The following is a 144179-nucleotide window of genomic DNA, read 5'->3' as shown; positions in this document are numbered from 1 at the left end:
TAGTTTACTGTAAAGCTACGTTTTAGCTGGTGCTTATCTTGGCGAGAGCCGAGTTCAAATTAGCATGAAGTTTTAACATCTACTCTCGTGTAATGGAAATCATTTACCTATTTCGCAAACTCAGTCTTGCCGTGTTTTTGAATTACCACTTCCTCTCCAGCCACCACCACCTCACTCCCAGCCTCGTCCAGGGCGGGAGTACACAATACTGCCTAATATTTTTTGTTCACCGAGATGAACACGTCGCATAGATGTATTATTTTATTGTTTGTTTTTTAGAAGGCGGTACCAGCGTGCTCCAACTATGTTTATTTTTATTTTTATTCACCCATTGTTTGGGTCCAATGTTTTTGGAAATCTGTAAGCTTTTGTATTATAATAAAGGTGGTTATTTAACGCAAAATTGTCCTGACTGAATAAATATTATTTATTATGATTTAGATTGGAAGATGTAAAGGTGCTTTGAGTTTATAGATCCTAGTTGTGCATGGCAGGAGGAAGCCACTGTACCGAGGGGGGAGATAAATGGTTGAGCTGCGGGTGGTAAAATCCAGGGCATGTTTATAGATCTGTCTCTGTCAGCCATATGGCTGGCTGCTGATCACAAGTGGGGATTGACAGTCTGTGGCGCCTCAGGCTGCTTCTGCTTTACCTATTGCAGCTGTGCAGACAGGGCAGCTTTCCAATGAAAAAGTGAAATTACAAAAGATTCTGTAGAAATACTGAGCTGTGTAGCTTGTGCATGCTGGGAACAATACAACAGTAAAATAATAAAACAAATATTAATTTCTGAAGCTTTTATTCAACTTTTACTCAAGGCAGAAAAAAAAAACAGTAGTAAGACTTATAACTCTTTGAATATCTGGTCCAGAATTAATTGTATTAATTATATATATATATATATATATATATATATATATAATCTTGCATTCATTCGACGCCAACAACAGGTCCAAATGATGGCACATTGCCAAGCAAAGGCAGAAGTTGATCTAAGGAAAGTAATATTGGATATGATGCTTTAGTGCAGTGCTACCCTTTACTCATTCTAGCCTAGAACTGTCTGCAAGGCAGGTTGTGGCTATTAATGTTGATTTCGTTACTCTTGGGTTAGAACCAGTCAAACTCACAGAGTGCTTGTTTTCTGACACAGTATTGTATACTATCAAGGCAAAATCAGCAGGTAACAGTGAATCATATTATTTTATACTTTTTTTGTACTCCTCGCTTGTACATTTGAATGAAATAATCCCAATTAAAAATACCAGGCATTTACAAAGAAAAAGGCAAGGAATCACCATCATACTGTTCAATCAAAAGTCTTCATTTTCATTCATTGTTAGTCAAACATATTTATTATGTTTCTCTACTCACCCCAGTGTGTCAAAAGGAAAATGACTGAATGCATAAAAAAAAGCATATGTAAATACATGCTTTCCCCTGTATTTAAATGCTATTTTCAGTAACAGTACAAGTCAGTATATGTCTTTGCAATAAAAAGTTCCAGGTGCTACAAACAACAAAGAGGCCTCCTCAAGTGAAAGAGCCTGCAGGTATCACACATTGAGACACATATACAAGTGAAAGAGCCTGCAGGTATCACACATTGAGTCACATATACAAATGAAAGAGCCTGCAGGTATCACACATTGAGACACATATACAAGTGAAAGAGCCTGCAGGTATCACACATTGAGACACATATACAAATGAAAGAGCCTGCCGGTATCACACATTGAGACACATATACAAGTGAAAGAGCCTGCAGGTATCACACATTGAGACACATATACAAGTGAAAGAGCCTGCAGGTATCACACATTGATACACATATACAAGTGAAAGAGCCTGCAGGTATCACAGGTTGAGACACATATACAAGTGAAAGAGCCTGCAGGTATCACACATTGAGACACATATACAAGTGAAAGAGCCTGCCGGTATCACACATTGAGACACATATACAAGTGAAAGAGCCTGCAGGTATCACACATTGAGACACATATACAAGTGAAAGAGCCTGCAGGTATCACACATTGAGACACATATACAAATGAAAGAGCCTGCAGGTATCACACATTGAGACACATATACAAGTGAAAGAGCCTGCAGGTATCACACATTGAGACACATATACAAGTGAAAGAGCCTGCAGGTATCACACATTGAGACACATATACAAGTGAAAGAGCCTGCAGGTATCACACATTGAGACACATATACAAGTGAAAGAGCCTGCAGGTATCACACATTGAGACACATATACAAATGAAAGAGCCTGCAGGTATCACAGGTTGAGACACATATACAAGTGAAAGAGCCTGCAGGTATCACACATTGAGACACATATACAAGTGAAAGAGCCTGCAGGTATCACACATTGAGACACATATACAAGTGAAAGAGCCTGCAGGTATCACACATTGAGACACATATACAAATGAAAGAGCCTGCCGGTATCACACATTGAGACACATATACAAATGAAAGAGCCTGCCGGTATCACACATTGAGACACATATACAAGTGAAAGAGCCTGCAGGTATCACACATTGAGACACATATACAAGTGAAAGAGCCTGCAGGTATCACACATTGAGACACATATACAAATGAAAGAGCCTGCAGGTATCACACATTGAGACACATATACAAGTGAAAGAGCCTGCAGGTATCACACATTGAGACACATATACAAGTGAAAGAGACTGCCGGTATCACAGATTAAGACACATATACAAGTGAAAGAGCCTGCAGGTATCACACATTGAGACACATATACAAGTGAAAGAGCCTGCAGGTATCACAGATTGAGACACATATACAAGTGAAAGAGCCTGCAGGTATCACACATTGAGACACATATACAAATGAAAGAGCCTGCAGGTATCACACATTGAGACACAGATACAAGTGAAAGAGCCTGCAGGTATCACACATTGATACACATATCCGTTTGAACGTGTAAAACAACAAGTCATAAAGGATGTGCAGCTCTGCAGGCCGCAGGCACACTTTAGGACTGAGCACAATGGCAGCAGCAGCTTCTTATAATTTACAGACTTGAGGTACTTAATATATAATGCAATATTCTGCGCTGTGTCGTTTGTCATTTGAACCAGGACACAGATTATAGCTCAGGGCAGTGCATCTGTGCACAGATCTGGCAGGAAATGGGCTAAAAGCTCCAGCAGCTGCCTAGCTAGAAAAGTGAGCCTCTGCTCCAGAGGTCATTGCAGGCTCTGCCCGGGACAGGCTTGGGGCTGATCTGCATCGAGAGCACAGGCTGCCCACTCTGCTGATGGCCCCACAGTTAGTTAGCAGCGAGTCTTCCTTCTATGTGACACTTCATTGTAGGAAGCGTCTGGTGGCGGATGACTGAGTGCAGCATATTGACATCCCACTGGGTGTAGCCCCTGTTGTTTTGACAAACCCTCTTTAACGTTTATCAATCTGGCCCACAATGGGGAGAGTGCCCAATATCTAATTGGAGCATGTTCGTCAAGGCAGAGCCGTGTTATTCAATTTGTACTAGTCAGCAGTGTCCCCAGTGCCACCGAGCAATTCATGGCTACACATCACAATTGAAAAGGGGAGCTTCAAATACCTACATAAGTTACAAGCAACATTTTAATTAGTGAGGCGGCGCAGCAATAATTCAATGCCTCTTTGTCGAGGGCTGGTGTGCATTGTGTGCTTTATTCATTGGAACTGGCATCTGCATGGACTATCGCAGGAGGTAACAAAGAGGCTAAGGGCGGAATATATTTAGGAAAATAACAATTTAAAATATACCCAAAAATGTGTGTGTGTGTGTGTGTGTGTGTGTGTGTGTGTGTGTGTGTGTGTGTGTGTGTGTGTGTGTGTATACATAGGATATATTTCTTAAATAAATACCATTATTATTACTATGCAAACTATTTACTTTATACCTTAACCCAACATGTTATATATATATATATATATATATATATATATATATATATATATATATATATATAATTTTTTATGAATTTATTTTGTTCATTTTTTAAAATTCTAACCAAGGTTTTAAAATCAATGTTCTCACCTCTTCTCAGCAACAAGCAATATTATCAGCGGCCCTCCTTTCCTGTGTGGAACATTTCTTGGCTCTTTTCCTGTATTTTATACTTCAATTTGGAATATGAAGATATTTTAAAAAAACATATAGGTAACATTTCCCAATAGCAAACCATTTCTTTCCAGTAAAACCCACATTTTCTATAAATCCTGCTGGTTGATTATTTGTTGAATAAATGATCACACCAGAAATCCTACCTTGATCTTTGACAGCATTGTGTAAAGACCTATTCATTCATTTCTCTGTTGATCTTTGTGGATAATTTATGTGGAGCCACTGACACTTGCATTTTTTTTCTTGATGTCTCTGCTGGAAATGACAGAAATTATCTAAACAAAAATAAATACAACAATTTCAGAAAAAATACTATATTCCTAAAAATCTTACACTCATGAAAAGATATTGCATTCAATATATGTCGATATTTTATAAACAATAAAAAAACAGGTATTTAAAATTGGACCCTGTTTACAGCATGCACTGCAAACTCCTTCATATCCACAGGCTTTGTTCAGTGATGTTCCCACATTTTGGATCAGCACTAAAAATGTTCTGTTCAGTAAATTACAAAATTAGCAGTCATTTAAGATAATGTTAAAATAAACTATAAAAATGATTTAATAAACGCTTCAACTAGAAGTCTTTCTCAATGTCTTCACAAATTCTTTCATTTTTCTTTCGAACATATAGACTGGGCACAACACATACAAACTTGAGGTACCTAATATATAATGTCATATTCTGCACTGTCCCATTTTTCATTGACAAAGACTAGTGGAAACATTTAGCATTATTATACTTCTTTATTATTTTATTTTGATTTTAGAGTGCCCAATTATTTTACCCCAGGTTTTAAACTCCCCACACAGCTGAGGAGAAATGACAGTTCAGCTTCCTCTTCTACACCCAGTCACTGAGCTATGCAAAATTAGTTTAAACTAGATGCATGCCAGTGTTTACAGTATATTATTATTATTATTATTATTATTATTATTATTATTATTATTATTATTATTTCTCCACTCCCAGTGTAACTTCACTTCAAGTTATAACTGTAAACACCTTCTCACGTAACCAGTTCCAGCTGGGAAGTGAAGCTTCACTTGTCAAAGACCTGGGCTTGGGTAACCATGGCAAGAAGACATTGAGATACTAAACCATTGCCTGTAGTGGTTTCAGAAGATGCCACTACAGGGTGAGTCTTCAGATTGCTTCAGCTACAATTACAATGGAACACTCACCGCCACGGACTCTGTAACCCACACTGTCATTAAAGACCTGGAGCAGTATTGCAACCCCACATTTCCTGAACTGACCACCATTGATTATTATTTATTCAAATCCTAAGGGAGACCCTCGAAGTTGTAGTTGAAGTGGCCTGGGTAATCACTGCACACAGCAAGAGCAGTGTGCCAAGTTCCAGAGACAGGGAACATGTAGGAGGGGTAGAGTATCTAAGTAACACAGAGAAAGAGTAGGAGAGGTAGAGTATCTGTTACGGACAGAAAGAGTAGGAGGGATAGAGTATCTAAGTAACAGAAAGAGTCGGAGGGGTAGAGTATCTGTTACGGACAGAAAGAGTAGGAGGGGTAGAGTATATAAATAACACAGAGAAAGAGTAGGAGGGGTAGAGTATCTAGTAACAGAAAGAGTAGGAGAGGTAGAGTATCTAGTAACAGAAAGAGTAGGAGGTGTAGAGCTGCATGAAGACTGTGATTCAGCTTGATAAATTAGGGTTGTATTTGGTGACTTCTGGTGGTTTTACATTTTTATTAAGAATGTGGCAATATTGATCCAGGCAGATAAAATCTTCTGCAACTTCTTTGTTTGTTCCTTTATTTTGTAAGGGGTTGTCCAAAATTATCATCAATTGCAGCAAGCGTACACAGCGTACTCTTTGTTTATTTCTTAGCAGACGCCCTTATCCAGGGCGACTTACAATTGTTACAAGATATCACATTATACATTATTTCACATTATACAGATATCACATTATTTTACATACAATTACCCATTTATACAGTTGGGTTTTTACTGGAGCAATCTAGGTAAAGTACCTTGCTCAAGGGTACAACAGCAGTGTCCCCCACTGGGGATTGAACCCACAACCCTCCGGTCAAGAGTCCAGAGCCCTAACCACTACTCCACACTGCTGCCTCAAGACCTCTCGCCCACCCCCCATCAACATAAAAACGCTGATATCAGAAGGTTCTCAAAACGTAATTATTCACCATAATAAAAGTGAAATTAGGCATGTTTGACTGGCTGACTGTATCCTATATTGTACACAAACACGTAGGCATTGCAGAATTTCAGATGTATAAAAAAGCTTGCAATTTGGCCTTGATGCCCCCACCCCTCATCATTTCCCAGTGCACGCTTCGTATGCTTTCAGAAAATGTCGATAATCCTGGACGGCCCCTAAGTGAAGCAGGAAGTAATTAGGAGGGTACTTTACCTCTTTACATCTCAGTTGCCTTGGTGATGCCATAGTGGCACTCTGACCTTTAAAACCCACTTCAGTCATTTATGTAACATTATTATTATTATTATTATTATTATTATTATTATTATTATTATTATTATTATTATTATTATTATTATTATTATTAGTAGTAGTAGTCGTAGTAGTAGTAGTAGTAGTAGTATAGCAGAAAATAAGCAATAGCCTTCTGCCAAATAGGTCAAAATTTGGTCTGGAAAATATGAATTTGGATTGACTAATAAAAAAATGTAAAATATAATATATATATATATATATATATATATATATATATATATATATATATATATATATATTTATTTTTAAAATTGGATGCAAGTGTGACATGATTACTGGTGTGTTAAATGGCTTATATGTCCAGACAATAACAACATTACAGTAGACGAGTAATCATCCTTGACAACCATGAAACTTCATTAAGGGTTTATGTATAAGCTTCTATTCTGTTGCAATGGATAATCAGTCCAATTCAAGATGTCTATCTGTACACACACACATATATGTATTGCAGAGAGAGAGAGGGAGAGAAAGAGAGGGGGGGGTTAACCAATGCTGGAGAGTAAACATGTTGGCCTAGCAATACAAAATGCCTCCTTATAAATAATGTTAACTGCTGTATTACCATGGTAATCAAGAACGGTAAGTACAATATAGAGAAGTATTGGATGGCAAAATCCCTAAAGGTCAGGTAACACACAGTGAATGCAAATACGATTGTGCCAGTTCACCATGGTAAACTTAACATATCATTTATATTGACGTGTCATTTAGTTACATTGTGATTGCTTTAGGGTTAGGGTTAAGAATGGGTGTCTTTCAATGTGTTTACATGCTCACAAGAATGATACTCATTCAAAATGTGATGCGCGATGTAAGTACAGTTCAATGCAAAATGGTTTCTCTTCATTGCTTTTATACATTTAAAATGATTATTATTATTATTATTATTATTATTATTATTATTATTATTATTATTATTATTTTGGTTTACACTTTTCTCTCAATCAAACAAGGGCTGCTACAGGGCCCTAGAGGAATTCAGAGTCCAGGGGGTTGAGTTAAAATATAAATATACACATTATGGCAGCTACAAAAATATAATTGAATAGTTTTCGTTTTTTGATTGCACAGTTGAAAACGTGCTTAAATGGATGTATGGAGGTTTCTCAGAGTTTAACATTTAGTTTAGAATTGATTACGATTCTGATTAAACATACATAAATAATTTACCTTGTAAATACATGTGTACTTACACATCATTACAGTGTTATTATGCATAGTTACAATGTACTTAATGTGGAAATCTTTAAGTACATTAAGCACATTGTAATTGTGTGTAAGTACGTGTGTATTTACTAAGTAAAGTCTTACCAAACTCGTGTTCCATGTTGCAGCAGTTAAGGTTCCAAAGTTGTACAATTTCTAATTGTGTGAAATTGTGCCAAATGATGTGGGGTTTAGACTGAGTCCCTCAAAGTCTAATTTGTATTATGAGTGAATGAGCTCTCTGCACTACCAAACACCTACATTCTACCTGTATGGCATGCATGCACCTTTCCTATAGCAGTGGTATGAGAACGGCTTGTTACTGCTTTTTACTCGTTATTTAGATCTCCCTTCATGGAAATCGTTGTGTGTGTCTCTAAAAATGCAACATTCGTCTCTTCTTTCCCTTATGAAAGTTCACCATGGCATATTTGCATGGTATTTTAGTAGTTGAACCATGCTTTTCCCATGCTTATACTATGCATTTATCATAGTTTACCGTGGTTTGCATTCATTTTAATATGCTGCACCATACCTCGCTATTCTTTACAATGCTTACCTATGCTTTAACATGCTTTCACTGTGCTTTATTACACTTTGCTATGCTTTCACAATGGGAAACTTTTATAAGGGTAATCTCAATGATAGCTAATGGTGTCTATATTAAGCAGTCAATACAACACCTCTCAAAGTCAACTCATGGCCCGTCGTTGGATTCAACTGCTTTGCTGAGAAGGTTTCTCTCTACAACAGCAACACAATATGACCCGCTGTCTTTACAATCAGACAACAGTATTTCATTACTGTCATGGTCCCTGCAAGTTGAGTATCATCTTGTCCTCCTACCACTCTATATAGCCTCATGGGCTGTTATGTTAATTGCTGCTGCCCCTCCCTTGTAACTCATGCTGGCATTCTGACTTTCTTCTGCCTGCCCTATGTTGTGGATCCTGTTAACCTCCCTCTGCCCAGGTCACAGCTCCACAGCTCCAGGAGAATCTGCCCAGGTCATAGCTCCAAGAGAATCTGCCCAGGTCACAGCTCCAAGAGAATCTGCCCAGGTCACAGCTCCAAGAGAATCTGCCCAAGTCACAGCTCCAAGAGAAATCATTCCTGGTTTCTAATCTGGGTTTCTGCTGTATCCAGACACCCCCTTGTTGGCCATGCTTGCCAGCTGAAGTTGACTCCAGCTTTTCAATTATGCAGTGCGTCCACAATCTCTCTTCGAGGTTCATGTTCAGAACTGGTCTGGTCATACTCACACATTATTTTGTCATAATTTTTTCATGATATGGTTTGTTCTGCTCTTGCATCTTAAACAATATGCTGCACTAATTTGAGGTTCTTTCAAGGTTATTATAGGAGTGCCAGTACAGTACTTTGGAAAGGATTAATTATTTACTGAGTTCTTGGAACCTATATGGCCTATTGTGTCTGCCAATCTGGCTATTAACTTTTGATTTAGTCAGATTGCTTTCTGAAACCACTAGGCATTACTGGATATATTTTTGGCAGCGAGAACACGCACTTGTTTCAAGTAATTATTTAAATATATACCAGCAGCTGGCATAAGAAGTTATATTTGTGTAGGAATGTAATTCTGTAATTATTTGGCTTGCTGCTCTTATTTATTTAACAATGGAAAATGCAGACATTGAAAAACATTAAATTGATGTCATAAATTGAAACTTTTAGACCAAAACGTTAGGATTTAATCTGAGATTATTAGCAAATATTGTTCTAATAAAAGAATAGAGGTTTAATAACTGTGTGTCATACACAAGTAGAGACATGAATGGAAGTTGTGTAACCAATCCCACACATATTATTAGCAAAGAAGCAGCTAATATTAAAGGTCATTTGAACGATCCAATATGTTGAACACAGTGTGTTAATCTTTAATCATACAGAAAATAGCACGCCTCAGCACTCAAACACAAATATTTAGCTTGAACGACCAAATTAAGAAAACCATTTGCATTTTGAAAACAAAATTAGGTACATTTACATGTAATTGCCTAAATAACATGAAAGTAATAAACACCGGACTGATTCAAAACAAACCGAAAGATAACCACTGTCTAAATTGGTTCGCCCATCATCATGTTAGGTCGCTTATTTTCATACAAAAAAAAGCACTTTAAACACACGCTGCAAAATATTAGAAACATAAAACCCAACTATGTTAGTTTGTATTCTCTTGGATTTTTTGGAGGTGGGGGTTGAGGGAAGGGGATTAAAACACTGAAGTGTTCATCTCTAAAACACAAACGATGCAGAAAGTGGAAGGGCATTGAATTAAACAGGATAGGCTTACACTGTAATTGAATTAGGACTTGTGCGGTGCATGATCACAAAGCCAAGCGACTGCTAGAGCCCTCTGATTGAGGGGAGGCTGTCTCTCTCCCTCTCCGTCTCTTGCTGGCCTTGCACTCTCAAAGGAAGGCCCTTTAAACTGGTTAGATTCATCAACAGAAGGTGCAGCAGAACAAACCCACCCAGCAAACAGGTGGCCAGATAAACCTCAGCTGGTGCCTTGTAGCGCTCTGACTCTGACCTTCGTTAAAATAATTTCAGCTCAGGCCTCCCCACAACCACACACACACACACACACTGACACACACACACACACACACACACACACACACACACACACACACACACACTGACACACACACACACTGACACACACACACACACACACACACACACACACAGACACACACACACACACACACACACACACAGACACACACACACACTGACACACACACAGACACACACACACACACTGACACACACACACACACACACACGCGCACACTGACACACACACACACACACACTGACACACACACACACGCACACACTGACACACACACACACACTGACACACGCACACACTGACACACACACACACTGACACACACACACACACACTGACACACACATACACACACACGCACACACTGACACACACACACACTGACACACGCACACACTGACACACACACACACACGGACACAACACACACACACACACACACTGACACAACACACACACACACACACACACTGACACACACACACACACACTGACACACACACACACACACACACTGACACACACACACACACACTGACATACACACACACACTGACACACGCACACACACACTGACACATGCTGACACACACAAACACACACACTGACACACACACACACACACACACGATACACACACTGACACACATACACACACTGACACTGAAACACACACACACACACACACTCTCTTTTTTTTTTTAAATGTGTTACTGTACTTGGCGTACTGGAAACAATTTGAGGATGAATAATTCCCCTCAGTCCCTTGAGGCTCCGCTGGCTCTTTCCACTGAATTAACATAAAGGAGCAGGACGACAGTGCAGTGAAAAGCCTGGCTGGTGGGAGGATTAAGTATATCATTGAAAGGAATTATCTTGTAAATGACTGGGAGGGGTAGGGGCTTCTGTGCCACGGTCCCATCTGGTCCTTTAAAGAATACCTTGTCATAATTACCCCCAGATGGCTTTGTGCTGTGCAGGGTCCGGCCAGCCAGGTGCCACTGTGTCCTGCTGAGCGTGATATTCATTGCAACATGCAGCGATGACAAAACGGGCCTTCATTGCCACCTGATTTCATTCCAGGCTCTTAAACAAATAGAGATTGAACCTTGCTGATTGAATAAGGATCTTGTTTGTTCATGTGTAGATACAGTCCTCTCTTCCATGGATGCAAGTTGTGTTGTTTTATTTCATTAGGGCAAGTATCAGACCTGGGTGGGGGTCCCCCTCTGATTGAGTCATCTTCATGTCTGCTGTGTCAGCATGAATTAAAAATATTAGAGAAATTTCATGTATTGTGTATCAATTTGTTATTATTAGGTTAAAGGTAAATACAACAATATACTGCTTTGGACTAACAATATTAAAAGACTACACTGATTGCACTGTTGCTTTCAAAGGTTATATATATATATATATATATATATATATATATATATATATATATATATATATATATATATATATATATATATATTACATAAAAAAATACTACAGGCATATAATCTGTGTTAATTCTTTTGTTTGTTTGTTTTAAACTAAACACAATAACATTTACACAATGCCAAATGTAAGTTTTAATACAGTAATATGTTTGTTTCATTCTATGGTTGGGTTGAAAGGTATTTTCTTTTACAAACATGGCCTAATAAAACTGCCTTATGAATCTTTAACCACGGTATAATGGACCACAGTACTGTGTAGAAGAATGTTTGGATATTCTCTTATATCCCCCATCATACCTTGTCCATACTTTCCACTGGATATGTGTATTTATGAGTACACCATCATATTTCAATGAGTTTTAGAAATGTAAACACATATATAATCATTTGTTGGACAGTTTATATTACTATTTCTTTGCAACATTTCGATGGAGTCTTATATATATGTGTGAAAATAAATCATGATTAAAGCCTTTTCGGGGTTTACATGTGAAAATAAAACACGATTAAAGCTTTTTCAGTGTGTATATGTGCAAATAAAATATGATTAAAGACTCTTTTTTTAACATAGAGGAAAAAATAAAGCTCCTAATGCAGGGCCGAATTAACACATAAGCAAACAAGGCAGCTGTCTAGGGTCCAAAGTCATGGGGGGAGCTAAAACGAAAAGCTTATTTATTTATTTATTTATTTTTAATAAACAGATACGGAATTGCGTACAAACTGGAAGAACTTCACTCACTGACATTTCAACCGAGGCAGCGTACCTCACGTGTGTCCACACAAAATCAAACTGGCTGACCCGAAACTTACTCTCGCTCACTTTCACACGGAGGCAAGTAAGTTCCAGGTCAGTCAGTTTGATTTTGCTTGAATACAGAAAATGATGTCTTTATCAGGGAACAAACGGGAAGAAGAAGAATGCAAGCAAGTTCTTATCAGATGAAGTAAAACTGGTGTAAGAAATCAACTGATACAGACATTATGAATGGAATTATGAATATCAAGACTGCTGTTATATTGCAAAAGGTGATTATCAGGCTCCACTATGGGATTTGACATTAGGCTTCAGGTTTTTCCAAATGTATTTTGAAGTGTATTTAGCACACTGCCTTCAATTAAACTGTTTCTCTCAGATTCAGTCAGTCGTTCAGTTCAGAACAGTACGTGACACTTTTGTCATAATTACTAACTAGAATTCGGCATAATTTCTGATCAAAACCAAGTAGGCCTATAATAACTTAAAAAACGAAAATGATGCCTTTTGCAAATTGGTGGAGCATGAGTTATATATCTAATATATGTATATATATATATATATATATATATATACACACACACATACACACATAGACACACACACACACACACACACATATATATATATACTATATATATATATATATATATATATATATATATATATATATATATATATATATACTGTATATATATTAGGGCAGTCAAATGATTAAAAAAATGAATCTCGATTAATTGTGCGATTAAAAAAATGAATCTAGATTAATCACATTTTTAAACAACAATAGAATACAACTTTAATTAAAGATATGTTTAGGAAAACAACAAATCCCCCTTTAAATAAACATTTTGCTTAGAAAGAGTTCAAAGTAAAAACCTACCAAAAAAGTACCATCCCAGTTCTTTTCCAAATTGCTTTTTATTACATTAGAATGCATAGAAATATTTTTGCTTGGCTTGGATGTTTTTTTTTAGCACTTTAAATATATTGGTTTCAGTAGCGATACAGAACACAAGGTATACAATGCTCAATTTACTTTCTAGCACTAATGTTTTCATTGGCAAAAAACTGTTGTTTTTTTTTCCAATTCACTTTATACATGCCAACTGGATTTTGCTTGTATCTCATCTAAACACAGCAGACATCAGTTAATTTGTGCAGATAGAGATCGAAGTGTGCCAGAATAAGTGGAAAACACAAATTAGTATGCATAACAATATATCCCTGTGCCGACAGTCAAAAAGTTACATTACACACCTACCGGTAAATTATATCCATTGTTCAGAGGCGGAGGGAGCTGGTTTAAAAAAGTCACTGATCTTGCTTTGAGTTTTTAATTTGTAACCGCTTTCTCACTCAGACTGCCAGCCTAGGGTTAAGTCTGCTTTCTGATCGCTTGTCTCTGGTTTACAGAGCAGTGACATGAGTTGACGAACTCCACCAAGATCGCTGCTGCGTATTTTGAGCTAGTACAGGTACGGTACAATACTGTAAATACTACATATAGTACTATTTGTTGCTATTCATATAAGAAAGTAGGGACCCAGAAGTGCATGTTTGACTCGGGCCCCATGATGGGTTAATCCAGCCCTGCCCTAATGCTGGCAGCTGGAGAATGAGGTCTGGCAAGCTGTCCACTGCCTGGATAGCATGGGACGCAACAGCGTGGGGCAACTAAGACCACTAAGCATGCTTACTTTATTTCCTTCAGTCTTCATATGCTACTCATATCATAAAGACTCAAGGAAGTGAGCTGAACTGACCCAGAAGTCATTTCTTGCTGTACCAAAGGCTTGGATACAGACTTGTACAGTCCTCAGTGGATTTCAAATGACTAGGAGCAGACAGACAGACATACATATATACATGTGTGTGTGTCAGTGTTAGGTATTTTTAAATTTTACACATAGGGTATACCTTTACTAATAGCCATCCACTGTCCATAAAATAATTGTACAGCTGTCTCCATGGGGATTAGGGGAGGCACAATACCCAGAGCACTGGCTTTCCATGTGTGTCAGCTTGTTTGTAAAAGAAAAGAAGAACTATGCATGCAGGGGCCGGAGATCAGTGAGTGTTACGAATGGACATTTTTATTGATGGAAAGTACTGTTTTGTCAATAGCATTAAAGAGGAGATGTGTTGTATTGAACTGTTGTGACGGAGAAATCATGAACAGTTGGAGGACAGCTTAACTCTTGTGCAAGCCTTATACAAACCACCCTCTACTCACATTGTCTCTGCCAGGGCTCTTCCTAACATATCATAGAAGAGTGGTGGCTCCTTGTGATTAAAAACTATGACAAGGGTAGTAAACAGGAAGGCAGTGGGCAAATCTTTAGAACAGTTTTCAGATTGAACGGAAACTTCTTATACAATAACAGAGGCAGAAGTGTTAAAGGGACTATGAGCTCTTAAAATAAACAAATCCCCATGGCCGGATGAGATCCTCCCATTAGTACTCAAAGAAATGAAAGAAGTTATTTACAAACTGCTAACCAAGATCATGCAACAGTCTCTTGATACAGGAGTTGTACCGACAAGCTGGAGAATTGCAAACGTAATACCGATCCACAAAAAAGGAGACAAAACCGAACCAAGTAACTACAGACCAATAAGCCTGACTTCTATTATATGTAAACTTATGGAACCTATAATAAGATCCAAAATGGAAAATTATTTACATGGTAACAATATCTTGAGAGATAGTCAGCATGGTTTTAGGAAAGGGAGATTGTGTCTTGCTAACCTGCTTGATTTTTTTGAGGATGCAACATCGACAATGGATAACTGCAAAGCACATGACATGGTTTATTTAGATTTCCAGAAAGCTTTTGACAAAGTCTCGCATAAAAGATGAATTCTGAAACTGAACGTAGTATGGATTCAAGGAAATGCATGCACATGGATTAGGGAGTGGTTAACATGTAGAAAACAGAAAGTACTGATTAGAGGAGGAACCTCAAATGGAGCGAGGTAATATGGGACAGCAGTGTGGAGTAGTGGTTAGGGCTCTGGACTCTTGACCGGAGGGTCGTGAGTTCAGTCCCCAGTGCTGCTGTACCCTTGAGCAAGGTACTTTACCTAGATTACTCCAGTAAAAAACCCAACTGTATAAATGGGTAATTGTATGTAAAAAATAATGTGATATCTTGTAACAATTGTAAGTCGCCCTGGATAAGGGCACCTGCTAAGAAATAAATAATAATAATAAATAATCAGTATTCGGTCCTCTGGTATTCCTAATCTACATTACAAAGAGGCCTCCTCAAGTGAAAGAGCCTGCAGGTATCACACATTGAGACACACATACAAGTGAAAGCGCCTGCAGGGGTCAGTATTAGGTCCTCTGCTATTCCTAATCTACACTAATGATTTAGATTCTGGTATAGTAAGCAAACTTGTTAAATGTGCAGACGACACAATAATAGGAGGAGTGGCAAACACCATTGCAACAGCAAAGGTCATTCAAAATGATCTTGACAGCATTCAGAACTGGGCAGACACATGGCAAATGACATTTAATAGAGAAAAGTGTATGGTACTGCATGCGAGCAATAAAATGTGCATTATAAATATCATATGGGAGATACTGAAATTGAAGAAGGAATCTATGAAAAAGACCTAGGAGTTTATGTTGACTCAGAAATGTCTTCATCTAGACAAAGTGGGGAAGCAATAAAAAAGGCCAACAAGATGCTCAGATATATTATGAAAAGTGCTGAATTTAAATCAAGGGAAGTAATGTTACAACTTTACAATAGTAAGACCTCATCTAGAATAGTAAGACCTCATCTAGAATATTGTGTTCAGTTCTGGTCACCTCACTAAAAAAAGGATATTGCTGCTCTAGAAAGAGTGCAAAGAAGAGGGACCAGAATTATTCCGGGTTTAAAAGGCATGTCATACAGTATGCAGACAGGCTTAAAGAATTGAATCCATTCAGTCTTGAACAAAGAAGACTAAGCAGCGATCTGATTCAAGCATTCAAAATTCTAATTCTGACAATGTCTACCCAAGTTACTTTTTCGACCTGAAAAAAGAAAAAAGGACCAGGGGTCACAAATGGAGATTAGATACAGGGGCATTCAGAACAGAAAATAGGAGGCACTTATTTAGATAAATAATTGTGAGGGTCTGGAAAAAACTCCCCAGTAATGTTGTTGAAGCTGACACCCTGGGATTCTGGGATCAATAAACTACTAACAACCAAACGAGCAAGATGGGCCGAATGGTCTCCTCTTGTTTGTAAACTTTCTTATGTTCTTATGTTCTACAGTGTTACAATGGGTTACTGATTGTTTACAAAGCCTAACTTAGATGCCAAAGTAGGTTTTCAATCAGGGGTAGATTAAGTTCAAACAAATACTACAAGACTACAATACATGTTTTCCTTGTTCTATTGTGCTATTCACAACCTTTCAGATATAGGAGGCCTGTCCTCGATCACAGAGGGAAAGAGCACAGGGTCTTTGTTGTTTGATTGAATCACCGTCTTATTTTTTTTCAGCTTATCCCAAATCTGAATTTAGGTGACTTCCTGATGGACAAAGCAGGACTAAAGAAAGACACCCTGCCATAGCAGAGGTCATGGACCTTCTTGTTTACAAGTTAGCGCTTGCATGCAAACCCAAGAGAGCTCATTGTCAAGCTGTCAGCTACATGGTGCTGATGGAGGATTCACCAACATAGGTGGAGCCCATGTAAAAATAAAGAAAGAATGCATGTTGAGATGCATCATTGCTAGTAACATCTCTTGCAGGTTTTCATTCATTTGGACTGGTCAAGACTACTGAACAGCTGCCTGTGTTTAGACCTGCACATTCTAGACTTGTTTATTCCCATATCATTTATCCTTTCTAAAATCAATAATGAAAAATAATGTCTCCTTTGGATAATGGGTAACATCCATGCATCTCTCCACAAAACATTTTCAATATTATACACTTCAAAATACAAGAACATTACAAGAACATTAACTATTTAAAACTGGATAGGAATAGGTCGACATATGGGGCATGTTGCCTATATCGTCCTTTGTAAAAACTTGTGAAAAGTAATCATTTACCTTATTTGTTTTTTTCTTTTTCTCTTCATCTATGATTTTGCCATTTGTATCTCTTAGACATTGTACCTCCTCTTTGAATGTTCTCTTGCTGTTATAATATTGGAAAAAACTTTTTGAAATTGGTTTTAGCCCCCTTAGCAATGCTCATTTCTATCTCTCTCTTGGCCTTTCTAAATTCCTTTTTGACTTGTGTTTGCAGTTCCAAGTACTCTTTCTGTGTACTTTGTTCTTGGTCCCTTTTAAATGCTCTGTAAAGTGCCTTTTTTCTCTGAATATGTTTTTTTATTGATCTATTAAACCATTTTGGCAATTTTGTTTTAGATTTAGATTTGTCTACTTTTGGGATGTAATTGTTTTGTGCCTCTAGTACTACATTTTTAAAAAAACAACCATCCTTTTTTCATGGATGTTTTCTCTATTTTACTCCAATCTACTTCTGTTAGTCTCTGTTTCATACCTTCATAGTTTGCCTTTTTAAAATTGTAAACCTTAGCTTTTGTCATTACTTTTTGCGTTTTAAAAAGCACTTCAAATGAGACCATGCCAATGGTTCTCTGACCTTTGTTTTAGTTATTCTGTCTTCGTTATTTGAAAAGAGTAAATCAAGGCATGCCTCCCCTCTAGTCGGTGCCTTGACAAATTGCGTTAAAAAGCAGTCATTTGTCATTTCCAAAAGTTCAATTTCTGTATGACCATGTTCTCAAACTCTGTGGAAACTAGAATGAGCTGAACATGGTTCGGTTATAGTGCCATATACTGCAAATCATTTCCAGCTGTTAACTATGGTAAACAATGGCTAAATCAGGATTAAACTTGTTTATAGTTCATGGTTGAACTATAAAAAAAACATGGTGTAAATATCAGAGCAGTCTTCGAAAACATCATGTGACTGGCACTGCCATTGTTTTATTACATTATCGTGTTTTTCAAAGAAACATCGCTAAATCAACCAATTGCAATTATTTTGTATTCATGAGGAATATCAAATATTCTTTATGCAGATGTGTGAGAAATGAAATGTATAGAAGGACAGGTTGGTAGAGATGAGATTGGAATCTCGAAAATACCTTGTGAAAAAACAGACACACTCATCCAGAACAGTGTATCCTCTGTACAGACCCAATAGAATGCATGGCACAATTAAGTAAAACATGTTTAGCACCAGTGTTTTAAATGGACGCAATGTCACAAAATGGTGGAGGATTTGGAGTTAAAAATGCTATTGGTTAACCAAAAAGTATAAGCACCGATACCCAAGCCCTACTGAAAATGATCATAGATTGCTGGTTTATTGCAAGAGTTATATAGAAAATGTTCATATTGTGCAGCCCATGGATAGATAGAATGATTGTAATATTTATAATAGCTGTCATCCTTCAAGGACAAAAAAGAAGAAAGAATCCTCAATGCAATTGTTCAGGTGTACAATGTGAGTGTCGATGAACGATAAAAAATACCTTGGGCAAAATTTATGAATGTCTCTCCTGCTTTTATTGTGCAATCTTTGGGTATTACTCAAAGACAATGTAAGTGCTTCATTCACTATTGCTGCAGAAATGCAGGGCATGCTCACAACGTTGTCATGCCAGTCACTCACTGCTCTTTATACACAACAGCTTAGTTAGTTCAGCCATTAACCAACTGACTCCCAAACAGCGAGCTCCAGTTCTAGAAAGTTAATAGGACTGCTCCATGGGCACATTTTGCACGGTTCTGTCTGTCTGCTGAACCAAGCTGGAGAGCACAGTGAGTCCTCTGAATCTTGAAGCAGTGTTGATTCTTTATTAAGCCAGTGAAGAGTTCAAAGCAAGACCCTTGAAGTCCAGTAATGCAGTCGTTTCTGAGAGGAAGCTGGCATTAATATAGTGTGACAAAGAGAAGATATTATCATTGCTCCGCGTCTCGGGGAAGCACCCCTCACAATGCTGCTCTTTTTTTCCTTGGAAATCCCTTTAAAGGATGCTGAAGAATATTTGAGGTTGTACTGTATGGCAGCAGGTGTGAGGTTTGAACCCTGGTGTGAAATGACCTCAGCGTGGAACAGTGTGTGGGGGGAGCCGCAGATTCTATAGGGGGATTGTATTCATGGCTGACTTTATTCTGCAGCCCTCCACAGAGCAGGGGGAGTAATAAATACATTACACAAGGCAGCTTCTATTCAAAAAAGAAATTAATGGAACAAAAGAAAGTAACCAATGTATAAAATTGCACCTTGACATGTCTATGTGTTGTGGTACCTCTATGAGCCACACCACTGTCTGTGTCTGTGTCTCCATTAAAAAAAAAAAAAGATTTAGAAGGCCTACTCTACTTTAAGATTGGTAAAAATATATTAATAAATAAATAAATAAATAAACAGTTCGGTAACAAGACTATATGACCAACTGACTTATCCATACTTCTTATGACAAATTCAAACAAGATCACAATGGTTCTTTGTCCTGGTTAAAAAAAAAAACTGTTTTTCTTAGAAGTAACTTTGCTGCAGTTTTTTTAAATCATGACTTACAACAGCTGAACTGCACTCCAGATTGCTCATGAAGCTGATATTTATAGCAGTTGCTCATGAGACTTGATCCCGTGCCCCTGGAGTTGACAGCATAGGTACTGTACACTTCACATGACATTGCTGCCAGGAATCTGAGGAGCGAGCGGGTTAATGTGCATTGAACCAGATGTATTGGCTGAGACACGGTGGTGTTGTGTCATCTGGAGCAGTGTGTTTCGGGAGGGTTGGTACTCGCTCCCTGGGTGATACGAGAGACTGTGACAAAATGAGGTAGTGACCTGTTCTGCAGTGTCTAACATATGCTGGCCCAGCTGCTACCAGACAATCCCCTGTGGGACCCAGCAATGATTATTGAATATTAGGAACATTTTTAGCAGCCGGGGGTAACTGGTGATAGATTAAGCCACCTGAAAAAAGCACATTACAGAACAGTGACAAATTAAACAAAAAAAAAACGCCTTATAAATGTTATATATATATATATATATATATATATATATATATATATATATATATATATATATATATATATATATGAAAATGTTTATTTGGATGTACACACAAGGTTTAAATGATTAAAAAATAAAAATAATACATTTCAGGACATTTCTAGAAGCATAGGCATGGTTTTGTTTTAGGTAAAGTAATACTTTTTAGTTGCTGCTGACTGAAGCAATGTCACATTACGAAAGAACTCTAATTGACATTCTGATATTGTATGCTGGTACTGTGGTGGCATAATTGCTAGAGTGCTATTTGCCTTGTAAAAAAAAATATTACAGATGCACCACACTTAAAAAAATTATATATATATATATATATATATATATATATATATATATATATTGGGGTAATATTGAAAAGGTTATGTCTCCTACATGTGCTTGATGTACTGTAATTAATGCCTCTTAAACATGCCAAATATATAGAACAAGTGTTTGGATTTTCCAGAAGAAAATGCATTTTAATTAAAAACAGGGGAGCTTTAATTCACCAGGGTTATATTTGTTCACAGAAATGATATAATAAGCCATGAGACAATGATGCTGTTTGTATGTTAGCAGAACCAGCAGCAGGGCAGGCTCTTATATTGCAGCTCTGTGCAAGTTGATGCATCATTAATTATTAACCGTGCTAACAAATATGCAAACATGCCAATCAGCCAGCTGGAAGTGCACCCCACACTGCACAAGATAGTGTCTGGGGCCGCATATACAGACTCAAACAAAAACACCTGACATATGCAGCACATACTTTTTGTGTACATGGGCTGTCCATTTGTAACACTGTAAGATTTGAAAGAATGAACACTGTGATAAAGGCAGTCACAGGAAAAATGCATCTTCTTGACTATCCTTATCTACATGATAATTTTAGCTTTTAGTTCCTCACATGACCATCATTTCTAACGCAAATGAATTAGCTTGCTGATGAAGCCATAACTGCACAACTGTAACACACAGCACTCCCACAGAGTTTAAATAAATGAACACAATATGAATGTGTTGTATGAAAGACTACAAACATGCATACGACAATAATACCTGCTATTAAATGATATTAAATAAACAACCTTACACTGATTATCTACTGCTATATAAACACTATCTTTAGTTCACATGCAGATTTGTTGTAGTTTAGACAAAAATTTTAATGCATTTGGAAAACATTTAAACTCAAAACGATTAAAACCCTTGATTTATATATATATATATAGGGGCAGCAGAGTGGAGTAGTGGTTAGGGCTCTGGACTCTTGACCAGAGGGTCATGGGTTCAATCCCAGGTGGGGGACACTGCTGCTGTACCCTTGAGCAAGGTACTTTACCTAGACTGCTACAGTAAAAAAATACATATATATTAAATTAGCCAGCCACTAATTTAGAAATGTTGACAATTCTCCAAGATCTCCAGTTACAGTGGTTTGATTTCATATGCACAAAAAAAATCACAAGCAATGGGGTGTTCTAATACATCTGCATACTACTGGGTTGCAGTCTATATACCTGTATAAGGTGAGGCAAAAGTTAGAAGACATTATATTAGTTCTATTTAAGAATGTCTTTTGTAAATCCGGCTGGGAAATGGAACCTGGAGTAAAGTTAGTGAAGTGGAAGTCATCTCTTTAGAGACAGAGCACATTGATACAGTATGTCCAGTGTGTATCGGGGCCTACCATGGAAACAAATACCACTGCTTTAAGCCTTTGAACATGCGTGATAAAGTCCTCATACTTTTCCAAAGTATTGCATAAGAATTAGAAGCTTTCTCCCAATGATAAACTATTACATGATAACAATGCTCTGATCCCATTGATACCCATCTTGAAACCCCACTGATTCACAGGTACACTCTGATCCCATTGATACCCCTCTTTATAAACCCCTGATTCATAGGTACTGCATCGGTTTCTTCTCTAGAAGAGGATGGTGTGCAGTGAGAGTTTCTTATTTTCTTTTTTTTTATTACGACACAGTAATAATATTAGCCTGCAGGCCTACATATCAAATCATTTAAAGCATCAGATGTGTCCCTAAAGGAAACTGAAATCTTTAAGTAGCTTTTTTTTTTACAAATCTTACTAGTATCAGAATTCCGAAGAAACAAGAAACAACACCCTAACAACCATTAAACTGATCTGCGGTTTTATTTGATAGATTTTATTATAAATCCACAAGACTGTGTTTTTTGTTCATTCGTGAAAGGAAATCATGTATGATTACTGGTATGAAAAGACTGAACCTTTGTTCTTAAACCTGACCCTTTCTGACAAGAAAGAGGGGATCACAAGGTGGAAGTGTAGCAGAAAAAGAGCCTCTCAGCTGGCCTTTGTATTGATTCAGAGGGTGCTGAAAAGGTCTTTGGTCATGCCCTTACCACAGCATACTAATTTGCTCGATCGAGGCTGTCAGAATATGGAGTAGAAGGAGCTGCAGCGGCTGCCTTTGTGTTCTCTGCACCAGGGAGCCTGTCTGTGGAACAGGATTATCAGGGGGTCATGCAGATAGTCAAAGGATGTCCATCACTTTCCTGCTGCTAATGCAATGGGGCGGGCTCTGAGTCGTGATTGACATGTAGGAGACGGGAGGCATTGTGATGGGGAAATCAACACCCCACGCATGCACATTCACTAGCTTTACAAGCTAGTGCGCGCAGACAAAGTCATGTACCGCTAATTTAATCTAATAAGAAAAAAACTAAAATTGAATCAACTTGGCAAATAAAATGAGCGTTCAACAGACTTGTTAGATGATATATTTGAAATTGGAAATGTCTTTCAATAGACTCATTCTATCAGGTTTTACTATTATTATTATTAGTAGTAGTAGTAATAGTAGTAGTCGTAGTAGTAGTACTACTACGACTACTATGACTACTACTACTACTACTAATAATAATAATAATAATAATAATAATAATAATAATAATAATAATAAAATGCCATTTTAAAATAATTTCAATTTTAGCCTTTTATTTTAATTGCAAAATAACGCACATTTTTTTTTTTTTTTTTTTTTTTTTATTGCGGGAAAACTAGGATCCCTGGTCATAAGCATGTAGTAACATGCTTTAAGGTGAATGAATATTTCATAACGGAAGTAGCAAGCAGAAAGAGGTTTAACTTCTATTAACTAGAGGTCTCTTTAGCTTGTGTAAGATATCAGTTCTTGCTTACAGAAATAAAACAGCACTGATTCTGTGAAACCCATATCTAGATATCTAGATTGTGTGCAATCTGTAAAAAGACTAAATATGTAATACCTAGGTAATGTATAATCCAAAGGTGTGTTTATTGTAAACTGTTGAACCACGTAGCATATGTGAAAAACTACTTTAAAATACTTGCATGTTAAACATGCAATGAAGCCCTAATTAGATAGCATTTCTAATGTCCTTGTGTTAGTACTATGAAAGAGTTTAAACAGAATATGCAACATTTTGCTGCAAAATATGACATTGAAGACATTGAGAAATGTTTGTCATGGTCAAAATGTGTCAGATTCAAGGGACAAAGTGAAGAATAATCATCTTACTGAGACACAAGTCCACTTCTTATCTCCTATAACCCTGTTGTAAGTCTCATGTAAAGAAATGCTTATCGCACAGCTTCAGAGCAAATAATGCAAAAAATAAATCAAACAAATGCCAACCAGGGAAAGAGCATTCTTAGGAATTTCCCAACAGACATCTCTGAGTAATCTTGAAACAGGTTCCTCTTCTTATGCTGTATCTGTTTAAATATAGATTACAAATGCAGTATAAAGTGGATATACCTATACCCATACCTCCAGACCGTTTCTGATAAACCACTGACATTTCAGGAGCAAACCCAGCTCTCCGTGCTGCTCAATCAATAAATCACGTCATCCAATCCTGCTGTTGGGTATTTTCATAGAAAAGTACTTCTCTTATAAGAATAGAGAAGAGTAGTACTTACAGCTTTTCTTTGAAATTGAACTGATTGGGAGTTAAGAACTACATATTTTAGCAGACACATTTAGTTTCACCTTCAAAGAATCTGTTCTGATGGCCACATTGCTGAGTGACAAAGCACATATTAAAAACATACCGTTAAAAGAATAACATTCAGTTGAATAAAGGAGTAGCGGCAGCCTACTGGCACACCTTCAGCACAGCACATTAACAAATCTCTATTGCGCGAGGAGGGAATTTTAATGGAAACATTTAAATGGATTAATCTGACCTGAATTATTAAAATTGCATTTCAAATCAATAAAAGAAAAGGAAAACAACAACATTGGTTAATTTAAAATTATATCATATGCATCTTGAATTCAGAACCCATCAATGAATGGAGTGTACATACAATTATATGTTGATAATGATGTTTTATTTTGCAGGTCGTACAATCTGTCACGGGTCTGCGGGTTTTAATGTCACTTGGCTGGTCTGTATTAATGCAGTATTTATTTTCCAGTATATACTGCTTATGTAACAATATACCTTGTGCAGGGGTAGTGATCACAATCCACTGATTATTTCCCAACAGTGCTGGCCAGAATAACACAAAGGCTGTCCAGCATCATTCAAACCTGGGCAGACCGTGTGCAAGTCACATGACTGGGGCATCATCTGGTTTCTCTTTCACAAGGCTTATTTACAGGTCTGGGTCTCTAAACAAATTACACAGCAAATTGAATTAAACCCTGTTCAGTGTCTAATCGTCTGTTTTCCTGAACTGGACTGAATAACCTGTGCTTCAGGAGATAGAAAGGGAATCCCTTTCTTCTTGTGTTAAAACAGCGTGAGCAGTAGACGCCACCACACAGACGCCAGGGATAGTTCCACATCATTGAGGTCTTTTAACTACCACAAGGTAACAAGTATAGCCTAAAAATGCCCACTTTGATTTGAACCTCCTCTTATAAAACATGAATTTTGCATTTACACCTATACATAGAGGACAGAAACAGTTTTTGGCTCTGGAGCCACAGGAAGAGCTACATTGGCCTCTGTGCTCCTGTAGGGTTAGGTTGTAAATTCGGGCGGGGCTAGTCTCATATATCGGTCCGGCGCCCAACAAATCCATCTGAGACTTGCCAGGCTGGCCTTTGGCTCCAGGTTTCAATTACCTGCTCAGGTTCAGCCGGTGAAAAGAGGATTGGCTTGCCAGCAGGAATGAAGGCCACCAGTTGATCATCATTGATCAGTAAGTGCATTGCAGCAGTGAGGCGACTTTCTATCTACAGCATGTATAAAGTAAAGTAAAAAGAGCCAACTAGCTACCTTAATGTATAGTGCTGCTTATATACATCTCAAATCAAACATCCCACATGTTGAGTGATAGCTATAGTGACACAACTGTAATTGCTTCTCAAAATAGTCCCAAAAGCTTGTGTATAATTTGGACATATAAGCAGATCCAAAAGAAAGGTATCAAAGCATGGAAATTTGAAGAACGGTGGGATAAACAGCAGTAAAAATAATATTAATATTGTGCTTGAGTATTTCAGGAGACGAGGAAGCTGATATATGATACAACTGAGCGTGCTCCAGCAGCACTGTCAATCAGCCTTGCTTCTGTTTACTTTGGGTTAGCCCAGAATAAATAGCCTATTGTATGTGAAATATGGCGTCTAAGAGATCTGAATGGCAGGTGAAACTCTAGACGTTGGTACACAGCAGAGCAAACATCACAACATCACTTTCATATGGATATCGTTTTGTCAGATTTAACAAATGCCATGTTATTGGATGACTCCATTGGCATACCTCTTTAGATTGAAGAGGTCAAATGCTCTTACCTTGTATGCTGTGGGTGACACATCTGCTGTGGCCTCTCTGAGCTTCCAGGCAAACAACGAGCAGGAACGATTTTGACCTGATCACAAAAGTATTTTCCTTTCACTACTTCAGCGGGTTTTGTTTGTTTTATTTGCAGAGCAGGTGTTTCATAACCATTAGCCCATCTGATGTTGCCTCATCACAGCGAAATAAGCAAATAGAACAAGGGGACAGTCAATTCATGCAAGTGATTCTTCTCTCAATGGAAGCATCTGGTGAGTGAGAGATACATGTTTGGCTGAATGCTGTGTACCTTCGCCTGAATAATTATCCATCCAGGAAGGCTGGCAGTAGGTAGCACTCCACCACCACTCAGGAAGCACTGCCATTTTATAAAGTGCTTTGTTTAGTTCTTTTCTCGTTTTCATGTCTGGCAGAGTAGTGGGACTTCTTGACAGATGCAAGATTGTCCACAAAACAAACCCTATTCAAAAGCATTATTAACTCTTGAATTATACTTTGACAATTTTGTCTTTTTTTTTTATAAATAAAATACAATTTGCTGGTCGCAGACTATTATTAAAGAATCCAACAACAGTCTTTAAAGTGTATAATACAGTATGCGAGTGGAGGTGCAAGCCTGGGATTTGAATGCATGGCACTTCCCAGCGTAAACACTCTTCACACATCAGATTACAGGATTTCACCATTCATGTAACACTAATTTAGCATTTTCGGAATTGCACATACTGTAGTCAAGCATATTTTCAGTGTTTTATACAACACATATAAACCTAGCATGGTTGGTTCCAGTTTCTTTACGCTTCTTCTCTGTCTTTACCAGGGAGTGGTGTGTATCCAATATGTACCCGCTCTCTCACTCTCTCCACTGAGCTAAACCACCCCAGCCAACTGAGCCCTTAATATTTATGTGTGCAAATATATATATATATATATATATATATATATATATATATATATATATATATATATATATATATATATATATATATTCTGTTTGAAGAAACTGTAAGGTCATTAAAAATAAGGATTGCATGACTATCTGTTTCAAAGATTTGGTATAAAGATGTGCACCCCTGTGTGTATTGTATTTTTTTGTATTATTATTTAAATGGATTAAAAACACGATGTTTTGTTATTGTTGTTTGACAGCATGGATGGGGTTAAAATTCCCCACCCATGCTAAACTCGTGTAGAATGTGACCGTCTCCAGATTGATTCATTTATTTCTAATTTGGAGACGGTGACATGTATAAAAACCTGCAGCTTTGCCTGATTGAGGTTGGTGTGTTCAGAGGCAGAACGAGAGTCGGGAGGTGAAGTAAGACTAAAACAAATTACAATTGCTATTGGTGCTGGGTTTATACCGGTGTGTTCCGTGTCTGGTTGTCTGTCAGTTTTGGCCAATGTGCCGTTTTGTTTTGTACCAGTGTTTTGTGTTTTGTTCAAACCTTTTGTTTTGTTTATTTATTATTAACGCAACAGCCCATTCATTCACCAAAGTGTGTCCTGTCTCTGTCGGGTCTGACGTCACCACCATCTTGTCACAAGATGGTATACACAAATGATAATATTTCAGTGTCATTAGCACAATCTTTTTCTGAAAGAAGACAAACATCCATTTAAATTACACAAATGTAAATAAAACAACGAGAAATAATTTTACATTGAAGGTTTTTTTTATTATTTATTCATACTGGTAGGTTGTTTATTTCTAGTTTTGAAACATTAATTTTTTTCCTTATAGAGATGCCAAAAATTAATTGATGAATCAATTGCCTCATTAAACATTCATTGACTGATTAATCACTCTGGTGCCCTATTTGGAACCTGAAGCTCCATGTGTCTATTATATATATATTCTGTTACTAGCTCATGCTTATTTTCAGTTGTATTTAAAGGCTTTCATAAAGACTAAATGTTGTGTTTTCTTTGATCAGTTAATCAGTAAAACACAATTCTGTATATTAAATGATCCTGCGAGGTCCTGTAGTTATATGGCATGTTTAGTTAGTGGATGGTTTACAGATCATATACCAGTTTTAAGTAAGCAGCTCTCATCTTGATGTTTTTCCAAACATCAAAACAAACTATGTTTCATCCATAGGAGGGGGGCATCCACTCTACATCTATAGCATCAAACATTTTGGTGAATGCCTTCCCCAGGCTGTGAGACTACCTCAGTTACCAGAATCCTGAATTACCTGAATGAACGTGTTTCATTCTTTATCTTTGGGCTCACGTATGCTATTATTTATTTATTTATTGCATTTATATAGCGCTTTTTATACAAGTGTTGCAAAGCACTGTACAGTACATAGCAAAAAAAAAGAACAAACCACAATACATTTGTATAGCATGTCACACATGCAACTGCCACAATCAGACCATTTAAATAACATATTTAAACAACACTATACACATAATACAAAAGCAGCAATTTTAAAGTTACATTAAAACCCACTAAGATAAGAAACTAATTTTATAAAAGTGCGTTTTTAGTCTTGACTTGAAAAATGTAACGGTCCCAGCTTCCCTGACAAACAAAGACAGAGCATTCTATAATTTAGGAGCTCTACAAGAAAAAGCCCTACCTCCCGTGTTGCTCTTGTTGACCCTAGGAATAACCAGCAGCCCTGCATCCTGTGATCTCAGAGTGTGGTGTGGAAGATATAGGGTCAGTAACTCCTGCAAATAACTAGGTGCTAATCTATTCAGGGCCTTGTAAATTAACAGCATAATCTTAAAATAATTTCTATACTGCACAGGGAACCAGTGTAAAGAGGCCAAAACATGGGTAATACGTTCACTTTTCCTGGTTTTAGTCAGAATTATCGCAGCGGTATTCTGAACACGCTGCAAGCGGGATACCACATGTTTTGGGGTTGGTATTAACAGTGCCTCCAACAGTCAATTTAATCATTAAAGAGGGGATACCACAGAATTACAGTGGACTTGCACAGATTAAAACAAGTCTGCATGCATTAAGTGTTACCCCTCTTATAGAAAAACAACCTTTTAATTATTTTATATAGTTTTTGTTTGATTATACAGTGAAAATAGTTACACATTTTGAAAAAAATCTGAATCTCATGAAACACACAAAAGAAAGGTGATGTTATGCCAAATGTGCCTATACTGTGTCAAGGTTATAAACCACACATACCAGATGTCAGCATTATTCCTCTGTTAAGATGAATCAAATACAGATAAGTGGATCCCCACAATAGGACTAGGATTCTGCTTCATGTAGAAGCACTGAAAAAAAAAAGAACACATTTTTAATCAGGATATTTATGTTTGCCTAACAACAGCATGCTGTTTCTTAATAATAATAATAAAATAGAAATGACAGGAATATTTATTTACAGAAATTCAAAGAATGCCATAAAATGAAGGTGATTGGGATATTTATTATAACACAAGAACATAAGAAATGTTTGGAAACCAGAAAAGGCATTTTGGCCCATCAAGGCTTGTCCCTTTAGTGGATATTGTCAACAAATAATGCCTATAAAATAGAAATGTAGCTATTATAAAAAATAACAGAATTAATTAAAATGTAGCAATGATACTGCTCTTGTTGTCCTGTCGGGGTATTTTCAAGAGCAGATTTATTATTATTATTATTATTATTATTATTATTATTATTATTATTATTATTATTATTATTATTAATTAATGTATTTATTTATTTATTTATTTATTTATTTGGCAGACCCCTTTATCCAAGGTGTAAAATGTTTCTTAAGACATTTTGCTGCATTGCAACCTGGGAACGTGATGGATCCATTGTTGCAATGTATAATATTAATTAGAAAATCACAGCAATTTGAATAGCACTTTATATATGAGTACCAAACCTACAGGTCACTGGTGTTCTTGTAAAAACAAAATTACAATTCTGTTAGATAAAGATGTTTTATAAGGGCAAAACCGCACTCCAGGACATTGAATGTCAAGGGTGGAAAGTAACCAAGTAGAAATACTTCGTTACACTACTGAAGTATTTGTTTTCGGGATTTGTACTTAAGTACTTTATTTTTGGGATACTTTTACTTTTACTCAAGTACGTATATTTCCCAGAAGTTTCTCGTTCCTCGTTCTTTCAGCACACTCTTGCGCTGGCCAGGATTCTGATAGTATAAAAAAAGTCTGTCCATATGTAATTGTGGTCCGCTATCGATGTGTCAGCGGGACTCGTGTGGTCTGGGGAGGAAGACTTTTGCTTACCGTTATTTCCTGTAATATTCGTACTTCACACTCTGATTAAAATTGTCAGAGTCGGGGAGCCTAAAAACCCTGATGACATAATCCGAGCGAAAATATATCCCCTGTCACATACAGTACTTGTACCTCAGACGATGTTTGATGTAATCTTGACACAATGGGGGAAATGCAGGTGTCAAACTACGTTGAAAAAAAAAAAAAACGAATAGCCTATCCACAAATGTACTCATATCAGAGGCATAATATAATTTGAGACGTTTGTTGTTTTTTTTTGAGACATTTTTAAACCTGCTTTTCCCCCCACTGTATGAAGACAACCACAGCTATCTTAAAAAAACCCTCAATGCCACAAAGTATATTATCTACTAATAATTATTTTACAAAATGTAAAAGCATTTGATATGTTTAAGGAAGTAAATATATCACAGTTGAAAAAAAAAAATAAGGTACACCTTTAATGGTTGTGTGCAACTGCAAACAAAAAAAAACTAACAATACGACCAGGGTTACCGATGCAGCGCGCCAAATGAGCAAACTTTTATATGTGTTGCATTGCGATTGTTTCTTTTAATGTAGTTTAGCATTAAAATTCTCAAACGTGATGAAATGTGATTCATGCATTTCACTGAAGTGTAGCAAAACTGCAATATTAAAACTTTGTTTTGTTGGTATGGCTCAATAAAAACTTAATTACCAAAAAAAAAGGAGTGTAAATATTGTTTTAAAAAGTTACTGTATAACGTTTTACATCCCCTTAATCATTGGCACCATTGGCACTTATTGGCACCTTTGGCACTTATATATATATATGACTTTGGGCACTCCAGCTAAAAAAAGGTTCACCATCCCTGACATAGTATGTTGATGCCCAAACAGAGACTGTTTTGATTTTTAAAATAACCAATCAACAAACACAAGGAAACCCCAAACGAAGAAGATACTGCTTTTGAGTAATTTGACTCATCTGTGTTTATTGTGGTCCCTCTTGTTTAGCTGCGGAGGATGCAATTAGTAGTTTAACAGAGTTCAAAACAGGATTTCACATTTTTAACATCTGATCCTAGAATTGTTTCATGAATTGTGTTTTATTTATGGATAAAGGTTGTAACTGAAACTTAAATTCCTGATTTGAGATTTCAATGTATATTACTAACTATAGGTGTGTGTAATACAGTAGTGCCCCCTGATAAATATACTTGGTGTGTAACTCAGAGTAACAGCAGATTTCCACTGGTAGAATTTAAGGGCGGCTGCTTTTTATTTCTGTTACTTGAGTACTTTTAAGATCTGATACTTTTGTACTTTTACTCAGGTAGTTTTCTAGAAGGATACTTTGACTTTTACTGAATTACATTTTTTTCCAAGTAACAGTACTTTTACTCAAGTAACACGTTTGGATACTTTTTCCACACCTGTTGAATGTGTATACATTACAGTGCAATCTCAGCTGAGTGTGTTGAGTGCTTCAATTCAATGCAGATACAGGGCAAAAGTAAGACAGTACTGGACAGCAGTATCCAGGGAAGGGAGCCAGGTTGTTGAAGGGAGCAGCACTACACCACTATATCACTGTGAAGAGATTTAAAGGCGCAGGAGCTTTTTTTGTTTTTGCATTTAATAAATATGTTTATATCTCAAGCATGGGTATATCAAACATAAGAACATAAGAACATCAGAAAGTTTACAAACGAGAGGAGGCCATTCAGCCCATCTTGCTCGTTTGGTTGTTAGTAGCTTATTGATCCCAGAATCTCATCAAGCAGCTTCTTGAAGGATCCCAGGGTGTCAGCTTCAACAACATTACTGGGGAGTTGGTTCCCAAACAAGGTATTATTTTTTGTTATTCCACTTAAGTGGAATAGGATGCTTAGCGGGACTGGTTTCCAATGTGTCTGTGTCTGTTTTCATTCCAATCCAGTGGTGTGCTGCTAAAACTGACAGACTGAGCTCAAGGGTCTATCTAAAGAGACGGTTTGTGAACAGGCCATGAAAAGGGTTCGAAATGAATCCGCATCAAAGCACAATCTGTTCACAGTGAAAGTAAAGAGGGGGCTCATGGGTTATTGAGGCCAATACAAACCATGATCACATACTATGATGTTCAGAGGAAATCACCTGCAATCCATATACACCTTCAAGTTACTGTAATAGTTACAGACTAAAGACTCAAGATACAGAATTTGGTTCCTGCTATCCAGCATATTAACTCATATCTTGCTGGCTTCATTTCATGTTTTTCCAACATTGTGATCTACTGTAAATAGCAGCGAACACCTTTATTGTAATAAACTGGTATGGGTGGTACTCCACTGGCTATTTGTCGAGCCGAGCGAAAACCAAACCGTGAAACTCCGGCCGCAAAAGACATCTGAATCTGGCTCGGAGCCAACCCGGGCCAGGGGCGGGGTTAAGGATTTTCAGCATTACGTTGCATCAGTCAGTACACTCCAGAAACACAAACAACATTAGGGCAGCGAGTGTGATGAGAGAAAAGTACAGCCTTGGGATTCTCTGTGGGCAGATAGAAATGTTCAGGAAGATCTGCAGCCATGCGTCAGAAATGAGAAAGTTTATGTCTGAATTTCTGACGATTTGAAGGAAATGGACATAAACCGTGGGTACAGTACACTTAATTCACACACTCAAAAAACACAAAATTCTGCCAAATTTCTCAGCCTTGACCTTTATTATATTAATATAAAGAAAAAATGTGGAAAAACAATTCTAAACTAATTTACAAAAACAAAGTAAAACAATACACAGCTGTACCACACACACGACTACAGCTTTCGTTGCACTCGTGCAGCTTCTTTATTTAAGCACCCAAACAAAAAACAACTCTAGTAAAAACAACACGTATCCTTAAATGGGATATCTTTGGCAAATCATATTTTTAAAACCTTCATTTTTCCCCTTCAGCAGAACTAATTGAACTTTACTAAGTCGATATAATCAGTAAAATGTGTGAATTATAAAGAAATTCCTTAATATATTTACAAAATATAGTGATAGAAGATACAGCTGTACCATTTGTGTATTCATTTCTGAACACCATTTGTTTGCGCATCTTTTGGCAAACTGAGTTCATTAATAACAATAATTAATAACAACTGTCTTTCGTTGCGTGTGACGTCACTCTGCAGTGGAAAAACAACCCAGGCTCTCCTTAACCACACCGTGAGACCCCGGCGAGGCTTGGCTGAACAGTGGAAAGAGTCCATTTGAATTTCAGCAAATACATGCAATATTATTTCTACAATGACAAGCTCAGGCTTTATATAAAGACATGTCATTGATTGAAAGGGTGGATCTTTACTGTTATTGTTGAGATAATATAAGGAAGCGTTAACATCCAACACTTAATATTATTCTCTTTAGTTTATTTCTGCCTGCAAAAATATGAAAAATATAGGTTTGTATTTTAATGAGTTCCTCCACTGTTCAATTGGATATTTCTAAACTTGTGGTGGGTTTCAGTGTGTTTTGAAACACAAGAATATTATATTACATGTGTGCTACAGTTTTATATTATATGTGTGCTATAGTTTTATATTACATGGGTGCTATAGTTTTATGAAGGGCCCCATGTGTCATTTTCAACACTACTCACGATACACTATTTCATAGAAATCAAAAATATTCCCCACATGTGACTGAAACCCCTTTTTTTTAAGTGAATAGGTTTTAAATCTCGAGATGGCAGGTATTTTTTCATACACATTCCTTCGAGCCAAACAATGATACTTCACATTGGTGCACGTTTTGAAAATGCATGTGCGTTATCTTAATGACTGTGATGACAAATAAAGAGGACATCTGGAAATGGGGGACAAGATGTCACAATGCTATTTGGAATGGTTGTTTATTTAAACAGGTGTACGTAACATGGTGTCTATTTTTATTAATTCATTGATGGGTTCTTTTGGAAATCTGACCAATATTTTCATAGAACTACGCCATGGATTCAGTCTCATTGGAGCTGCTTGGCAGGTGCAATATCTCTGTGCGCTTCTATTGTTTCCAAGATCAAACCAGATAAAGTAGTCTAAGACGTGGTTTTGCAACTAAATCCTGTTTATTAATGCATTTTTTTAAATTGTTTTTTAATTTTTCCTGAATAGAAATAATAATTAAAAAACGTAATAATAATAATAATAATAATAATAATAATAATAATAATAATAATAATAATACATCTAAAAAAGTAAAAGTTGTCATTGATTCATTTGTAAAGATCTGTCCTCAGAGTGTGTTTTGTGTGGGTTACTCCAACAAGCTCCATATTTAATAGCACAACAAGCCTCTTTGTTCTAATAACCAGCGGGACAGTAAAGCTGCAGGGCACGGTGCTTCCACACGCTTCAAAGTGACGATTCACTACTTAAGTTTGCGAGGGAGGTAGCTGATGTGCTCTGAAGAAGCCTGCATAATGAACTATTTCTCTTAATGGCAAATTATCCCTGCTTCTGTTTCCTGAAGCGCAGACCTTGTGAATTGATGTATCTGTCCTCTGAGGTTTTTACAGAGGCATTATGACATTGTAAAATATTCATATGAAAGTACATTTAGCTGAAAGTAGCTAGTGTGGTATTCTCTGGTGGCAGCCTGCCTCTCAGCTCGGCTCCAGTGATTTACTCTAAATGGAACATTAAGAGAGACACTTTTTGGAATGCAAGATGAAGCTGCTGTTTTTTTGTTGCTACACGGTTACAGGTTTTAATACAAGGTTGATGCCTCGCCGCTCCTGGGCTTCATGCTTCTGTTAAATGCGCTCAGTTGCTCTGGCAGGCAGTGAAGGGCAGGCCTAGTCGTGGCTCTGCTCTAAACACTGATTAACCAGGACTGGGTGTCACATCTTGTTATAACATTAGACAGACAGGGCTTTCCTGAGAGATTTCAAAAAGAACACACACCGATTCACCCGGAGAAGACGAGAAGGGGCTGGCCAGTGAATCTGTCACAAAGACATAGCGATTGATGTTCTGCTAAGAAATAAATAATAATAATAATAATAATAATAATAATAATAATAATAATAATAATAATAATAATGTTCAACCCCCAGATACTCAGTCACTCAGAACAAATAACATAATAGTATTATTATTATTATTATTATTATTATTATTATTATTATTATTATTATTATTATTATTACATGGTGGCATTTAAATCACCCTTAAACCAGACATTAACAGTCTTAGGGCAAGATTCTCAAAATTAGTTGGGGGTAATTGGCGGTTTTCTTTTAAGAAAAACAATAGTTTTGTCGTGAATACCTTTGCAATCTACTCCTTCTTTTCGTTTTGTAGGTTTGTCACTATTCACCACTGGTAAGATTCCACAAGGAGCCTTCAGACTTTACGTTGTTAGATGTTCTAAAAACATTCTGGGGCACAAAATAAAGTTGTAATAGAAGTTGCAAACGCAATAAACAACAGACCTCCAGATTTGTAGCCAGGTAAGACAGAGAAATGTCAGTGCAGACAACAAATATATGCAAAATATATTCCTGAAAATGACAGTTATTCAAATGGTATTAACACGTGTGCCTTGGCCACACTGTTTATTAACACGTGTGCTTTGGCCACACTGTTAAAATGAAAATGCGCTGTTTCTGTTACGCAGAATAGGCAAACAGGAGTGAAGATGAAAACCGTTTTCAAAAATACTTCTTGTTCACAGCAATAGTAGTAATAAAAAGAAACATTATTATATTTCCAATATATTATTAATAATATTAGATTACTTTTAATGTCTATTAATGAGCTGGTAAAGGATCCCTCCACCCCCACTTAGAATCAATTCTACCCTGTCTACAGTATTACTACAGTATTATCCTATACATTATTATTATTATTATTATTATTATTATTATTATTATTATTATTATTATTGACTGACACCCTGGGATCCATCAAGAAGCTGCTTGATGAGATTCTGGGATCAATAAGCTACTAACAACGAAACGAGCAAGATGGGCCGAATGGCCTCCTCTCGTTTGTAAACTTTCTGATGTTCTTATGTTCTTATTATTGTAGGAGACATGTTACACAATCTAATACTGTCTGTGAAATTAATACATTGTATCATCATTCTTCAGAATCACTTTCAAATGCACCATTCCATGCTTATACAAGTATGCATAAGACTTTTGTAAAAAAAAATGGTTTTACTCCAATGCTAATAAAAAGGAATTTGATCAGTCTCCGTGGTTACGGGCTGTGCTCTTGAAACGTATCATTTCAAATTCCAGTCCATTTGGGTGATAACACATGTTCTGATAACGTGTGGAAAGCTTCCATGAATAAAGAGAAAGTAGCGGGGCTCAGAAAAATATAGCGTTACACGTCTTACTACAACTGTTTAAATAATATACCTGGCATTTCTCTTTTCATTGTTAACATCTTGACATCTTTTTACACGTATAACTTTAAAATCTGTTTCAAAACTCTTTCCAAAATGGCCGCTGTAGTGCACTGTGATAGTGTGAGGATTATTGCCCACATTGTCAAACAGGTAACACAGCGATAACGACCCCATGATGTGGTACGGAACAGAAAAGCCAGAGCACTTATTGTTATGTTTTTTTTTTTCCTAATTGCTCTTCCTGCAGTGATTTAGAGGACAGATCTCAAACTCCTGTGCACTAGAGCTTTGAAACAGACTTTAAAGTTATACGTGTAAGAAGTTGTCAGGATGTTATCAATGAAAAGATATAATGACAGGTACGTTATTTAAACAGTTGTAGGAACACGTGGGGAAGCTATATTTTTCAGAACCTCGCAACATACTCGTTAATGTAGTTCTACAGTGTTGTGTAACCTTTAGGAAGGTGTAGTGAATGATGCTGCATGGTATCCAATGCTAACACAGTGTTAGGAAGGTGTAGTGAATGATGCATGGTATCCAATGCTAACACAGTGTTAGGAAGGTGTAGTGAATGCTGCATGGTATCCAATGCTAACACAGTGTTAGGAAGGTGTAGTGAATCCTGCTGCATGGTATCCAATGCTAACACAGTGTTAGGAAGGTGTAGTGAATGATGCTGCATGGTATCCAATGCTAACACAGTGTTAGGAAGGTGTAGTGAATGCTGCATGGTATCCAATGCTAACACAGTGTTAGGAAGGTGTAGTGAATGATGCATGGTATCCAATGCTAACACAGTGTTAGGAAGGTGTAGTGAATCCTGCTGCATGGTATCCAATGCTAACACAGTGTTAGGAAGGTGTAGTGAATGCTGCATGGTATCCAATGCTAACACAGTGTTAGGAAGGTGTAGTGAATGATGCATGGTATCCAATGCTAACACAGTGTTAGGAAGGTGTAGTGAATGCTGCTGCATGGTATCCAATGCTAACACAGTGTTAGGAAGGTGTAGTGAATGATGCATGGTATCCAATGCTAACACAGTGTTAGGAAGGTGTAGTGAATGCTGCTGCATGGTATCCAATGCTAACACAGTGTTAGGAAGGTGTAGTGAATCCTGCTGCATGGCATCCAATGCTAACACAGTGTTAGGAAGGTGTAGTGAATGCTGCTGCATGGTATCCAATGCTAACACAGTGTTAGGAAGGTGTAGTGAATGATGCTGCATGGTATCCAATGCTAACACAGTGTTAGGAAGGTGTAGTGAATGCTGCTGCATGGTATCCAATGCTAACACAGTGTTAGGAAGGTGTAGTGAATGATGCATGGCATCCAATGCTAACACAGTGTTAGGAAGGTGTAGTGAATGCTGCTGCATGGTATCCAATGCTAACACAGTGTTAGGAAGGTGTAGTGAATGCTGCATGGTATCCAATGCTAACACAGTGTTAGGAAGGTGTAGTGAATGATGCTGCATGGTATCCAATGCTAACACAGTGTTAGGAAGGTGTAGTGAATCCTGCTGCATGGTATCCAATGCTAACACAGTGTTAGGAAGGTGTAGTGAATGCTGCATGGTATCCAATGCTAACACAGTGTTAGGAAGGTGTAGTGAATGATGCTGCATGGTATCCAATGCTAACACAGTGTTAGGAAGGTGTAGTGATTTGTTAACAAAATGACTTCATGGAAGAAAAAAGAACAAAAGAAAGAAACAAAGAATCTGCAAAAGAAGTTGAGCAAAAAAAACAACAAAGCTTTGTGTGATGTGTTAGGTGCCTGATTTAAAAGCTCCTGAGTGAAGCATGTCTTAGGGGCTTGTTTACATCTGGTACTTCATGGCTATTATTCGTCTTTAAGGTCAAAGGAATATAAGCAGCAGCATACACAGAGTCGAGTCCATGTGACAGTTGTTATGGTTACTTTAAAACAAATGAAGGCCGTTGTCATTAGCATTGAAGGAAAATGTATAAATATTGATTAGAAAACTTAGATGATACGCTCCAACAGCGACCTTCAGTCACCCTTTTAGGGAAGCAAAGTCATAAATAAAAGTTATGTCTTCTCTACAGCGAAGCAATTAATACATAATTCATCCAGAAAGTATGCTAATTATCATTTCTTATTAGGTAGGGTTATGACAATGCTAACTGATGTGGTGTATTTGCACATAATGCACACTATTCCATACATTACCGCTTTATATTTACGGTGGAGCCTAAAAGGATCCGTTTAATCAGCCAGCGTGAATCCGTTCAAAGGATGCAGCTGGCAAACATTGTTTATGTAATCTTTCCACAATGAAAACAAAATCAATACATGCAATTTCAGAATCAAGGGGAAAAATAGCTCACTGCAATTTGAGGTCAGGCCTGGATCATCTATTTTATATATTCTTTCCAACAGAAAAGTTTGCTCATCGTATTAATGGCCTACTGTTTGATATCATTAAGTGCTCTCCGACTCCCAAAGAATTAAGTTATGGTAGAAGTATGTTAGCTAGTATCTTGATTTATTACCTTAAGTGAAGCGTTTCCACTACAATTGGTTTTAGCGCACTGTTGGTGATAATAAGGAGTATGAAAAGGATTAACAGGATAACTTTAAAAGTGCTTTGTTGTCGTCTAAAATGTGCAGAATTATTTTCTTAAAAAAGTAAAAGAAAATATTTATGCGGCTGACTACATAATTCACTTTTTCCCCTTGATGCAGTTTAATGTAAATACAGAATCAAAGCTGTTTCACTACAGTAACAGCCACCAGGCAGTGTGGTGAAACAATAAAAAAGGCAATCCGAATGCTTGGGTGTATAGTCAAAAGTGTCGAGCACAAATCACAGGGGGGTCCGATGAGGTTGTACAGTAATGCACTGGACAGGACACTGCAGCCCTGGAGAGAGTCCTGCAAAGAGCAGCTTGACTAACCCCAGGGCTGAAAAGAAAGTGCTGTGAAGGCAGGTTGAGAGAACCCAATCTATTTAGCCTGGAACAAAGACTACTTGAGGTCTAAAGGAGATGGTATGAAATGGGCTACGTAGCCATGCTGTTGATGCTGAATAATTGGGATCCTTGAAGACCCGACTATGGATTTTGGGATCTACCTGCCACTACAAACTAGCCATTAAAAGTCCCAGCCGTTCCATATCAAGTGCACTGCTGGCTGCTGCAACGCCAGCAGCTACAACAATAAGGGGTGTCCTTATTATCACCAACAGATGCAAAGATACTTTTATATTGTTCAGTTTACATACGCTAGGACACAAGACAAATGATTTGTGTTGCCTCCTTTTCAATGGAGGGACTGGCACTAGGCTCTGCCTCAGAGGTCAGGATTGAAAGGGAATAAGACAGTCGGGCCAGGCATAACTGAGGTGTATTAACCAACATCATTATCCTTCATCAGCATTACAAGAAACATATACAGTGTATGCAAACCCGGGTAACTAATTCCACTTCCCTTATTGGTGGTTTATGTAATGCCAGTGAATACCAGCAGCAGTGCTGGTTGATGTAGAAAATAAGTAAACACATTACTGTAGGTTAACTTGCATCTGGTCAAGGAAATGAAAGATGACCTTATCTTTAAAGCACACTAGTGAACAATGTACACTGTCTGTGCAAATGATTCCTACATTTCTTTTCTCGAAAATGTTGCCAGAGTAGTAGTATTCCTTCCATTTACAGTCCTTGTGTAGCCCTATTCTATAATACAGTATATCCTGGCAAAAAAATAAGCCATTCCCCTGCCAAGCCTTTTATTACACTGCTTCTTTCCATCATGAATTGCAATCGGAAAACAGGCTGGTACAAAGCCGAGGCTTTGAAGTGTCGCAGTACTTTGATTAATACGGAGCCCGTCCTGTTATGATGCACTTTGCCTTATGCATTTTAAATGGAGCGCACGAAGTGGCTTGCATTTGTGATGCAAACACTGCATATTAAATGAATGGGCACAACTGCTTCAAGAGCTCTTTCTAGCAAAAAAGCTGTTAGCACTTTGAAAAGCCTGGAGGTTCATTATTGGAAGGGTTAATGATATATAGCCGTAATATACAAGAAGCGCTTTGAATTACTGTCACTTTTCTTCTTTAAAATAATGACGCCTGTTTTTCTTGTTTGTTTTATCCTGCAAGCTCATAAGAAAGGCTGAAGCTCTACCCAGCCAGTGTTACAGATGTTGAGCTATTTGCCAATATTGATTTTCTTAAACAAAAATTATAATATGAATTTTATTTGTATACTGAACTAATAACACAGGTAATGCATTGATCTCATTTATCAGAATGCTTTACTTTATTTATGTGTCTGGGTGTGTCAGTGGCTTTGTTTGTGTTTCTGTCCACAGTCGTAGTCGATGCACTGTTTTTAGAAGTTCATAACGCTTATGTGGGAGATGTGAGTCATGTGACTTAGCTTGCTTATTATGTGAGTTCCGGCTCAACGACACCACTGCAGCCTATAGAAAATAGTACCGGAGCAGCGTTCAGCTCAACTACACCACAGCAACCTATAGAAAATAGTACCGGAACAGTGTTGCACCGCATTCCGGGTCGACTACATCGCAGGTTACTAGCAGGTTACTAGAGTGGAGATACATTACAAAGGCTGTCTGCAGCAGTTTAATAATGTAACATACACAGGGGGACGTTGTATTTACAGGGGAATAAAGTATGAGGCAAAACTAGCCCTATGATTTAAACCACCTTTTAGACATGTTCCAGCGTTCTCATTGTAGCTTTGTTCTCAGACACAAAGACAGGCCCCCCGTGCTCTTATTCCAGTCATTACAACACACACAGGAGTACTGATTAGTGTCCAATTGATACCCACATCCCCTGTGCACATGGAGCTGCTTGTAGTCATGTTAACATTAAAGTTTCAGACTGCAGCAGGGAAGAAGTGCTCCTCTGCTGTATTCAGTCCTGTTTAACGATTCCCCTAAAGCACTTCTACAGATTCCAGACTGTTAGCCACAGGCACACCATGTCATACACAGTAACTCTGCACATTGCACACAGGGACTGCAGTAACTACACTGCACACAGGGACTGCAGTAACTACACAGCACACAGGGACTGCAGTAACTACACTGCACACAGGGACTGCAGTAACTACACTGCACACAGGGACTGCAGTAACTACACTGCACACAGGGACTGCAGTAACTACACAGCACACAGGGACTGCAGTAACTACACTGCACACAGGGACTGCAGTAACTACACTGCACACAGGGACTGCAGTAACTACACTGCACACAGGGACTGCAGTAACTACACTGCACACAGGGACTGCAGTAACTACACTGCACACAGGGACTGCAGTAACTACACTGCACACAGGGACTGCAGTAACACTGCACACAGGGACTGCAGTAACTACACAGCACACAGGGACTGCAGTAACTACACTGCACACAGGGACTGCAGTAACTACACTGCACACAGGGACTGCAGTAACTACACTGCACACAGGGACTGCAGTAACTACACTGCACACAGGGACTACAGTAACTCTGCACACTGCACGCTAGAAAATAAACTTGACAGTATGAATGTCACTCTTATTCCTGGGAAGAGTGAACCCCCAGCACTGCACAATGGGCTGCATTTGTTCTATTTGTGTCAGTCCAGAAATAGAAATGCTGCAAGAAGCAGCCTAGGTTTAGGTAGAAGCAGTTACATTAATAGTTCTTTCTTTTTTCTAGTTTTTATAAATTGTTTTTTCTCCTTGTCGAAAAAATGATAGGCCAGCTTTGTATAATCTTCATGAGCTTTGCTCTTGTGGTTTATCATGTCACCAGTACACCTTGATAAAATCTCAACAATGTTTTAACATGTGTATCATTTTGTATGTGATTTGTTTATATGTCTGGCAACAAGACTGAATAAACAATCTACAGTAACTGCTAAAATACAGTTCATGAGATACTGGTGCCCTTTTCCTGCACACTGAGTATCACAGATGTTATTTTCATACTTATCAGTATACTTGTCCCAGAATTGTGTGTATTAAATAATCAACCATGGGACTCATATTAGGTTTGGGGCAAAATGACAATGTCTGAAGAGGGCTTGTGTGTATCTCATGATGCAAAAATAAAAGACATCCCTTAATTATGGAATCATCATTTAAAATATATACAGTTGTACACTGTGAAAAGGCTCTTTATTCAGTACAACCTAAAACATATATAACACAAAAAACTGGTTCCAGAACAGCTACTCCAACCCTAAGTACCTTTAAGTGATGTTTTATGTGATTTGGGCAAAACAAACCAGCTTTTTTTGTATTCTTGTTTTTGTCTGAGGTTTGCTAATGGATTTGAAATAAAGGAAAACATGTCCTGGGGTACTAGCAGTTATATATTTATGTTATAAGGACCTCTCTATGAGCACTTATTTCAAAGTTTCTTTTAAAGCCAGCTCATGTTATTCAGCTAATGATTCAAAGAGGCAGACCCATGTAGTGTCCATGCTTTATCTTCAGTTACCAGTGATTTCCACGGTACAGGCTGTGTGTTCTTCACATCATAAAGGGTTTTCTGATAGTTAGAACCCCTTTCTTATCTGAGAGTCCTGTGTGTGCTTCTCCGGGTGATCAAGACCTTCCATTTATGCTTCTCTTCCATTCTGCAAGAAAGGTAATTAAGCACAATTCCCTTTTGTCTTTTCTGACAAAACTACTTGCTATCTTTTCAGGAGAAAATAATACTTAAACATAGGCACAAAAGCTTAGTTAATTATAGTAGGCGCTGGCTCTATTATAAAAAAGAAACAATAGTAAAACAAAAAGCATTTGTGTTCTCCAATGCAAAAAGATGTACACACTAAGTACATTGTAACTATGCATAATGACATTGTAATTATGTGGAAGTACACGTGTATTTGCTAAGTAACTGCTATGTAAATACACAGTAATTCGAGACACAATGTAAAGTGTTACCCATTTTTTTTATAAATCCTTCAATAGTAATAAAGCACAAAGAGCATCAAAAAATGGTAGACATAAGCAATCCACCACAACAGCAGCACATTCTTGTATAGGGGACAATGCATAGATCCCAGAAATGTCTTCAGGTTTGAATTTCTTTCAGGATGGTTCTTTTTCATTGCACAGAGAGGCTTCTAATGACTTATACTGTCTGAGCAAACAAGTGGAAGTAGACCTCTGACAGCTTATCATGCTGTTTGCAACGTCCAGTGTGTGTGTTGGCATAAAACGGACATTTAAAGATCATGTGATAATTATGCATGCAGCAATGCAACTGGGGCATATTTTAAACTGTTCCATTGAAAATATAATTATTTTAAATGTATGCAATCCGCTATTTAATTTGCTAAAGACTTACAAAGAAATAATGATGAGAATTAGACCCAGTCTTCATTTCAGTAAGAATGTTGACCCCTCTTTATTATATAATTAAACACATCCTGCTAGTTAAATGGAAGTAGAAATAAAACACACCCTTCATCTCATACCGTAGCCATTGTATACCCACGGTAACACTTTACATCCAGTGTCTCTAATTACTGTGTATATACACGTGAAGTACACTGTAACTATGCATAATAACACTGGAACTATGTGGAAGTACACGTGTAACTACTATGTAAATGCACAGTAATTAGAGACACACCATGTAAAGTGTTACCAGCCAGCTTGAGAATATTTCTTTTTAGTGCTCATGAAAAGTGATACACAATGATCCTGGACTGCTAAGGGGGCTAAAACCAATTCCAAAATATTTTTCCAATATTATAACAGCAAGAGAACATTCAAAGAGGAGGTTAAATGTCTAAGAGACACAAATGGCAAAATCATAGATGAAGAAAAAAAATAGCAAATATATTAAATGATTAGTTTTCACAGGTTTTTACAAAGGAGGACACGGACAACATGCCCGACATGTCGACCTGTTCCTATCCAATTTTAAATAACTTTAGCATAACAGAGGCAGAAGTGTTAAAGGGACTAGGAGCTCTTAAAATAAACAAATCCCCTGGGCCAGATGAGATCCTCCCAATAGTACTCAAAGTTATTTACAAACTGCTAACCAAGATCATGCAACAGTATCTTGACACAGGGGTTGTACCGACAGACTGGAAAATAGCAAACGTAATACCGATCCACAAAAAGGGAGACAAAACCGAACCAGGTAACTACAGACCAATAAGCCTGATTTCTATTATATGTAAACTTATGGTACATATAAGATCCAAAATGGAAAATTACCTATATGGTAACAATATCCTGGGAGACAGCTAGCTTGGTTTTAGGAAAGGGAGATCGTGTCTAACTAACCTACTTGACTTTTTTGAGGATGCAAATTTGAAAATGGATAACTGCAAAGCATACGACATGGTTTATTTAGATTTCCAGAAAGCTTTTGATAAAGTCCCGCATAAAAGATTAATTCTCAAACTGAACGCAGTAGGGATTCAAGGAAATGCATGCATATGGATTAGGGAGTGGTTAACAGGTAGAAAACAGAAAGTACTGATTAGAGGAGAAACCTCAAAATGGAGTGAGGTAACCAGTGGTGTACCATAGGGATCAGTATTAGGTCCTCTGCTATTCCTAATCTACATTAATGATTTAGATTCTGGTATAGAAAGCAAACTTGTTAAATTTGCAGATGACACAAAAATAGGAGGAGTGGCAAACACTGTTGAAGCAGCAAAGGTCATTCAAAATGATCTAGACAGCATTCAGAATTGGGCAGACACATGGCAAATGAAATTTAATAGAGAAAAGTGTTAAGTATTGCACGCGGGCAATAAAAATGTGCATTATAAATATCATATGGGAGATAGTGAAATTGAAGAAGGGAACTATGAAAAAGACCTCGGAGTTTATGTTGACTCAGAAATGTCTTCATCTAGACAATGTGGGGAAGCTATAAAAAAGGCTAACAAGATGCTCGGATATATTGTGAGAAGTGTTGAATTTAAATCAAGGGAAGTAATGTTAAAACTCTACAATGCATTAGTAAGACCTCACCTAGAATATTGTGTTCAGTTCTGGTCACCTCGTTACAAAAAAGATATTGCTGCTCTAGAAAGAGTACAAAGAAGAGCAACCAGAATTATCCCGGGTTTAAAAGGCATGTCGTATGCAGACAGGCTAAAATAATTGAATCTATTCAGTCTTGAACAAAGAAGACTATGCGGCAATCTGATTCAAACATTCAAAATCCTAAAAGGTATAGACAATGTCAACCCAGGGGACTTCTTTGACCTGAAAAAAGAAACAAGGACCAGGGGTCACAAATGGAGATTAGATAAAGGGGCATTCAGAACTGAAAATAGGAGGCACTTTTTTACACAGAGAATTGTGAGGGTCTGGAACCAACTCCCCAGTAATGTTGTTGAAGCTGACACCCTGGGATCCTTCAAGAAGCTGCTTGATGAGATTCTGGGATCAATAAGCTATTAACAACCAAACGAGCAAGATGGGCTGAATGGCCTCCTCTCGTTTGTAAACTTTCTTATGTTCTTATGTTCTTATGACTGGCTCAAGCATGCCTGATTCAAGTGTATGTTATTATTATTATTATTATTATTTTTTATTTCTTAGCTGATGCCCTTATCCAGGGCGACTTACAATTATTACAAGATATCACATTATTTTTACATACAATTACCCATTTATACAGTTGGGTTTTTACTGGAGCAATCTAGGTAAAGTACCTTGCTCAAGGGTACCGCAGCAGTATCCCCACCGGGGATTGAACCCACGACCTATGGGATTGAACCTATGTGAGCTTCCCCACCAATATCAAATGGAAAAACACCTCAATCTTGACCAGAAAACAACCAACTATAGCATCCAGTCTTGGGCCTATCCCGTGCCATCATGGCTTTGTGATTTGGACTCCTCTTCACTAAACTCATTTCACTTGTAACCCAAACCCAGGCTTCGGGAGGTGAAAACACATTCTAAAATCAAGCTGTACCTATTAGTGAAGGAATAGCTTCTATTTAATATTAACAGTAGTGATTGTAGTTCTGTTCCGGCAGACTATAGAAATATAGACTATATATGTCATTAGAAATCTAAGCCACACCCTTGGTTACCATGCCAACCCTTTCTGTCCTGTGCTGCTCTTTAATGGCAGCGTTCATTGCTCTCTACCAATTATATGGCTGAAGATACAACAGTGTTAGAAATGGAAAGTTGAATGAAGCAAAGGCACATCGTTTTCTGTAGCTCCTTATCGTTGACGTGAATGCTACCTTTGACTTGACTTTCCTGCTGGGTTTTATTGTTTGTTTGTTTGTTTGTTTTTTTCAAAAGGAAAGACAACTAAGATTTGCATGAGTCTGCATATATTTAGCATTTTACTGTTCGGCTGTGCGCACTTTACTGAACAAGTGATAGGTGGGTGTATTGTCCTACAAAATAAAGTTGCTTGCTGACGTGAAGTATCACTGTGCTGCAGAATAGAGTTGCACATCGGCTGAGTACATACAATACCTACAGATGATGAGACACAGTCCCTTGAAGTGTATAAATTCTCTGGTACTTACATGAGTGGATCACTCAAATCAGCAGGTCCTGGTAGCACTCAAATACAGTGGGAAGCCTGCTTCTCTCTGCCAGACACACCCTGACCCACTGCCCTACCCTTAGCAATAGACCCGTTTAACTTCAGGGAGTGGTAAAGTAGGACACCACCACTTCGGGATGAAGCAAAGACACCTGCAGTACAAGTACAGCTATGGCCAAAAGTTACCTATATATATATATTGCAAAAGTCTACCTGGAGCCAATCATTTTATCGTTAAGTATATGGAAAACTACAAAGCGGTGTGTAATTCAATATGTTAACGTAATATTATTCAGCAGGTTTCATTCGACTTTATGAAGCAAAATTAGTTCTTTATATAGGGTGATATCTGTATATATACACAAAGCAAAGCATATTTTCTAAGGTCTTGAAAAGCTGCTTATTCCTCCATTAAGGCTACTGTATGTAATGTAGAGAACTCTACCGTCTGCATACCGATAACACCATGTGCATTATTTACATCAATTTCAATAGAGCTGATCATGTTGATCAGGGGGTACTGGACACACAAACTAACCCCAGCTCTTTAAATACATTTCAATAGAGCTGATCATGTTGATCAGGGGGTACTGGACGCACACACTAATCCCAGCTCTTTAAATACATTTCAATAGAGCTGATCATGTTGATCAGGGGGTACTGGATGCACACACTAATCCCAGCTCTTTAAATACATTTCAATAGAGCTGATCATGTTGATCAGGGGGTACTGGATGCATTAAATTGTTGGTTACTAAATATATTTTATGTAGATGAAAAGAAAATGAAAACATTCACAAAAGTGTCTTAGTAAATCTCACAATTGTAGCTTTTGTCGTTTGTGCAAGTTGGGTCCTACCTAATGTATGATTATAAGCAAGTGCAGTAGATCTGAATAAAAAGGTTTAACAGTAACCTTTAACTTAGTGGTATTAATATGTTCAAATATCATATTTAAACTGTTCCAGTTTGGGAAGTACTTTAAAAAAACACTGTACAATCACAATGAAGAATTAGCTCAACTCCTGGCAGTCAGAGATAATTCATTTCTTGGAACTGTTTTAGTCATTTATCACTGTAGGTATTTTTATACACTAGCGAGACAGCTGAAGTGTAGAAACTTGCTTGAAATGTTACTTCCCCTCTTGAGTCATCATTCATTTTCATTCACTGTGTGTTGTCCTATCCATTTGGGGAGTGCAGAGGTGCTCTTGGACGTTTTTTGGTGGTTACCATGGAGATTATCTGCTTCATGGGTTTGCTGCTGCCCCTGGAGCTGTCATCAAGTACAGCTTCGTTTATAAAGGGGCCCTGTCTTTCTCTGTGAAGTCCCTGATATTTTTCCACATTTGTAGAATGATTTTCTAGTGTCAGGAAGGCATACCATTCATCAGGGCACTGTTTCGTCACTCTGAAGTGATGACATCCAGCTTCCCTCGCCAGTAAAGATGTTCCTGAAGAGAAGCTCTGTCTCATTAGGCTACTGTATATTGTATAATACATGAGGGAGTGTGTTCTGTATCAGAGACTCAATTGATGTGAAATGTTTATGGTTAAGAATCAGTCCCCTTGTGATATTTACTAACTCTTATAACAAGGCATTGAAGTATGTCACTAAGCAGCAGGAACCCGTCCCAAAGCACTGGCCTAGGTGTTGCAAAAAAAGGGAACTTCATTCAATAAATGTTACATGCATTTATTTTATATACTGTATTTCACAACTTTCAATCAAACTGTTTAAAAACAATGGGTTTCAATCGTGCGAGCTGCTCACAGATGCAGATTGGGAACCTCTGGTGTAACCTTGTCTCTACACTTTGAAATATTAAAATCAATATTCAAGAAATAATCATCTAATTATTCCAACACTGTCAATCAATATGATTCAAAAACTCAATGTATAGGTCAAAATATACCAACTGATATCTTCTTTTGAACTACAGTAATATCTTCCACTTCTTATATATATATATACACATATATATAGTTTGCAAAAGTATTTACCCCCTACCAATAATGTCACATTTTGTTGAATTACAAATAATGTGTGCATTTTTCAAATAAACTTTTTTTTTTTATTCAAAGCTGTAGTGGTTAAACTGAACACTGTTATATGAGGTTAAATGTCAGCGAAACTTGCAAAGAAAATGTACAAAATGAAATTTACTGGTTTCATAAGTATTCAGCCCCTTAAGTCAGTACTTGGTAGAAGCACCTCTGCAGCAATTACTGCTATGAGTCTTTTTCGATTGGATTCAAGTCAGGGACTTTGACTGGGCCACTCAAGAACATTAATTCTCTTCTTGTTCAACCATTCCAGTGTGGCTTTGGCTTTGTGCTTTGGGTCATTGTCCTGCTGAAATGTGAATTTCCTCCCCAGTTTCAGAGTCTTGGCTGACTCAAACAGGTTTTCCTCAAGGATTCGCCTATACTTTGCACCATCCATTCTCCGCTCTGTCCTGAGAAGCTTCCCAGTCTCTGTTGAAGAGAAGCAGCCCCATAACATGATGCTGCCACCACCATGTTTGACAGTTGAGATGGTGTTGACTGGGTGATGTGCAGTGTTGGGCTTGCGCCAGACGTAATGCTTGGAATTTAGACCGAAAAGTTCAATTTTTGTCTCGCCTGACCACAAAACCTTTTTCCACATGTCTGCAGTATCATCTACATGCTTTTTCGCAAACTCCATACGTGCTTTAAGATGAGTGTTTTCTGAGTAATGGCTTCTTTCTTGCCACCCGTCCATACAGGCCAGCTTTGTGTAGGGACTGGCTTATTCTTGATGTGTAAACACTGACTCCCATCTCAGACACAGAACTTTGCAGATCTCTCAAGGTCATTGTTGGCTTCAGAGTGACATCCTGAACCAGTTTCCTGCTTGCCCGGCTAATCAGTTTGGAAGGACGAACTGATCTGGGTGGTGTGATGCATCTTCCACTTCTTAATGATGGACTTCACTGTGCTGAGAGGGATAATCAGCGCCTTTGAAATTTTCTTGTACCCTTCTCCTGCTCTGTGCCTCACTACCACTTTATCCCTGACTTGTTTCGAAAGCTACTTGATCTTCATGGTTGCTTTTTTGGATCACTATGTGAGTTGCAGCTTGTCTTTATATACCTGAGGGAAAATATCTACAAGTTAATATATATATATATATATATATTGAATACATTTTTCGGTTATTAAGTTCAGAAGATATGATATTCATCCTGGTTGCAGTTTGCTGCAGAAGACCCGGATTGTTCAATAATAAAAAGGTGGGGTACGTGTCACTGGAAGGCACATTAACCCATTAAGTACCATTGCCCTCATTTGAGGACAGACTACTTCATAATTTTTTGGAGCGTTTTTAACTGGCATCTACCTGTTATTTTTAATTTTCTCTTTAACTATATTGTTATGATAACTTGCTCTCATTTTGTCAACTGCAAATGTTAAGTCTAAATGTAATGTATCAAGTTACATAAATACAGCTCCCGTTCCAGTGTCTCGATCTTTTTAAAGAAAAACTAATTTGGTACTTAATGGGTTAATCACACTTCCCATTTTTTATATATTTGTATTTATATATTTTTGTGTATGTGCATAACATACATGTATGTTATTGTTAGAAACACATCTTGGAAATATACCCAGTATATTAACAACATGAGTTTCAAGTTGTGCTTGTAACAAATGTATAACTACAGTATATGTTGTAGTGCTTCAGTGGAAGGCATATTAAAATAGCATTGTCCTTGTCATATAGGCTGCAATGTGTTTCATACTGTATATGTTCCCACGACTCAGAAGCAGTTGTTATGTCTCACTTTACAGCTTCTAGTCCTGTCTATGCTTCTTCCTGACATTGACGTCAAAAAAAAAAAAGAGTCCCTGCTTCACTGAGAGTTCTGTATATGGTGAAATGATAAAGAGTGTTACTGAAGGGAACTTGTCTTACCAATGCTTTGAATGCTGGTGTACTGTACATGCATACATATTCCATTTTGACTGGATTGTTTTGTATGATTGCGCAACTTGATTCACAACAACACTGTATTGTGTGTGTGTGTGTGTGTGTGTGTGTTAAAAATCACTTGCACAGTTAAAGCTGCGCATGTTAAAAAAAATGTAAAGCACACAACACAAAATAACTCTCTGTGCTTTCTAAGTGACTTTTTTCCTATCAGGGTTACCCTATTTGTCCTACAGTAAATGGTAATAAATACACTGGGTCCCAAAGATTTGAAGATTGAACGATTCATGGTTAGTGGATACAACACTAATAATGTACCCTGTTGTGTTCAGTTGCTGCATTGTATAGATGCTGTGCACTGTGTCTGCTGCGGAGGGAGCACTCTCTTTGGAGGTGAGAGAGAGTTCCGTCTCCACGTCCAATCCTTCACCTCTCTTTTTAAGGCTATGTACAAAGGTGCCCAGTGACAACTGTATGTGTTTTTTACCCACTGAAGGTTCAGTCGGGACCACCAAACCCAGGCCTCTAGAGGTAACAGCGCATTGACTGAAGACTGCACTTACCCTGGGTGTCAATTTGAATGATGACACTGCTATCCATGCCGTATAAAGGATTCCAAATAAGTATGACAGCTGTGTGCAAATATTTAATGCTAACACCACTGCATGAACATCAGTGATCTTTAGCACTGTTGTTTTTGTTCATTTATTTGCTGTTAAGCCTGCAATAATGATTTTATCATAGGAGCCTCCTAAACAAATATAAGAAACCAAAGCAGAACCATTATACTGAGCACTGAGCTCACGTGTTATGTAGGCCTATCTCACTGGGTGTGTTGTTTTTGTTTGGGACTGGCTTGATGCTATCCACTGAACAGAGATGCGTGTTATGTAGGCCTATCTCACTGGGTGTGTTGTTTTTCTTTGGGACTGACTTGATGCTATCCACTGAACAGACGCGTGTTATGTAGGCCTATCTCACTGGGTATGTTGTTTTACTTTGGGACTGACTTGATGCTACCCACTGAACAGACGCGTGTTATGTAGGCCTATCTCACTGGGTGTGTTGTTTTACTTTGGGACTGACTTGATGCTACCCACTGAACAGAGATTCATGTTATGTAGGCCTATCTCACTGGGTATGTTGTTTTTCTTTGGGACTGACTTGATGTTATCCAAGTGGAGCCTTGTCTGTTCTAATTATGCCCCCTATTGTTTGAACCACAAACTGTAAACACACATTAAGTCCCTACAGTGAACTCAACATGATTTGACATTACATGCATTTAAATGAACCTACCCAACTGGTTGATTTCCAGTGCGATAAAATAAAGCAATACATCCTGTGCTCAGTCAACAGACAGACAATAATAATAATAATAATAATAATAATAATAATAATAATAATAATAATAATAAGGTTCATGATTGGAACATAACGACAGAGGTATGGGGCTGGAAATGTAAGCAGTGTGGCATACTGCATAAGTAAACATTGCAGTGTAGTAACATGGGTATGTTCTACACTTTACAATGTTTATTCATTTGGTTAATAGGTAAGTCAACAAATGACACAAATGACAGCACCTGCCCCCCCCCCCCCCCCTATTTATTTAGTTTAAATGAAATCCATATTGGATACTGTAGCATGAGTGTTCATTTTGAATATTATTATTATTATTATTATTATTATTATAGTCGGGATTCTAAAGTAAAATAACTTCTCCATTGAGAGCAGATGAAAACCTTCATGTGGTGTTTTTGTAATAATTGTGCTGCCAAAAGACACATTTTAATATATAAAAACAGTTTTAATGTACGGTTCTTGCATTCAACAGTGCGTTTTTACCGCAGAAGTAAGACATGAATAATGTGCGTTTAGATGCCGACCTCCTCTTTGTGCCGTTTTCTGAGCTCAGGAGCAGCATGGCAGAATCTCTGTGATCAGATTAGGAATTTCGCTTTAATCCCAGCTCGATCCGCGGCTCCCGTCCTCCGGACAGTTCAATATCATTAATGTAAATTCCATTGGCTGCATTAGACAGATGTCCAAATCTCTCAATCTGATTCCCTCTAATACTTTCACTGCTATTAAATCCACAAGGCTAGCCTTTTACTTTTATTCTAATAGGCAGGTTATTTTATTTACAACGTGAAATACACGTAAGAGATGGACGATGTCCCCTTTTTTGGCAGTTACAGAAAAAAAAGACTAAATGTAACATATATATATATATATATGCTTGCGTTTGAAGTTTATTATTATTATTATTATTATTATTATTATTATTATTATTATTATTATTATTATTATTATTATTGATCACTAGACTTTTTGGTTATTACAATATATCAATTTAAACGGAACTCTGCTTAAAAAAAAAAAAAAAAAAAAAAAAAAGATGACCGAAGTAAACATTATAAAATGTCGCTTAAAGGAGCAACGCCGTTCTGTAAAATTTCCATCCGACTGCATCGCTCAGCGAAATCAATAGGGAGAGGATCTATAAATCTGCCGTCATGTCAGGACAAATCAAAATAACGCTTCTATTATTTAAATCAATAAACTATTTTCATACCCAGCATCTGATACACACGGAATGTGTATGCTAGATTCATAACCAAAACAAATCATTAATGCATCTGCCAATATATTAATATATTAATAGGCTATATGTAATGATACTTTGTCCGCATAATTGTTATCAATAGAAAATGAAATATTCAAAAAAAAAAAAATAATACGTTAGACTTATATAAAACCATTAAATACTGCCTATAGCGTTGGGCCTTTCGTGAATAGTTTCATTTTGGCAGTAATTGTCCTATATATTATTAAGTCTAATGTTAATGCTTACAGTACATAATTAGGCTATGTGATATTTTAAATGTAAATTGAAATGTTAGTGTTTTATTTTACTCTTACAATGACGATTGTAAGAGTAAACAATGACGATTTATTGTCAGTTATGGCAGTCACTTTAACAACAACAACAACAACAACAACAACAACAACAACAACAACAACAACAATAATAATAATAATAATAATAATAATAATAATAATAATAATAATAATAATCGTTACCCCCGTTTTCTTTGTGTATGTCTTCTAGTATATAAGAAGCCCATCTGCCCGTTAGAATTTAATAGTACTCTGATTCCGTGTATAATCCATTGCTCCGAGAGTCTTAATCTTCTAAAATTCCTACTAAACGCAAATTTGGTATATTTACTTTACAGAATTAACAGCTGCCCCTGTGCAAAGAAGTATAATCGTGCAAAAATGCCATTTTGAATCTGCATATCGTTCAATAACTGTTTTTAACTGGTTGAAAAAAATAAATAATGTTAGTTAAGATTCTTCTGTGAAACCAGGAATCTCACCCTCCCACAGATCTTTAAACGTTGACACCCTGACTGACCCAAAAAACAAACAGTTATAATTTCAATAAATTACCATTGTTTATAATATTCAAATTCTGGCGAAAATTGATGATTATTATTATTATTATTATTATTATTATTATTATTATTATTATTATTATTATTATTTATAATAAACAGTTATAATTTCAATAAATTACCATTGTTTATAATATTCAAATTCTTGTCTGGCGAAAATTGATTATTATTATTATTATTATTATTATTATTATTATTACTACAGTACGCGTATTACTCCATGCATTCGTCTATGGCTATTTCAGTTCTGCATGGTCTTCTGCTTTCTTTCTTCAAGTCTTTCTCGGGGTTAACCTTTTAAATAAATGAGTGCAATACAGTATCATCTAAATCAATGTAACCGTTACAATTATATTCAGGGCTGCCACGCATCGTTTTTCATATTCACCTCAGATTTGGATTTTTTTCCAGGGCAGCCACGCATCGTTTTTCATATTCACCTCAGATTTGAGTTGTTTTCTTCTAAAAAAAAATCTAGAGAAGTAGACCAGCAAAGGTTTCTCCTTGTCCCCTTTACCTTTGAAAAATGGTTTTGAGATTAGCTAATTAAGGTTCATTTATCAGTGATGCAAAGAGAATCAATCAAAAACACTGTTTAGAAATGTTAGAATGGTCAGCAGAACTGAATAGCAAGTGCGTGCACAGATATGTAGCCTACTGTTTAAATTGCTTCGCTGTAAAATAAACGATAGCCATGAAGAGTATTTTTAGCTGTGAACTGTGTTTATACAGTCTTGAAAAGATGTTAAGGACATTTTCAATCACGCGTTTAATGTCCTGCTATTATTCCTAAACGTGTGTGCATTTTGTGGGGTTTCTTTTATGCCAGAGAAACATTTCTGTCTTTAATGTATCTGTTTGTAAAAACAGCCTACCTTTATGCAAAGCCTTAGTTTTGATATACTCAAACCCATCGGATTTTAAAATGGTTCGCGCACAGTAAACAATAAAGTATTTAAGCTGTTTCTTTTGTTTGTTATCTTTACGTGTCATAGCGGGCACGTGATATCACCTGTCAGTCTGAACAGATATGGGTACTGGAACATAAAAAGAACAATATAAAACTCGAAACGAAAGGTTTCTCAAGGACAGTCCGGCGAAACCAAAAACAAAAATGTCACACAACCACAATAGTTTATTATGAATTAACAGAACAAAAAAAACACACTTCTGCAAGTTTATTTTGCAACTGTAAAAGAAATCTCCAATTCAAAAGAAAACACATCAAATAACATATACAGCAGCAAATGTTATATAGAACCCGCATACTATAAAGAAGGTTGCATCTAGCAAAACACACCTATAGATGTGTGCATTGTGTTGTTTAGTAAGAAGGCAGTACTGCATAGTGGCTACGTTTTAATTTGAACTACTATCTCAGTCGTATTATTAATACCGGTCAGTCCCATACCAATAAGTCTTAACTAGGCAATCGAACTACTTTTGCTTAATAAGTTATTTCGAAGCGAGTTCATATTCCCCATTGGCTGTTTTTTTTTTTTTTGTTTTGTTTTTTTTTGTTTTGTTTTGTTTTTTTGTTTTTTTGTAATATGCAGTTCTTAAATGACGCATTTTTATATACTTCATACCTTCTTGCAACAAGAGATTCCCTTAAAAGTCCAGTCGGCGTTTTCATTCTCACGAAATGTCCCGCAATTCGAATGAAGGTTGTTGCCTTCTTTCTGAGTCAAACATCAAACATTTCAATGTATTTTCATCCACTCCCGTGCAGGTGGCGGCTCTGTGCATACTGAACAGTCTCGCTCCTAGTCCAGCACCTTATCATTCATTTTAAGTTACTCGAAGCACCATATCATTAACAACAGAATAGAAAACAGTGTCGGGAAAAGTGGATCATTTGCATAAAGCCTTCTGCCTTTTTTAGTGCTGAGTTGCCAAAGGTTATAAACGCCAAACGCACAGAGATGAAAGCAAGTTCTCTCTCTCTCTCTCTCTCTCTCTCTCTCTCTCTCTCTCTCTCTCTCTCTCTCTCTCTCTCTCTCTCTCTCTCTCTCTCTCTCTCGTGCCTGACAAAATAACGTAGTTTTTAAAAAAAGTGATTATTTTCTAACAAAACTAACTCGAGCAAACATGCATCATCATTAGAGTATGAAAGAGGGCTGTGTTTTGGGGTAAACCAATGAACAATTATACCAGTGAACATAACAAATGATTGTTTTGGATTACACGTCCATTACGCCCAGCTGATTAATTACTCTGAACACACTGGACGAGGTTATCATAGTAAACAAAGCAGTTACAGAAAAAACAATGATTTCCATTTTACAAGGTATTTGAAGAGGTAGATTTTTTAAAAAAGTTTAGTGTTACAGCGCCATCTAAAGGGAATAACCAGGGCTTGCACTTTTGTGTCGAGAATTTACAATGTTCTGGTGTTATACTGACCTCTAGCGTGTTCAATTTAAACTTAAAAGAATCCAATGTGTCAACCTGTCTAATAATGTCAACAGGAACAGCGTTCCACAAACAAGGACTACAGCAAAAAGCTCTGACTCCAGTTCATTTTTAAGACGATTTCTTTTGAACAACTATTATATTATTTATTTCTTAGTAGACACCCTTATCCAGGGCAACTTACAATTGTTACAAGATATCACATTATACAGATGTCACATTATTTTTACATACACTTACCCATTTATACAGTTTTCACTGGAGCAATCTAGGTAAAGTACCTTGCTCAAGGGTACAGCAGCAGTGTCCCCCACTGTGGATTGCACCCACGACCCTCCAGTCAAGAGTCCGGAGCCCTAAACACTACTCCACACTGCTGCCAACAACTAAGAGTTTTGAATTTTCTGATCTCAACGGACAAATCGAAGCAATATACAGAGTTAGTAGTTCCTATACTAAAAGGACATTGCTACAGTGTGGATATTATTATGTGCACAGCGCTTTAAGAATGACAGCAAAGACGATTTTGACAACAGTAAAAATCAACCCCACTTGTTTTTATTCTTTTTTATGCAAAAATACTTAAACATTAACCGCAAATCCAAGCACTTGGGTTGGTTGGTTTAAAAAAAAATAATCCCCAGCGGCTGACAATAAAAGCGAAACCAAAACCGTAAAAGGCAGGACCTACTTTATATGGGTTTTCTTCAACCGAACCTGTTGTGAAGGCGGAAAATGAGTGACTGGCGTCTGAGTTAACCACAGAGCTAGAGACGGAGGTCGGTGTGTCTGCCGAACCGCCAATCACATGCACAGAGTGAGTGTGCGGGTCTATGCACCCAATGAGACTAGCAAGCTCCGTCCCATAGCAGCAGTCAATTTGAAAGAGAACGTGATTGTTTGTGCAGATTTGTTTGTGTTGAATTCTGCATGGTTACAAAGACATTGGCAGTTGTTTTTATCATACAGAAGATACGGCTGCGTCATGTCCCGCAGTAGCGAGGTATGTGTGTTTTAGAATACATTAACGCGCGTTCTGTTTCTTACGAAATTAAATATTCAGAAGTTTCTTTAAAAAACTTTTGCTGAACACTTCGTATATGATCGATGATAGTTAGTAAATGTACAGTAGATGCATTTTACAGGACCTTGATTTGTGTTGTTAAATGTTATAAATGTAATCGTTTTCTCAAGTGAACGTGTCTCTATAGGAGTACAATTGTCAATACAGTTACTGCAGGTACTGATAATGTTTCTTTTCATGCGAATACCTCCTCATCTACACAGGGGTCCGCTGGGGCGCTCCCTCTTTGTCAATGCAAGTACCTTCCTTAATGTTGTTTACTTTATGATTTTTAGCTTGCTTGTCGTTTTCCTTTTTTTAGATGTAAAGTAAGAAACATAACTTGGATGTTGTATTTTGCAAGGTGTGCTAATTGTGCACTTCAAAAGGGCAGCATTTGTTTTCGTTATTTCTTTATACAGTATCTATCGTAGCATTAATGCAAAGCCGGTTATATTGTTATCTTTGATCTTTATTTTTCGTACTCAAAGTCGTCGTCGTCCCCCGGTTGCACCGTTATAAGTATATGTTATACTATACAGGGTAGTGCACTTATAAATTCAGGTTGGGATTTTGAAGATGCTATGTCTCAGGTTGGGACCCTGTACTAGTGGAGCTGTGGGCACATTAACAGTTGATGCGTTTGGGTTTGTTGGTGCCTCCACCTGCCAAGGGTGGTTGCTCTGACAACCAGAGTCTTGACTTCCTTCTTATGAACCAATGACTAATTGTATTACTAAGTTTCTTTTTAATGTTACTGTAACTGTTTCGCTCACTAATCAAACACAACAAGCCAGTGTGTAGCATTCCCCCCCATTAACTTTAAATACATATTTTTCTTCAGATATTTACAGATGTCACCATGACTATTGACTTAAACAAATTCCAGGATGAAGATGAAGTGTGCCACATGTTGTTGGGAAGAAATGTAACGAAACATAACAGACATTTAGAAATCACAGGCTCGTTTCATGAAATTGAAAATGTTTTTTTGAAGCTGCAGTCGTTGAAATCCTGTCCTGCCGCCCACCTTCTGAACTCGGATAACCGGGGTCCCCTCTACCCTACAAGGACAGAGCCAGTGAAAGTCGACAGAACGGTCATGAAATACATTGATGAGAAATACTCCAAAGAACTGGACAAAGTACGAGCGAACATGGTTTCAATAACTAGGAACTGCACAAGGCAAGGATACATTGTGGATTTCATTTCCATTAAATCCACACCAGGTCCAGAGTGTTCCAAAGCAAGAGAAAGATTTATAACCTTTTATCAGAAGATTGCAACAAACCTGCAGGTAAAGACGTTGCCGATTAAAGCACCCAGTTCTGTTACACGGTTTAGAGATATTCTTGAGGAAGAGCTCCCCAGGATGGTGATCGGCACAGAAGGGGGTTCTCTTAAGCTGACTGGCAACTACCTTGATGTGATGAGAGCGGAACAGATCATATCAACTCATAATCCAGGCAAACATGTGGGAAACCATCATTCAAACACCTCTGACGTGGACGGCACCAGTAAAGGTAGCAGGCAGTCCAGGAATAAGGCATCAAGTTCATCACCAGTGAAAGAGCAACACAAAGCCAAAGAAGAGGCTTGTCCAATTTGTTTGGATGAAATTAAAGAAACCGAGAGAGAGACATTGGCACGCTGTCAGCATTCATTTTGTAGAGGCTGCTTGAAGAGTGCTTTTGATAATAAACCTGCCTGCCCTGTCTGTGGGGTCCTTTATGGAGAGGTGAAAGGAACACAGCCGAGGAATGGCACGATGTCCATCTCCCAGTCCAGTGTATCTCTCCCTGGGTATGAGAAGCATGGCACTCTTGTAATAAAGTATGATATACCCAGTGGAGTCCAGGGGGTAAGTGCACACTTTCCTTTTCACACACTCACACGTGTTGCAACACCTCTATTTTACTTTAAATTCTGACCAATTCACAACTTTCTCATTTAATTGCGGATTATTAGGATGAGCATCCCAGTCCTGGCCAACGGTATTGGGGTGCATCCCGCACAGCTTATCTTCCAGACTCAGCACTGGGCAGAAAGGTCCTTGCCCTTCTGAGGCGAGCCTTTGATCAGCAGCTCATCTTTACCATTGGAACCTCCTCCACTACTGGCATGAGCGATGTGGTCACATGGAACGATATCCACCACAAAACCAGCACACATGGCGGACCAACAAGGTGAGTCGAGTCAAGGTTTATTTTGTTAAATAAGTACACGATGGACCCTAGTCACAACCCCTTAACTCACAAGTTAAATGCAGTTTCTTATACCACAAGTGTGGGTGTACAGTTTGTTATCCCACTCGAATGGAATAGCCCACTTACCGGGACTAGTTTCCAATGTGTCTTTGCTTCCATTGCAATGCTTTGCTGCTGAAATTCAGGACAGAGACGTTCTTCGCTAATTCAAACAATACTGCCACCGATACAGGATTTATAACAACTTTAAAATGTCTGGAATAATTTCTATTGTTGTTTTGAGTTTAGTCAAGAAATGCCAGCTGCTGATCTGCCTGCATCTGACTTATCCGAACAGCCTGTAGCCCCTTTATTAACACCGGTAACGGTGGGAAACAACAGGGGCTACACATTAACAGACTGAGACAAGGCTCTATCTAAAAAGACGGTTGTGAAGAGGCCATAAACGGTTCGAAATTAATTTGTGTCGAAGCATAGTCTGTTGAAAATTAAATTGAAAATAACCTCTGAATTCATTAATTTAATAAAAAAAAATTAAGAAGTTGTATTGCTATTTATTTAAAAAAAATATATGCAGTATAAACAGAATTCTGAATGACCGTTCGTGGCGTACGGTTTATATTTCCCTTAGGAGGATGTTCTTCCATAAAACTGAGACATCCTGCGGGGAATAAAAACTCTACACCAGGAATGATCATGCAGCATACTCTATATACTCATGATGCACCCTTTGAAATGAATGATCATGCAGCATCCTCTATATATTCATGACGCACCCTTTGAAATGAACGATCATTCAGCATCCTCTATTTACTCATGATGCAACCTTTGAAATGAATGATCATGCAGCATCCTCTATATAATGATGTACCCTTTGTCATTCAGCATCCTCTATATAATGATGCACCCTTTGAAATGAATGATCATGCAGCATCCTCTATATATTCATGACGCACCCTTTGAAATGAACGATCATTCAGCATCCTCTATTTACTCATGATGCACCCTTTGAAATGAATGATCATGCAGCATCCTCTATATAATGATGCACCCTTTGAAATGAATGATCATGCAGCATCCTCTATATAATGATGTACCCTTTGAAATGAACGATCATGCAGCATCCTCTATATATTCATGACTCACCCTTTGAAATGAATGATCATGCAGCATCCTCTATATATTCATGACTCACCCTTTGAAATGAATGATCATGCAGCATCCTCTATATAATGATGTACCCTTTGTCATTCAGCATCCTCTATATAATGATGTACCCTTTGAAATGAATGATCATGCAGCATCCTCTATATAATGATGCACCCTTTGAAATGAATGATCATGCAGCATCCTCTATATAATGATGTACCCTTTGAAATGAACGATCATGCAGCATCCTCTATATATTCGTGATGCACCCTTTGAAATGAACGATCATTCAGCATCCTCTATATATAATGATGCACCCTTTGAAATGAATGATCATGCAGCATCCTCTATATATTCATGACTCACCCTTTGAAATGAATGATCATGCAGCATCCTCTATATAATGATGCACCCTTTGAAATGAATGATCATGCAGCATCCTCTATATATTCGTGATGCACCCTTTGAAATGAACGATCATTCAGCATCCTCTATATATAATGATGCACCCTTTGAAATGAATGATCATGCAGCATCCTCTATATATTCATGACTCACCCTTTGAAATGAATGATCATGCAGCATCCTCTATATAATGATGCACCCTTTGAAATGAATGATCATGCAGCATCCTCTATATATTCATGACTCACCCTTTGAAATGAATGATCATGCAGCATCCTCTATATAATGATGTACCCTTTGAAATGAACGATCATGCAGCATCCTCTATATATTCATGACTCACCCTTTGAAATGAACGATCATGCAGCATCCTCTATATAATGATGTACCCTTTGAAATGAACGATCATGCAGCATCCTCTATATATTCATGACTCACCCTTTGAAATGAATGATCATGCAGCATCCTCTATATATTCATGACTCACCCTTTGAAATGAATGATCATGCAGCATCCTCTATATAATGATGCACCCTTTGAAATGAATGATCATGCAGCATCCTCTATATATTCATGACTCACCCTTTGAAATGAATGATCATGCAGCATCCTCTATATAATGATGTACCCTTTGAAATGAACGATCATGCAGCATCCTCTATATATTCATGACTCACCCTTTGAAATGAACGATCATGCAGCATCCTCTATATAATGATGTACCCTTTGAAATGAACGATCATGCAGCATCCTCTATATATTCATGACTCACCCTTTGAAATGAATGATCATGCAGCATCCTCTATATATTCATGACTCACCCTTTGAAATGAATGATCATGCAGCATCCTCTATATAATGATGTACCCTTTGTCATTCAGCATCCTCTATATAATGATGTACCCTTTGAAATGAACGATCATGCAGTATCCTCTATATAATGATGTACCCTTTGTCATTCAGCATCCTCTATATAATGATGCACCCTTTGAAATGAATGATCATGCAGCATCCTCTATATAATGATGTCCCCTTTGTCATTCTGCATCCTCTATATAATGATGCACCCTTTGAAATGAATGATCATGCAGCATCCTCTATATATTCATGACGCACCCTTTGAAATGAACGATCATTCAGCATCCTCTATTTACTCATGATGCACCCTTTGAAATGAATGATCATGCAGCATCCTCTATATAATGATGTACCCTTTGTCATTCAGCATCCTCTATATAATGATGCACCCTTTGAAATGAATGCTCATGCAGCATCCTCTATATATTCATGACGCACCCTTTGAAATGAACGATCATTCAGCATCCTCTATTTACTCATGATGCACCCTTTGAAATGAATGATCATGCAGCATCCTCTATATAATGATGTACCCTTTGTCATTCAGCATCCTCTATATAATGATGTACCCTTTGAAATGAATGATCATGCAGCATCCTCTATATAATGATGTACCCTTTGAAATGAACGATCATGCAGCATCCTCTATATAATGATGCACCCTTTGAAATGAATGATCATGCAGCATCCTCTATATAATGATGTACCCTTTGAAATGAACGATCATGCAGCATCCTCTATATATTCATGACTCACCCTTTGAAATGAATGATCATGCAGCATCCTCTATATATTCATGACTCACCCTTTGAAATGAATGATCATGCAGCATCCTCTATATAATGATGTACCCTTTGTCATTCAGCATCCTCTATATAATGATGTACCCTTTGAAATGAATGATCATGCAGCATCCTCTATATAATGATGCACCCTTTGAAATGAATGATCATGCAGCATCCTCTATATAATGATGTACCCTTTGAAATGAACGATCATGCAGCATCCTCTATATATTCATGACTCACCCTTTGAAATGAATGATCATGCAGCATCCTCTATATATTCATGACTCACCCTTTGAAATGAATGATCATGCAGCATCCTCTATATAATGATGTACCCTTTGAAATGAACGATCATGCAGCATCCTCTATATATTCATGACTCACCCTTTGAAATGAATGATCATGCAGCATCCTCTATATATTCATGACTCACCCTTTGAAATGAATGATCATGCAGCATCCTCTATATAATGATGTACCCTTTGTCATTCAGCATCCTCTATATAATGATGTACCCTTTGAAATGAACGATCATGCAGTATCCTCTATATAATGATGTACCCTTTGTCATTCAGCATCCTCTATATAATGATGCACCCTTTGAAATGAATGATCATGCAGCATCCTCTATATAATGATGTCCCCTTTGTCATTCAGCATCCTCTATATAATGATGCACCCTTTGAAATGAATGATCATGCAGCATCCTCTATATATTCATGACGCACCCTTTGAAATGAACGATCATTCAGCATCCTCTATTTACTCATGATGCACCCTTTGAAATGAATGATCATGCAGCATCCTCTATATAATGATGTACCCTTTGTCATTCAGCATCCTCTATATAATGATGCACCCTTTGAAATGAATGCTCATGCAGCATCCTCTATATATTCATGACGCACCCTTTGAAATGAACGATCATTCAGCATCCTCTATTTACTCATGATGCACCCTTTGAAATGAATGATCATGCAGCATCCTCTATATAATGATGTACCCTTTGTCATTCAGCATCCTCTATATAATGATGCACCCTTTGAAATGAACGCTCATGCAGCATCCTCTATATATTCATGACGCACCCTTTGAAATGAACGATCATTCAGCATCCTCTATTTACTCATGATGCACCCTTTGAAATGAATGATCATGCAGTATCCTCTATATAATGATGCACCCTTTGAAATGAACGGTCATGCAGTATCCTCTATATAATGATGTACCCTTTGTCATTCAGCATCCTCTGTATAATGATGCACTCTTTGAAATGAACGATCATGCAGCATCCTCTATATATTCGTGATGCACCCTTTGAAGAATGACATCTTGAGCAGTGGAATGTTGCAGTACCACTTGGAGCTGCCTAGATGGTACTCTAATGCATGATATAGTACAAGCTCTACATGCATATGAGAATGAAAACACTGTATACATATACTACTCTCCTTCTGTAAAATACAAAACCTGTACATACAGTATAGAGAGCCTTTAAAAAGACGTCCACAAGGTTGTAGTTTAATATGAGAAACGCTCTGCACCTGCATAGCATGGAGTGAAAATAAAGATTTTAATCTGGAGATTTTTACAACCGTTTATTTAACGGTAATCTTTTTAAAATGCTATTTTCCAGGGTTCCTTCTTGTTATGGTCATTAGATTATTTATGTGAGTGTCTTGCGTGAAGTTCCTAAATGACAGTGACCCACAGGTATTAACCCACAGTATGTAGCCTTCTTCCCTTGTCTTCTATTGTGGTTTGAACTCGTCTCTCTCCAACATTCCGGTACACACACTGGCTGCTTCTATGGACAACAAAGAAATCTTTTTGAAAAATGTACTAAAATGTTCATAATGTTTCACAGGAATTACACTTTGTATAAAAAAAAAAAACATCAGGAGAATCTCCATTAAAATGAAATGCATTTTTTGTTATAGGTATGGATATCCAGATCCAGATTATCTCAGACGAGTTCAGGACGAACTAAAAGCAAAAGGGATTTACTGAACACCAGAAACAAAGCATTTATTTCAGAAATGCAGTAACTACTGTAGACATGCTCTAATGTATTTGCTAAATTGTAGCTGGTTGGAAAGCTATTATAGAATGATATTTACTGTGCAGAGTCAAGGCGCTTATTGTCTTTAAAAATGAAATGTGAAAGTGTTGCTATTTGTTGGTCCTTGGGGAAAGTTACAAGAATGTATGGGCAAGTGGACCCTGCAGCTTCATTCAGGGTTTCTCATTAGACAGATATCAAGAGAAAGATGCATGTAGCCTTTTTAAGGAATACAAAAAATAGTGCAGAGATTTAAATAGCTCCCGTATCTTTTTCACTTATGACACGTGTGTATAATGAACACTAAGCTTTTTAAAAATGTCTTTTACACATTTAAATGATTTTGTCAGTATGAATGTTGCTTTATCAGTGTCGTCAGTGCTGTATTAAAAATGAAATCCTGCGGTAAAGATAACTATGCCTCCATGCCCTGCTGCTGCACATATTTTGTATCATCAGCAAGACATTTATGGAAACAAAACATTCCGCGTCAATCAGGAACATATTTCTCCTGAAGTACTGCAGTAATTAAAGTCTTGCATTCAGCTAGATGTTTTCTGCTGCAGTGTGGGAGAATTCATCTTTTGACATCAAAGGGGGTCTTAAAATAGAATCGTGTTGCTTGCTAAATAAGGCATTTTCTCCCATGATGAACATGTGATACTGAATGTGACAAAGGCTCATATGCGAAGGTTTCAGTAAGATGCATAGACCCACATAGTTCTTAACCAAATCTGAATTTATTGAAAGTAAACATTTACAGAAGCTACTATTTTCATCACTAGTAAAATGCCAGAAAAAGCTGATTTGTTTGCAAAAGAAAGCAAAAGCTGTAAAAACTGAATACAGAAAATATTTGACCTGCGTGTTTTGTGGCAGTATTTACATTATCTACAGTCCTGTCATACATTGCCATTGCTCTGCTTCTAAGGCACCGAAGGCTAAATAGCAGTTCTTTATATTATATAATTAGTGCAGAAATATTGTTAAATAAAACAAATGTTTTGAAAAGTTTGATTAAAGAAAAAAGTAAAGTGGACTAGCTTTGCAATGTGGACGATGGCAGCCTAAACCAGGGTATATCCTGCTGAACGTGGGACTGGTTTGTTTCAGCCTAGCCCAAGATTTGGCCAAAGCACATTCTGGCATAAAAATGTGATCACCCTTTTGTTATTTCTGTGTGTAGGGTTTCTTTCATTCCTAATTTTTAAACACAAGTGTATTTGTATTTTTTCCTTTAAGATATGTAACTTAATATGTATGTAAGTTGCACGTGTGCATATGTGACTTTAACACTAGGAACCATTTGCTTTGTTTTTTATTCAAGCACAGAACATGGAACAGTAGGATGCAGAAAGTAATGGTCATTTTTTAGAATTATTACCTTTCTGATAAGAGGACAGATTTGTATTAAAACTTTTTTTTTTAGGGGGTGGGGCGGGGTAGAGTAGGTCTGTTTAGTGAACACATTCCTCCTTTTAACAAATAAACAATTGTATTCCATTTCTCATTAAAAGATCTTTCATCACTGTACATGCCTGGTCAATTACTTTCACATTTAAAGAGTCGATCCTCTTTTCAGAATTATTTTAACATAGTTTAACATGTTGGTTATTAAATCAGAATTGTACACACACGCCCAGCCATCTAGAAGGCGAATGTTGTGAGGTGCATCTGGTAAACAATATTAGATATTTTATATACAGTATAGTGTTTGAAAATAGAAAAATAATCCTTAGGCAGGACAAAAGTTCTATTTAAAAATTCAAACCATCAATAGTTTTCCCATTGAAGAGACCAAAGTACAGAAAGAAGCAGCTTCAGACATGTTTTACTAATCAATTAGAAATGCTTTCCCACCCAGCTCCTAATTCAATATGTGGATGTGCCCTGGTTTGAACTGACACCCAGCAGTCTGTCTGAGCCATGCACAGCACGAGAGCTGCTGTGCAGCAGTGCAGAGACATTCATTTCACAGCCGGCTCTGCTTTTGCCTAAATGCAAACACTAAATATAAAATAAATGCTGGTACAAAGCATGGCAGGTTTAAAAAAAAAAAAAAAAAAAAAAAAATCTAAAGCAGACAGGATGAATGGCTTTATAAAGTTTAATTTTAAAGCTAATTATTATTGTTATTATTATTAACAGTAAAAGAGTAAACACGATGTTTACTTTTAAAATGGTCCAATGAGTGCTGGATGTTTAGGATTGTGTAAAAAATAAATAAATCAAAGGAAAGCAGTAACGCACATTTTAACCCTGTATTGACATGACATAACTGATTATTATTATTTTAACAAAATATGTCCCAAACACTGGTTTCAGTAAAATTAAATAAAAAAAATTAACAATTTAGAATGTTACCCGAAAGCTGCATTTGACAATACAGAGATAAGGTCTGTTTACCAGCAGGAAACAAATGTGTTCATTGCTCAGTAAGACATATTCAAACTAGCAACTGAATCACCGAGCACCTTTAGGATTGACAATGGCAGCCATTTGGCACCTGTACAACACCAATAGTCCCAAATTACTGTGTTGGTATTTTATTTCGGAAAGTGGAGAGGGTGGAAATGTATTCACGAAGAGGTAGGCCACTAGAACTGGTTTTCCACGGGTGTTTGAGACTGGAATGGAACCCGGATCTCAGTGTGCTTGTTGTGTATCTGGTTCTTCTATTACTGTAGGTGTGCAAGTTAAGAAGTGTTCCATTAGGAATTCTGATAATGGAATGCACGGAGTTTGCTAAAAAGTAATTTTGTAATAAGTTCTGTGGTTTAGATACTATGTAGCATTAATGGTAATTACAAATGAAGCGCATATTCACACCTTTAGGATCATGACAAGTACTCTGTTGTAATTTAAAAATGCACAAGCCTTACAAAGTGAACAGGAAGGTCTGGTATTGGGCACCTTGTTACGAAGGAAAGAGGAACATTTTCCTGCAGAGAAACTCAGCCTGTAAATCCAAACGACTACATTTATATGTTCAAAATCAGAAAAAAAAAAAACACAGTTCAAATTCAAAGTTAGCTAAAAAATATTGAGAAAAGTAGCTAATATTTCCTCAGATTGGCAAGCCCTGGCTAGTGATGAATAGTCATTGTGTTTATAAACTTTGAAGCAACATGTTATTGTCTAGATAACAATGAGCAATCATTTCAAATGAAATACCTCTTGGGATAGAAACAGTGTAGCTCTTGTGTATGTTTTCTTTTTAAAACATATTTTAAATGTTCAATAGTGAGTTAGTTGTGTGTTAAAAATAGGATCAATGCACTCATTTTAGCTCAAAATCCAGCTTTGAGAGCGAGTGGATTGTGTGTTTTCAGGCAGCATAATCAATAATAATATCCTGCAGCTCCTTATCCAGTAGCGGTCTGGTTGCCTATAACTCGGAACATCTCCTTGTGGATGCTGGGGTCCTGTGTGTTTGTCATTAGGATTAGGGTTTTGAATTATGTGTTTTCAGGCAGCATCATCAATAATAATATCCTGCAGCTTCTTATCCAGTAGCGGTCTGGTTGCCTATAACTCGGAGTATCTCCTTGTGGATGCTGGGGTCCTGTGTGTTTATGCTTGTGTCTCCCACCTGGCCATCTTCATACCTGCAACACGAAGAAAGGGCAGTTAACAGACAGTCATCCATTGCTGGGTTTATGTGTACAGTTCAAGTGAATCTCGTCAGTTTAGAAAGGGTAGATTTGTTGTTTATCCTCTACTTATGAAGTTCTGGATAACAATCCGGAATGTTTTATATTTTTTATTCATTGGGTCACTAATCTGGCACACAACATGATCTAAACCTGGTCCAACTACCCTGCCTTAATGTCACAGTCTTAATACCCCCATATTTTAATGATCACGATCTCTCCACTGTTCCGTGTTACCTACAAACACTCCCAACGCCACCCAGAAACGTTATATACTCCACTCAAAGAGGTCATACGGTGGGCCAGTATTTCCTATCAGAATACTTTCCAACAGCTAATGGACATCCCTTCAGTCCTGGTCTGTCTATCCTAGTACATGTTTTTATATAAATAAACTCAAATCAATAACCTTCTCTGTCAACTTCTACACATCTAGATTAGTATGAATGACAAGTGTGATTCTAAACACTAGAGGCATTACTGGAGTTCACCTTGCAGTGAAATGACCTACAGAATCCTGATTATTCTGTCATGAAAAAGATGAATAAACTGCAGTAATATAGCTGTACTTACACAAAGAAAAATCGTGTACAGACGTGATCTGTGTTCGGAACTACCCAGATATCCCCGTGCTTGTGCAGATCAGGAGAAGTAATAACTGCATGAAAATCAATGCAACAATATATTCAGTTAGGTTTGTATAATATTCAGTGCCTTTACAAATACAATTAAAAAAAAAAAGACTGTTCACAAACATACCTTCGCATAAGGCTATGCACTTCAAGTTACGACTTTGCAGAAACTGTGGCTGTTGTCCTTTTTTCTGTGACTGGATGGGATGAAAGCAACAGTCATGTAAGAAATTGCAGCTCAGCTTCAAACCTGAATGGCAATGAAAGCCACTGCTCCACCATAAAGTGTCACTACATCTGAAAATAGCTTTTTTTGCTAAATGAGGATTTGAACTAAGGAGCTCAAACAGAGTCAACTCCCTAGTCCTTTTAACACAATCATGTCATGCTTCTGCAAGTAGTGACTGGGTATATTATAAAACCATGTCTTTATTAGGGGAAGAGTATTGAATGCTTGGACCACTGGTGTTCAACTAATGGTTCTCCCATTGAAATTGCGAAAACGCAAACAAAAAGGTGTGGGACAGTGTAATTAAACAGATGTATTTTCATGTAATACACTGGATCTGCCAGCTGTACTGTGAAGAGTGTTAGATGCAGGGAGGTACTTTGCTTTAAACAGGGAATTGAAATGGAACTTATTTTGCAAGGAAATGCACCCTTTGGCAGCAATAGGAGGAGTTACAGGGCCCTGTCACTAACCTTTAAGGACCCTTTTAAGGCATGTCTTGTTAAGGACTGTTTATTAAAGTCTGTTTGATGAACGAAATCAAATTTGCTGTTCACAAAAAAATGATTTAGAGAAGGTTTTTATTATTATCATTATTATTATTATTGTAATTTTTTTTTAAAGCACTTAGTTTTTTTTCTTAGTGTGTCTGGAATCAATAACATGTTGAAACAAAATGAGGGATTCACTCAGGTCTTCCTGATTCACTTGCAAGTTTCTTATAGCTTTCTGCATGTTTACCTGCATAGTTGTACTGGACATATAGATTATATTGAGAGCTAGGTAGGGTAGGGTGGGATAGGGTAGGGATGTGGGTGGGGTAGGGTAGGGTAGGGTAGGGATGTGAGTAGGGTGGGGTATGGTATGGATGTAGGTGGGGTGGGGTGGGGTAGAGTAGGGATGTAGGTAGGGTAGGGTGGGGTAGAGTAGGGATGTAGGTAGGGTAGAGATGTAGTAGATAGAGTTAGGTTAGAGTGGGGTAGGGTGGTGATGTAGGTAGGGTAGAGATGTAGTAGGTAGAGTTAGGTTAGAATTGGGTAGCATAGGGATATAGGTAGGGTAGAGTAGGGATGTAGGTATGGTAGGGTGGGGTAGAGTAGGGCTGTAGGTAGGGTAGGGATGTAGGTAGGGTAGAGTAGGGATGTAGGTAGGGTAGGGTAGAGTAGGGATGTAAGTAGGGTAGAGTAGAGTAGGGATATAGGTAGGGTACGGGTAGAGAAGGGGTGTAGGTAGGGTGGGGTAGAGTAGGGATGTAGGTAGGGTAGAGATGTAGTAGATAGAGTTAGGTTAGAGTGGGGTAGGGTGGTGATGTAGGTAGGGTAGAGATGTAGTAGGTAGAGTTAGGTTAGAATTGGGTAGCATAGGGATATAGGTAGGGTAGAGTAGGGATGTAGGTATGGTAGGGTGGGGTAGAGTAGGGCTGTAGGTAGGGTAGGGATGTAGGTAGGGTAGAGTAGGGATGTAGGTAGGGTAGGGTAGAGTAGGGATGTAAGTAGGGTAGAGTAGAGTAGGGATATAGGTAGGGTACGGGTAGAGAAGGGGTGTAGGTAGGGTGGGGTAGAGTAGGGCTGTAGGTAGGGTAGGGATGTAGGTAGGTAGGTAGGTAGGTAGGTAGGTAGGTAGGTAGGTGCTTGTCCGGTTCCTAGTAGCTGCTTGATCTCAAATCTCAAAAGCGATTCAGAATTCCATGTACTGGGACAAGTCAATTCTAAATGCTTTACTGAAACACAGCCCCTAAACAGCAGTGTTTTCAAAATCAAAAACAATAATTAAAAAAAAAAAACAACCAAATGCATTTGTGTTTGAATTGCAAACCCATGCAAACGATCATTAGATCAGCTTTCTTTCATAAATTGGGAATCAAGGGGTTATAAAGTGAAACAGACAGCAGTATGAATGCAGTGATGTCTGCTGACCTGTAGAGTGGCATTGGTCTTGCTGTTTGAAGCAGTTTCATCCTTAGAAGCTGCTTTCTGCTGCTTTTTGTTCATCCCTGGAACAAACAAGCACACAGTCGTCTTGTTAAACAGGAGATCTGTAGTGATGTTTTTTGAAGGGCTTCTATCAATGGACCTAATATATCTTTTAAACGCAGTTCAGTCAGGAGCACTCAAACTGCAAAATAGAAGAGAGTTTCCTTTCCTTAACCCACCCCCCACCCCCCCTACCCCCCCTTCCAAAATTAGAAAAACAGTTACTTTTGATCAATTGTAGATCAGCTTCATATTGGCACGTTATTCCCAAAAGGCAGCGTGTAGACATTACCCTGTAGCATGTTTTATATGTTTTGAAAATTAATACAAACTACAAAAATACAAATTTGATGCGCAGCACGGTTCATTTCTGTGCATGCATTAGTATCTCACGATGTTTTACTTATTCTTCAATACTCGGTGGAGTGCTGCATTATAATACTAACCTGAGTAACCAAAGGAAATGCTTGACATTGGGCTGAGATATATTCCACTACCGTAGATGGCACCATGGAGCTACACAAACAAATTGTAATGTTCCAATTAGTCATTTTCACGTTGATCGTGCACACATTTATCTTACAAATTAATGTACTGCAATGACCAATGCTCTGATAACAGCATTTCAATGTTTCCCTAAGCTCTTTATTTTCCTGCCCCAGTGCTGTACAGCAGGCTTCCTTCCTGTTGAACAGTGGCTGGGATCTCACCTGACTTACACTCACACTCGATCCAGGCCAGAGAAATGTTGTATGTGATCAGGTAGGGTTCCCTATCAGTGTGGGAGAGCTGCAGTCCTAACCATCAAGCATGCTCTAGTGCTGTGGCACGAGAAACAGGGGAGTCTACGTGAAGTGTGACCGACCAAAACATCAACATCAAAACAAGAGGGGACTTTAATTATACTACCTTCTAAAAATATTATGGACCCCATTCACAAAACCTTTAGTACTGTTTTTAGAAAAATGAACAGTAAACTTCTTAACCTCTCTAAAATAGTTGAAATAAGTTTCACCAACTCCAGACTTGATTTACTTTAATGAATTAAAAACATTCCTATATTGCATATTTGGGTATCTCTCTATCTCTTTCACACATGCCAGTACTTCTATACTAATTATTATTTTATTTTCCTGCTTTTCAGCCACAGACTGCTGGGAAAATGATGTGTAAAATCTGTTTGCTATGGTAATCTGTATGTTATACAACACAGCATGTGTGTATCTCAGCAAGCAAACAGAATTATAATGATGCAAAGATTAAACTCCTTACTTTCATCATTCCTGCTCTTGTCATGTACTGTGTGCTTTGTGACCTTGTCTACTTGCTTGAAGATATTTACTCTGGGAATTCCTTGTCCAGCCCCTTACTGGTACACACTTCAGTGCCGATGCTTATTCTGCACAAATATTAACTGCAGTACCACATTTCAGAATATCACAAATCATCAAAAAAAAAGATGCAATGGGAGCCGTCCCTCCATAACATTACAGGGCTTACTATACAATATAATCGTGTACTTTATAGTTGTTTCATTACCTGCAGCCTTGTATTGGATGCCACAACTAAACCATTCCTCAGGATTGAGTGCCAGTTCTCTATGTGTGAACCACTGAAAAAGTAATAACACCATCCATTATGTTAAATAAAAGAATACAAAAATCTCTACATTCCTAGAATCTTTCATCCATTATAATTAATAATAAATCACATCAATGACACTACTTAATGACCATGCAAGGAGTCATCTAAGAGCGGTGTTATTTAACATGGGAACTATTCAGTGGAAGGACAAAAGCAGAAGCACCTACCATAAGTAGCAACAAATATTTACCTTGCTAATCTAGCAGTTGTGCCATGCTTTTCCTATGATTACAATCAATGCACCATGGTTTGCCATGTTTCTTATATTCTTTACTATACCCCTATGGGCTTTACACTGCTTATGAATGACACGTGTTTGCTGCAGGTCTGTATATGCCTGCACTCAGACTGAATCACAACATGTTGGGGTAGAACATGCATGTTCACTTGTTTATCACTCAAATACACAAGTAAGAAGAGCATGTATGTTATGTATTTTGCAAAACAGCACCCAATGTGTTTGTCAAATATTAAATTGGCAGCTCACTGAGATGCAATGCTGACAAGCGATCAGGGTGAATCCAACATGACCCTTCACAGTCAGTAGTCAGCTGTTGGTGGGCAGCTGTATGAGCAGAATGGAAAAGCTGCAGCTCCCAGTTGCAAACCAGTTTTGGTAACGATGGGATAGACCTAATCCAGCTGCCCACTGTGGCCCTACAGTATATACACCCCATTGACTGTTATGGTATGTGTTTCCAAATCTTTGTCCAAGCACTGTATATTTCCCAATTCATCATCAGTAACCATGGAAGGCAGCTGGTCCTTCTATACAAATACATGTTTTATTATTTGTTATACTACATACAGCTATGGCCAAACATTTTGCATCACCTTTTTTTTTATTTTTGTATTTAGTCATTTAGCAGGCGCTTTTATCCAGAGCAACTTACAGAGACCTGGTTTGATTCATCTGAATCAAACCAGCTGAATAATGTTACGTTATCATATTGAATTACATACCGCTTTGGAGTTTTCAAAATCTAACATGAAATACTGTACTACTATTATGGCTTCCGGTAGACTTTTGCAATATCATTTTGTAGTTTCTTTGATTATGTGTTAAATAAAATATCTAAATTATGTTTATGTAGTTTTTCTTTTTTTTTTTTTTTTAATTAATGTCTCAATCCTATAATTCTAGGTGATGCCATAGCTGTACATATGTCATGCTTACACATCTGTGAATGATGGTAATAGTGCAGAAAGCAGTTGATTAATACATGATTAATACAAGTGTGTTAGTTGGACGCAAAGGCATTGCACCACATTGGAAGTTACACCTACTGGAATGCAAAGGTACTTCCAAAGAGTTTTTTGGCAGCTCTGAAGTTGGATTCTTTGGCGGGCGGACTGCTGAGCAGAAGGAACTGGTGTGGGGTGTGCATGAACTTCAGTTGCTGTCAAACAAGAGACTGGGTATGTTAATCTTCTCACTGATATTTATAGCAGGGCTCTCTTCAAATCACACCACTTGTGACTTCACACTCATACTTATAGCAATTAAAAACACGTGTTTGACTGAAAACCAAATTAGCTGCAACTTTTTCACAGTTACAGCAGGGTGCTGAGATAGCAAAGGGTTCTGTTCCTAATGAAACCTCAGGGAAAACTGAAGTTAAACATGAATATTCATAAGCTTGCCCTGCACTTCTTACTGTTCTAAATATACTGCTAAAAAATAGTTAAGAAAAGACAAGTTGACTGGAATGAGTTTCAACAAAAGTTAAAACGGTTTATATCTGAGGTTGCTGTTAGCCGTAGGGTCGACTCATTGCTCACTGACATCTGTACCTGCTAAGTTGTTGCTGAGTTTCATGTTTTATGATTGTGTTTTTACTTGTGTTTGATGTTGTGTGTTGTGGCATTGAGAGCCTCTTGCCAGCTCGTCATTGTAAAAGCGAATTTGTTCTCAGTGACTCGTCTGGATAAGTAAAGGTTTTGATTGATTGATTGACTGATTGTTTTGGGGGTTTTTTTGCGTGTGGATGTACTGATGATGAATGCATTTTTATGACTTGTTTTCTGGACTGTTATTGAGATTCTACTGAATTGTCAGAGATTCTTCCCTGAGCCTGACTGGCTACGATCCCTGAGCTCTGAGGTTCTGTTATAATATCCTGTCTGGACCTAGTGGAACAATCCAGTTATTAGATTTTCAGTTATTATTGTCCTGCATAACAGTACTTCTAGAAGTGCTCATGATCAGGATTATTTGAAACAACCCCCTCAACCCCACTGGCCCTCCAGCTCACTCAAGGGAGGACTCTGAAGATTCACTACACAGCCTCTCTTTATTATATATGTAAAACCATCACTCAGCATATTTATCCATCATTTTAGAATCCTAAGGTCAAATTAAGACGCCAAGTACAGTAGTTAGTTTCTAATGTTTTCTTCAGTGTACAGATATATTTGCAATGTGTAAAATAATAATAATAATAATAATAATAATAATAATAATAATAATAATAATAATAATAATACTACAGTGAGATACTTACAAAGCCTGGCTTTGTACAAAACACTGAACTCTTGCTATTAATCACTGATGTGAACTCATGCTGTTTACAAAGTATTAAACTGCACCACATGGTGTCCCCATACAGCCCTGACTGCTCTGAGATCACTGCAAACAGCACGGTGTCCCCATACAGCCCTGACTGCTTTGAAATCACTGCAAACAGCACGGTGTCTCCACACAGCCCTGACTGCTCTGAGATCACTGCAAACAGCACAGTGTCTCCACACAGCCCTGACTGCTCTAAGATCACTGCAACAGCATAGTGTCCCCACACAGCCCTGACTGCTCTGAGATCACTGCAAACAGCTTGCAGTCCTCAAGGCTCAAACAGAAGTCACACATCATTTATTACCTAGGTATCCAGACTGAACAACTACCTGCCTGAAGAGATCCATCATTCTGTGTGCTTCTACCTGTCCAATAATTTCAATCTAATGCCCTTATGTTCACTGATGCATGTTACTGAAAGGGAATGTAGAGTTTACTTACTCTATTCACTGATAGTTTTACAATGTGGGATCTGTTGCTTGAAATGACCCTGGAGAAGGAAAGGAAATGAAAGGTTGGTTAACTGGAATGTGATCAAAAAGTGATTAAACACACAGACATGTATCTAAGAAAATAAAGATCACATTCAAACACACAGACATGTATCTAAGAAAATAAAGATCACATTCAAACACACAGACATGTATCTAAGAAAATAAAGATCACATTCAAACAGAGACATGTATCTAAGAAAATAAAGATCACATTCAAACACACAGACATGTATCTAAGAAAATAAAGATCACATTCAAACACACAGACATGTATCTAAGAAAATAAAGATCACATTCAAACACACAGACATGTATCTAAGAAAATAAAGATCACATTCAAACACACAGACATGTATCTAAGAAAATAAAGATCACATTCAAACACACAGACATGTATCTAAGAAAATAAAGATCACATTCATAGTTCTTTGTTATAACCACCCCCTCCAAAAAAAAACTTACAGCAGTGTGCACATGTATTAGAACACCCCATTGCTTCTGTAGTTTAGATTTGTTGTATAGATGATGAAATCAAACCAAACCATTGTCACAGAAAATTGTCAAATGTAATCTAATGTAATTGATTACTTTAGTAGACCACACATGCAATTAATTTCAAATAGTAAGAGAAAAGGAACACGCAGCCAGACATGGTTAAATGCATGAGACTTTTAAGAAGTTGTTTAAGATGCCTAATTAAAGCACGAAGCGGTCTAACATTTTCATACGAGTGCCTTTTGTTTCTATAGCACTGAATACTGACTGAAAATGTGCATTTTCACACCCTGAGGTTTTCATTCAGGTAGGTATATAAATGACATATCTTGAGGAGTTCTAATTCATGTGCACACTACTGTATATAAAATAACCTTTTTAATTTAAAATGTCCCAAATTACCCACAAACCAAGCAGAAGCACTGATCTTCCTGTTTGCATGATTCTCCTGTTACACATGTCATGAGATCACCATACTTATTAGTTTAAACCTATCAGTACACTGTCCATGCAGACTGTGAGCGCGGAGGAGAAGGGCCATCACATCTACCCAGGATGAAGACACCTAGTCACTGTATTGAGCTGTACATTACCATTGTAAATGTGATATCACATCTACCCAGTATGAAGACACCTAGTCACTGTATTGAGCTGTACATTACCATTGTAAATGTGATATCACATCTACCCAGTATGAAGACACCTAGTCACTGTATTGAGCTGTACATTACCATTGTAAATGTGATATCACATCTACCCAGTATGAAGACACCTAGTCACTGTATTGAGCTGTACATTACCATTGTAAATGTGATATCACATCTACCCAGGATGAAGAAACCTAGTCACTGTATTGAGCTGTACATTACCATTGTAAAAGTGGATGAGCCAAGGGATCGTGCTTGTCCATCTGCCTCTTGATTTCCAGGTAAGGTGCCTGTAGAAATGGGAGATAAACAGTTTTCTCCTTCTGTTAAGAAAAAAATGGCTTGTGTCAAAATTGTTTACAGCTAAGCATTTGTACAACATAAAAAGCACACTTTCTCCTCCTTTGCAGTAATACTAAAAGGTATCTGTGTTATGGTAATATTTTTCTGGGAAGGGGTTGCACTTTCAGTATTGTAAGACCTTATGCATTCTTATACATTATTTTTATATATTGTAAAAATAATAATCAATGGATGTTCAAATGTGTAATGTGATCATACCAATATTTTGAGACATTTAAGACATTTCTTCACTGTCTTAAGAGAGGTGTCTTTATTTTGTGCCAATGGTAAGAGGTCTTGTGATAAATACATTGTTCTAATTAAAGGTTGTAATAGTTTGACCTAAAAAGGCAGGTTTAAAATATAGAAGAACAAGGAAGCTACAATGGTTTCATCTGAGGGTTCTTTTCCAACAGCCTACTTCAGAAAACAACAGTAACACCTATTCAGTACATGTATAAATCACATTTTAGAAATAATTTCTTACAATTTAATTTACCTAGGTCATTTCTCAGATAAATGTAATGTATAAAAATAATTGGACATGCCAAATTGGGAGAAAATAAAAAAATAATTGCTGATTACGAAAAAAAAAAAAAAAAAAGAAAGAAATAATTTCTTACAACAGAATTTACCTGGGTAATTTCTCTGACAGATGTAATGTATACACCACACATTAGAAATCATTTCTTACAATAGAATGTACCTGGGTCATTTCTCTGATAGATGTTAGGCTATCCAGTGCTCTCATCACTCGTTCATAGTCCTTTTTCTGGTGTGAAAAGAAAAAGAAACACACTGTACCGAAATACCTTTTTAACAATACATGCATTGTGATGCAGACCCAGATGAAGAAATAAGAGAAGCAAAAAGCATGTCAAATAATTATAACATCATAACTGAAGTCAGCTGACCCGCACTTCAGAAAGTGGTGCCTGACACAAGGATACCATACCCGCGGGTTAAAGGCCAGTGCCTGGGAATCATTAGGATCAACCACTGAAGGATATGGCTCAAAAATAACAACTTTCCTTGGGGACTCCAGTGCTGATCGGCACATAGAAACCAGCAAATCCACAACCTGCAAAACAAATACAGAAATAAAGCGAGGATACAGAACTCCATCAATAAGGGGTCTGTTTTTAATCCCAATTACACTGGTGCAAGCCTATTATTGGAAGTACAGATTCTCTGTAGTTATAAGTCTAACAGATTCAACACCATGCTTTAGTACATCAGGATACAAAACGTGTTGCCACTAGGTGTGAAATGTAAAATCCTACAGTAGTTCATGTTTGCCATCCTTTACTGTAATCGTAGAATAAAAACAACTTTAGAAAAAATCCATTAATGTTCAATAACATGCTTTTGAATCTTCCGTCCAGAGCACAACTATGTAATGCCTCATGAATACATGTTTACTTAAATGCCATAACCATGATAAAAGCATAGCAAAGTGCTTTAATGCATTATGAAAACATGTTACAAAAAACAGGCCAGCATGGTACATGCATGGGGAAACAATGGAGAGCTTACCATGCACATTTACCAGGGTACTCCTATTTGGATAATTACATTCTTCATGATAAATATTGTTATTGATTTGTAAAGTGTATGCCTAGGATGTAACCCCCACCCCCACCTATCTAACAGTTTTGAATTTCTGATGCACCTGGGCTCCAGTAGCGATTTCATCTGCAGCTTCGTTCATTACTCCCAGTGTCTGGAAAGCAAAGACACACAGCTCCCGCTCACACACTGTGGGCTGCACAAAAGGAAAGAAAGAGAGCTAAGAGAGCTGCCTTAATAAACCTCCTGGATCTCCCCACTCAAATCGTTTTAAAGTCAAACTAGTATTCTACTGTGTGGATTAGCAACATATCAACCACAGAGCAGATAACAATGGAAGCACATAGCACTAACAATACAGAGACAACAACAGCACTAACAAACATTGAAAATGGAAAGCTGAACATGGTAACAATGCAAATTCTTGAGCAGTGTGTCGACTTGTTGATTTCAATCTAGAAAGTGTTGTGTTATTTACATGGTACAATAGCACATTCAATCTACACAGCACTGGCTTTAATAACCACACAACACCTTGACAATGTGCAACGGTTCCTAGAGACGATTCATGAGGAAAGTAATATATAAAACGGCTCATCAACCTCCAATTGTCATACAACATTAGCTCAGTTGTAAGCTAAAATGAATCAAATTCTGCTCCTATAACAAAGAGTAGGTAAAAGACTTAATGATAAGAATCATTTCTCCAATCTTTACACGTCACATCCCATAATATCTAAGTTCATACATTTAAAAGTCGTTTTGTTATAAACAGGGATTGATGCAAACTGGAGCCCTTAGGGTAGCTGTAGAGCTGGTGCTCACACAATCACCAGACCAAGCCATTGCCAGCTGCTTGGCACTTTTTCACTGTAAGCCTTTTGGAATTGCAATGCTTTTTTACAACATCAAATAGTTTAAGAGATCTGCTTCCTTCTTGGGGGTGATCTCCACAGCAGTACGGTACCCGGGTCCTGGTTTTCGGCACAAGTAACGGAAAACAGAGAAACTGCAGTAATTGTTTTGTGTTACTTAAACAGGGATGTTGGTGGGTTGTTAGGAGAATGTTGTCTTATTTTGTGATTTGACTGACCCCATTCATGTTCATCATAAAGAACAAGGGTGGTGGCAGCAGTCCATGTGATAGTCTTTGGGGTACTTTGTCCTCAAAGGGTAAGCCGCTTCAACTGTGAGTGTATTTTGTACACCTTTTTATACTATCATGCAGAGTAGTTCTGTCACTACAATATTGATTTTTAATTTTTAATTTTTTCTTTTTATTAGTAGCAGATTCCCACTGGCATTATTTTTGTAGGTTTATAGAAACCATGATGAGATGACCTTTCAACCACCTTTTTCAGGAACTGTAACTAGGATTGTTCAGGCTTGGGTAATTATCTGATACAGGAAATATAAGCTCATTACATTTCAGATTTCCCAGAGGAGGAGTTGTTAGCATTACCACACTGTGCAGATATATAAGCAATATTATTCATTTCTGCAGAACAGCATCTTGTGCAATTAATCTTGGTCCAGTACTCCCAGGGCCAGGGAGGATAATTGAAACCAAGATTCATCTTGGTCCAATACTCCCAGGGCCAGCAAAGAGAATTGAAACCAAGATTAATCTTGGTTCAGTACTCCCAGGGCCAGGGAGGATAATTGAAACCAAGATTCATCTTGGTCCAGTACTCCCAGGGCCAGGGAGGATAATTGAAACCAAGATTCATCTTGGTCCAGTACTCCCAGGGCCAGGGAAGAGAATTGAAACCAAGATTCATCTTGGTCCAGTTCTCCCAGGGCCAGCAAAGAGAATTGAAACCAAGATTAATCTTGGTCCAATAGTCCCAGGGACATCAAAGAGAATTGAAACCAAGATTCATCTTGGTACAGTACTCCCAGGGCCAGCAAAGAGAATTGAAACTAAGATTCATCTTGGTCCAATACTCCCAGGGCCAGCAAAGAGAATTGAAACCAAGATTCATCTTGGTCCAATACTCCCAGGGCCAGCAAAGAGAATTGAAACCAAGATTCATCTTGGTTCAGTACTCCCAGGGCCAGGGAGGATAATTGAAACCAAGATTCATCTTGGTCCAGTACTCCCAGGGCCAGGGAAGAGAATTGAAACCAAGATTCATCTTGGTACAGTACTCCCAGGGCCAGCAAAGAGAATTGAAACTAAGATTCATCTTGGTCCAATACTCCCAGGGCCAGCAAAGAGAATTGAAACTAAGATTCATCTTGGTCCAATACTCCCAGGGCCAGCAAAGATAATTGAAACCAAGATTCATCTTGGTCCAGTTCTCCCAGGGCCAGCAAAGAGAACTGAAACCAAGATTCATCTTGGTCCAGCTCTCCCGGGGCCAGGGAAGAGAATTGAAACCAAGATTCATCTAGGTCCAGCTCTCCCGGGGCCAGGGAAGAGAATTGAAACCAAGATTCATCTAGGTCCAGTTCTCCCGGGGGGGGGCGTGGGGGGTGGTTTCTGCGAATCGAGCCCAAGGCAAATGTCCTATATTCGGTAAAAAGAATGCAGGTGCTCGGCACAACGTAAATAAACTGGAATTATTTCTGCTATTGATTTCTGCTTTTAAAAAATGCATACATTGGTTTGCAAGGTGTGTGTTCAGAGTTGCTGATGCAGACATTAATATGTGTGATCTCTCTGTGTGCAATCATAATCCTGAAATGCATTTACACTTCCCAGTATTATGTTAGTAAAATATACAGCACAGAAGAGGAAGGCTCATCTCATATAAGGATTGAATATGGTACTAATGCAAATCCTTCAGCAGTGGACAGGCTGTTTGATGGTAGCTCTGTGCTGAAACTGCATTTCAGGTAAAGAGGGATGTAATTCGTTTAGTTTCAAGTTAAGTGTGTGAATTACCAATTAGTGCTTAAAAGAGCGATTGCTTGGCTACTTTAATAGCCACAGTATAAATCTGGAGCGAGAGGAGAGACATGGTTATTCAAAGTGTTGTAGAGTATTTAGAGCTCAAAGGGCTTGGTAACGAAAGCTCAGTACATCTGTTTGACAAACCCTGAGCTGGATGTTATACTTTGGTCAGAGAAAGACATTTCTGTTTGCTTTTCTTTTGTGTTTCAAAATATTTTCATTGATTTTGACTCTGGCAATAAAAATGCACAAAACAGCGCTTGAACCTAAAACCACTTGTATCCCAGCTGACCCTGTGAAAACACAAAACCACACCTGATTACACTGGCCTTCCACAGGGACATATTTCAAAGGTAGAATTTACTGGATATGCATAATTGATATCTCCTATTTTTGCTTCTCTTTCTGTTTGGCAAGAAAGCACACAGTTCTAATCTGATATCCATTCTATTATGAACTGAACTTTAAATCAGTTTGTTTTAGTCTGTTTCATGAAACAGTCTACATTTCTGAAGGCATCTACTATAGGATACAGACTGCTACACTCAGATGTTTGAGACCACCTGGGATGTGAATACTGTATGCATGCAGTGGCTGTGTACTGCACAGGCTCTGCAAATCAAAGTCTACACAATGATGAGCACAAGTCTGGAGCACAGTGTCGCTGGCATACGTCTGGCATTTAAAAAAGATATTTTTGGATCTTATTCAATTGATGTCTTGCTGTGTTATTGTCTAAAAGAGTGTCATGTTTTTGGATTAAGCTGTATTCTGCATTACTTTGCTGTTCACTGCAGTATGAGACTATCAAAAGAGCAGGAACATTTGAAATGTACAGTTCAGTTACCAAATGAATGACATATTGCAAATGAACACGATTTATATTATGTTGCATCAGAATTAAAAGCAGTCAACATGGTCTTTGTTTATAACTCTAAATAAATTTAAAAACATGAAAAAAAAACTAGCTACTGTTTATATATAAAGATCTGAAAATGAAACTTTTTAGATGCAACTAACATTGGAAAAGAACCACATGTCATAGGTTCCTCTTTTTTCTAGCACCAGTCCAGCAAAAAAACAAAAACAAGCACTGTCTTTTTGCTTCTGCATTGGGGATGTGCGTTTCTGTATTTGCTTCTGCATTGAGGATGTGCGTTTCTGTATTTGCTTCTGCTTTGGGGATGTGCGTTTCTGTATTTGCTTCTGCATTGGGGATGTGCGTTTCTGTATTTGCTTCTGCATTGGGGATGTGCGTTTCTGTATTTGCTTCTGCATTGGGGATGTGCGTTTCTGTATTTGCTTCTGCATTGGGGATGTGCGTTTCTGTATTTGCTTCTGCATTGGGGATGTGCGTTTCTGTATTTGCTTCTGCATTGAGGATGTGCGTTTCTGTATTTGCTTCTGCATTGGGGATGTGTGTTTCTGTATTTGCTTCTGCACTGGGGATGTGCATTTCTGTCTTTGCCGCTTTTCTCCAAGATATAGAGCCAGCAATCAAAGATTTTTATAAATTGTAGAATAATGTTATATAATACAGGTTGTGTGTGGAGGCAATTGTGATAGCTTTAGACAGGTATACCCTCACCTGCTGGATATTTAATACATTTCAGCTCAATTTCTGAAATTCATTCATCTAATTACTGACCTTATTCTCAGAAGCAGATGGTATTGGCCGAGGGTAGTAAATTGCCGTAAAAAATATCCGTAACATGCCAGCTACTTGATAGGTAGTTCATCATGTCCCTAACTAACAATGTATTATTGGTTGCTACTGTCAGTCCTGATTGTCATGAATTAGGCAATGCATTTCCACTAGATGAGAACATTCACGTTCATCCTCCACTGCATGTACTAAAAAGTCATGTATACACTGCATGTATTAAATGAAACGCACAATCTAAACAATGTGGCCACTTACTCTCAGCATTGGTCCATTCTGAAACACATGGGGCTCATCGCAAACCACACAGTATTCATTCAGAACAGGAATCCTCTGCTCAGCATAGTCCATAGTCTAAAGAAACAACACATTGAAAAATATCACAATTAAACAAAGTTTAATGCTTAAGAGAACGTTGTTTGAGAAAATCGACTGCATTTACCTGGACAAGAAAGCCGCGATCCCTGACCGGGATTGACTTGGCCCCATAGTTTGGCTGTCAATGGGAGAGAAAAACATGTTACATGAACAGCACAGCTACTCTCCTACTAGTGCTGATACCAAGTGACAAACCAGTTCCACTGGTAATACCGTGCAGTGTTACTCATACCGCCCTTTCACATGGAACGCAGGAAACTATTAGCTAGCTGTCTAAACTTAAAGTAAGCTCCTGCATGCTACACAGAAGCCATGCCTAACTGTTCAGTTGTTAATGCACCTTGAAAACAATCCCTATCTAATAATTACTTTAGGGCAGCAGAGGAAGGCTCATCTGATATATAAGGAGTGAATATGGTACTAATGCAAATTCTTCTGCACTGGGAAAGCTGTTTGATGATACCTCTGAATAGTTGTTTTTGAATATGCTAACTGTCAATAGCAATTAAACTGTTTTCATTTAAAAAAACTGATTATAGTCTGAATGAAACACACATGCCAGTATCACTGTCTATCACTGATGTGTGAAACTCCTCACTAGCCTCTCAGTGAGATGCAACACCACATGTAAAAACTGAATATTTTGAATATAGAATATAGAAGAGGGCTAACAGTCCCAGCACTATGTGAGTACTTACACTGGGCTGGGAGGACAGAGCCGGTGCTAGCATGCCAATAAGCCCTGAGGTAAGAGAGAGTCGCCTGCCCTCAGGAGCAGGCTCTTTGAAGAGCTCAGTCTTGCCCACTTTGGTGCTGCTCGAGTAGGACCTGCTCAGCATCTTCTGGTGCTTCAGTCCATCCAGCTCCTCTGTCCTGAGAGTGCTGGAGCAAGATCTACTCAAGAGCCTGTGGGGTTTCAGGGAGCTGCTGTGCTCACATCGAGGGTCTCCAGAACACGACCTGGATAGAAGTTTATGAGGCTTCAAAGAGGCACAATCGTCCTGCTTTACCGAAGCAGAACAAGTCCGAGTCAGAAGCTTGTGGGGTTTCAAGGCTGCTGTCTGCTCAGCCCTTGGGTCGCTGGATAAAGAGTGTCCCAGAGGTTTATGGGACTTGTTGACGCATCCATCCTCAGCCTTGACCGTACTTGAGCAAGTTCTCCGCAGTAACTTGTGGGACTTTGGCACTCCATCTTGCTCTGGCTTCAGTTTGGATTTGCTCTTACCACATTCAGGAGGGGGGTAACTGGGAGACCTGCAATTCCATAGGGTGTGATGGGAATCAACAGGGAATGAATTCAACATGAGGGTTTAGCACGTCTAACAGTATAATCTCTTCAGTATAACCAGTGATAATATTTAGCAAATGTATCGTTTAATGTCAACAATGTTGAATAAATCAAGTTCAGTTTTGTACAATACTGTATATAAACTCCTCTGTGTCTGTCGACTGCATCCCTTCCATGCTTTTCACTTATGTGCACTCTTCTTTATCACAAAGCAAACTGTATTCAGTTTGTAGTACAGGTTTTCCTACTGCCTTGACAAAATGTAAAAGGATGTAAAACAAATACATAGTTTTTTTTATTTTTTTTATTGTATAAAACCTTTGACAATGATATACTACCCAGGCTAGAACATAGCTGGACATTGCAGTAATTTCAAGCATTTTTACAGCTATGGACAAAGGTTTTGCAGCATCCTATATATATAATTAACTAATTTTGCTTCAGAAAGTCAAATGAAACCTGCTGAACAATGTTACGTTAACATATTGAATTACCGCTTTGTAGTTTTCCATATACTTAACAAAAAACTGACAAAAATTGAAAAAAAAAAATTGAACATGAAATACTGTACTACTATTATGGCTTCTGGTAGACTTGCAATATCATTTTGAAGTTTCTTTGATTACATGATGTTAAATAAAAGATCTAAATTATGTTTGTGTATTTTATTTTTTATTAACGTCTCAATCCTAAAATTCTTTGTGAGCCAAACGTTTGGCCAGAGCTGTATTAACTATGACAACCACCAGGGGGAGAAAGGAACTTTGCAGGGCAGATTGGGGTGTGAGAAAAGGCTTTGGGTGGCTTTGTTGGTAGTTAATTTGGGGTTCAGGTTACCGCTTGCTTTCCTCCTATTTGTTTCTCGTTTCTTATTCATGTACCATCTGAATCAGGGTTGTGATGTCTGATACAAACCATGCAGTTCAAGTTGTGTGACACAAGCCTTGTGTTATTTTGTTGTTGTTATTTTAGTTTTTATTACTTTGTTTTTTGGAAGCCTGCTACAAAACTATGTTTGATGGAAGTACTTTGTTTCTCTCCGCATTCAGTTTCTGTGTTACAGGTAATAAGCTGACACTACATAGAATACAAGGCTATTACCTGTATCACAGGGAGGAAAGTTATAGTGTTGTGGCTAGGGTTGCCACCTGTCCCTATTTTCCCTGGATCGTCCTGGCAATAGACACACAATATGAATGGGTTGTCAATACTGTGGTAGTGATATTATCAGTGCTTCCTATGGGATGAATAGAGGATTTCTAAAGAGAGTTTACACTTCTAACAGCCCCCTTCTGATCGGAGGTCCTGTTGTTTTGTACCTCAGAGGTGGGACCGTAGTTGTGGCAGGGACTGGCTTCACTTCAAGGTATTAAAGATCAACAGTAAAATAAAGAGGGGGTTGTGAGCGTACTACTCCTTTAGAGATATATTTTGAAATGCAAGGCATATATCAAAGGTAAATTGTTTCGTGCTAGTTTTATACTGAAAAAAAAAACCTGCTTTCCACACAGAAGGTATAAATAACAGTAGATCTGTATGCACCTTTCAATCTTGAGGTAGAACTGAATACAATAAAAGTTGCAGCTGTAGTTCTGGTAGTAATGTTATTGCATGAAATGTGTAGTTAAACTCATTTGAAGCATTTCACCTGGTTTTATTACCTGCGGAGTGTAGAAAAGATGTGCAGGGGAGATCTCACTTTCTTATCTGTCACTTTTTTGCTGTGAGGGCAATTACACTTTTCTTTACTCTGATGCTTCCACTGCTGTGTAACAAATGTCTGCATGATCCTTAAAAAAAAAAAAACAGAAATTGTAATTTTTGTTTTTTACATAGCAAGAGTACTTTTACCAGAATAGATGGCCTGCTTCATTCGGCTCCCACTGGTTTATAATAGTCCCTTTTCTTACAGCAATTCTGTTTTATACTTTAATTCTGCATACAGGGAGAGTTCAATACAACTCATTGTTGCTTCCTGGTACCTAATAACTTCCTGTGCTGTGTATGTCATTTTCTGTCCAATGGTGTGACTTGAACCAGAGCATGTGACTACAGCACAGAAGGTGACCTCATACCAGGTAGTGTATTATCAGCAACACTGTACTGCTCTGTAGTCATGATGGACCAGACAGCCCTTTGCCAGGGGCTGACAAGAGGTGCACGACTGCAGAACAATACATACCAATGCAGGCTTCCTGGTTGTGCTTCTTACGGTTTCTCAGATTACTCAACAGTTCACAAATAGACCCGGCACACACAAATGACTGCTTGGTATTTATAAATATAATTAATTAAACATACTTTTTCAACTGATGTCCCAGACCAAATCGTTCTTTCGTGGAAACTTGGAATACATCGACTGTTGGAACTGCAAAAGAAAATGACACAAACATTGGTATCCGATGCATAATCAACAAGTACAGAGAAATATAATCGACAAACCCAGGACTGGAAGACCCAAAAAGCTGTCTAACAAGGATGAGCAATACTTGAAGATAATATCCTTAAGAAATAGAAAGAACACAAGCGTTGACTTGACAACAAAACTGGCAGAAGGCACAGGTGTCATTGTCCATCAAAGACAGTATGAAGGTTACTCTTGAAATCAGGACTTAAAGGATGTGTTGCAGTAAGAATATCTCTGCTAAGAAAGGGGAACAAGACTAAAAAGCTCAAATATGCACAAGAACACAGAAATTGGACTATGGAGCAATGGTCAAAAGTGCTTTGGACTGCTGATGGATGGACAACGACACCTGTGCCTTCTGCAAGTTCTGTTGTCAATTCAACGCTTGTCTTCTTTTATGGTCTATGGTATCTTTTATGGTATATGGTATTTACAGCATAAGCAACCAACAAGCTAAGAATGGATGATTCTCTAACCTGGCCCATGTAAATACTGGGTTAGTGAGCAATGCAATCGCACTATTACAGGCTCTCTCCGGATCACATCCCACGCAACAGCGATTTCTTCCTGTTGAAACAATTAGAAACATGGGAGTACGAAAAAGCAGGTGCTACAAAAAAAAAAAAACATCCATTAAAACTTAAACATTGGAAAAGAGATTCGTTAACACTTAAAAACATTGGAAAAAGAGTTAAATGTTTGTTATAGAAAAGACTATATTATGTTTAAGTGGCATGATATAGGCTACTCCATTTGTCAGCATGTAAATATCTATTTTTTAAATAAACAAATATAAACTCTTTTTTATTAAATTAAACATCCCTAGGTTACATACTGCCCAGTTTGGATCAGTTAAGTGGGAAGTTTCACCAGACATCTATCTGTGACACTAAGGGAATCGCAACTTGTTTTATTAGAGAGGTGAAAACCAAATACTTACATCCAGGAAGCTGACATCGATGTGTAAATCAATGTCTACGTCGTCTATTGCACCGTATTCCCTAGAAAATCAAAGCGGTAAATTAAACACAAAAACAATGAACTTAAAGGGTAGTTTCGGATTTCCAGGGTCCCAATAACACCAGTCAACAGTGGTATTAACAGATATTTTTCTCAGTTATAAACAAAAGAAACGGTATTCCATTTTGAATCTAAGGGAAGAAGACCACAGTGTGTCTAAGATACCTCACGATTGTGTACCTTTAAAATGACTTTAAACAAAGATCTGTGCCCATCCTTTTCCAATTGATTTGAAAGCACCCGGTTTCAGTGGCAGTGGCTTTTGTAAGAGCCTCAAGCTGTTGAATATACCGCAACAGATACAATGTACCCTTAAGTGGTCTATTTTGTAAACACTCAACGCAAGTGACTAGTAATGTATATAATATTCATGCATGTGCTGCTCTTTATGGTATTGCACTATTTAAAAGATAAATCAAAAGACAAGACTATTCCAAAAGCTTTGATAAGCGTTACGATATTTAAAGGATAATTAGGCAGTGTTTTTAGAGATTCCATCTGGTTCACAACTGTGTATTGTCAGCAATACAGAACAGTAACTTGATGCTTTGTATCTGTTCACTAGATGGTGCTGGCTATTACTTTTAAAGAAGGCACTGTGGCTAATCTATCCTGGATTATACTGTATATGTCTGACAGGAACCGTAATAGAAGAGGATCCCTTAAACTCAGCTTCAAGCACCTCAACATAGAAAAGATTAAAAAGTAAACAATGTGGGGAATTGGAATAAGAAGCAGACCGAACGGTTGCAAACATCAGATAAAAAGGTAACGGGACAAGAAAGAAATGCTACGGATGATTTATTGATTTGTGGAATGCATCCATTTACTGCACCTTCAGTCTGCTTTAATAAAAAGTGTTTTTCCTCATTTGAGGTTAAGTGAATAGGTGAGCGAATGGGATAAAACTGACACTTTAATTAAAACCTAATGAACCAGAAAGTGCTAATAAAAATCATAAAAGGGAGGAAACAGAACACTAGAATTGCTTCTATGAATATGTAAGAAAGGAATGTGAATGCCTCAACACCATAAGAATTGTCACTTTGTTAACATTACATATCCTAGCTACCTGCTTTTTTGCTACTTAATATTGTGAACAGTCCAGGTGCCTATTTGCAGATACTAATACCCAAGTTACTGTCCATGAACTGCACATGAAAAGCAGATAACCCATAATATTCTTACACCCTAGCCAAAAAAAAGCTGCAGGAGCCTGAATCAAATTTCCATGACCTTGATCGACATTCTGAAAAGGGCTGGAACGGCTGGCTTTGTTAGGAAAGGTCTGGTCTTCTACAACCTGCATTCATCATTTAATGTAAAGGCTGGTAAGACAGACACAATGAAGGCTGTTCATCCATCTCTGTGACATACACTATGAGAAAAAGCAGGTTATCATGTGCTCCATCCTCCTCTATTGGAGTCCCAGCTAAGAATGCTGCTGCTGCTGAAGTCCGGGGCATTTTATAACAGCATGGCGAAGGCTTAACCCTTACATTTCCTCTACAGTAGACTCTGCAGTGTCCGCTTTCCAATAATCAGCAAGGGACGCGCTGTGTCACGTCAGTCTAGTCACAGGCTAAAGCTGAGAAGTGAGGAGCGAGGCTCACTGGTGTGAGTTTCTTTATGAATGAAGCAGAGACGGGACAGCAAGAGACACGCTGTGTCATGTCAGTCTAGTCACAGGCTAAAGCTGACAATTTAGTTGTGGATTTAGTTCCCTGGATGAAAAGCGAATGTGTCATTTCCTCATTAACTTTTTTTCTGTCCCACACAATTGGAATAAACTTCACTTCACACAGAGATAGAATTAGTGGGTCGGTTATTATCACGCTCTGCTGAATATCAAAGTTATCAGCCATGCAGAGGATTTTCACCCCACTGATTATCGTGTATATTGACCCTTTCTTTATAGTATACAGTGTATATCATACACTTCATGATCACCTTTCTGGAAATACAGGCTGTCTGTGCTGCACCTGCATTAGTTTCATAAGCATTCAAATTAAAACGAGCCTCGGAAACAAATAGATTTAGACATACAGTAACGACAAAGGCTGAAATAACTATCTTACATAGGAGAAAAATATAAACTCCTACTAACACATTTTCTTAGTTTTGGGTACTGACTGGGGAGAATATGCACTAAATGTAAATAAGTTGTTGTCATGGATTTCTGAACATTCCTTTTTCATAACATTTTTACTTTACAAATAAAAATATAAACTCACTTTTTTGGTAAACGAAATGGTAAATTGGACTGCTTCAGTAGTTAGAATGGAAGAAAAGTTTAGGAACGAGAAAAGGCTATTTGTCCCATCAAAGCGCGTCCCTTGTTAGCGCCCCATTCTCCCCTACTGGGGGAACTCATTTAAAAGCACAGAATCTAGTCTGTTCCCTGTGTTTTAGATCCTACTACTTCAGCTGGTAGCTATTCCATGCATTTCTAACTGTGTGTAAAACAGTGCTTCCTACCTTCTGTTCTAAACGTACTCATACTCCGCTTCCATGTATGCCCTCTTGTTCTTCTCTCTGTGCTGAATTTGAAGTAGTGTCTTGTGTTAACTTTATAGATTCCATTTATGATAAGTTGCTGTGACAACCTTTGTTTTGTATATTTATTAAAGATGTGAAACCAAGGATATCAATGTTTTACAAGCACTTTGGTGTCACTGTTACACCAAGGTGTATCTGTACAATACAGCAGATAAACTTAAAGTACTGTATATTAACAACATATAACGCAGTGTTTTTAGCATGTGTATGTTTAAGTACTGTATGTTAAGTTTGTTGTAAAACTGAAATAAATGTACTGTAACTATAATTATAAAAATATAACACATAATTTGCTGAGTTTAACCACAGTAAAAATTGAAAGATGTACAGTAGTTATATTAGTGCAGGTGTTTGGATTATTATTATTGGTAGGTATTATTAGTGAATCCTGGTAGTCCACTTTGCTTGTTGTTCCCATTTCTGCCCAGTCCTTTTGAAGTGATATTAAGTGAATCTGACTGGAATTATTTTTTTAAATATATTTTGAACAGGTACTGTATATATTTTTTTTTCATGTTATGTTAAGTGTCTCTGTTGTGTATGCATTTTTTATGATTTAAATTGTAACATGTGAAAGTTGTTGGCCTGTTGTCCAATGTTGCAAACAAGATGTCTCATCTTCAATAAATTCTGTATAGCATGCTTGCTATAGGCGGGCGTGCAGGATTCAGATTGGGAGGACAGGGTCAATAGCAAGTGGAAAGCATCACTTCAATACAGCTCTGTAAAAACATTCTCGAGGCCAACAGCAAAACCTCAGCCTCACTTTCAATGTGGCCACTTGTTAGTGACATCAAACTGCTATCACACAAAGTATGTCTTGTGAAATGTTCTCGGTATACTTAGCTGGTGTGAGTAACACATGTGCAAACTGATCTGCACAAAGACACACATTGATAATTACTAAAGGTTCACAGAGGTTTGAGATTTGTACAGAATATGGCCAAAAGTTTTGCATCGCCCTATGCTCTCAATCCTAAAATTCTGGGTGACGCAAAACTTGTGGCCACAGCTGTATATGCTAAGCCAAGCCTAGAGCAATAGCTTGGTTAAAGCTTCACAGTCTTTGTGGTTTGTTACTTTACTGACGGGGATAAACATGTTAAAATGTGTTCTTTCAATACCTGAGAGATACTGCATTAGGTCCATACATGTCTCTCACTGCTGCTAAGTCTGCTTCCAGCTGGGAGTGCTTGTGGAGCTCCCCATCATAGTTCACCTGCAAAGAGGAAAAGAGGTCCACAATAAGCAGCTGACTGATGAAGCACTATGATCTGTTTAACACGACAGGACCCGTTATCCTCCAGAAATAATCCAAAGAGAGCCGTTCTTCAGTCTCAACCTGCATCAGCTTTCAGAGCACGATTCAAACCAAGAGTCTTGGTGTACTAAAAAAAAAAAGACTACAGACCTGCTCCTCAGAATTCCTGTCTACAGTTTCAACCTAAATGACAGAAACCTAGGGAGGTAAATCTAAATACAAGCGGGCACAAGCAGCTGAGAACGGGCTCTTTGTGCACATGTCTTACAAAAGAGATTAAAAAAAACAAACAATATGCACATAATAAAATATGTATTTTATAAATGTGTCAAGTAAATAATAAAAACCGAGAATGAAGCACACTTTCCACAGCTGTGTAAAATAATCAACAGCCTATACAAATATGATGTGTGTGTGTCATTTCTACCCTGTTCAATTACATTTGAGCCGGATTGCCTGTGTCAATAATGATTGCCTTTTTACATTAAAGGGCCTGTATTCAGTATTTAAAAACAGTTCCAGAGGAACAGTAGAGGAAGAGTTAAGGGTTAATATTATTTTATATTTTAGAAGAAGAAATGTAACCAGCTGGACTGTTAGATGCATTTTGTTTCAGGTTCAAATTAGTAATCTTCTGATATGTGTATCTGCCATGCTGTGAACCGGTGTATGATTATTGATCGCGGTCTCTTTATAAACCAGGGACCTTTCTGATGGAAAGAACCCAATGGTGCTCTTGATTCAGTACACTGCATTAGGAAACTACTGGCCACAGTTTTCAAGTAAAAACGTTGCTACTATACAGCTCTCCAGACCATTCAGGATGTCATGCTAAATATAGTATAGTTTAAGGTATTGTCCATAACTGTTAAACTCTCAATATATACTCAAAATACTGAAAGAAACTTAATACATTCAATGACAGCCTGTTGACCAGATGCTTTTGACCAAGTCACTGAATTTTTTAAAAAGTAGCTTTTTATGTTGCCACCTGCAGTCAGAACTATGCCGGACAGCAAAAACAAACATTCAGCAGAAACAAAAAGCCTTTCCAGACAAAGTGAACACGGAACTGCTTTGATTAGCTGTATAAAGAGAGTATGACTTGCTCCACCGTGTCTTACCATTTGTCACAAACAAACCAGGTATAATTTATCAAGGACTGTCAGAAACAAACCAGTAGAAGCTCTAGGTCAGACTTCAAAACGTATTGCTATGCATAATGCATACAAAGCTAAATAGAATATATGTGTGTGTGTGTGTGTGTGTGTGTGTGTACGATATTATACATTTTATCTAAACTGACATTGATAGATCAGGAGAGAAAAAACTAATGGTGCAAGTGATGCCAAAATCAGGAGTTCAATTACTGTTTGAGGTTCAAAACCTTCTATTAAAACAACAGAGCAAGGCCAATAAAACTAATTGATTAGCTGAACGTTCACACACTGAATAATTTAACCATTGCAAACATCAACAGGCAGGATCAGAACTGGGCTGAAAAGATGTTGGATGTGCACACATGCAGGGTGAGAGGATGAGGATTCATGTTGTAACTGCTGCTTTCAGATCAACATTGCTGTCTTATTGGATTGATTTATTTATGTAACCAGATTTACCCATTGAGACCGAGGCCTCATTTACAAGGGGGTCCTGGAAAACAATTACAATGTACAAAGAACACAATAAAAACATGTGTGGTTCCAACTTCATCAGCAGCATACAGATATCTATGGATATCTATTTATTAACGTGGAATGAGGGGGAGCTTTGGCAGGTTCTAAGCAACTACGTGCATTTTGATTGCAGTCTCAGGCATCTCACTAGACGTTTTTGAGTTAAATAACGTTTAATAATTATAGAAATTTTGAGAATCCTGCTAAATCCTGGATACGAACCTTGATACAGGATACTAAGGGTCACTGCCCTACTGTACAGGAGACCCCCTTTCCAATTTCAAACATCGCTTGTGTTAAACAGTGGGATTGTACAGTCTACTGGGAGGAGGGTGGGGAGGTGCAGGGACTAATCAATGGTAAGACAATGGATCTTGGTAAGCAATCTTGTTTTTTGGTTTTTTTTGTGAGGCACAAGGAATTACAAGAAATCATTTTCTCAAAGACCTGCTCACCTGACCCCCATAGTAGAACTCTTCAGAGTCATTGTCGCCTTCAGAGTCTTCGTCTATTGCACTGCAGTATCTTGAATCCTGAAGAGACAAGCATGGCATTATCTGAGACTAACTCATGTCGGTTGAGACTGGAAGAAGGCGGCAACACAGATGAACAGGCAGACTGACAACAATACTGCTAGCTAATTCTAGAAATATCCATGTCCAGTGTATTTAGTTATTCTTTGGCCCATCAGCACATTATTTCAGCAGCACAATACTATATGGAGTTTCACACTAGCAGCCTGCATTGTCTTTCCTGTATAGAAAACCCAACTGCCTCAGAATTTTAAATTGAAATGTATTCCTGGGATGATTTTAACAGTGCCAGGAACTAAGTTCACAAAGTCCTAATATAAAAATAGCTATGCTTCCGCAACTTCCAATAGATTGCAGGTGAAAGACGGCACTGAAGTACACCACACGATTTCTTACCTGGACCCTGTCATCTTGCAGCTTCGATTTAATGGACAGGCAGCTGGTGGCATCATTATTTATCCTAATTTCTTTTCAAAGAAACAGAAAAACATAAACAATGGGATTATTCAAGAGTGAAAAATGTTACAGCATAAAATATAATATGTGCTGTATATTAAATGCTACTTAGTACTATTCACTGTGAAGCATAAATGTCTTATGCTCTTGGTACACTCACACAAAAGTTAGCTTTCATATATATATATATATATATATATATATATATATATATATATATATATATATATATATATATATACACACACACACACACACATACACACACACACACACACACAGACATACATACATAAACAGTGCTCCCTCACTATAATGCTCTCGGTTATAACGTGCCTCGATATAACGCTCCCACAGCATATCCCCCAATTTTTCAGCATTTGTTTTTGAACTAAATAAATATTAGGCATATTACGTGGTTATCTTTCCTAATGCATTTATTTTTTTGCTGCGAGAGGAGCTGCAGCTTTCTCAGCAAGACAAAATGCTTCAGCTTCGCTTCAGCCCCACTCCGGCAGCCGAACCTGGGGCGAGCCCATTCCCTCTTCCCCTTTTCTCACACTTGGTTTGTCTGTCACTTTGAACTGAACTCCCGACCGCCGTTTATCCAGGCTATTTAAAGTTTAAAAACTACTAATTAAAATTATCCATGAGTGGGAATGTTACCTTTTTTATCTTTTTTTTTGCGTGGTTAATTCACGGAAAGTTACATTGTTGCTTCACTATATGTGCATTATAGAGAGGGAGTTATTTTATTTTGTATTTTAGTCAGATATGTGTTATGTGTCCCGCGGCGCCCCCAACCCCCGCTGCCGTTTATAACGCTCTTCGGTTATAACGCTCACAGCACACAACAGATAACCTGGGCCTCTGCTGATATTCTGCTTACATTGATGCTCCCTTCTGTCCTGTACCAGGAACTGATATTCCTCTTTCTAATACTGTACATGGCTAAGAGATATTTGCAAACATACATTTCAGTACATCAGCTGAATGAAAGCTGGCAGTAAAAGAAGAATAACTAAATGTCAAATGTCTCCGTCAGACATTTTTGATGGATTTACAACAATGTTTTATTTTTTTTTGTAATAACTGTTCAATAACTTACTTCAGTGACTACATATAGCTACATAGTCATACACTATAAATGTAACAATCACCTGTTGATATTCTGTGGAAGATGACAGGAATAGGATCTCGTGTGACTAGAACGTCATCCTCATTCTCAGAATTCGATACATAAGTGTTATCTAAAAAAAATAACAAAGGCACAAAAATACAGTTCAATTAATAGCTATCATTTTTAAAAGATATTATCAAACAGCAATCCTCTACACAACAATGAGTTATGGATGTTTAGAAAACACCACCTCAGTTTATCGGTGTTTCTCAGTGAGGTAGCAGCGTAGTTTAAAAAAATAATAATAATCTACCATCATCACAAGCTGTTGCTTTAAAAATAAAGTTAAAAACTCTTTTGCAAGCAGTGTGTGTTCTTTCCCCCTTCATCACGTTCTTGTGACAGCACTGCTCAGGAAGCACCACAGTGATCATCTCCCCCTGTGCTTCCATACAACACCTAAACTGTTTGTATGTATTTCACTGTGCTCAACAAAAGAGGCACGATCTATAAAAAGCAGAATGCAGCCGTGCAGGCAGCCGTTAAAAGCACAGTTTACCCATTTACATTTACTTCTCAAAACACCTGCTAAATATCAAAAAGCGTTTACACCAAAACATGCTCCAGTTAAGTATCAAATATCCAGCAGTATGATCGTTCATTAGCATACTAGCTGTATTTTCCCCATCAACATGAAGTGCAGAACAGCACGGTAGGGCGCTTCGGAACTGAAAGTGTGGCTTTGCATTGATATATTTGCTTGTTCTTATGCCTCTTGACCCTCCTTTTTGTCATGCTGTGCTAAGCTGGATCCACTGGCAGCTTGTCAGTAGCATTCTAATATAAAACATTTGTGATTTTTCAAGAAGTTTTTCGTGTCTGGGGGAAAAGCTGATAGTAAATACAGTATAACACAAATGTTATTATTTCTAACATTCGTAGGACCTTTGAAAATCAGCCTGATATCCTCCGTGTTTAATCGAATGTGAAAAGCTTCATGATTTTAAGATAAAGGGATTTTATTAAGAAAGAAATGAAAAGACAAGGACATTTATTTAAACATAAGAGGGAGGAGGCTGTTCTAGCTTTGACTGTTTAAGAATCAGCAAGTTCAACAAAAAAATGCAATATCATTATTTGCTATTCAGTCCTTCACGCCTGCTGACCTGCAGTTTCCATTCTGTACATGTATTTTTTTTTAATATACTGCAGTTGTCATTTTGGAGTAGATATGACACCTTCCATTACAAGTTCAAAAAGAAATTACAAAACAAACCAATGCTTGCATCCCACTCTTTCTCCGGCTTCAGGGTTCAGCACAATAGCAATAAGCACATGTTTGGGTTTAATGAAGAGAACTTCACTGTGTTTTAATACAAAATAAAAAAAGCACCAGCTGTCCTCACTCTCCCTGTGGGGAACCTTTGAAAAGTCAGCTCCATCATAGATGTTCTAGCTCTCTCTAAACCTGCAGCAATAATGTACAGCAGCTTGGTTAAAACTCAAACTGTGTAGACGTCTTCTGGCTTGGCTTTGAACATAAATGTAATACAAGACGTGGTGCTTTCAATAAATTCATCTTGAACAGAGTTGCAAATGCTGAGGCACTGAAGAAAAAAAAAAAAAGCACTAGTGATGCTCCCTGGCATTGTTCAACTAAACCTGCTTTCCAGGGTGTGGGACACAAGCATCCTTTATTGTTCCACACATAATACTAACAAAATGCATACCCTAACGTGGTATACCAAAGAGGTTTGAACATTTTGCACCTTAGGACAAAGCTTTAAAAACCAGGCCCCAGATTTAGACCAACAGATTATCACTGAAATGCGTCTTTCTTAGAATCCAACTGTATATGGAAGAGAAGACGTTTACTGTCTCTAAAGCAATGTGCTCTATGAAAACATGAGGAAGTACAGCAGCGTGTGATCAGAGTCATAAAACCATAGACTTGGACAAAACAGACAGAGGACATCCTTTGTTAAGAGATACAGGGTACACTGAGTTTCACTGTACAGTGCATCAAACTCTGTTTATCCATGCTGTTAATGTGATAAAGTATCCTGTGTTACAAGATGACCATGCACATTAAACATTTCTGATCTTTGTAATTTATTAGAGAGATTATTCTGCTTTCATTTTATTACAGATCCAAGAGAGTGAAACATTTAGCAAGCAATCCAGCCACACAGCATGCCATCCGAGCTTTGCAATGCTGTCGGAAGCTGTAACTTGAGAATGGGTGGACAGTATGTATGGAAACACACTAACATTAAATTCTCTCTACCTTCAAAGTTTCTACTAGTCTAAGGCAAATACATTTTCACAGTGTTTCACTGCTTCTGATATCCAGAAATCTAGTAGAAATATTGCCCCCACGACCCATGAAGAACCACTGTCCAGGTGAAAGGTGTTTATCAAAATTCAAAAGGTCAGATTTGTAATAAATGGGGATATATGAGGCAGGGGACAAGGGTATTGCTGAACTCATATGAAACAAAATTGATTCTAAATAGAGGGAGCACAGCTCTTCTTACCTGGATAATCTTCAGAGACGTGGACTGAATAGGACACCCTGCAGAAAGAAAATAAATCTGTTAGAAGAGGGAAAATTCTAAATTCAAACCACCAATAGCAGCCATTGTATAACTGCAGTTTCTAGAGCTGAAGCCTTTCTTGCTACAATGCAATATTGAAGAGTAATGCTCATTGAAATCGACTTGTGGATACAGGGATTACAAACGTGTAAAGACACAAGTTGTGTTAGTCATAATAAAAAACAATACCAATTCTATGTCTTGTCTATACACTTTCAATGTCATGGATTTTCTGATTATGCATTACTTGAAAGTTTTGTTCAACCAGCGGTGAGAAAAGTAGCTGTTGCCCCATTCCTGTTGCCCTCAGAAAACGTTTCTAGATACTGTTCTGATTGAATTAAAACAGCAATCTTTAAGTCTGCATTAGCTTTCAGTCACTGTGCAGAGAATTTCTTCACCCCATGTAGCAGATTGTGCTGCAAAAAATAGCCAGGAACACACTGTACAGCTTTTTATTATGTAAATTGCTAAAACACATCCTGCCAAAATATGTAATAATCAGCAATTAACATTAACTATCCCTTTGTAGGATGCTAGTGAAAGATAGAGAATTAAGTCACTCATTTTTTAAAACACAGCAGGTCACATTTTTCACATTTTTAAAGACAGAAACTAAGCAGTCCATCATGCAGTGCTACATGTTTTATTGTGGATGTTTAATAACCTTGGGACCTTTATTCATAATTTAAACAGTGTCGCTATTGAGATCTGCTTCGATCAATTGGAAAGACGAATGCTGGCAAGCCAACATGGAGCTTCCTTGAGATATTCAGCAGCAGCAGCAGCAAGAGAAGCGTGTTTGTTTAGTTTGCAAAAGTGACAGCGTGGCAAGAAGTTTCTTAGGGAATGTGAACAAACTGGAAAAGCAACAAGGTCAGCGTTCCATTATAGCAAACAGGCAGTACAGACGCAATGAAGAATGTGTGAACAAGACACCAAGGAACCACATGCTACTTGTGTAAAACTACTTGACCTAAGTTCTGAATCAAATAAATCTGCTTGTCTTTTTGTGGCTGTCATATATTGTACATGTACTGGAATCAGCAAATCTTCCCTAATTCCACAGTGCACTAAAAATAAGGCTTTAATGGCTAACACTGTGGAAGGAGACAGGATTAAACCAGGCAGTTGGAATCTACTGAGTGGGTTTTGACAGCTGTGTCACACTGTGTTATTTGACATGACTGCTGATACAAAGTTGGTTCCCAGGTTATTTTCCAGAGAGAACAGACCAAAAGGATTGCATGTCAATATGTCCATCATTTTACAAAGAATCTCTGTAGAAAACAACTCATCTGCAAAAAAAAAAAACACAAAACTTTCAAAGCTTGATAAACGTGTTGGGATCTATGTAAGCTGGGGTAGATTCTATATTCACAAAACATCTTTAAAAAAATGTATTTGAATAGAACAAAATGCCAATTTCTAAGTCTTTTTTTGTTACTATTATGTTTTACTATTGGGTGAAGCACGGTAACCCATAGCCCATTAGTGGTAGTAGTGTTACACCCATAACCCATTAGTTGTAGTACTGTTACTGCACATCAATCAACATGTGGGCTAAAAATCTCTCTCACAGGGTACCTCCTTTTATATTTCGTTATTCAAGTTTGTACTGTTCAACAGCAAAGCCATAGGCTTTCCTAATAAATGACACTTCACCGCCAGGCCATGGGCTGCATTATTGAGGTAAACCTTGACACTGACCTGGGCTTGTGAACATCTGCACTTTGTGGTAAGAACAGCAGGAGGCAAATCAGAACAAATGCGAGCCCAGTTTTATATCCTGAGGAATGAATTGCAAAGTGGTGGAGAATCAAATTCCCTGCAAAAGAAAGCCTTGTATGTACTGATGTGTCAGTCCGTTTGCTAAATAATATCCTACCACTTCCTTCATTTAATAATCGTGGCAGTTGATATGTGGCATGCTCCTTGGCTCAATACTATATCACGCATTAATAGGTTAGATTTTTCAATGAAGAGAACAAAAATATTGTGTTTGGACAATGAGTTGTTGTAATGACCTGAAGAATACAATACAATACAAAAATGTATTTTTATATAGTGCACTTCACGCAATTGCATCCCAGGGCACTCTACAGTGTTAAATGCAAAACAAGAGAGCTCATATGTACAGTATACTACAGCTACAACCAGCACATTCAAAAAAAGTATGCTTTTATTTTTCAATCTGCCTGATGCCAACCGGAAAAGAGGTCCACAAACGAGCAACAGCAGCAAAAAGCTCTACTGTTTGGAACAACTAAAGGTTCCGCATTTTCTGACCTCAAAGAATGACCCACGTATGCAGTTATGGATTAGAATATGGATATTCAATATGCATTGGCCATCTTATTACTGTCAACTGACAGAATTTCCATTTCAGTGGGTGTCACTTTCACTAGTGGAAACGCACATCTGTTTCGCTTCCTTTTTTGTAAATTGACGCTCTACCTAGTCTGATGGAGGACCTTAACACTAGTCCATCTGGTTTGCACATTCAGAAAGGATACAACCACCAATGGAATGAATGCACGTTATTGGTATCCCTGCATTGGTCCTCTGAGGATGCTCATTAAATATAATTCTCCCTAACGTTATATTTTAAGTAATTTGTATCACTAGGGAACAGGGGTGATGAAACAATAATTGTTTTTAGCTATTATCTAAATGGATGTTAAGCCATGCCTCATTCAGGGTGAGGGATCAATTCTCGTTAAATTCTCTTTTTTCCTGTTTGTTTTTGGTTCTTGCTGATTTCGGGTTTTGTTAGAATGACACGTCTTTCTACAGCCAGGTCCACACCTGAGCCATTCAGTTGCGCAGCTTGGTTGCATGCAACTGAATCGCTTATATGTGGGTGTTTCTGCAGCCAGTTGCAAGCAGTTGTGCAGCTGGTTGCTTACAGTAGAGACAAGGTCTGCTTTCAAGCAGTCTGCTGAGCGATTTGTAGTGACGTTTTTGATCACGTGCGCGGTTGTGAAATGATTGGTTGTTACAATCTCCTGGCTGTTGTTTACTTTCCCGTGGTAAAGAGGCGGTAAATTTAAAAATGTCAACTATGAAAGTTAACGCGTTTGTCAGAATTGGTTCAGGAGAGGGAGATATTATGGAAAGTAAAATGACAAATCATACCGAATTTCTTTTTTACGAGATGCAGCAATGCAAGAAATTGTCAAAGAGCTCTGACTTATTGACCCGTCTGTGACAGCAGAGCATATCATCTCAAAGCTCCAGTCTCTCCACACTGTTTACACCAGAGAAGCCATCTGTAAAAACTACACACACTTCTACACGGAAAACTTGCGCAGCTGGTTGCTCAGGTGTGGACAGAGCAGTTGCAGGCAATTAAGTCATAAAACTGTTTAAGTGAGAAAAACATTTGGTTCATTGTATTGTTTTCTTGAGTTCCGAGCATCTTCAGTCCAGTTTAATATATTGGAGATTAGGATGGTACATCTGTGTTACGCTGAGTTAGCGATCGATTCCAGTTTACAGAAATCTCCAGCTGATTGCCACTGTGGACACCCATGGGGGGTGGCTCGGGTTTGAACGTTCATTTCCATGCTGGGGATGTATTTGTCTGGAGTTCGAGTTTCTGAGAGCTGTGGCTGTGGGCAGGTTTCAGAACGCTGGGTGAGATCAAAGCACTTTTCATACTCACACTTGTGCTGGCTTTGTTTACATGCTGTGTTTGTTTTTTCCATGGTGGTGCGGGATTACAAATATGCATTTTTGCTTGGACAATTTGTTTTTTACAGGGGTTAAACAGCCACCTCTATACATAAGGGTCAAATAGGTTTTTTACCGGGGTTAAACGAGCACCTCTATATAGAAGGCTCAATTAGATTTTTACTGGGGTTAAACGAGCACCTCTATACAAAAAGCTCAAAGGAGGGTTCATTTTTCTTTCTCCTTTACAGTTTTGGTAGTTGTGTAAGGTATTTACACTGACATTGACTGTTTGCTATTTAGTTCTGATCTCTGTTCAATTGTGGATTTTTTCTTAAGATGGACTTTAAACTTTAACTCAGACTGGATCTCATTGTGCATACATTATTATTATTATTATTATTATTTATTTCTTAGCAGATGCCCTTATCCAGAGCGACTTACAACTGTTACAAGATATCACATTATTTTACATACAATTACCCATTTATACAGTTGGGTTTTTACTGGAGCAATCTAGATAAAGTACCTTGCTCAAGGGTACAGCAACAGTGTCCCCCGCTGGGGATTGAACCCACAACCCTCCGGTCAAGAGTCCAGAGCCCTAACCACTACTCCACACTGCTGCCCTACATATACATATTTTGAATTTGCTGGCTGAATGAAATACTTCCTATATGTGGGGCTTTTGAAGGGGCGATACGTATTGCAGATATTTATTGTGTTCATGTTTCTCTCTTATGAATGTTTTGCTGTATGCTATAATGGTTATCTTGAACCATGTATCACCCTTCAAAAGCCCCACATATAGGAAGTATTTCATTCAGCCAGAAAATTCAAAATATGTGTACATTAATAACTGGCTAGAGTCCCGTATGCACAGTGAGATCCAGTCTGAGTTAAAGTTCAAAGTGCATCTTTAGTCAAGAAAAAATCCACAATTGAACAGAGATCAGAAGTAATTACGTGCTGACTTACCCAGCATTGTCTTGGATCTGTCACTCCTTCCCTTTTATATGAGTATTTGGGGTAATCACTACTGGCTTTTCGTTAGAGTAGAGATTGTTACAGTCTTGCCCATTGGAGCTTGTTAGCCGCCCCTATGCTGGTAAAACTATGATGAATGAAAAATATAAATTAGATGAAAACTAATGAAGCGAGCAGGGCAAGTGGCCTTGGGCCACCTTCCCCCTGGACTAGGCAAGAAATACAACTAGGTTTCCAAGCAACCACAGATCAAGTGCATCCTGTATGTGAACAAGCTGAGGACAAGATAGGGTAATATCACTGTCTAGCAGAACCCTTACGCTTACATGTGTCCTTTACTTCAATTCAATTCACTTTTAGCTAGGGGAAAAGAGCACTCAGAAAACTGTTTTATTATATTTCAGAGTACGTCAGTAAACACTGGCTACATAATCTACATGGAAGAAAATACTACATGAGCTCAATCAAAATCATTCAAATGTAGATCACAATACTCTGCACCCACAGTCAAATCCTCCACACTGCATACCCCCATATTCTGATGCAATACAATCTTCAGTCTATTCCCAGCTAAAAGTTCATTTTAGCGGACCTTATAAGTTAAACCTATTGAAGTCAGTAATTACTTTTTTAATTTAAGCTTCAAATATGTTCAGTTTTACAGAGAATTTGAATTCCTTGCTGTTTACTAATGAGTAAAGCTGTCCGTGCATTCTCCATTTGAACAAGACAGACCTTACACAGTTAGTTTGCATACATTCCCCAAGGGTAGGTTAAACTGTGGTACAAGCTTTAAAACCTGCTTGTCCTTACTGTGACACTGTTATCCAAACTGCCATGCTCACACAACTGCAACAGTACAAGGTTATCTATCTTCAAGCTTTAGCTCCGAAGAAAACCCTGGAATGAACCGATTTAGAATCCTATGGGACAGCACACATATATAACTGAAACTGCTCCCTGCTTCCTCCCAGCACTGCATGGAATGCTAAGAACAGGACATCTATAACTGAAACAGCTCCCTGCTTCCTCCCAGCACTGCATGGAATGCTAAGAACAGCACATCTATAACTGAAATAGCTCCCTGCTTCCTCCCAGCACTGCATGGAATGCTAAGAACAGCACATCTATAACTGAAACAGCTCCCTGCTTCCTCCCAGCACTGCATGGAATGCTAAGAACAGCACATCTATAACTGAAACAGCTCCCTGCTTCCTCCCAGCACTGCATGGAATGCTAAGAACAGCACATCTATAACTGAAACAGCTCCCTGCTTCCTCCCAGCGCTGCATGGAATGCTAAGAACAGCACATCTATAACTGAAACAGCTCCCTGCTTCCTCCCAGTGCTGCATGGAATGCTAAGAACAGGTTTGCCTTGATGCCACTTGGGCTTCAGTAACATTTCAGACATATCTGGGGTATTAACTTCTCAATTTCAAAAGTGGGCATCAGGTGTGTTTTCCTTGTAAGGTGCTATTAATGTTATAATAAAGACATGTGATTCATGTTGATCTTGATAATTGTAACATTAATTGAAGATGACTATAACTATTCTATTGGCTTTTGTGTCATTACTGTAAATCAAGTGTTAATGCATGACCTGTCTGCTGATTAGCACTGTGATTTTCTAGAACAGCATGTTTATAATAGCAACCTTGGACACACTTTAATATATATATATATATATATATATATATATATATATATATATATATATATGTATATATGTGTGTATGTAATTAGAAATTTTAACAAAGAAAAACCAAATGTTTTGGTTTTTTTTTTTTGAGGAAAGTATTTAATGTTGTTTAATTGAGCGTTGTTTCTCAACACATTCTCCCCCTCAAATTATGACAGTAATAAGATGGCCAGTTTTGTACACAGTTTTTCTGAGAAGCCACTCTCAGCAAGATGACTGTAGATGTCTTATGAAAGATCATAGACCACAACAGGCTTAGAAGACAAGGGAAGTGTTTTTATTAGACTTTTTCTACGAGACGGCTCTATAAACCACCAATAAGAAAGTGAGCAGCCAGGCTACCAACATTAAAATGTATTCAAAACAGCAATGGGCCCTTGGGAACCAAATACTCTCTGCTGAGTCAAACCACACCATATCTGTATTGTCGTACTGCCAAAAGCTTCTATTTCTAATAATTATGTGGTGTGTCACCACTGTGAACCACTGTACCGTTCAGTCATATTAAATTAATGAACTGCACACAAATATATTAACAAGCCGTGACTCAAGATATTGCATGTTAACAGGCTTCCAGACTTCAAATGACTCCCACTGTACGGCTTTCACCAGGTTCACCAGGAGTGTGTACAGTATGCTGTTCACTTCCAACATATGTTACAATGACTTTGGAGAATGTAAATCAAATCTAAGAAGAAATTCCTTAGTTTCCAATGTTTGCAAATGTATGTGATCACTCGATATGTCAAGAGATAAACTTGACCTATGTAAGCCAAGTGAGTTGTGTGCAACTATTCAGGGAATTCTGGGACAAAAATCCCAATAGTCCAAAGAATATTTTTGACATGTATTCAAATACAAAAATCAGATGTTTGTATTCACTAAAAATTACAAAAAAAAACCTTGCACTTATTTACCGCCTCACCAGAAATTGTGCGACAGGTTTAAAATATGGCAAATGAAAAAGAGTTCAGTGTGATATGTGAAATGAATATATAGCAAAATCTCTACACAATTACAGATTCACATTTGGAATTGCAAGAATAGAAATGTAAAGCATATGATGTTCAGGAATGCCTGTGTGCAGGTATTTCATTTATGGGTAATGAGTAAATAGCACTGGACTCAGAGTGTGATGGATTGAGCCCTGCACACGTGAGCAGCATATGTGACAAACACCAACCGTGCTACAGTGACCAACATCACAGAACCTTCAACACTGAACAAGAGTTGCATGGTCCTCACAGTATGAAGACAAGTCACATTGCTGTCAGGAGCTGCATGGTCGTCACAGTATGAAGACAAGTCACATCGGTGTCAGGAGCTGCATGGTCATCACAGTATGAAGACAAGTCACATCGGTGTCAGGAGCTGCATGGTCATCACAGTATGAAGACAAGTCACATCGGTGTCAGGAGCTGCATGGTCATCACAGTATGAAGACGACTCTGTAATTTGGCAAGTCAGTGCAGTATAGTGCATCAAAACCTTACTATATATATTTCTCATAACATCCAACACGCTGTTAAGAATATTCTTTTCAATGTAACATTGTGTACATTCGCTTTGATGCCACGTTGTAGAAGTAAGGTTATCACAGGGAAGGCATGTCATTGACAAGGTGTTTTTTCCTGGTACGATAGATGCTTTGAGGATATCTGTAGTCTTTACTCTACAGACTCTGCTAGTAGAGTACGGTGATTGCAGTGAACTAGGGATTGAAATGAAACTCTAACACGCATTGGGACAAGATTACAGTTTGAATCAGGGAACCCTGAGTTCTTACAAGACAGAAACCATTGTAAAAAAAAAAAAGAAAAAAAAAAAAAAACAGTGAAGCTAATAGAAATCAGGTGGGTTTGTTTCTACTTGAACAAGGTGCGTCAATAACTTACAAACCCCCTACAGAGTAAGGGTCACTAAAGTGTTTAAAGAAAAAACAAACCCACATGACCCTCATCTTCAAGCATGCAGAATAGCATATTACACATGGACACACTGTTTCATCACCATTACAGGAGTGAGATTCAGATACAAATGTAAGCAGTGTATAATTAATGGGTTCAGAAACAATTTACTTTATTATTATTATTATTATTATTATTATTATTATTATTATTTTTATTATTATTATTATTATTATTAATTAACAAACTGAATATAATGGAGAACTTATCTCATACTTGTTTTTTCTTAATTTATTTCTGTAAGATTTGAAAAGTTTAAAATAATTTTTTTTTTTTTACCACTGCCAGTTTCCAGGCACTTAGATCTGCCAAGCACGTTAACTTGAATTCTCTAGGGTCTCCCTCCACTCTTCTTCTGAATGACAAATTAATACAAGCACTGCACTGGTCTGGTATTTACAGTATGTGTTAGACTGTTGCTTTGAAGGTCCTTTGAACACTGAAGTACGTTTTGCAGAGAAAATGGTTTGCCGCATGGGAAGAGCACTGTAGTTAAATTGTTTCTTGTCCAGAGAGTCAGTTTACTGGGGGGGATTCAATTTTATTGTTTTGTTGTGTTGTTATTTAAGAGGTCAAAGCTTTACATTTTTCAACAATTTCTATTAAAATAATAAAGAAAGGGGAGGTAAAGCCACCAGCTGACATTTACTGAATATGCTGCTGCCTCTTTCTGGTTTGACATAATTTCCACAAGAACCAAGAGGACGCATTGTAATGCTGGTTTGCATTTCAATCTGGAGAAAAACAAATAGTCTGCTGCATTCTGAATTGACACATTTGATTTTTACCTTGCTAATATTTATAGCTTTACTGCATTAAGCAATGCAGATTATAAAAGTGACCACTAGGGGTGTGCCACTGTAATTGAATCTGAGCTGTACACAATTACAGATTCACAGCCTCATTGGGAATTGCAAGAATAGAAACTTATAGCATATGAAGTGCAGGAATGCCTGTGTGCAAGTAATTCATTCATGGGTAATGAGTAAGCTCTGGATTTGGAGTTCCCCCCACGGCCCCACTCCAGATAGAGGAACCAAACCCCACAGCGCTCTCCTGCTGACTTCTGTACAAGAAGCAAGGGCTGTCGTTCATGTAGCAAAGATGATTCTTAAGATCAGTGTGTTCTTCTGTTTACTTCTACGTGAAATTGCATGTCCTTCTAAATATTCTGCAGATTAATCAAACAAGAGCAGGGGTGGCCAATTTCTGAAAAAAAAACTTGTTGTCCAAGGGACAAAATGCTAGAAAAATCGACTTGTCCTTAAAAATCTACTTGTCCTTCTTAAAAATACTTGCCCCCTCCCGTCGCACAAAACACACACAGAAAAAGTAGAATATAACTTGTAGGATTTTGGTTTTATTTAACAGTGAACACAATCAATCAATTAGTGATTAACAGGGGTGTATCTACAGTAAAAGTTCCAATTAGGGGGGAGCGACATGGATTCGAGGGCGACAGAAGTATTTGCAGAACATATGCACATTTGGAAACTGCAATTTATACTGTACATGCCCATGGTAGTTTTCCAAAACTAACTTCCTGCCAGATACCCCAGACTCTGGCTTCTGAAGTGTTTCACTCCATTCTGAGAGAATCTCCCTGGAATTTGCATGTGCACCTAAAACTCTGAACACTGATCCAGGAAAGTGCTCAGCTCCTCATTACCAGAACCCTGCAATTCACCTGTGAGGACAGGCTGCCAAATCTACCAACTTCACACAGCTTGTACAATCCTAGTGTTCATTGGTTCATCAAATCTGTCAGTGATACATTTCTTCAGTGTAGCCACATACAGATCCTTGTTGAAGAATGTAATGCCCCTATCTCTCAAAGTAACCTAATTGAGTTCTAACTCCTGTCCCTCCTCTCCAGATTCTAGCCCTGTATTCTCATCTCTCCCACTTTCCTCTAAAATAACATGTCATTCTGTGAATGCAGGTTTATCACCTTTACTTCGACCAAGCTGAGCAAGAGTTTCGTCAACACAAGACAAAGCATATGGCAAATCAGTATCGTCTCTTTGCAGAGTGAGAGACAATCTGGCTCACAGTGTATCAATGGCTTGAAGACCGAATGATGATGATAAATGCTAAGTGTAAACCTGCATCACATAAATGGATAGGACATACAAAGTAATCAAACAAGTACAAGCAGCACCTGAAACCCTTTGTTACAGTACTTGTTAGGCTACTGGGGACCATATCGTTTTTCCTTTTATCTAAGCACTCAGTTAGATGCTGTGGTGCAATGGCTTTTTTAACAAAGAAAGTTCATTCTAAAAAAAAAAAAAAAAAACCCTCAGACTTGCAACACTTTTTTTCTGAAACGTGACACAGCCCACCAAGATCGGTGCCACGAAACCTTGACAGCTTGCAAATCCAGCTGTAGAGTCCAATCCACCTCCTGGTGACACTTTCCTATACAGTACCCTTTATACAACTAGGGTCCTGCACAGCAACCCAATTCAAACCCAACAGAGCACATCTTAACAGATATAAAGAAAAGCACAATGTTTTGAATACAACATTGCACCTTCTTAAAGCAGCCAGTGCATAATGCAGAGAAAAGGGTCCTAAGATGTTGTTAATAAACACTGCTCATTGGAGTACAGTGGAACATCGCATATCCGACCGTCACATAACCTCACTACATAAATAAATAAATATTAAAAGTAGGCTACGAGAGTAATGGCATTGGCAGCAAATGCAGCTTCCGCGATGGAAACAGAAAGAAAGTGTTACAGCAATCAGCCTTTTGGTGCGTTTCCCTTTAAGAGAGGCGGGCTGTGGGCATGTGTCAGTCAGTTGCGTGTAGCTGTGACGTTTCAATACACCAGTCGAGAAAGCTTTTTTTTTGTGCAATGTGTTTATATGATGGAGCGCACGTTTGCAGATATTGGCAGTGTGTTGATTTAGCTTTTAAATGCATTTGAATTAAACAAAGCAAGCTTCATAAACGCAATGCTTACCGGCAGTTTGTTTAAAATAGCTGAAGCAATACTCAACCCAAGCTCCTTATCGGCTGTTGGCTATATCAAGAAAGAGCGCAAAGTACCATGACAGAGATATTAAGAAAGCAGAACCAGGGAGGCAGGGACTTGTAGAGTTAAGAAAGAAAGAAAGAAAGAAAGAAAGAAAGAAAGAAAGAAAGAAAGAAAGAAGCCATCAGTTGCAGGTTACTGTACATTTATCGTTTGTTTTGTATTTTTTTATTTATTTATTTTTTTTAAAGATTTGCGTGGAGATGGCTTATAGCAAACCGCATAGCAACACTGTGTATTTGTAGCCTAATTAATCTTGTTTACATTTGCTTATTTTTAAAGCAAAAAATGTCCCCATGTTTAAAGCAGTTTGCATGTTGTTTTTGTTCAATAACCTATTTATGGATGTGTAAATGCTTTTTCTATAGATGTTTGCAAATCAGACTTATACATATCCGCCTATACCCAGGGGGTCGGATATGCGACACTGTACTGTATGTCTTTTCAGGGTAGATAAACGTTTTTAGCTGTTTGTCTCCCCTGATTTTAAGATATACATTGTTTCTTTTTGTATTGCTCAGCTCTGAAAACTAATGACTAGTTTTTCACACAGCAGAAGGTTTCTGTAACCGATACCCCCCTTTCTTTGTCCTCACCAAAAATATTTTTAAAAGGCTTTTATTCTATCTATATAACCTGTCCATATATTACACACATTAACTGGCTTGATACAGTAACAAAACAAAACAGGTAATATAGCCCTAGGGCATCTGATTCCTACTGAACCTACTTTAGGATGTATGAAGCAGTATGATGTTTCACAACACCCTTGATTATGCTGTGGTCTCTCAATGCACGAAGCACAGCTGTTCTGGATTTGTCCACTGGGATCTTGTTTTGTTCATTACCCTTCATAGCCACTAAATGCAAAATATTAGTTGTCTCCCTGTTTCAGGATTGATTTCAACCTATACTGATAAACACAGAGTCACAAAACAACAATTAGCCTGGAATAATGCACAATCCTTGGGAGGTGTTTCTGTGCAGCAGATATAATTAATCTCCACATACTATAGAAACATTACAAGCACATTGCAGGCATGTTTATGTCCATTACTTACTAAATAATATAACATCTTTGTGATTACTTTAAAAGGGATGTTCTTTGTTTCTCTGAAAACACAACGACACAGTGATACAGACAACACAATCTGTTTTTTACGGTAATATCTTTATTCGGAGAGCAGTTGCTTGTGATGTTGCTCCTGCAGATGTTTCCCGATGCAAATTCTAGCTTGATACACATCTAACAGTCCCACTGGAAATAAACAGTTTGAGTCATGTAAATAGACCTCTGTGCACCTGTGATACAGCAAACATGAACGTGCATGTCCAGTAGCTCAGATGACTCGGTTTATAAATATCATTTTGAGTAAAAATGCTAAAACTCATAAGCGGATGCATTTTATATATATATATGGTTTACTTCTCAAGGGATTTAGACCTACGCACATGCATAAAGCTGCTAATGCAGAGATGAAGAGCAATAATTTGTAGGTCTTGTGACCCTTACTGACAATAAGGCTGACATTCAATTTACTTTTGTCAAAGCTGAATCATGGCACACACTTCTTTCTTTTAATATGTCAAATAAATGGGGATGGCAGATTTTTAAGATCTAAATCAAAGGACTGGCTAGACAATAAAAGTAACCAGTTTTCTTTTTTTTTTTTTTAAATAGAGTTATGAACCTGGTTTCGTCTACAACCAGGGCGCACCAGATCCCAGATCCGGAACCTTATTGTCTGACAGGCGAGAATTAAACAGGTTTCAAATAATGAACAAAAAGTTTTTGTATGTTGCAAAAAACTCTGTGAACATAACATGTACAATAAAAAACGTTTTCTTGTTCCATGAATCGAATGACAAAAGTGTACCGCAACAATATATTTTAGGATGGGATATCTAGGAGTAAAAAAAATTACTAGTTTTTTTTTTTTTTACAACCCAAATGGCAAAACACCCCAAAAAAACAGCTCTGCACTGTAGTACACTGTACTATCATGCACTGTAGTGTACTGTATACTATGATGCACTGTAGTACACTGTATACTATCATGCACTGTAGTGTACTGTATACTATCATGCACTGTAGTACGCTGTATACTATCATGCACTGTAGTACACTGTATACTATCATGCACTGTAGTACGCTGTATACTATGATGCACTGTAGTACGCTGTATACTATGATGCACTGTAGTACGCTGTATACTATGATGCACTGTAGTACGCTGTATACTATCATGCACTGTAGTACGCTGTATACTATCATGCACTGTAGTACGCTGTATACTATCATGCACTGTAGTACGCTGTATACTATCATGCACTGCAGTACGCTGTATACTATCATGCACTGCAGTACGCTGTATACTATCATGCACTGCAGTACGCTGTATACTATCATGCACTGCAGTACGCTGTATACTATCATGCACTGCAGTACGCTGTATACTATCATGCACTGCAGTACGCTGTATACTATCATGCACTGCAGTACGCTGTATACTATCATGCACTGTAGTACGCTGTATACTATCATGCACTGTAGTACGCTGTATACTATCATGCACTGTAGTACGCTGTATACTATCATGCACTGTAGTACGCTGTATACTATCATGCACTGTAGTACGCTGTATACTATCATGCACTGTAGTACGCTGTATACTATCATGCACTGTAGTACGCTGTATACTATCATGCACTGTAGTACACTGTATACTATCATGCACTGTAGTACACTATACTATCATGCACTGTAGTACACTGTACTATCATGCACTGTAGTACACTGTATACTATCATGCACTGTAGTACAATGTATACTATCATGCACTGTAGTACAATGTATACTATTATGCACTGTAGTACACTGTACTATCATGCACTGTAGTGTACTGTTGTCATGCACTGTAGTACAATGTACTATCATGCACTGTAGTGTACTGTTGTCATGCACTGTAGTACACTGTACTATCATGCACTGCAGTACGCTGTATACTATCATGCACTGCAGTACGCTGTATACTATCATGCACTGCAGTACGCTGTATACTATCATGCACTGTAGTACGCTGTATACTATCATGCACTGTAGTACGCTGTATACTATCATGCACTGTAGTACGCTGTATACTATCATGCACTGTAGTACGCTGTATACTATCATGCACTGTAGTACGCTGTATACTATCATGCACTGTAGTACGCTGTATACTATCATGCACTGTAGTACACTGTATACTATCATGCACTGTAGTACACTATACTATCATGCACTGTAGTACACTGTACTATCATGCACTGTAGTACACTGTATACTATCATGCACTGTAGTACAATGTATACTATCATGCACTGTAGTACAATGTATACTATCATGCACTGTAGTACACTGTATACTATCATGCACTGTAGTACACTGTATACTATCATGCACTGTAGTACACTATACTATCATGCACTGCAGTACACTGTATACTATCATGCACTGTAGTACACTGTACTATCATGCACTGTAGTACACTGTATACTATTATGCACTGTAGTACACTGTACTATCATGCACTGTAGTGTACTGTTGTCATGCACTGTAGTACAATGTACTATCATGCACTGTAGTGTACTGTTGTCATGCACTGTAGTACACTGTACTATCATGCACTGTAGTACACTGTATACTATTATGCACTGTAGTACACTGTACTATCATGCACTGTAGTGTACTGTTGTCATGCACTGTAGTACAATGTACTATCATGCACTGTAGTGTACTGTTGTCATGCACTGTAGTACACTGTACTATCATGCACTGTAGTACACTGTATATTGCCGTGCACGGTAGTACACTGTTATCATGCACTGCAGTACACTGTATGCAACTGATTTTTGTTGTCTGGCCAATCACAAGCCCTTTCTCCAAGAAATGCATCTCATATCATCTCTCATTATAGCACCTTCTTTGAGATGTTTTTCCTGCACCTGCAATTTTTTAGTTACACTGGCCTACCGTGTGAAATACTGTGTGATTTCCTATATCTTCAACCTTTGCTGTTCCTGATACCCTCCTGGTACTTCGTATAAAAAAATGTCATCAGGAAGTGAGAAACATCCCTTTTTAAACTGTCAGGAGAAAATGGTACTTATCTCTGCATAATGGCTTACTAAACAGAACATACAGTTCTCTGAAGGGTTACAAGACACTATACAATAAGAAAACCACCTTTATGCTAAGGTATGAGAACTTCTGTTTTAATTCTACATTCATTTTTTATAACACTGCTTATTAATAATTCATCACCTTCTGTAGATTTTTTTTTTTTTTTTTTTTTTTTTTTTTACTACTGCACTTTATCATTAAATCTTAATTAACAAATAAATCCTCACAATTTCTTGGCTAACCATGCAGAAGAGGAGACTTCCATTAAAAAAGTTTGCTCAGTGTCCTGGGAAAAACCCTGGAAGCTGGCAGATCTGCAAGTACACAAATCATTTTTTAATCGCCTTGTGCCTTTTACTTGGCTTATCACCATATTTTAATTAGAAAAAAGAGCACCTGGTTACTTGGCTAACCCTGTGGCAGAATCTCTTGTAAAGCCCTCCAACTCAGACATGTTAACTATGAATGTCCACAAAGCATGAGCCTGTCACACCACGTAACAAACTGCTTAAAAAGTGCAATATGAAAGTAATCAAACGGTATTAACTGAGCCGATTCTCACAATGATTTCAAATGCTGCCATAGCGTTTTTTCCAAACCCCACTGGTTTGCCTCTCTAATGGGATTTGCACACCATCAGACCAACAGTAATGTCAATCGAGCGCTGTGAGAAATGATTTTGTCAAATCTGAAAATCCAAGCAAACAGTGACGTACAACGTGATGGCTTATAGGGGGCTAATGGGTCAGCCACCCCGTCCTGACAAATACATTAATGTGAAGATACATTCTGGATGTGATGAGGTGGAGTCCAACCCATACACAAATATATGAATGTGAAGATACGTTCTGGATGTGATGAGGTGGAGTCCAACCCATACACAAATACATTAATGTGAAGATACGTTCTGCATGTGATGAGGTGGAGTCCAACCCATACAGAAATATATTAATGTGAAGATATGTTCTGGATGTGATGAGGTGGAGTCCAACCCATACACAAATACATTAATGTGAAGATACGTTCTGCATACATTCTAATATCTGCTACGAACACCACTGGTTATTCCTGCATGTCCCTCACCTGTGGTGAGATCCCAGTGAACCACACTATGGTGATGCTGATTTCAATACATGGCTAGAAGTAGCACTGTGATATTCAAATCATCACTGAGGCTTCCGTCGTCTTCTCAGTGGTATTAATAAATTAACTGGAAACATGTTCTTATTCACTTGGCCAGAAGAAATTCAACAGATTCCTAAAACAGAAAGACTAAAACTGCTCACTGTAAAAACCTACCCAATTGCTACAGCTGTTTCAATACAGAGTAAACCATGATCATTTTTAAACCTTTCTGTTCCATTGCAGCAACAGAACCACAGTTTCCATATAAGAAAGGAAGGCTCTCCCGGATCCATTGATCCCAAATCATGTCACAAAGGCCACCCACACAGGGTTTCATTCCTTTCCTCTGTGCCTGTCCTCTGTGTCTGTTAATCACATGATCACATCAAGTCAAATACTCCTCTTAAAGTACTTTGACCTGAGAACAACCGCAAGACTCAAACAGAAATTTGCTTTTATATTTTTCTCAATCTAACAAATCAGGCTAGTAGCTGCTGTAATGTACAGCCAGTTGCAGTTTTTAAAACCATATCTCCCACCGTTCACACAGAATCCATTTGTCTTCACCGGCCAGTTACTCTGGGCCTGCTTCAGAGGTGAATGCAAACTCTTCAGTCTGGTTGCCATTGTTATGGAAGCTGCCAGGCACACTTCTATCCCTGCCTTGGGGAGCTTACTTCATGCTGCTCTTCCTTCACCCCCTCAATGGACCTGCGCATAAAGGGACTCGGCACTCCACACAACCGCTCCAAGTGCACCCTGTTTCTGTGACATTCAAGAACAGATTGCCTCCAGCAAGGTGAAGGTGCACACATTAATAAAATCATGCCAGCCCAGTTTTGTCTCGCTAATCAATGCAAATGATTGCCCACAGCCTGCAGCAGATCCTGCACCTTATTGTGGGAGGTCCAGTAAATATACAGCCCTGCTAGTTTATCCTTTAGTTCCTAATGTATCATGGATATGACCAGAATGCAAAGAAGGGTGGTTAGTGCAAACCTCTCACTGTAAACTATCTACAGCTGCACTTCTGCAAGAAATAGAGAAATAGGTGGTGTGTGATTTTACACACACCTGAGGTGTGAGCTGAACCCCATATAAAACACCAAGAGCAAGAGCTTGAGGGTTTATTAATGGCATCTCACACCAAGGGTGTGTGTAAAATCTTGTTCCACACACCTCCTTATACATTGCTTTAAATAATTGCTGACTTGCTGACTTGCTTGCCTTGTCTTTTTCCTTCCTTGTTTCTCCCATGCTACTCCACTGCCTCCACTGGTTTCCTACGACATCCAATTCAAAACTCTTCTACTTGCCTATCGCTGTCTCGATCTTTCTGCACCCTCATACCTCCAGACTATTATTTCTCCCTACACCCCCTCTCGCCCCCTCCGTTCCTCTGCCACCTGCAGATTAGCTGTAACCCCCTCCCCCCCCCTCCGCTACCCCGCCTCCACAGCCCGCTCCTTCTCCACCCTTGCCCCTCAGTAGTGGAACGACCTACCCACGGATATCAGGACTGCTCAGTCCATGACCACCTTCAGGCGCCTCCTCAAGACACACCTGTTCAGACAGCATCTGTAAACCTCACAACTCTCGACTATACTGGACTATATAGCAGCCAACTGTATCAGTACTTGCACTGAACTGCTCCACACTTTGATGTATTCTACTACTGCTCTCAATCATAATTATACTTTCTGTATCTTGTACTTGATTTTAAGGTAATCATATTCACGTTTTTTTGTAATTACTCTTATTTGAAATCGTTCTTATCCATTTATTGTACTTACTACTTTAACCTTATAACCAAGTATTTTTAAGTTTAACTGTTCTCATTCGTAATTGCTCTCAAATGTAATTATTTACTGTATTTTTTATTTTCTCTCATTGGAATATGCTCTTACTACTGATTTTAATGTATTATATAACTGCTCTTATCTGTAATGTCATACTTTGTAACAACTCTAAGCCACCCTGGATAAGGGTGTCTGCTAAGAAATAAATAAGAAGAAGAAGAATAATTGTTATAGCTCTGTAACTGCTTTCAACTATGGCAAGCCCAAAGATCATTTAGAGATCTCTCAATTGCATTCCAGGTATCTAAATACATTTAGGTCTCTGTAATACATTTCCAGATCTCAAAATGACAGACTTCCAGTTTTTTTTTTTTTTGTTTTTTTTTTAACACATCACACAGTGCATTTTAAGGTTAAGGTGTGAAATACTCAATAAAGCTTCATTGGACTTACTGCTGCTTGTGATTGATTTTACACAAAACAATTGGCGGACACTCATGAGATTCTTACACAAACCAAGGCCAAGAGTAAAGAAACATTTGGACCCCCGGCCCTATAGAACAAGACCAGCTTCTTAACCCTGTAATAAGAAGCACCAGACAGGACTGCGAAAAACTACGATCCAGAAATTCAAAAGGGTCACCATCGACTACAGAGGTGACAAGGGTTACCCCTGGCTGCAACAGAAACAACCTAAAACAGTTTGATTTGAGAATCGTTCATTTAAAACTTCTGGATCCAGTACAGAGGATGCGGACGCTGACTGTGATTTTTTAGGTCGGGACCTCGACAACAACGGGGAGAAGATATCCACTACGCACAAGAAAACGCAGAGAGGCAAGCGAGGTTCCGCCAGTGCAAGAAAACGCAAGTTACTACAAGGGAAAGGGGTGCCAAAGAACCAAATCATCTTTAATCTCACAGAAGAAAGTTTACTCAACAAGGGGTTATCATATGTCCCAGTCACTACTGTGAGCCCTTTCATTCTTAAAATTGAAATGTTCCAATTTTTTTAGAAATCTGAGACACAAATGTTATTATAAAAACAGTGATGGTAATAATTCAGTGGGAAATTCTCCTGGTACTAATATACATTTTTCAAGATCCAACTTCAAAGTGTCTAGTAAATTTTGTCCAGTGGTCTGTAACTCTTCAATAGGTACGTTCTGTCGTTTACTAAAGAGAGATGTTGATAATGTAATTAAAGAAGGCATCCCATTTCTCAAATCAAATCTAAGTAATGTGGAACATCAGGCTCTTAAAAAGCTCTGTATGGACAGAGACATAGTTATCAAGTCATCGGCTTGGTAGTTATGCCTAAAATAAAGTACAATCAAGAAGCAAAACGGCGGTTATCTGATACAACCTTTTATAAACTATTGGCTAGTGAGCCTACTTTCAAAATCAAAAGGGAAATTGATATTATTTTGAAGGATGCACACAAAGGATCAATTCTATTGGCAAATTCAAGGTACTGCTATGGGTGCAACGATGGCGCCAGACTATGCAAATCTTTACCTGGGCTATTTAGAGACCCTCTGTATTTGGAACAGTAATACTTTTACACAGAATGTGATATTTTAGAAGAGTTATATTGATGATGTTTTTGTTATATGGAATGGTACAGAAAATTAATTGAACGTCTTTATTATGTACATCAATGGCCGGAGACCTAGTATTACATTTACATATCATGTGGATGCCCTACAAGTTAGTTTTTTATACACAATGATTTTCATTAAGGATGGTATTTTGGGTTCCATTTTATATAGAAAGGACACGGAAAAGAACAGCCTATTACATGCTAACACTTTCCATCCTGTTGCGCTGAATAAAGGTCTACCTTATTGCCAATTTGTGTGTTTAATACATATTTGCTCTACCAATGAAGCCTTTGATTATCAATCAGATATACTCCATCAAGACTTCATTTGTAGAGGCTGTCCTGTACAGTGGTTAAACTCTGCTTCATTAAAATGTCGTAAGATTTCAAAACAAGATTTGGATAAAAAGGTACCAAAACAAAAAGACATTTTCTTGTATTTTTAAGACGACTTATAGTAACATCAGTAATCAGATCAGGGGTATTGTCAATACTCATTGGCACATATTAAGCAGTGACAGACAAATGACTAATCCTTTTAAAGATCCTCCATTGTATGTATACCCAAAAGATAACAACCCAAGAGATAGATTTGTGAGAGCAGACACTAATTCACAGCCTGTAAGGACAGGCACGCTGAGTGTTGGGAATTTTCCTTGTCAACATTGCGCAGCTTGCGCTCATAGTCTTAATTAAAGAATTTATACATCCCCTAAACTCCAAGAAATTTATGATTAGACAACTGATCCCCTTACAATCTAATTATGTAGTATACATTACCACGTGTCCGTGTCCATCTCTATATGTTGATAAAACAAAACGCTCTTTGTGCATACGGATTAGTGAACAGAAAAGCGCTATCCGAAGACAAGATATAAAGTCTTCTGTTTATCGGCATTTTAAAAGAGGCACAACATTCTCTTTCTGATTTAAAGTTCTTTGGTTTAGAAAGAATTTTACCCCATCGTAGAGGTGGATGAGGATTTGGGTCCGTCATGCTTTTTTTGAATTTATTTCTGGTAATATAAGGAATTGTGAGGTATACATACTGCATTTTTACACATATAAAGCTTTCAATTATTAACTGGGGATTTGCATCAAGCCAATGTGTTCATTAAATAATTTTGTTTACAATTAATTGAATGATTGTAGTATGTAATAACTTAACTTATTTGGTATTTGTAATTTGAGGCTCTCTCTCTCTCTCTCATATACTGCAAATCTCTGTCTGCTAATTACACACTGCATCACTCCTGCACCTGTACACTGCAAACCACTTTGTCACAGTGCCTCACATACACTTGCTGCGTTTCATTTTTAATACTTGAGCTTTTGGAAAATAATTAAATATCACATTTCACTGACCAAGAAAGAAAGAAAACAAGCATGTCAAGCCAGAATTAACAGTAATTGCACAATTCATTTTGTGACCACTGGGGATGCACCAGTAATTCTCCACCCCCTTGAAACAGTGAATTTGTGTGACAGCTTTTGTGTAAGCACCTTGATAAAGATGGCCCAACGTGATCCATAATGACAGCGCTCATCGTATCATTTTGTGCAAGCAGTTGCCACATGACTACAATCAACTTGCCACAGTGATGAAAAAGTGGCGACCATAATGCACAGCTTCCCTGAATAAAGTTAGAGTTCACACACTTAAGGGACGCACCTTATTATTTGAATTTTAACCACAAATAGATGAAAGTACCATAGTGTGCATTAAATGAAAACTTTCACGTTATCACAATAAACAGCACAGATAATGTGTCTCTAGGGACCATACACCCACAAGAACAGTCATTCAGGATATGATGAAATCAGAGGTGAGGTTAGTTAGCAAAGTCCTGATAACAGGCACTTTTCAACACGGTCATTTCAAAATGACACCACAAGCTTGAGTCTTTTAACAGACGCTATGCAATGTCTTTCTACCACCAAGCGCTGTAGGATTTAGCTGCCAAAAAAAGGACCAGCAGACCAAGGCAAATAACAGTTACAGTATTATTCAGACCACCAAAACCTTAGATGGTGCATTGTGTGCTTTAAATTGTTGCAGTTAAGCAAATTAACACAGTCACCGCGTTCTTGATTTTTCTTCTATTTCGTCAGTAAGGGCTGGAGAGCCTGTCTACATTATTGAGCAGCTAAGAACTTTTATTTTATTCATTTCAATTGCACGCTATTACAATGCCTTAGCAACAAGTATCAAAGTATAGAAACATTGTAGTGAATTTCTGAAGTTTAATGATTCCTAAAGTTCTGCAATGTGTCAAAGTTGGCACGTTTAATTACAGTATTTCATTACCTTAACTGTAGGTGTTAAAGTTTTACTGAATTGCATTAAATTTAATGATTTGTAAAGCTTTGTAATTTTGTATGCTTAATGTGATAGAATACGTTAGTTGCTATATATCATCAGTAGGTACTTGTGCACTAAGTACTTGTGTATGTTAACTTTATTCTATACATTATCATGGATGTCAAGTCTCAAGGTTTACCCATGAAACTCACGGTTTTTCACAATGGCCTTGCAATGGATTCTCACATTTGTGTATAAGTTTGTTATCGTTTGCGAGGCTGCGAAACCCTTTATACATGATACAGCGGTAAATCCAATACAACTGTCCAAGTATATTATTTCATTTTGGGAGGGTGGGGGGGGGGGGGGGTGACCATGAAGAGGTGTACATTACCATTCTATATTCCTGTAGCTGCTACACAAACTCCCCCTTACTTCAAAGATAGAATTGCCTTGTCTCAAACTGATGGGTTGACATGGCTGCATTATTAAAGGTACAGTAATTGTTATTAATACCTGTTCGATTATCCATGCAAATCGATTTAATATCCCAGAAACAGCAGCACACATTACTGAGGTTTAATATCCCAGGAACAGCAGCACACATTACTGAGGTTTAATATCCCAGGAACAGCAGCACACATTACTGAGGTTTAATATCCCAGCAACAGCAGCACACATTACTGAGGTTTAATATCCCAGGAACAGCAGCACACATTACTGAGGTTTAATATCCCAGTAACAGCAGCACACATTACTGAGGTTTAATATCCCAGGAACAGCAGCACACATTACTGAGGTTTAATATCCCAGGAACAGCAGCACACATTACTGAGGTTTAATATCCCAGGAACAGCAGCACACATTACTGAGGTTTAATATCCCAGGAACAGCAGCACACATTACTGAGGTTTTATCAAACTTTGCTGCAGATTTCAAGCCCCCACCTTTCTTGAATAAATCCAGAGGCAGTAACCATTCAGAACACACTGCACCCTGCACATGGAGTCTTTCAATTATACTGGCTACCCCTGCACAGTTACAGCAGGTGACTACTTGTGTTCCAGACCCTGTATACTAGTTTTATGTATGTATAAACAAAAACAACAAATCATACGATTCAGATTCCTATTTATTTATGGTATCCCAGGTTTACATGATACATGATGAGCAAACCACTTGCAACATGTCTTCAAAACCCTACTGACACTGTGATGACAGATTCTATTTTTATCCAACTTCTCTACAGTACCCTTATTCATATAAAAAGTGAATTCCTCTCTGTGTCCGCGCAGTTTCGGATCGTGCAACATCATGTTTTTGGAAGTGTCTGCTTTGGGGTTTTGCAGTAGTGTTCCTGTGAACCCAACTGCAATGCTTGGCAGTATCAAGGCACAAAGGACTTGTGACTTGTCAGTTTGCCTCTTGCGTGTTTTTTTGCCCTAAACTTTTCTTCTAAACATTTCGACATACGTTGAAAAGCATCAGCGGCGTTTTGAAACTACAGTTTGTTTTATTTTTTAAAAAGAACACGCGTGTTATGTCATACTGTACAAACGGATACATTACCTTTTAGAGCCCCTGGTGTCGGTGAATGTAAAGGTGGCGTCTGAATATCGGAAATCTGGAAAGGGCAAAATAATGTGTCAGGTAAGACTGCAAAAGAAACTTAAAGCAACCCCCAATAACAAAGGTAAAGAGAAAAAAAAAAAAGCACAGCCGCAGGAAAAGCCCCTTTCAACAAGTGCAGTTTCCATGGCAACATCGGAAGGGATTTCACGGTGATGTGAGGGCAAATATAGCTAGATACTGAAAATCAGACTAAATAAAACACATGAATAATACAAAAATTAAAATAATAATGTTTACCGAATTCCCTCACAATTATAAGGTTGCAAAATGTTGGTTTAAGTTGATTCTTGTAAGGCACGAATACACTGCCAACGCCATGACACACACACACATACATTATATATATATATATATATATATATATATATATATATTACAATAATAAACCAGGCGTTCGCTGTTATGAAAACACAATGCACGTTTATTTTGCATTATATTGCGAGTTATTTATTTTAAATCGTGTTAAAAAATACAGACGGTTTCAGTTTTTGTGTGTGTGTATATATATATATATATATATATATATATATATATATATATATATATATATAGCGCAAAAAATATGAGTTTTTAGACGCATTTACCTGTCATTATCAGAGGTGTGTGCAGTGTAAAGTCGTTTCATTGCAACAGTCAATAAACACATTAGACAATAATATCACGTACAGTATCCTTCACACAATAGAAAAGTAGAAAACTCACCCGAAAACAGGCAGTCCTTATCTGCCTTGCACCTCTGGATTACAATGTCGACGTCTTTATGTATTCTCTCTTGTCGTGAACACATCCCCATGAAATATAACTCCCTGGATGGCTTATTGTATGCTTTACTCTGAAACAATAGTCTTGAGCGATTTTTCTATTCCACACACTGTTTTTTTATGTATTTATTTATTTATTTTTGGTAACGCAAAATGATCTTCGTGTATAATGTGCCCGTTTTCTAAAATCTCCAGGTGTGTCAGACAAACGAATCCTGCTTTCTTTCTGTACTGTTTTATCTCTCTCGCAACAATAGATTCGGATGAAAAGCTCTACTCAACAGCTCCTCTCTTCTCGATGTATATTAATACAGATAGCTGTTTCTACCGGAAGCCACAATCTCCACTCCACATCACACAGCGAAACCCAACAATGGCGATTTCGAAAGCTACAGCAAGAGATGCATTGCTGGTCTTAAAGCGAAACTAACACTCTATTAGGCTGTTATTATTATGTGTGAACTAAAACAATATGATCTGTACAGACGGCAAATACACGGGATCATATTAACTTGTCTGTTGCATAGCACCTGTGAATGAATTATAAAAGGTGTGGTGGTTATGTACTGTACCATAATTACTTCATATAATTATACCATATAGTGTGCCCAGTTTATGCTCCTTGATTCATGAACCTGTGGAATATACACAGAAACAATCGTGCTTTTGAAGCTCGACCCAGCTTCATTAATTTGACTGGCACGTTTACCTGAGGGCCTTTTTTATATGCAGGGTTTTCCAATAATGCACCTTTTCAAGTAGACTGCTTAAACTTGAGGATAGAGAGATCTTGTTTTCATTGTTTAACATATAACTCTGTTCCCAGTAGTGATCCGCGTTTTGAATTGGTTTTCTTTCTATTTGAGAACAGACGTCAAATGGGGCATTTCAATTAACCTGTCTCATAGGAATAAAATGGGTGTAATCAGTTCGTGTGATCAAAACACAAATGCACAATATAACATGGATAGTGTATTAATATAAAATTCCAGAATATACTTTTATACACACACACACACACACACACACACACACACACACACATATATATATATATATATATATATATATATATATATATATATATATATATATATATATATATATATACTACTTTAATTATATATGTTTAACTTCATTTGAAGTCCTGCTGTATATTTACAGATGAGGTTAAAACAGTACTTTGTTGTTTGCAAGGGTTTGTGTGATATGATTTGCTATTTTCCCCCACGTTCTCCCTGTACTAGCAATAGCTAATATATACAATACCATAGTACCAGATGAAGAATAGAAATACTAGCTGTTTGCTTTTGGACCTGTAACTTTGCTTAGTAGAATCATACGGTTTCTATAATCAAAACGTGGGGTTTGACGTGTGATCTTACTATGAGAAAAGCAATGTATTGTTCACTACACCCGTTATCCTTATTGCACCACTCAGAGCACAAACAGTTAACCCCTTAATGTACACAACGGATGTTCAAATGGTTTCTTCTTAAAATACATTCAGTGACTCAAGTATCACAACCAGATCCAACCTGTCAGTACATTTTAAACCCTGTTTTGTGCACCTCATTTCTATTTGTGGGACACATGCCCCTAGTGCCTTAAAGGGTTAAGTGATTTATCACATGCATATCATTGTACAGACTCCCTTTGTTTCATAGGTATTTTGGTATTTTTATTTCAATGTTTAATTAAGTATTTATAATAATGCAGGTTTTCAAGTAGACTGCTTAAACTTGAGGATAGAGAGATTTTGTTTTCATTGTTCAACAAATACCTGTTCCCAATAGAGATCCGAATTTTGATCATTTAATTGGTTAAATTACCTATATGGTAACAGTATCCTGGGAGACAGTCAACATGGTTTTAAGAAAGGGAGATCGTGTCTAACTAACCTGCTTAATTTTTTTTGAGGATGCAACATTGACAATGGATAATTGCAAAGAATATGACATGGTTTATTTAGAAAGCTTCTGACCCAAAGTCCCACATAAAAGATTAATTCTTAAACTGAGCGCAGTAGGGATTCAAGGAAATGCATGCACATGGATTAGGGAGTGGTTAACATGTAGAAAACAGAAAGTAGTGATTTAGAGGAGAAACCTCAAAATGGAGTGAGGTAACCAGTGGTGTACCACAGGGATCAGTATTAGGTCCTCTGCTATTCCTAATCTACATTAATGACTTAGATTCTGGTATAGTAAGCAAACTTGTTAAATTTGCAGACAACACAAAAATAGGAGGAGTGGCAAACACTGTTGCAGCAGCAAAGGTCATTCAAAATGATCTAGACAGCATTCAGAACTGGGCAGACACATGGCAAATGACATTTAATATAGAAAAGTGTAAGGTACTACACGTAGGCAATAAGCATGTGCATTATAAATATCATATGGGAGATACTGAAATTGAAGAAGGAATCTATGAAATAGACCTAGGAGTTTATGTTGACCCAGAAATGTCTTCATCTAGACAATGTGGAGAAGCTATAAAAAAGACCAACAAAATGTATGGCTATATTGTGAGAAGTGTTGAAGTAATGGGAAGACCTCATCTAGAACACTGTGTTCAGTTCTGGGCAAATCGCCACAATAAGGATATTGCTGCTCTAGAAAGAGTGCAAAGAATAGCGACTAGAATTATCTCGAGTTTAAAAGGCATGTCATATGCAGACAGGCTAAAATTATTATTATTTATTTCTTAGCAGACGCCCTTATCCAGGGCGACTTACAATTGTTACAAGATATAACATTATTTCACATTATACAGATATCACATTATTTTACATACAATTACCCATTTATACAGTTGGGTTTTTACTGGAGCAATCTAGGTAAAGTACCTTGCCCAAGGGTACAACAGCAGTGTCCCCCACTGGGGATTGAACCCACAACCCTCCGGTCAAGAGTCCAGAGCCCTAACCACTACTCCACACTGCTGCCCTAAAATAATTGAATCTGTTCAGTCTTAAACAAAGAAGACTATGCAGTGATCTGATTCAAGCATTCAGAATTCTAAAAGGTATTGACAATGTCGATCCAAGGGACTTTTTCGACCTGAAAAAAGAAACAAGGACCAGGGGGTCACAAATGGAGATTAGATAAAGGGGCATTCAAAACAGAAAACAGAAGGCACTTTTTTACACATAGAATTGTGGGAGTCTGGAAGCAACTCCCCAGTAATGTTGTTGAAGCTGACACCCTGGGGTCCTTCAAGAAGCTGCTTGATGAGATTCTGGGATCAATAAACTACTAACAACCAACTTTAATCTATAACAGGGGTGTCTAATCCCGGTCCTGTAGGACCATTCCAATCCAGGTTTAACTCTGGATGGAGGTTTAATTGGTTCAATTAAACAATTTAGAACAAGGCTGGAACAAAGACCAGGAGTGGTAGGGCCCACTCTGGCCACCCCTGATCTGCAGCATGGGGCTGTCCTTGATTAGCACTGCTTTAATATGCCTCCGATTGCTTTGTCCTTCCTCACTGCCCAGCACTGTCTTTGCTGTATCCTATGAATCAGTGGGAAAGGGAGTTCAGCACCCATGCCTGTCTCTGTGAACATGCTAACACATGCTAACTCTGTTTTAGTAGAAGTGTCACACAAACAATAAGCTGCTTTACAAACTGTAGCAGAAGTCAGCGGCCTGTTCCTGGAAATTGAGGGGGCAAAAAGCAGTAATGAAAGTGGTCATGTGATTCGTTCTGTTAAAAGAAAAGGAAACCACACACACATGATCATTCGCAGCAGTAGTAGACTTTGACAGCACACCCACATATATGGAAAAAGGTTTTACAGACCCTGTAAACTAATGTACAACTCTCTAATGCTGCCTGAGGTAAGATACGGTCACTCATAATGTGTGAATCGGGGGCTGTGAACCACCCCTGAGAGTTTAATAGTGAGGATTCTTGTGTTTTGACAAAATAACGAAGAAAATATAATTGCATCTAAATCACCAATTAAAAGTTTCAGAAGAGCAAGATTGTTGGTACCATTAATGCCCAAGTCGTACACAAATTGCCATTATAAATATCATTATGATAGGTCAATCTTTTGTTAGTGGGATCCTTTGTAACAAATGTCAATCTGGTGGAACTGTTTGTGGCTCTGTTTGAGACATTAGCTAGTTGATAAAACTGGTGAGTGTGTTGCCTGTTTGATCTTCTATGTCAATATATATTTGCATGTACTAATACAGTACTTTGTTACATTGATACTGTAACCTGGATGTCAATCAATAACTGATAACGACTCCATGTATGTATTTACTGTACACCACGGCATCCATGCTTACAGTGCAGTTCAGTTAATAGCGTATAGGCTGTAGATCCTTTTGTTCAGTGTATGTGGAAAAATGTGGAAAATTAAAGTTAGTACTGTAGTAAGTGAATGGTTACAGCTGTGCAGGTTCTGTAATGCAAGCTGTAGGCTGAAGTAATTGAAAGGCTGTCCATGCTACAGGCAGAGAATAGCACAGAATTAAGTTTGTGTTGCTGTACACAAATACTTTTTGCTTGATAGAAAAGAACATCTACCACTGCATTGGTACAAGAGATATTATCAGGTACTTTCCTATAGAATTCCCCTGTGCCTTGTCATTTCTAATGACTTCCTGATTTATGGTATCTTAACAATGGTATGCATATGAAAACAGGCTTGTATTAAAGCAGGTGTCAATCCTCAAACTGCAGAACAAAACATGTACGATATTTTACCTTTGTGTAACGTTTGGTCACAGCCTAGACTGCAGACTGCAGAAGGAACTGTCTCACCATGGGTATAGACAATGAGATCAAAGTTGAAATGTTACGCTGACACTTGATTTAAATGGAATGAATGAAGAATGGAATGGAATGTTCAGTCCAGGCACTTAGGATTCTCCAGACAAGCTCAAAGCAGCCCCAAAGCAAAGTGAAGGCAGATTTAGAGAAAACAGGTAATAACTAAATACTGGAGCGACAGAAACCCTCAGAATGATGGCAAACACCATAAAAGGGTAAGGGAAATATTACTCCACTTCAGCACAACAGCCAGAGAGAGAGTCTTCTCTCACTGAAGTAGCTAATGGTGAAAGTGCTATCATTGCACACTGTGTGGCTCTGTTTGAGACATTAGCTAGTTGATAAAACTGACAAAGCACGACTTATTAAATATAACAGCACAGCAAAATGGCTCACACAGGATGAATGAGCCCATTCAACAAATGCAAAGATATCTGGGAGAAATAATAAGAGTAAAGATTACTCCCTGAATTATGTGGCAACAACAACAACATGTAATAATTTATTTCAATCGCAGGTGTTTACAGCTTTTTTTTCTATTTTGCTGCCATGCAGTCAAGGTTTCTTCATTTCTTTTTGCAGCCTTGTGAAGCACAGCACAGTATACTAACGTGAGGCTGTCTGTCTGCCTGTGTCTGTCCACCATGCTTCCTTGTGAAGCACAGCACAGTATACTAACGTGACGCTGTCTGTCTGCCTGTGTCTGTCCACCATGCTTCCTTGTGAAGCACAGCACAGTATACTAACATGAGGCTGTCTGTCTGCCTGTCTGTCTGTCCGCCATGCTTCCTATCTCACAAACAAAGTACTGTAGGTCACTTACTGGTTCTGTAGACCAGGTTAAATGAAATACCTGTGGAACCCTTTGACCCCCAGGAACTACTACAGCAGGTCAGTCCTGTTTTTAGCATTGTCCAATAGGAACAGAAGCAGTGATCCAGTACAGAGAAACGTACGGGATCATCAAAGAAATGTGTGAAAAATATGCAAGATGACAGTCGCCCACAAGCCATCATTTGTTTTCAAACATACTGTGTTTCCAGCTTGTTCTAAATGTATTAATACAATTGCACAATCCCTGTGTTTCCAGCTTGTTCTAAATGTATTAATTCAATTGCACAATCCCTGTGTTTCCAGCTTGTTCTAAATGTATTAATTCAATTGCACAGCCCCTGTGTTTCCAGCTTTGGCAGATAATGTTGTATAATGTAGACATAAGGCAACATATCATTTAAAAACATGTCTCACTGTAAACTGTGCTTAATTAAGATTGCTTAACTTTTAAACTATATCCCCACTGGAACCTCAATACAATGTAATTAGGTATTACAGACTGCTCCCATTTTAAACTGAAATCTTCAGGATATATGAAGCTGTTTGAAGAAAGGTTTTTTTTGCTGGTTTAATTATAAATAATAAATGGTTGACTAACTCACACTGTGACCCACAACATTTCAGTTCCAGACACTGTGAAATTGGGAAAGCCCACAAGCTTCCAAACAAATCAGTACTGAAAGTGAAACCAATCTGTTAAACTAAAGTGCGTATGTTACCGGTTAGGTGTACTGTTATGGTAAAGCAAAAAAATAATTCCCCAAATTCTCCCACCAGTTTTTGTGCTGAGTGGGTTACAGTTGATTACGGTACTGTGGTGTTGAAATTGTACAATCTATTGGGGTTAAGATTTTAAAGGATTTCATTAATATAACAAACTGTGTGTAGTTCAATGATGTGATTGAGCCTTTAGAAGAGTGTGGAATTCTTTGCTGGAGCTGGGATGCAGTTGAATTTATTTATTTATTGAATTTATTTATTGCATTTATATAGGGCTTTTTATACAAAAGTACACAGCAGAAAAAAGAACAAACCACAATACATTTGTATAACATGTCACACATACAACTGCCACAATCAGACCATTTAAATAACATATTTAAATAACAGTATACACATAATACAAAAGCAGCAATTTTAAAGTTACATTAAAACCCACTAAGGTAAAAAAGCCATTTTATAAAAGTGTGTTTTGAAGGAAAGTGTGTCCCAGCTTCCCTGACAGATGAAGGCAGAGCATTCCATAATTTAGGAGCTCTACAAGAAAAAGCCCTATTTCCCGTGTTGCTTTTGTTGACCCTAGGAATAACCAGCAGCCCCACATCCTGTGATCTCAGAGTGTGGTGTGGAAGATACGGGGTCAGTAACTCCTGCAAATAACTAGATGCTCATCCATTCAGAGCCTTGTGCGTTAACAGCAAAAGCTTAAAATCAATTCTATACTGCACAGGGAGCCAGTGTAAAGAGGCCAGAACAGGGGTAATATGTTCACTTTTCCTGGTTTTAGTCAAAATTCTAGTGGCAGTATTCTGAACAAGCTGCAAGCGGGATACCACACGTTTTGGGATACCAGAAAAAAGTGCATTACAATAATCAATTCTAGATGAAACCAAGGCATGCATTTGTCTCTTGGAAACACAGACAGAAATAATTGGTCTAAGTTTGGCTGTATTTCTCAAATGGTAAAAAGATACTTTAGTAACTTCCCTAATATGAGTCTCAAATGAGAGATCAGGATCAAAGATGACTCCCAAACTCTTAATTTCTAGTTTAAGTTTTGATAAGAGACTGCAAGTGTCAAGCTCATGCAATCCCACATTTCCTTTAAGTTGGTTCTGTGAGCCCACTAGCATAACCTGTGTTTTATCTGAATTCAACATTAGAAAATTCTGTGATATCCAATGCTTGATGTCTGTAAGGCAAGTAGCTAATAACACCCAGGCAGAAGAAATTCCAGGCTTTAGGGACAAATATAGCTGGGTATCATCACCATAGCAATGGAAGTTCACTCTGTGTCTTGCGGATAATGTCACCTAATGGTAGCATATATAATGAAAACACAAGGGACCTAGAATGAAGCCCTGTGGAACACCACAGACAACTTCCAATAATGCTGATTTTACCTCCCCAATAGAGGCAAACTGAAACCTATCAGACAGTTAAGATTTGAACCCGGATAGGACAAGGCCAGACAGTCCCACTGTGCTTTCAAGATGATTTAGTAGGATGGAATGGTCTCTACAGTATCAAAGGCAGCAATTAGATCTAGAAGAATTAAAACTGATGGAAAGCCAGAGTCAGAGCTTATCAGCAGATCATTCACAACTCTGACAAGGGCAGTCTTGGTGCTATGTGCAGCTCAAAAACCAGACTGAAACTTCTCAAATATACCATTAAGAGTTAGAAATGTTTGTAAATGAATTGCAACAACTCTCTCTAGCACCTTATCTAAGAATGGTAGGTTGGAGATTGGACTATAGTTATTCACAGGACTCATAGGGTTTGAACCTTGATATCAACAAAAGCATTCAAAATAGACACTGGGGCAAACAAATGCAATTAGAGTTGATTAACACAAAATAATAACATGGATTTGTGCTATAAAACTAGTAATGAGCATGAAAATGATGCAACTGCAAACTGCAGTGATGTGGTCAATGGGGAGCGAATGCCAAAGTGAGCCATAACCTGAGAGAAGGGGTCAGCTCGACGGTTATTGTAGTTATACAACACTTAAGGTCATTTCAGCCAATCGCAGCATAGATAGCCATGTATTTTATTATGCAGAAACAGCACAAATTCAACCCAAAACATACTGTAAATACTGTGTACCCTGAAGCAAGCAGCTATTCTGCTTAAAAGTCTAATTATAGTCAGATTACAGAAGAAACTTGCAATTGAATTAGATGCAATTTATATGACGTGGTTCAGTTTAAACCCAGTATATCCTAGTTTCTCATAGTCCCTTTGGTCCTATCTATAACCGCACAGACAGAATGAACTGTAAACTTAAATATCCAAAGTGTTGCATTCATTAAATAATCAAGCAGCCTTCCCACTGGTAACCTCAGGAATGATTCCATTTTCCAGCCTTTCACTTGTGTTTACTACATGATGGCACTGCTGGTAACCAGGCACTGCTACCTAATGATTCTATATAAAACGTGATGGTAGCCTTGAACTGCGTCTTGATCCTAAAGCCATTTTAAAATGCCTGCTGTGGATGAATTAACAAGTTGACTTGCAGGATAGACATGTTTCAGTACACTTCCGAACCAATAATTGCATTACAGGCTGTGCCCAGGGCTTGGGATACTCTATACAGTATATGCCTGGTTACAATGAAGTGAGGGAATGTGAGCGGTCAGCTGGCTTCGACTCCCTTCCCCTCAATAGCCCGAACCTAGTTGGGTGGCCCAGCATTCCCGATGCTGTCTCGCTACCATCGCCACATGCTCAAACGTGACGAGGTAGGCCTCGAGATCATTCTGCAGCATCATTTTCTTTAATTTCCCCCAGTGGGCCAGGCATGCACAGCCTGCACAGTGTAACATTACATACATATATCTAACAAATTGCTACAATTTACCCATTTCCTTGAAATGTTGTTAGGACATTATAATATATCCCCTTCAATACCTGATACTAGATGTTAGATATTTTAAATATATGCAAAATAGATTTGGTGATGTATTAAATTCATAGATGCTGCTGGTTATTTTTTATGTTTAATTGTTTTTTTACATTCACTGTGGCTTGGTGTGAAAAGGTATTCCTATTTTTTATAACCTGTACATGTGGTATAATATAAATCCTGTTCGACTTGGGAAAGGAAATGAACTTTCACGTATATAGACCCATTCTGAAAGTGATTCCAGTGACAGTCTTTAGAACACTGACAGGCAGCCACCCTAGGGTGGAAAGGCAGCAACACGTCAGATTTTTGGAATACTGATGATGAGATTTAGCCAGGAAACCAGTGTCAGCCTCCACACTCTTCTTGGAACAATATGATATCAATGACATCACCCTCCAACACAGCAGCACCCTCTGAATACACAAGCAGTGCTTTCAGCTGAGCTGGGAGCAGGGATCTCTTTCCTGACACGCTGGAGGGAGAAATATGGGCTGCTCTCTGACATATTGTCAATGTGCAGTAAAAAGCAAATGACATAAATAAGCTGTAGCAGAGGCACTGTGTTTGCTACTTGCATGTGAAAAGGGAGAAATCATTACCAGCCATCGACTTGTGGTAACTTAGAAAGAGACCCACGGTCCCAAAGAGGCTCACCTGGAAAAGACCCCACTACAAGGTGTGCAAGTGAGTCATACAGTGCAGGTTACTATTTCATCTCTTTTTCTCTGTCTCTCCCCCCTCTCCCTGCTCCTCCTACCCCCACTGTCACCTCTCGCCGTAACCTCCGCTCTCTCTCCCCCTCTGTCCTTGCCTCCACTGCTCTCTCTCACCTCCCTCCTATCGACTCCTTTTCACAACTCTCCGTAGACTCTGCTACCTCCACCCTCTTCTCCTCGCTCACCTCCTCCCTCGACTCCCTCTGTCCCCTCACCTCCCGACCTGCTCGCCCCTCCCCTCCCCATCCCTGGCTCTCCTCTGTGCTCCGCTCAGCAAGAATCACACTGCGATCTGCTGAAAAGAAATGGAAGAGAACCAAACTCCCTGCTGCCCTAGACCTTTACCGCACTCTCCTCTCCTCCTTCTCCTCTACTCTCTCCTCTGCTAAATGTGCTTATTTCCAATCTGTAATCCAAGCCTCCACTAACAACCCACGTAAACTATTCTCTACCTTCTCCTCCCTCCTAAACCCTCCCCCCCCTCCTCCTCCCTCCTCTATCTCCCCTGACGACTTTGCCTCCTTCTTCTCTTCTAAAATCTCAGATATCCGCAAACTCTTTAACACCTCTCCCTCCCCCGCACCCCCTCCTGCTCCAACCCCTACACCCACTACATCCCCTACTAACTCGCCCTCCCTCTCCACCTTCTTGCCCCTCTCAGACTCTGACCTCTCCTCCCTGCTCCAGGGTCACAAACCCACCACGTGTGCCTTGGACCCCCTCCCCACTCACCTCTTTCAAGCTGCTGCTCCTGCTCTACTCCCCTTCATCTCCTCCCTCCTCAACACCTCTCTACTTTCTGGCATCTTCCCCTCTGCCTTCAAAAAAGCCTCGATCACTCCCCTCCTCAAAAAACCTACCCTCGACCCCACCTCCCTCCAGAGCTACCGTCCTGTCTCCCTCCTACCCTTCCTCTCCAAAACCCTCGAGCGGACTGTACACCGCCAGCTCTCTGCTTTCCTGTCCAACCACTCTCTGCTTGACCCTCTCCAATCTGGCTTCCGCTCTGCCCACTCCACTGAAACCGCCCTCCTGTCTGTCACCAACTCCCTTAAGTGTGCCCGAGCTGCCTCTCTCTCCTCTGTCCTAATTCTCCTCGACCTCTCTGCTGCCTTTGACACTGTTGATCACTCTATTCTACTATCATCTCTTGCTGACCTGGGGATCTCTGGCACTGCTCTGGCCTGGTTCTCCTCCTACCTCTCCAACCGCACTTACCAGGTAACCTGGCGTGGAGCAACCTCCACACCTCACCCTCTCTTAACTGGAGTCCCCCAAGGGTCAGTCTTGGGTCCTCTCCTGTTCTCTCTCTACACCCGCTCCCTGGGCCCCCTCATCGCATCCCACGGTTTCTCATACCATTTCTATGCTGATGATGCTCAGATTTTCCTCTCCTTCCCCACCTCTGACTCCACCATCTCCTCCCGTATCTCTACCTGTCTGTCTGCTATTTCCTCCTGGATGCACTCGCATCATCTCAAACTCAACCTCTCTAAATCTGACCTCCTTTTCTTTCCCTCCTCCTCCCCCTCCTCTGATCTCTCTATCTCTGTTCCTCTGGAATCTACCACACTCTCTCCCTCTTCCTCAGCTAAGAACCTTGGAGTCACCCTGGACCCCTGCCTCTCTTATTCCCAGCACATCTCCACTCTGGCACGCACTTGCAGATTCTTCCTGAGCAACATCCGAAGAATCCGACCCTTCCTCACCAACTATGCTACCCAGCTCCTGGTCCAGGCCCTGGTACTCTCCCGCCTAGACTACTGCAACTCCCTCCTGGCTGGCCTCCCTGCGTCCGCCACCCGTCCGCTCCAGCTCATCCAGAACTCTGCCGCTCGCCTGGTGTTCTCTCTACCTCGCTTCGCCCACGCTACTCCACTACTCCGCTCGCTCCACTGGCTCCCGATCACCGCTCGCATCCAGTTCAAGACTCTTGTACTAGCCTACAGATGCCTTGATCAGACTGCACCCAGCTACCTCCAGACCCTCATCTCTCCTTACACCCCCACTCGACCTCTCCGCTCCGCCTGCACTAGAAGACTGGCTCCACCTCCACTACGCTCCCCTGCCTCCCGAGCCCGCTCCTTCTCCACCCTTGCTCCGCAGTGGTGGAACGACCTTCCTACAGATGTCAGGACTGCCCAGTCCCTGACCACATTCCGGCGCCTCCTTAAGACTCACCTCTTCAAACAGCACCTGTAGAACTCCTCTGTTGTATCCTGGGACACTATCACCCTTCATTTAAATATGCTTTACTTTGCTCTTATCTGCCGCCTATTTTACTGCATTTAATCCTGTACTTCAGAATATTGTAATCTGCCAAGTGTTTAAACTGTAGTATTTTGTACTTAATCATATCCTGATGTAACTATCACTATTTAATCATATCCTGATGTAACTTTCACTATTATCTGCTGTATTATTGAATTGTGGTTTGTCACACTTGAGAATTATTGTATTTCTTGTTTTTATTGTATGACTTATATTGTAACACTTGAATGTATTTGCTTGCGATTGTAAGTCGCCCTGGATAAGGGCGTCTGCTAAGAAATAAATAATAATAATAATAATAATAGCACCCCGGTGAGCTGAGCTGCTGGTCTTCACAAGGAGCATATCATTGGCTCTGGTGCTCTCGTCTTTGACAAAACCAATTCCTTCATTTTCAGAGGCCAATGCAAAACTTCCTATAGGTCCCCAGCCAAGATCGGCAACTTGATTCGAGGAGGGTCCAAACTACACTTCAAACAGCAGTACAGCAGTGCTTTTACTAGCTGAGTCGCTGGGGTCCCCAAACGCTGTGCTTCTAAATAAATTCTTACCTTTCATTAACATTAATACTGGCTCCCTTTTTTTGTTCAGTATATATTTTAATACATTGGCAAATATGGATATGGCATCAGCAGCAACTTTATATCAAAGTTGTCTTTGAAATATCTGCTTATTCCAACTTACTGTATATTGCAAAGCATGAAGCACACATTCAAAGAACCAAAAGATCTAAGAAAATGGGGACCTCTGATAATACTGCTAATGAGAGGTAAGAACAATAATGTTGTTAGCACGCCTTAATGGTTAACAACCCTCAGTAAGATCTGAAAAATAACAAATAAACTACCACTGCTGCTGTTGGAAAGCACATTTCTTTGTAGACAGTGTAAAAGATCTGTATTGACGTTTCTTCCTCAACCCTCTACTTTATAGCCCTTTGGGTTTCTTGCCTTCACTAATTTATCAGACACTTTAATGAAATCTTTAGTCCTTCTTCTCCATGCAGTAAGCACTTCCTACTGCTGGCCAACAATGCAAACAGCCTCTCGGGCTACATCGAGTCCCCCCACTAGTTATGTATAGCACTGCTTTTATGGCAGCTGTAATTAAATGCTCAATAAATAAGAGTGAGCTGGGGCAATCTAAAATACACAAAGCAGAGGATGTGATGGCTTACTTTAAAAACATCTTGATAAAGCTTGGTCTTAATATTAAAACCTGCCAAAAACGTTAAATTATATTTTAATAAAAGTCTGTACATTTCAATGGAAGCAAAATCACATTCATAATATTTTTATTATTATTATTAATAAGGTTCTCTATACCCATCTATCTTTGCCCTCTAGAATTTCAGAATGGTTTTAATGATGGATGTTACACGAATTAGTTCTGCATGAACTGATAATTACATAGAATGTCCATAAAATACTTTACTCACATATACATTGCATGGTCATATTCAAACATTTTAATCCCCAGTAATCCCTTTAGTGTCAGTTAAGCTAAAAGAAGCACTGACAGAAGGGATGATAAACTCAACACACCACAAGCACTCACCAGTGCAGGGAGATGGATAAACTCAACACACCACAAGCACTCACCAGTACAGGGAGATGGATAAACTCAACACACCACAAGCACTCACCAGTGCAGGGAGATGGATAAACTCAACACACCACAAGCACTCACCAGTACAGGGAGATTGGCACCTCTTTGACCACTCACCAGTACAGGGAGATTGGCACCTCTGACATGTCATTGCTCACACTGCAACATCAGATATATTAGCATTGCATCACATGCACGTCTACTGTGTGGTATTAGGATTGTTTTAATACATTCATGCCAGTCTAGCAAGCTTTTGGTATAAAGCCCATTGATACATTGCTACAGTTCCACCAGTGTATATATATGTTTTTTTCATAGTTTGAAACTTTCATGTAGTCCTGTTTTTAGTCTCACTATGCATTCCAGTATGATTAACACAAAGCTACAGTTATTATGTGTTTTCAAGTTTCTATAAAAATGTGTGACGCTTGGCAGATTGGTCAGGAAATGTGTATGCATCTTCATAATGGTGGACACCACATTACAGGAATCCTGTCTTACTCATGCTTGCTCAGAGACTGAAGTAATATATGCTGATGATTTTACTAAACAAGAATGGGTGTCATAGATAAATACAGACAGATTATACAAATGTGGATTGTAAAGTAGTCCTTTAGCTCATTAATGATTTAAGAACCGATGTAAATCACAGTGATATCAACCATTACACCCTGGTATAAAAACACAATATGCCAATGCTTCAGTACCAGCAGCATATGCACTGCCAATGCATTGTATTTCCTATTCCAGTAATGCTGGATTCTGCTGATGCTTTTACTGATAGGCTTTCTTCATGGTATCCTCATGGCACTATATCTTTTCTCAGAGGTCTTGCTGCAGAAACGCTGGGATGTCTTTTTTTTTCATGCCCTCAAATTGTTGCCAAACCTAGTGATTCATTTATATAACATTTAGCAAATGTTATCAAAAAGTTTCACAGGAGTGCTGTGTGTTTGCTGTTTTAAAAGTAACCACAGCTCATGAACAGTGATACTGAAAGGAGAGTGACCATCTGTTCTGCTAGGCCTCATGTGTTTCCTGATCACATGAGTGACCAGCAGTCATTGAAGGTTCTTATGAACTCGCTCAGAGCTGGTATGACTGAGAAACTGTGACATTCAGAATCATATTTGCCACCCACACACTCTCCTGTCACACTTACATTTCAAAAGGCAGTTTATAGATACGTCTATTGGATCAGTGGCAAGTCATTGTATTTAGATACAGACTGATATTTTAAACAGAATTCTCTTCTTACAACGTGACTCTTCTTGCAGACTGAGTAATCCAATTGTCAGTAGATCAAATATTAGTAAACACCCAATTAACTATGCGTTATCCACAGCAACATGAATTTACTAGCTTTAATGGGTTTATATAAAGCAACAGAAGTATTAAATGGTTCTCTTTACTGAAATGGTTTAAATTGTGTAAGGTCCTAATCTGGTATTGTCCATTTTCGCTGTGTGATTAAAAAATAACAACAAAAAAATAAATAAAAATGGTATTGGAAAACATGGCCCTGCTTTAGAGGAAAAATAGATAATCTAACAAGAAATTAATTGAGAAATTCAGAGGAATGACCAACTTCCAGTTCCCAAAACACACCAAAAATCCATTAATCTGGATTGCAAAGAATTCACAGCATAAAAAATAATCCATGTTACTATGACATGAATGTTGTGTTACTGGCAGGGTAGTTGTCTTGCAGTTTAAGAGGCATTCAAGACCTGGTGTCCTAGCCAGAGAACTCTGGGGATAGACCTGCCATCTGCATCGATTTTTCCACTAGAGCTATTATATACACACAATAAAACTTGATTGTGTACGAAATGGGAGGGAGATATAACGCAGTCACAAACATGTACAAACAGACTCTTACACAGGGTTCCGCTCTCTGCCCTTGTTAGATTACAATTGAACCACATTCTGCCACTCTGTGGTCTTTTATACCTGCCCAGGCATCACATGACCCATGTGGGCAGCTCAAAAGTAAAAAAACAAAACATTTTAAAGCAGAAAATAACTAGTCAATACATTTATATAAATATGGATGCATACAAATAAAATGGTCACTTTCAAAAAATATGTATTAACAAAAACAAAGGACATTGCATTTAAAAAAAAAATCATAAACATTCAAAGAAAACTTAAACAAAATATGCCATCCATCCACAAGCTTCTTTTAATATTGTAGTAATGCCCTCTAATAACAAGAAACAACAAGACAATGTACTTATTTACAAAGATATGTGATATCAAACATTTCCCCTTTGTTTCATATGAGAGAGGGGGAGGTCACGTGACCTCCAAAGCACAAACAGGGCTTCCCTTCTTTCCTATTTTCATGGTTTACTGATTTATGTAATTGATTGCAGTGTGTACACCTAAACAGATTTAGAATGGGAAATGGGTGATAAATACCTCTAATTATGAACAATATAATTTACTTCACACAGACACGTGTCAAACAAGAGCCGGCTGTATTTCTAACAAGGACAGTCCCAGCATATTTAAAGGGTTACATTTTTTTGGTTTGTCATGTGATCTATTCCCATATCATTTATTTTACATTTCAGTGCAGTATAAAGACAATGAGTAAGGCGGTATGTTTTTTTTCACAGTTATCACAGATTTCATGATTCCCATATCTAAAAGAATAGTTTAAAAATACTTTTATATTTTTATCAATTATAAAAATAAATACAGCAAACATTTGTCTTATTGACGCATTTAGGAACCTGGCAGCCGGTTTAGTTTGCTTCCAGTACAAGATTGAAAACACTGCATAGAGCTGCACGATTTCTTTCAAATGTCTTCAATAATAAAGACACCAGCAGCATCAAAGATCTTTCTGCTAAAGATCGCTCTGTCCAGTACAAGAAGGGGATATTTCACGTGTCTGTTGTTATTTTTACATGTATTTGTGTTTTTATTTTGTTGATAATTTACTGATGGTGTAAATGGAATGTCTTTAAAAGGTGGACATAAAAACGAAATGTTCTACAAATTAGCATTTGCCGGTTTTCAGGTAAGCATTTAAATATTTAGGAACATTTGTTGTATAATAATAACTACAGAAAATGATCATTTTTTAATGTGACAACAGTATTTTTTTCTGCTTTAATAAATATTATGTTGAATCATAGAATATCTTAAAATACCTATTTTTAGAACGTGAAATGCCATCAGATAACCATTATTTACTACAATGAGGCTTACTTTGCAAACTAACTCCATCCTTTCCTGACAGTTGTTATTGTTTCCACTGTAATTTGAAGCACTGTCTTTTGATTTTACTTATTTGGACTGCTTTCTGCAAGAATTCTCTTTACATCAGACTCAGCATTTTACAATTCATTACAATATGGAAACAACACATTTCAAAGGCTATTAAAACCAAAACACACATCCTCCATTGTCAACCTTTTTAAATGCTGAGTCCGTTGTCCTGTATTCTGTGTATTCTCAGTTACAGACAGCACTGGGAGAAACATCATTGTTAAAATGAAACATATGACAGCTTTGTAACCTAATATATAAACAAGATCAAATAAAAATAGACAGTTACACAGGATTTATATCAGATTTACCCACTGAGTTGTGAGTGGCCAGGTTACCATGCAGTTCAGAAACTCCAAATTCTCTCTCCGCAGTCATTATTTATGTGATGTAGCACACAGACACACACACACACAACACACATTCCTCGCGTGTCTGTACCACTTTAAAGGGTGGGCAAATCGCCTTCTCACGCTAAAAACTGTACAATTGAACATAAAAATTTTTTTCAACAGAAATGTTCAAAAGCCGTACCTTATGCTCACAAGACTTCAGCAGTGAAAATCCCGTTTGTGACTTAACCTTGTGCAACTTTCTGCTATAACTAAAGGCTGTACCAAGCAATTCAACTACTGAGATCTGCTGGAAGTAGCCCAGGCAAGGTTCTTTGACCAAATGGAAAAAATAAATTGTTTCAATTCAACTATCAACGCTGTGATTAGGGTCTGTGAATACTTATCGATCCACTTATCTACACGTTATGCACTGCAAACACAATTGTATGTGGCTTTACCATTTTAAGGGGTACATTACTGCATTCCTGTTGTGTTTTTCTGATGTTTAAACTTTTAACTACAGGAACTGATCAAATACAGTTCAGACCTTTGATAAACACTGTAAAAACTGTAATGTTACTGCTGGGGATGTGGAAGTAATTAGCACCCTCTCCTGGCTAAATTCACAGGCAGTTCTTAGTACTGAAGATAGAGTCTACCACAAAATGAAAGCTGCAGTGTGCATAGCAATCTGGAAGTCTAGATAAGCATCACTTTGACACTTAGTAGAATTACCTGTAATACATGCCTTGAGTTTGAATGTTTAACAGCTGACATTGAGGGTCTTGTTTACATAGCTTAACACAGCATGTATCAGTTCTAAAGCATATTTTGGGGTTTATTAACACCAGTGTGGAACAGTTTCCAGACTCATTCTTTGGTCCATTCTAATAACCTTTCAGTTAAAGCTGTGTGGACTGGGTGCCCAGCGTTTATGAACAAGCATTTCATCTCTGTGTACACCACAGTAACAGAAATGCTAATGCGTCTGACACAAAGGGCACAAATCTGAAAGAGACACACAGGACACACAAGATTGCATGGCGTCTGTTTCAAGAAGCTGAGCTGTAGAATGGTTGACCGTGTTCTCCTTGCTGTGATATGCCATGGTTCTTGTGGTAAATGACAATCAGGGAAATCACACAATATAGTCAAGTCATGCTAAACCATGGTAAAGGCATTTTATAAGCAAGGAAAATAGCATACTGCAAAATAGTTTAAAACTGCTTGACAAATGGATAAGGGAATTACAATATAATATCATATAATATCCAAGTTGAAATCAATTAAAATGTGGAGGGGTGCAGCTACAGGCAGCTGTTTACTTCTTATTTTCTTTCAACCTCACTCCCAGCTTCCTCTATTCTGTACTTTGCTTTTGATTTCTTAAAAGCCATACAGTCGTTCAAGTGATATCCCAGCAGTCATTGCACATCCTTCAGGGAGCAGTTTTAAAGGGCTTTTTGTTTGTTTGTTTTTTTGTAAGATTTACACTTTTAGCAGGAAATTCACTTTTCTAAACAAATGAAACGGTTCCTCTCGCATCTTGTAATATGAACGTGAATTGAGTCCTGTGTATTATTCTATGTGTTGGAAGGTGAGGCGTTGCTGTTGTGTGTTTTTCTGTTTTATTTGTTGCTGTGCTTTGTCTGTGTATTGTCTTTAACTCAATGTAAAGGCAAGCTTGTGGAAAGTTACTGATAGACACATTCCTTATTCAGGTTTGATCCATGGAGGTTGTCGGTGTCTGGTACTCTTCTGTTGTAATCTCTTGTAGTAATATATATATTATTA

At 38.1% G+C, this 144179-nt stretch overlaps 2 protein-coding genes across 3 annotated transcripts; one reads left to right on the top strand and one right to left on the bottom strand.

Moving 5' to 3' along the window:
- The first annotated feature begins 58349 nt into the window (after positions 1–58349).
- LOC117403486 (E3 ubiquitin-protein ligase DTX3L-like) lies at positions 58350–69651 on the top strand. Its single transcript, XM_034005620.3, has 4 exons — positions 58350–58514; positions 59419–60435; positions 60543–60760; positions 65922–69651. Exons 1-4 carry the CDS (start codon positions 58497–58499, stop codon positions 65989–65991), a joined length of 1323 nt encoding a protein of 440 aa, XP_033861511.3. The 5' UTR covers positions 58350–58496; the 3' UTR covers positions 65992–69651.
- On the bottom strand, positions 66764–125347 carry LOC117403841 (protein mono-ADP-ribosyltransferase PARP8-like). Of its 2 annotated transcripts, none has more exons than XM_058989337.1 (26): positions 124853–125347; positions 124088–124142; positions 100091–100128; positions 97594–97683; positions 96374–96444; positions 95900–95977; positions 93632–93726; positions 89869–89929; positions 89405–89495; positions 88823–88889; positions 88183–88311; positions 85932–86487; positions 85298–85351; positions 85114–85209; positions 80397–80489; positions 79680–79805; positions 79431–79496; positions 78605–78705; positions 77188–77236; positions 75462–75574; positions 74070–74142; positions 72977–73046; positions 72474–72550; positions 70456–70525; positions 70270–70354; positions 66764–69651 (listed from the first exon to the last, which is right to left on the bottom strand). In XM_058989337.1, exons 1-26 carry the CDS (start codon positions 124941–124943, stop codon positions 69549–69551), a joined length of 2598 nt encoding a protein of 865 aa, XP_058845320.1. In that variant the 5' UTR covers positions 124944–125347; the 3' UTR covers positions 66764–69548. The 2 variants fall into 2 exon arrangements, with proteins under 2 accessions (XP_058845320.1, XP_058845325.1); XM_058989342.1 differs by having other exon boundaries at positions 78605–78672.
- Positions 125348–144179: the final 18832 nt, after the last annotated feature.

The sequence above is a fragment of the Acipenser ruthenus genome, chromosome 2, assembly GCF_902713425.1.
Source record: "Acipenser ruthenus chromosome 2, fAciRut3.2 maternal haplotype, whole genome shotgun sequence".
NCBI classification, from domain to species: domain Eukaryota; kingdom Metazoa; phylum Chordata; class Actinopteri; order Acipenseriformes; family Acipenseridae; genus Acipenser; species Acipenser ruthenus.
Note: the sequence above shows the minus strand (reverse complement) of the source record. Positions and strands in the feature narration are given on the sequence as shown.

Bases quoted from the DNA above. Each gene is read 5' to 3' on its own strand.
- LOC117403486 (XM_034005620.3), top strand. The intron at 60,436-60,542 runs GTAAGTGCACAC...GCGGATTATTAG, and splicing joins TACCCAGTGGAGTCCAGGGG to GATGAGCATCCCAGTCCTGG. The intron at 60,761-65,921 runs GTGAGTCGAGTC...TTTTTGTTATAG, and splicing joins ACACATGGCGGACCAACAAG to GTATGGATATCCAGATCCAG.
- LOC117403841 (XM_058989337.1), bottom strand. From the start codon at position 124,943: ATGGGGATGTGTTCACGACAAGAGAGAATACATAAAGACGTCGACATT. The intron at 89,496-89,868 runs GTAAGTATTTGG...TTGTTTCAACAG, and splicing joins TCGATGTCAGCTTCCTGGAT to GAAGAAATCGCTGTTGCGTG. The intron at 86,488-88,182 runs GTAATAAAACCA...ATGGAATTGCAG, and splicing joins ATCTTTTCTACACTCCGCAG to GTCTCCCAGTTACCCCCCTC.